The 143060-nt window shown below is 45.5% G+C and overlaps 1 protein-coding gene, 1 non-coding gene and 1 pseudogene across 4 annotated transcripts; 1 reads left to right on the top strand and 2 right to left on the bottom strand.

Annotated features, from left to right (window-relative positions):
* Positions 1 to 30422: 30422 nt before the first annotated feature.
* On the bottom strand, positions 30423 to 136619 carry SCML4 (Scm polycomb group protein like 4). 3 transcript variants are annotated; one of them, XM_012753216.2, is made up of 8 exons: positions 136599 to 136619; positions 92960 to 93174; positions 76223 to 76352; positions 73351 to 73551; positions 70043 to 70237; positions 51958 to 52248; positions 42145 to 42290; positions 30423 to 39908 (listed from the first exon to the last, which is right to left on the bottom strand). In XM_012753216.2, exons 2-8 carry the CDS (start codon positions 93113 to 93115, stop codon positions 39783 to 39785), a joined length of 1245 nt encoding a protein of 414 aa, XP_012608670.1. In that variant the 5' UTR covers positions 93116 to 93174; positions 136599 to 136619; the 3' UTR covers positions 30423 to 39782. The 3 variants fall into 3 exon arrangements, with proteins under 3 accessions (XP_012608670.1, XP_012608672.1, XP_012608676.1); XM_012753218.2 differs by lacking the exon at positions 136599 to 136619 and adding an exon at positions 136381 to 136572; XM_012753222.3 differs by lacking the exons at positions 70043 to 70237; positions 73351 to 73551; positions 76223 to 76352; positions 92960 to 93174; positions 136599 to 136619 and adding an exon at positions 62406 to 62631.
* LOC142871203 (U6 spliceosomal RNA) lies at positions 116029 to 116131 on the bottom strand. The gene has a single exon (XR_012919467.1). It is a non-coding gene; the product is annotated as a U6 spliceosomal RNA (small nuclear RNA).
* Positions 123832 to 123946, top strand: LOC142871221 (uncharacterized; annotated as a pseudogene).
* Positions 136620 to 143060: the final 6441 nt, after the last annotated feature.

Below are 143060 nucleotides of genomic sequence, written 5' to 3'. Positions count from 1 at the left end.
AGTTGGTGAGACAGTTGTGGAGTATCCCATTCTGATGAGTACAGAAAAAAAAAGAGAGAAAAAAATTAAGAAAAAAATCAAAAAAAGAAGAAAACTAAAAAAAAAAAAATCAAATCACCTTGTGATTCAGTGTATCTGTTTACTAACTCAAATAAAGCAATTGTTCCCTCTAGAGGGGTCCAAGTGCCCCTGTCCCAGGAGGCCGCCTGGCCCCAGCAGGAGGGTGGCGGGGCATGGGCGGGCCGGGCCAGGTGGTGTCATGCGGCCTTGAAGCGCCACGGGGCCCGAGGATGCGGTGTACATACTGTATTTCTATATTCTCCTTTGTACAGAGTCACTTAACACGTCAAGCTACTGTTTTACAGGTGCTCCTTATTTATTAGAGCTGTGAGAGCTTAGGGGACACACCTGGCGAGCGAGCTCGCTTTTTAAAAATGAAATTTGGGGGCAGGGGACGGGAGGTGGGAGGGAGGGGAAGCTCGCAAGCCCGGGGAGAGATTTATAAAAGTAAACAAAAGAAACATTTCCAGCAACAAATTTTAAAAAGACAGATAAACCCCAGCACCAAACTCACCCACGCAGGAAGAAGCAGTCCCTCTTCTGGGTGCTCGTTTTCCTGCTGGGCTCACAACATGCTCCTCTCTCCCTGACTGGTGTCAGATTCATCAAACAAAAATAAATCTCTAAGAAAAAAATGCACTTACACGTGCTTATTTGGCTTTTCTCATTATTATGACTATTGTTGTTATTTTCCTTGTTACAGAAAGTATTCATTTTTTCTCCCACTGGGAAACATTTTTTGCAATAGAGCTAAAAAGTTTTCTTAGAAGATGGTGCGCTCCAGGGATGGCACTGACCCTGAGCTGCAGCAGCCGGTGCGTGCCTGCAGACGAGAGCCCATTCGGCCCATTCCCGCCCACACCCATCGTGGACAGCACGAGGTGCGTGGGAAGTGAGTTTGGGGCCTGTAGACCCAGGTGTGATGTCCTTTCCAAGTGCTCTCCAAGTCCTGATCCTTTTTGGCTCCAAGGGTTCAGGTGGAAGGTTCAAGAAGCACCAGTCAATGGACGCCAACATCCCCCATGGGTTCTACTCACATCCATACACCATCCTGCCACATTGACCAGGAGAGACTTTTGTTTTAGCTTCATGTGAATGTGATGGGTCAATCTGGCTCTTCTTTGGTAAGTAAGTCGAACATCAGAAAGTTTCTAAGGTGGAAAGTACACTAATATCTAGTTCCAGTCAGTGGAAAGCTAGCCCAATCCTATTGTGCCACATGAGGGAAAACTGAAGGCTAGAAAAGAGAATTGACTCATCCAGGGTCCCACACTTACTTGATTTAGATTATCAAAACATGAATGTTCATTGAAATCTGAGACACCCTGAGCAGTTCCCTCCAAGTGATCGTCTTTGGATTCTGGAGACCCGGTTTCCTTCTCCTTGCAAGGAGCCTGAGAGAATCTCGGAGGCTTCCCGGTAGGGGCTCCATTGGTGGTGGTGGCTCATCTGCACCCTGCCGAGGCAGGCCCCGCGGGGGACGCGCCAGGGCCGGGGCACCCGGCTGTGGGTGTCTGGTGCACAGTCCCCGATAGCATTATCCATCTCAACTTGGCCATAGAGGCAGTCACCCAGGATATTGATTTTACTTTTGTCTGTAGTCCAAGATTGTCGAGCAAACATTTTGACCTTTCTGGAAACAAAAGGTGCCTTTGTTCCAACATGAAAAGACTCCGTGGCATCTCTTCAGCCGTGAGCACCCCTTTCCCTTCCTCTTCCTTCTCCTGATCTTAGTGCCTTCTCTTAGTGCTCCTGGAGTGCAGAGTTCTCTTGGGCTATCAAAACTACATATAAAGAGAAACAGAAACAACAACGTAGGCAAGAGCTAGTATGCGCGGAGCATGTGTGCATTCGTCTCGCGAACTCTCCACAGTAGCCCTGTGAGGAAGGGCCTGTCACTTTCCCTTTAAATAAGAAGAACCTGTGGCTCAGTGGATTTAGTAATCACCCAAGGTCACGCAGCCAGTGAGTTGCAGAATGGGACTGAAACCCAGGAGGTTTGGCATCAGGGCCCAGGCCCCACAACCAGTCTGGAGAAAAACGAATGACATCTTCACGAAGAGGAGTTTTGACTTTCTGTAAATTTGTGGCAGTGGTGCAGTTTTATTCTAATGTGGCCCTCATTTGAAACTAAGCCAGAGGGCTGCATGTTCATGGTTAGCGCCCACTGCATCTTATTGGATGTGGGGAAACGTGGACGACACTCCACTTTTTGAGAAATAAACCAGGCAGTGTTTTCCTTGGCAGTCGTCAAACCCCCACTGAACACAAGGCCCCATGCCTGATGCCGGCCAAGGGGAGACCAGAGTAGAGAGCTCACAGCCCCTGCCCCAGTGGGCTGTGGAAAAGATGGACCACTTCTTGGTCTCACCAGCACTCTCTCAGTGTTTTCCAGGGTTTACATATTGCACACCTGGAGCCTGGATTTACAGCTTTGCAAAGATGTCCTTCCCTTGCAGGTGTATCCCCAATACTGGATGGACAGCTTGAGCTGCAGGCAGGCCTGCAGGTGCCAGCTCATGCTGCCCATGTGGCATAGCCAAAGCCACTCAAGACTGCTGTTGACTCCCTCGGCATCCTCCTCCACCCCAAGGAACAGATGCTTAGCTTCCTTGACCAGTTTCAATAAGGACCCACCTTGAGACATTTCATACCTACTTGTAGCTCTTCATTGGTTCTCTGTGGCCTACAAAGTCAAAGTCAAGGGCAGAGTGCGGCATGCAAAGCCGCCCTAGCTCTGGCCCCTGCCACTTCTCCAGCCCTGTCCACTCCTGCTCCCTGCCTGCCAGGCCACCAATCCTGAATTAGGAGCTGGTTCCTGGTGCTCCTGCTCTCTCCCACTCCTGTGCCTCTGCACATGAATGTCTTTCCTTCCTCCTCCCTGTGCAATTTCTATAGCCCAGCTGCTGGGGTGAGGCTTCCCCCGGAGTCTGTATGGACCACCTCCTCCCCTCCCCCATTGGGGCGGGCGCCGCGGCCACGCTGTCCTCCAGCCCGTGCACTTTGCACTCGGCTTATTCACCTGCCCGTGCCCTTTACTAGTCTGTGGAGTCCTTAAGGACAGGGACTGTGCCTTATTTGCCTCTTATCTCCTGCAGCACATGCCCAGCACATGGAAGGCCCTCATTACTATAATTATGACTTTAAAAATTAATAAGCCATCCCCTTCAAGGATCAGTTTACATGCCACCCCTCCAGGAGGCCAAGCTGGAATCCCTGAGGTGCAATTAATTGCTTCTCCCTTGGGCTCCCGTGCCCCTTGTTTAAATTGACCGAGGCCACTTCTGGCACTGTACCGAATGGTCTTCCACGTCGTCCGGCTCCTCGGAGGTAGACACTGTGGCCCTTTTAACTTTGCATCCTTGCAGAGCTCCCCACCACTCTTGGAACTGAGCAGTTGGCTGGGTTGAAGCACTTTTATCCTACTAGCTTAGCGATAGAAGAGGACAACAAAACCCTGAAAACCAGAGCATTTGTGCAGCAGACACAGAAGGACTCTAGAATTTCATTTTGTGCTTCTGGTGCCCAAGGGAGGGAGGTGCCAGAGCCACCGCGGGCAGCCGGTCAGCCAGCACGTCTCTGGGCTTCTTCTAAACGCAAAGCCAGTGCAAAGCGCTGGGAGCCGCACAAAGGGGATAAGGGACAGTCGCTGCCCTCGTGCTTCTGGGCTCAACACTGATTCCAGGTCACAGAACTGTTACTCATTTTACCCAGAAAAGTCTTAAATATGAGATCGTTCTTTGACCCTTGGACACACTTAGAAATGGAAAGATAGTCTTTGATACCCAGAACGTGTCTCTTATTCTATCTCTTGACTATGGGTGGAAGGAACAGTTGCCACCTGGGTATGTCCTTCTTCTAGTGAAGGAGGGGCCTTGGCTGAGAAATGGCTCCCATCCATTACATGCTTCACACTGCTCAGGCCCTTCACCTGGGAGTGACAGAGCCAAGATTTGAACCCTCTGCCCCCAAATGCAGTGTTCTTCTGGTGGCCGCAGAAATACCAGCGTCAACTCAGCTCATAACTCAGTTTGACTCTGAACCAGCCGACGGGACACAGGTCTGATGATGTCATTCCAGCTGCTTCCAGACCTGGGGCAGCGGGTGATGCTCTCTTTTCCCAGCTGTTTCTCACATGTAGGTTTAGGCCAAATGAGCCAACAATAAACCCCTCCCAGAAGGAATAGACACCACAGTTAATTTTAATGAACACTTGTCTAAAGTTTACTAAATGCCACTTCGTCACGTTATTTCATTTATGCCTCAGTATAACCCTGTGAGGTCAGTACTATTATCCCCATTTTACAGATGAGGGAACTGAGTACACAGAAGCTAAGTAAGTGGCAGAGCCTGAAACAGCGTTCAGGTAGTGTGATCCCAGGGCCCACACTTCACCAGCACACTCACATGGGCGCCCCTCCCACTTGTCTATGGATAGATGCCTGCATGCATGAATAACATGTGTGGCCAAAGCATACACCAGTCCCCTTCACATATGTCATCTCGTCTTTGAGAGCATCAAGCTCAGGAGTAACGTAGAGCAGAATAAGAGTGCTTCCCATCTCTTGAGTTAGAGTAAAAGTCAATTGCCCATCTCTTCTTGACCTCACAAACTTCCGATAAAGTCCTATCCTGGTGAGAACTCTTCTTCACAGCAATTGCCAGCTTCATAATCTAGCACGGAATGCCCAGGAGATGCACCACATAGCTCGTTGCTGTATGTATTCCCAGTCCTCTGCTCTCCTCCGACCAGTCTCGGAGTCCCCGCAGGCAGGGAAAGGGCTAGCTCATCTTTGCATCCGGGGGGATGGGCTGAGTTGTCTACTGTACATATCCTTGGCTGCTCTCACCACTGCTCTCACCACTGCACTCACCACAGCCCTCATCCACTGCTCTCACCACTGCTTTCATCCACTGCTCTCACCACTGCTCTCACCACTGCTCTCACCACTGCTCTCACCACTGCTCTCACCACTGCTTTCATCCACTGCTCTCACCACTGCTGTCACCACAGCCCTCATCCACTGCTCTCACCACTGCTCTCACCACTGCTCTCATCCACTGCTCTCACCACTGCTCTCATCCATTGCTCATCCACTGCTCTCATCCACTGCTCTCACCACTGCTCTCACCACTGCTGTCACCACAGCCCTCATCCACTGCTCTCACCACTGCTCTCATCCACTGCTCTCACCACTGCTCTCATCCACTGCTCATCCACTGCTCTCATCACTGCTCTCACCACTGCTCTCATCCACTGCTCTCATCCACTGCTCTCACCACTGCTCATCCACTGCTCTCATCACTGCTCTCACCACTGCTCTCATCCACCGCTCTCATCACTGCTCATCCACTGCTCTCATCACTGCTCATCCACTGCTCTCACCACTGCTCTCACCACTGCTCTCATCACTGCTCTCACCACTGCTCTCACCACTGCTCTCATCACTGCTCTCACCACTGCTCTCACCACTGCTCTCACCACTGCTCTCATCCACTGCTCATCCACTGCTCTCATCCACTGCTCTCATCCACTGCTCATCCACTGCTCTCATCCACTGCTCTCACCACTGCTCTCATCCACCGCTCTCATCACTGCTCATCCACTGCTCTCATCACTGCTCATCCACTGCTCTCACCACTGCTCTCATCACTGCTCTCACCACTGCTCTCACCACTGCTCTCACCACTGCTCTCATCCACTGCTCTCATCCACTGCTCATCCACTGCTCTCATCCACTGCTCTCATCCACTGCTCATCCACTGCTCTCATCCACTGCTCTCACCACTGCTCTCATCCACCGCTCTCATCACTGCTCTCACCACTGCTCTCACCACTGCTCTCACCACTGCTCTCATCCACTGCTCTCATCCACTGCTCATCCACTGCTCTCATCCACTGCTCTCATCCACTGCTCATCCACTGCTCTCATCCACTGCTCTCACCACTGCTCTCATCCACCGCTCTCATCACTGCTCTCACCACTGCTCTCACCACTGCTCCCACCACTGCTCTCACCACTGCTCTCATCACTGCTCATCCACTGCTCTCACCACTGCTCATCCACTGCTCTCATCCACTGCTCTCATCACTGCTCTCATCACTGCTCTCACCCACTGCTCATCCACTGCTCTCATCACTGCTCTCACCCACTGCTCATCCACTGCTCCCACCACTGCTCTCATCACTGCTCTCATCCACTGCTCATCCACTGCTCTCACCACTGCTCTCATCCACTGCTCTCATCCACTGCTCTCACCACTGCTCTCATCCACTGCTCTCATCCACTGCTTTCACCACTGCTCTCACCATTGCTCTCACCACTGTTCTCATCCAATGTTCTCACCACTGCTCTCATCCACTGCTGTTATCCACTGCTCTCGCACTGGTTGGGTTACCCAAATCTCCACCACGTCCTCTGTGTCCCTCAAAACCCCCCTCCCTTTTCCTGCTCTGGGCTTCCCTACAGATTCTCTGCAGCTGAGACTATTGGGATGTCCTGGTACCCTGTGCATCAGGTGCAAGACCACCTCCCCAGCAGCGAGGACAAGGCCGGCTCACAGAAGGACACCGGAAGAGCAGTGTACAAGGGTCTCAGCTGGAAGGCACCAGGTCCTGGGATAACAAGGAAAACCTCACGTCATTTCCACTCTCCTACATCTCATGCAAAACATATCACATTCCATCTTTACATGTCCCCTGTAAAATAATTTCTGGTGTTGGAAATACTTGGAAAAAAATATTTTTTTAGGAAAAGCTAGGTTGCGAGTGAGTGAGCGCTGGAGGGCATGCACTTGACCTTGGTAAAGAAAGGGAAGGTCTTGAGGCTGAAGCATATTTAGCCAGAACCTTCAGACGATATGGTATTTTTTTTCTTCTTTATAGGTTTATTTAAACAAAAGTGAAGGTTTATTATAAAATAAAAGCAATGAAAACATTACAGGTAGGAAAAAGGAAGAGTTTTAGGAAACAGCAGGACCCTACTGAACCCCTTGAATTTCACACTCCCCAGGACCCTTGAACGCCCTTTCCGTCTCCACTGCGTGGTTTAGAGTATCCCCTTCACGTGCAGTGGCTGCACTAGGCTCAGTCTGCAGGCCAGGAATGCAATAACATTCTCTTATACTTATTGATCCCTTAAAACAGAATTTGTTTTCATGAAACTTTAATTCACTTTTTTTCTTTTCCTTTTTTTTTTTTCCTTCTTTTTAGCTTTTTAGCTTAACTGCTACACATTTTATCCCTGTTCTTTGTGAAATGCTAATCCAATCCAGGGTTTTCGTTTTCTGGGTGTAACTTTTCAGAAATTGTATATCTGCATAGCAACCCCACAAGGGCTGCCGATGTCATGGTATCACATGTCAGAAAGATGAAAAGGACTCCAAATCTAAGCTCTCCACAAACTTGGCCCTCCGATTCTGGGGCAGAGAGCTTCTTGGCCTTAATATAAATGGCAGGAGAGACATTTCAGGGCCAGAGAGGTGCAAACTTTTATCTTGTTGATGACAGAAAACGACACATGACCTCAGTTCGGCTCGGTGGGGACGATCAAACCAGAAACAAAGGCCGTATTTTTCTCTGCTCTTGTCCCTGCTGTCAGCTTCCAAGTGCAACCTGAGCCTGGATTCCGAACCCAGTGTCCAGATTAGAGATTGTTGACTCAGATTTAGTGGTGAAACGTGAGCCAGACCCTGTTGATGGCAAGCCTTGAAGGAGCAAGTTTACTTAAGCCAAGAGAGAGATTGTATGTCAGGCGAGAGCCTGGCTTTTCTTTATCACAAACTTCCTGATCTGCCTCTGTTTTAATAGTTTCCACCACCATCACCAGCAAATGAGAGAGAGAGAGAGAGAGAGAGAGAAAGAGAGAAAGAGAGAGAGAGAGAGGAAGCACCCCTCTCGGTTCCATCTTCTCAGTGTCATAAATCAGGAAATTAACAAGTGTGTAACTGGCCTTTGCCACGGTCAAAGACAATGAGCCTTTTGTGTTTCTTACCAGGGGCTGGCACTTAACATAATCAATGAAGAGCTCCACCAAGAAAGAATGAAATATGGGGGCTTGATATAGCCATTTAAAGGATATTTCCTCATACTCAGGCCCATGACATTTATGAGACTCAAACACGGCTTAGAAACTCGCCTTTCGGTCTGAAGGCAGGTCATTAAGCGAAATCATTACATCGCTTTCCTTTCTCTGTCTCTCTCTCTCTCTCCATTTTTCTTTGGCATCCACCCGGCTTTTCCTTGGCTTCTGATTTCATCCCTCTTTTAGATTCTCTGTGCCTTCAGTAATTTATGTGCAAGATATTTTCCCAACCTCCAAATGTTTTTCCATTTGGCAAACCGTGTCCCGAAGCCTCCACACGATGTAACTGTAGAGTTCATTTATGCTAGAAAACATACGCTTGGTTAATGGAAACGCCCAGGCGGCCAACGTCAGTGACCTGCGGGCCTGGGCTGGCGCAGACGGATCCTCCGGGCCACCCCCGGGGATGCGGCTGGGGTGGGTGTCGGGGAGGAGTGTCTTTTCCAGGTTGCCACAGATGCTTGGCTTCCACCCTCCTTGTCTCCAAAAAGGAAAGGATTCCTTCCAAGCCCCTTTCTCGTATAGTTTTTGGAAGCTACAGGGCACCATATGGAGAATCATTTCATGACTCTCCTGATGGCTTTTACGTGAGCAGCTACAAATTGGATGGTTTCCTTCAGGTCTGACATCCGTACAGTACCTGCTGTGGATCAGGAGGAGCGGTCACTGCTTGTGTCCGTCCTGCGCCGTTCTGGGCAGGACAGAAGATGCAGACCCCTCCCGTAGGGGCCGCTGTAACTTGGGGAGATGGAAGCTGGGGAAGGAGGGTGGGGTGGGAGGTGTCAGGAAAGCCTGTCCCCGGGTCACTAGGGTGATTTACCCCACTCACTTTTCCATTCCCAATCACGGATCTAGGACTCAGGCTGAGGCTGGTGCTTCTTCCCAAACGCCACCGTCAGTCACCGACTTCTCCCCCAGGGCTCTTCATGAGCCTGGCTGGGCAGGGCCACCTGGAGATAGGTACGAGGTTAACGGGCTCAGTTCAGGTCCGGTCACTCACAGGACGTAGCTAGGCAGCAGTCAGCTTCGGAAGTATGAGCTCCATTCATTGAGTAACTGGCACTTTTTCTTTCTAAACAGTCGCAATGATACAAACTCTCTACATTTTACTTCTTTAAAAGGTGGCATGTCAAGCGCTCTCCCAACTCTTGACTCAATAATCTGTTGACTTCATAGGCATATCAAAGGCAAAGAGTCATTCTAATAAGGATAAGCCTTTAGATAAGTTTTTTGTAGGGAGTCTACTTTGCTTGGATGGCATTACCTTAATTCACTGAAGTCCTTTGGTCTTATATGCGGGAGCCAGGAGGGCAGAGGTTGGTAGTGTATTCTACTGGACCACCAATGAATGAGGAACTAAACCTTTCAACTGTTTCCCAAGCATCTCTGTAAAAAAGAAATTTAAAAAATCCTAAAAATCAAAGTACTAAAGATTGACTGGCTCTGGGAACTCATTCACTCAGATGTATTTTTAGCCTTTTGTTTATCTTTCTTGATTGATAAAGTAATTATCAAAATGCGTTAGAAAATAATAGCCAACTGGTGAGAAAAGGAACAGTTGGAGGAAACACACCATGGAGGAAAGGCATCCACAGATTCTACCTCCGGCTTTCCAAGGAAACTCATGAAAATTCATCTTCCCTTTTCCTTTCCCTTCTTGGGGGGCTGATGAAGGCTCTGGCTTGACAGCGGCTCCCGATCACACAGTGCCTCATTATCTCCCCCAGAAAGGCTGTCTGGTCCTCCTCCCCTCTGCTCACCTTTCTTCAACCCTCTCGCTCTGCAGTCTGCCCCAGGCCAACCAGAACCCCAGCAGATGTTTGTGATTTATGGGCCAAATGGGAGCCTGAAGGATCAACCAAATACCAGCCCCAGCGAGAGGGGAACCAGGCCATCTGACATCGGGAACACAGAACAGTGGCCAGTCCAGCAGGGCCGGGGCTTCCAGGGAGCAGAAGGAGGGCCGGATAATGAGCTGGCATGGCCCCCGTGCTGGCCCATTGCTCTGTCCTTCTGAAAAGCACACAGCGGCCTTTAATGGAGGCTCAGGGAGGTTGGGTGAGACGCTGCATGAGTCCACCTCCCTGGCTGGCAGTCCTGGCCCACCATGGCCCCCCGCCTGCCAGAGCACCATGTGGCGCCCTGACCGCAGCTCCTGGCACAGGAAAGGGCAGGCGGTTGAGGACGCCAGACGTAGGAGCAGCATGGAAGTGCCATGCTGTCTCGGTAGATCTCCCTGCCTCCGCACCACTGCGAGGCCCGGTCAGGAGGGTGGACAGAGTGTGGGTGTGCAGATGGGAGAGCACAGACTCCCTCTCAGCCTGGCCACTTACTGTCATGTGCCGTTGGCTGTGTTGGTCTTTAACGTCTCCGAGGCGAGATTTCTCCATCAGTGAAGGTACCTATTCTTGGGGCTACTTCCAGGACTATGACAGTACGTATGCTGGCTCTGCGCCTGTTGGCTCTGGAATCTGTCCCTCAACTGCCCCCGCTCTGCTCCATGCGCATGGCAGGGACCTCACCCTGGCTGAGTTCAGCCACAGGAGACTGGGGGAGGGTTTCTTCCCTCTCTCTCTGCCTCGGCACCTTCTCCAGCAGCAGCTTCCACTCCTCTCCAGTCCCCCCGGAAAGCCCCTAGGAACTGTGGCTCCCTAAAAGCCTCTTTCCTTTGTCCCTTCAGCCTTAGAGTCATCTCGCTGTCCCCTGTCCAGCTTCCCAGCTCTCTGTCACCTGTTGCATTCCCTTGGCTGTAAATGCCTGAGGTGTTCTGATTTCCGGCTGGACCTTGGCTGAAAGAGTGTGTGAGTAAATGTGCTGCACAGCTGGATGGACACAGACCTCCTGGGGCCCCCACTCCACAGAGGGGAAGGGGGCAGGGATGGTCACCTGGTTCTTCCTACCTACGCATCAGATCCCAGACTCAAACCATAGGGCGGGATGCTCCCGGGCCAGTTGTCCACCTGAAACAATTTCCGGGGGAGTTCTTCAGCAGGATATTTTCTAAAGGAAAAAAAAATGGAATAAGAACTGTATATGTTTGTATCACGTATGAGTTTAAGTGTATATACCATCATAGAAAATACCCCATGGACGTCTGGTGTACCTTCCTCTTCCTCTTTGCCAAGGCACCTGTGGGCCATGTGGTCTGGTGTGTCTGGTTCTGGGTTCTGCAGACATTTCTCTGTGTCTCCTGCTATTCCCATTTCACAGCAGACGGCATTTTCGTGCTTCCCTGCCTTATCCTGTGTTTCAGTGGCCATAGATCGAGAGTTGTCCCATCCCTGGACTACTAGGGATGACTGTCTCCATCAGGCTGCCGGCTCTGTCTGTTGCAAGTTTCGTGGACCATTGGTGCTGCTTCTCTCTGTGTTCTGTCTTCTGGTTCCACGCTCTGGGCGTGGGGACGTTGTATTCCACTCCTTTTGGCAGGAAGAGTAACTTCCCTATTGAGGTCAGAATTGAAAATGGATTTCCCCATTGGGCAGAGAGATGGAGGCCTACACTTCCTGTGCAGTGTAATTAATCCCTGCCCCTCCCCTGCCTGCAGCGCCAAGCACAGGGCCTTCCCTGCTTAACCATTTCCTGCCTGACACTGTGAAGGCTACAGAGGAAGTGTGTGAGCTTTAGAGTGCTTCCTGCATGGTAGTTATGATCTTGCGAAGGCCATCACTCAGGTCATTGGGGGCTGCCTGCTGCCCCTGCTACTGTCTTGCTGGAGAACTCAGTGCTCAAGATGCTCCAGGGAGCAGCAAAGCCTGAGCCCAGAGGAAAAGGGCAGGGGCTGAGGAAGCTAGGACGGCAGGGCCCTCACTTATGGGGCAAAGTTAGTTCGCCTTTCTCACTTTCTTCCCATCCCCACAGTCCTGTCATCGCAAACTGACAGGGCTTGAAAGACACTCTTCATGGGTAAGGCTTCTCTCCTTCCCTTTGGCTGCCTGATTTTCATGTAATTCCTATTGAAAGTGTAGTAACCAAACACCATGACCTCACAGATGTCATTGTGCACTGAAGTGTAGACTTGGAAACCTTTAGGGTGGTACGTTTGGGCTATGAAATCCTCCTGATTTGCATTCCTGCAACTTTGGAATTGTCCCTTTCTCCAATATGCATAAGTCATGGCACTGAGAGCTGAAAAGGACATGCTGGTTCGTGTTGTTCAATGCCCTCATTTTTGCACAGGAGGGAACTGAAGAACAGAGAAAGGCTGAGCGTCCAGTGACAGATAGCTCATGAGTGCAGGGTCAAGGTGAGGAACTGGGTCTTCATGGGCTCTCAATCTAGTGCTACTTTCAGCAGCCACCTTGGCAATTAAAACCAACTAAAGCTTTCGCTGCCTTGATGAGTGTGGGTTCTCAGATGCAAACCTCAGAGAAGATTACTGGTGTGCTGGTGCCTATTTAACTATGTTTAACTATGGACTCTCCAGGGGAAAAAAGTGTGATTATAGATATATACATAAGTTTATTATAAATTTTACTGTTATGAGGAATATGTAGCACACAATTTACAAATAATAATAAAATATACAACAGTCTTTATTATAAATTCCATGGAACCAATTGATTTTCACAGAATGCTTTTGTTGATTTTTTGCTGAATTCTTGTACCTGTACCTGGTTGCAACTGCTGAGTGAATATAATTCTGACATAAATGTTGGATGATATTTTCTTATATGTTAATGTGTTACACAAAAGTAAAACCATAAAGACACAGGTTGCAATGTCATTCATTCATCAATGACATGAGTGACATCTTTTCTAAATCAGATAATGATTTACAAATACTGGGAGCATATTTCCTCAAATTTTTGCATTATCCACAATGTAACAGCCACAGATATGACAAACATTTTAAGTTTAATCCTCAGTATTAACATTTTCCATCACTTTCTTTAGTCTAAACAAGCAACAAAACAATGAATCAAGACCTGATTCCTAGCATTTGCTAATTTACATCCACGGTATAAATATTCTCACCATGACAGATTTCAAGCCCACCATGTGCTGTCACTGAACCCAGAGTTAGTAGACCTGTGTGGCAGCATGTCATTGTGTAAGATTCCTGCGATTCAGATATCATAGGTGTAAATAGCCTCAAGAGCCTAGGTAATAACATAACGTAGTAAAATAATTGAAAAGTGGTATGTTTTTGGCATTTATTACCTTTGTTTTTAACATAACTTATTTAATTTTAAGTGTGTATAATTTAATTTTTAATCATGTTTGTATTTAACAACTTCTCACAAAATTCCTCAAATTTTAGAATCAGCTCTTCCGAGCTGATGGAAGTAGCCATCACTAGCAGAGGTGGATGGGATGGTAGCTACCTTGCCTCTGCTCAGTGCATACCCAAGACCACAGGCAAAGGAGACCAGGAAGATGGCTGTTTGGGTGAGAAGGCATGGGCCAAACTCACACTGAGGGGTGACAGGTAAATTTAAGAACAGGATGAGACCCCATGTAGCAGGTGACTAAAGGTGTTTGGAGGGTTCGTTTTCCAAATGTTACAAAAAATAAAGTTTTAAATATTAGACAGTCAAGGAAGTTTAAAGGAAAAGGGGAGAAGGGGAAAGAGAAATAAGAAGGAAAAGATTAACTATTAATTTTGAAATGTTTTTCATTAAGAAAGCGATTTGCTGGCACAAAGCTCTAGGGCTGCCTGTGTGGAAGCTCCCGGACTCGTGGCTTGCATGCCCTCCCCGTGCACGCTGGGTGGACACGGTGCAGGCGCCCCTTGGGCCGTCCCTGTTTCAGGACCTGACCTCTCACTTCTTTGGAAGGAGAGGATGAGATTACCAGAGCTTTGGATCCATTTTTGGATCAAATGAAAGCCACAGGCTAATCCTTAATGTGTCCCTCTCCTCTTACAGATGCTGGCCTGGCTGCAGGGGTGAGGCTGCAGATGTCTAGCAGGCCCGGCCCCAGGGCGGAAGGCAGAAAGTCACACACTGCTCCCTGAGGTCTGCAGCACCCCTCCCACCCATCTTCCCCCAGCAGCACTCTGTGCCCCGGGGAGCCCTTCTTTCCACACTCGACTCCAGCCTCACCTCCTCTGGGAAGCTGTCTTGGTCCCTTGTCTGTTGCTACAACTGAATACCCGAGACTAGCTAATGTATAAAGAAAATAAATTTACTTCTTATGGTTCTGCAGGCTGGAAAGTCCAAGATCCAGGGGCCACATCTGGTGAGAGCCTTCTTGCTGGTGGGGACTCTCTGTAGAGCCCTGAGGTGGCACAGGGCATCACATGGCAAGGGGCTCAGGAGAGAGCCGAGCTGGCTTTTATAGCAGACCTACTCTCGTGATAACTAACCCACTCCTGTGATAATCCATTGATCCATTAACCCATCAACCCATTGTGAGTGCAGGACCCTCAAGACCCAATCACTTCTTAAAGGCCCCACCTCCTAATGCTGTTACACTGGGAAATAAGTTTCAACATGAGTTTTGGAGGGGACAAACATTCAAACCACAGCAGATGGGATGATACCCCAGTAACAGTTAGCCACTCTCCTCTCCTTCTTCTTGCAGCATTTGTAGTAATTTGCCATGCCTTTTTGTTCACTTGTCTATGCTCTCAACAGAACTGTGGGCTCTTCAAGGGAAAAGATCTTCTTTGGTCAGTGCCTGCTGCAGAATAGTAGGTCTCGGTAGATCTTAGACCCCACATCACTTTGTGTAGTGATTCTCAAACATGTGTGCACAAGAATTACTTAAAAATGGGTTAAAATGCAGATCCCCAGATCTTGGACTAGTGATCTTGTAACCACATCTTTGAATAAGAGCATGTGCTGTTGATGCACAGATGTTCATAACCCATACTTTAAGAAATACAAATTTGTTCAAACTTTTCATTTTATAGGTGGGGAAACAGAGAGCCAGAGATTAAGTGCCCTGCGTCAGGACCCTTGGCTACTTAATGCAAGAGGAGTAATAGTGCTTTCAGACAGAGCCATCTTAAATTTTTATTAATCTGATTAAGCTAATCACAGACACACTGATGATCACCGTTGGGAATATTAAAAATGCCTTGAACGGAAATCATTGAACACGACATTTTAAAATAGTAACAAGACTCTCCGCAGTTGCAGCTCCTGCTAAAGGGGTGTGCATGCAGACATTGCAGCCCCTTCGTGTTCCTGCCACCAGTGGCTCCTCCTTAGAATGCAAATGTTTTCTGACAACAGAGCAAGTCCCTGGTGGCTTCTGCTTCTAAAGTGTCATTTGCCTCAATGGCTGTCTCAAGAGGCTGTTTGCCACAAGCTCTGTTTCCAGCAGGGTGTCCTCTGACGCCTTTCCGATGTTCACACTTCATGGTGGCCGATTCAGGGCCCAGAGTTGACCCAGGGTTCAGGTGTCTGGTTCATGCCTATTTTTATGAGCAAATCCTGATTTCGTCTGTCAGTTGTTTGGCGGGCACTGTGCGCTGGCTCCTGCCTCGGGCGGCATGTGCCACCTAGCGGGCCCTGTGACTGCCACCCTGGCTTGGCAGGAGCTGGGCAGCCCAGCCCTGAGGAAACTCAGCAGACACCCACTGAGGGTTACACCAGCCCCCAAGCAGCCCGGCCACTGGGGGCTCAGAAGAGTAGCTCATCAGGGGAGCCGGGAAGGACAGAAGAAGGAGGTCTGGCGGGGTCCTAGCACTCTGCCACCTTGCTTGACGGAATTCTGATAGTGGTGGGCAGGAACTCTGCTTCTCGGCCACAAGGTGTCAGCAGTGGGCTGGCCAGGTGATGGCTGTGTGCGCAGGCCCTTGGAGGAAGGCCCGGGCAGGCAGAGATGCTGCTGGTTGCCCTTTGAGATTCCTAGTTTGGAGAGACTGCTCTTCTTCTTAGTGGGGGAGTGATGGTTACGTTACCAAAGGCCCTCCCTCGGCTTTACAATGGACCAGCCACATGCCTCTCTGTGCCTTCAGCCGAGTGTCACTGCCGCTGCCAGGCATCTTGACCACACCTGAACTGCAGCTTGGAGAGGCTGATGCAGGTGGACATTTGGGGATAATGCCAACGTTGTAGGAGGTGTATACAGACAGAATGGCTCAGGACACTACTTTTTTAAAAATCTGGATGAATTCTGGCTCCTCTACTTACTAGCTGTGAATCTGAAGTCTGGGTTTGCGTCCTCATGTGGAAAAGGACATTTTGCCCATTTTTCAAGCGGCACTTAGTCATAGGGTTGTTATGTGGGTCAAACGAGATGAAATGCTTTGCAAACTGTGGGTACTAGGTACACATGGGTACAGTGCTCGGGGCTCCTCTTCTGGCCTGAGCTGTGTCACAGAGCTTCCTTCAGACCAGAGGGACAGACACCGCGGCAGGAACAAGTGGCTGACTCTTCTCCGAACGGGTCATGTGGAGACTCCAATGTGAGCTGCCAGCCATAAACTTCTGATCCAGCCTGATAGAGTCATCTTCCAACTAGATTCTTCCTGGATGCCTTTCCGCGGCTTGTTTCCAAGCGGAAAGCTGGCAGTGCATGCATGCTCTTCCTTCTCCACTGAGCCTGCTTTTCCATCCTGGAAGGAGATGAAACACACGTTGTAGAATGTAAGTTTTTCCTGCCGGACACTATCCCCAGTGCAGTGATGGAGAAAAATAGCAGATGAAGTCAGGGGATAACTGATGAGTAACATACTGATTTATAAACATTTATGAAATCAAATGAAGGCTTTTTTTCCACTGGTGGGGTTATTTATTATGTCCTTGCTGGCCAGATCCCAGAGTAGAAGAGGTTTTGGTTCCTGAGCAAGAGAAATAGCAGGGACCAATTTTCTCCATTGCTCAGCTGATGTTGAAATGCAGCCCAGTCGCCGGCCTGACTCAAGACTGACCTGCTCATCACCGTCGTGGCGAATGGGGGCCGAGGCACAGGCCCCATCGCACTGGCAAGATGGCAAAGACGAGATGAGGCTGTCGCGATGGATGGGTCATTGCTCTGCGGAGCTTTTCCTGTGGCCTGTCCCTTGCTGGAAACGACCTACCCTGAAAATATCCTGTGAAAAACTCAGATGGGATTTTGATTGTAATTTTACTAAGTTAGATATTAATTTGTGGAAAAGTGAGATCTTATGACATAGAGTTTTTCCATTTATGAACATGTTGTATCTTTCTATTTATTCAATTTCTCTTTCATATCTATCTTTCCAAATAAATTTTAGGTTTCTGTAGAAAGACCTTGGGCATCTTATGGTAGATGCATTCCTAGATAAATTATAGCTTTTTATTACTATCCTAAAGGAATCTTTAAGAATATCTACATTTTCTTGTTGGTGTGTAGGCAAGTATTTGTGTATGTGTGCACTAAGAGAAATAGACTAGAGCCTTATTGGTTCTAATAGTTTGTCTGTCGTTTTGGATTTACTGTGTGAACAATGATATTAAATAATGCCTGTTTTAGTTTCCCTTTTTTAATCCTGTTACATTCTGTTTCTTTTTGTTTTCTTACAGTGCTGATTAACACCTTGAGGTCATCCTCCTTCTTGTCATGATTTTAAGGGAAATTTTTTTGCATACATGTTTTATTTTGAAATAATTTTAGATTTACAAAAAAGTTGCAAAGATAGTACAGAGAGTTCCCAGATGCCCCTCACCCAGTTTCCCCCATTGTTAACATCTTACAGAACATAGTACCTGTGTCCAAATTAAGAAACAAATATTGGTACATCAATATTAACTAAGCTCTAGGCTCTATTCAGATTTCACTTGTTCTCCCACTGCTGTCTGTTTTCAGTCCCCGAATCCCATCCAGGACGTCACATTCTGTCTAGTTGTCATGGCTTCTTTTTTTTTCTTTTTGAATTTTTTAAATTATTTTTTTAAAAAATTATAATTTAATTTTCTTTATTTTTTCCCCCATGATTTTCATGGTAGTCATGGCTTCTTAGTCTTCTCCGGTCTAAGGCAGTTTTTAGTTCTTTCTTTGTTTTTTATGACCTTGACAGTTTTTGAGGAGTATTGGTTAAAAGTATTTTGTAGAATATTCCTCAATTTGGGGGGGTGCTTGATGTTTTTCTCATGAATGGCATGAGGTTATGGTTTTGGGGGAATAATATCAGAGAAGGGCCCTTCTCATTATGCCACATCAGTGGGAACATACTGTCAACATGACTTATCACTGGTGAAGTTAAACTTGGTCACCTGACTAAGGCAACATTGGCCAGGATATTCCATAGTAGGGTTTCCTCCCTGACACCCTCTCCATTCTCTACCCTAACCCACACTCAAGGGGTAGAGGGAAGGAATGGGAGGATAAAGATTAAGTCCCACCTCCTGGAGGATGGCATGTTTACATATACTGTATTATCTGGAATTCTGTAACAAAGACTTCTCTTTTCTATTTATTTACATGTTTGTTTATTCAATCATTTATTTATATCAGTATGGGCTTTTTTATATGCTTTGGGTTATATTACATTATTTCTTTTGTTGCTCAAGTTGTTCCAGCTCGGCCATTGGAGCTCTTTCAGTTTGGCTCCTGAATCCCTTTGACATGCCCCCATCCTTTTGCTTTTTCCTATTTTCTTACTTTCTGGTAATATGACATGGTCCAGGCCCATCTTATATTTTCCCTGCCCTAGCCCTAGAATCAGACATTGCTCTTAGGAACACTGGCTCCTTTTATTAGAGAATGAAATTTGGAAACCAAGATCTGAGTGAAGTGTGTACTCATCACAACTGGGATGTCACTGTTTCTAGTCCTCTCGGCAGATACAGCTAAGAGTGTATGTGTATATACTAGCCCATGTAAACACATGTAACTATAATTATGTCTGAATCTATCCATTTGCATCCTTATTAAGTTCAACGTGAGTTCATACTGATGTTTCTGATTGTAATCCAGCACCACATGGTTCATTCTTGGCTCTTCTGTTATCTGCAAAATTCCTCTCTAACAATAAGAAACTTAGCTTCCACACCACCACCCATTTACTTATAAAGAGAGTCGTTTTAATGTTCCTTCATTAAAATTTGATGTAGTTTTTGGTAGCTATCCTTACCAAGTTAAGGATGTTTCCTTCCATTCCTAGTTTGTTCAAAGAAAATTAACCTTGAATTATTAAATGATATATTTTAAAGTCAATCATTTATTGAGATGATACTATGAAATGTTAAAATGATAATATGAAATGTTAAACTCTGTATCTCTGGGTCAAACCCAACTTGGTCATAGAAATTTTTTTTTCATTGGATTGAAGTACATGAAATTGCTGTTATTTTTTAAGTCAAAATTGGTTGACTATTGACAGCTCAATACATTGCTGGGCTCTATTTGCTTGTGCTTTGTTTAGGATTTTTGTGTATGTGAACATAAGTGAGACTGGCTTATAGTTTTCCTATCCCTCACTGCTCTTCTGCCCCTGAAATCCAAGGACTTGCTCTCAAGACCCAGGCTATCTTTCAATGATTACTAGAGATGGTTATAAGCATGAAGGTTATTGCCTTTAGAAAGAAAGGAGATGAGTAAAAGAACAGAGGAGCAAGGGAAGGGAAAAGGAGGAGGAGAAGGAGAAAGAGTTGTTCTGGCTAATTCTAGATGAATCCCCCCAACCTACCATACAGCTGCAATAACCTATGTCACTTTTCTACTGAGGCCCTCCCCACACCTCACGTGCAATCCACACACATGCTCAGAATGATGCAGGGGACAAGACGAACTTCACTGGAGATGGCTCCATACTGCTTGCTTAAGAGACTTGGGGACAGAATAAAAGCTCTGTATCCTATGGGCACTGGGTGGGCATTTATTTTTGTTTGCCCAGACTGCTTTCCTCCTGTCTTCAGATTACAGCACACTTTGTCCTTAGGGAACTGCATCTCCCTGCCTATGTCATAGATTCAGGCTCCATTCCTGTGCTCTGCTCCATTCCACAGCTGCCCAGTGATTCCCTCGTCTAATGACTGGTCCAAATGGTGGACAGGAGACTCAAGTTGGTCCAAGGAGAGTTCGTCCAAGAGATTAAATGTGCTGATGGTGTTAGACAAACTCACCCTCTTTCCCTTAGATTCTAAGCTGGAAGAAGGCAAGTTTGGAATTGCCTACTGCCAGTTTTCCTTTGCTCTGTCCTACCCATTAGAGGGAGTAGTTTGAAGAAAGATGGAATGAGGTCAGCCCGAAGAGAGAAGCTGAGATGCAAACTGAGAGGCGGTCCTGAGGTTATCCACTGAGACCCTGCCCTGAATCCATCCTGTTCAATCCAATTGGATAAGCTATAAATAACACCCCTGTTTTACTTAAGCTACTTTAAGTCGGGTCTTCTGACAGATTTGTGGTGAAATCAGCTGAACAAAGTCAAGGCTGAGAATATTTGTGCCGCCTCTGTGTTCTCAGTTTACGAATATCATCTATAGGGTGACACCACTGTGACAGATGGAAGTGGTGATTTAAACAAGGTGTCCTCATTCACTGGTGGGCAGGAAGTGGACAGGACCCCTTGATAGAGACCCCAGCTCTGTTAGTATTAATATAAAAAAATTCCAAAGTCCTGTGCCATGAGAGTGATGAATGCACCAACTGATGGAAAGAGGAACTGTAAAATCAGCATGTGGGTGAGGAGGTGTTTACACTTCAGTGCTCCTTTATTCCTTGCCTGATGCACTTAGAAAAGGATGGTATCTTAAAGGGGGTTCTCCCTCAAAATAGACCCTTGTAGCTGACAGTTATTTGATAAAAGAGTAGGGTGGGTGTTCCAATTTTCACTGAGGTAGAGCCTTGTCTGCTACATAATGTCCCCGTCTCTCTACCCACAGTAAGTACAGCCATGCTGGAGTACAGCTGGCTTTAATGTCCAGTTGCACATACTATGTGCAGAAGAATGATGTGAGATAACAAAGGCCAAGGCAGATGTTCAGTAAACAATATGGTAATTTCAATTTATATTTTCTTATGATGCAGAATGTGGCTTTAAAGACTGCACAAAGTTACCAGAAGAGTTGAGTGATTTATCTAAGACCAAAGGATAAACTTTTAAAGAAATATCTTATTGTTTTCTGATAATAAAAAGTGCAAGCAATTCTTTAAAAAATGCAATAAAATTGAGAAAACTAAGATCACCTAAAATCTCATCACCCAGAGAGAAGCATCATTTACATTTTGACGTGTATCTCCCAGACTTATTTCTATAAAAGAGCAAGCTTAAAAGCTGAATCCAAGCCGGGCGCGGTGGCTCACGCCTGTAATCCTAGCACTCTGGGAGGCTGAGGCGGGCGGATTGCTCGAGGTCAGGAGTTCGAAACCAGCCTGAGCAAGAGCGAGACCCCGTCTCTACTATAAATAGAAAGAAATTAATTGGCCAACTAATATATATATAAAATTAGCCGGGCATGGTGGCGCATGCCTGTAGTCCCAGCTACTCGGGAGGCTGAGGCAGAAGGATTGCTTGAGCCCAGGAGTTTGAGGTTGCTGTGAGCTAGGCTGACGCCACGGCACTCACTCTAGCCTGGTCAATAAGCGAGACTCTGTCTCAAAAAAAAAAAAAAAAAAAAGCTGAATCCAGACCAGAATTGAGATCTTATGTTGCCTCTTAAAGAATATTTGTTTTCATTTATTATATAGTTTCAAATATATGATAACTACAGAAGATAAAAATCCATGGACCCAAAGCCAACATGAATAAAAGTTAGCACTTTCCATATTTATTTCAAGATACATTTTATGCCTTTTGTTTAAATAAATATGCAGTATTTCAGATTGTTTGGCACATACCCCCTGCCCATACTCTTCCCTGATCCTTTTTTCTTTTCCTGGAGATAACCACTATCCTGAAGTTGGGAGTATCTTTCTGTATATGGTTCTCCAGTGAAACAGAAGCAATAGGATCACACACACACACATGTGCTGCAATGGGGCAGGAAAAAGAGGGGAAATAATTCCTCCCCCCGACCCCCCCCCCCGGGCCTTTTGTTCAATTCAGGCCCTCAATGGATCTGACAGACTTCACCCACTTGTGTGACTTCTGAGCCTCAACCGCAAGACATCTTGCAGTGTCTTGTTACCCTGTCTTAGAATGCAATGCTACCATGTCAGGAAGCCTCCATGAGGGTGAATAACTCTATGAAGATAGATGACCATGAAGGATGACCACAGGATGAGATGGTGCCATCAGCAAGCACCAACTGCCCAACATGTGACTGTGGCCATCTTAGACCATTCAGCCCCAAGTAAGCCCCTAGATGACTGCAGCCATATGAGTAATCCTGGAAAGATCAACAGAAAAACCACTAGGCAGAGCCCAGCCACAATTGCTTACCTGTAGTACTGTGAGCAAAAAAAAAATGATTTACTCACTGGGTCTGGGAGTGATTTGTTCCATAGCAATAAGCAACTGATAGGCCTCTCCTCACTTCCTGTGCCACAGACCTCTTGCCTCTCATTTTCTGCCATGGAGCTTTCCTTTTACTATTGAGATGCAAAGCGCTATGGGACCCACTTGGTACCCATACACACAATCCAGGAATGGCACTGACAAACTATGACCGTTGGAGAGGGGAGTTAGAAGATAAATCTTTCTCCCTTTGTCCCATGGGAGGTATTTGAGGGTGGGTATATGGTCTCTCTGAAGATATCCTGCAAAACTGAATCAATTTCTCATGAAGGTATTGCCAGCTTGGTAATACACTTTTTTTTATATATATTTGCTCTGTCTATTTATCTAACTCTTCAGCTCTTTTCTTCACTCCTTCTTCCCTGGAATTTCATTCTCCAAAGAAGTCCTAATATATACAATTTGCTCATCTTCTGTTTTCTAGGGAGTCTGAGAAGAGATAGTTCCAAGAGTGGTCTCAGAAAGCAAATCTTCAGGATGGGGTTTGGAGTTGAATCACCCAATAGTCTGAAGGCACAGGGCCCCCATTGCTGGTGGTAAGGTGACTGGTAACAAACCCTGAAGTGCAGTGGCCTCACCAAGGCTTCCACCTGTGGTTAATTGTGATGAGGTACAGGTAGAGGTGAGGCATTGGGATACACCAGTAGTTTCTGAACTGCTGCACATTAAAATCATGGGGAGTGGTGAGCTTTAAAAAAATCTCCATGCCTAGGTCTTATCCCATACTGATTAAATCAAAATGTGTATGGGTGAAAGCCAGGGGGTATTATATTTTTAAAGATCCCCAGGTGATTCTTATAAACAGCAAGATTTGTGAACCACTGAGATATGCAATGAACATAGGTCTTCGTTGGTAGAATGTGATAATCATAACTATAAGGACTACAGTGGGTACTGGATGCTTTTGATAGCATTGGAATTCTTTATTTTAAAAAATATTCCTGACAGCTTACTGCCAACTTAGGGTAGGCTGGGAAAGCCAGAGATCCTCTATGGCAGCCCTTAACTCTTACCTGAAGGGGAAGGTGAGCGCATCCACAGGACAAACTGTGCTGAAAATCAGGCTCAGGATCTGATAATATATACTAGCAAAGCTGCCAAGGATAGTGAATGTGCAGCCTTAGGTCTCTCATGCCAAATCACAGCTCTCAAAGTGAAAGAATAGGACCCTGAGACTGAGGATAGGAACATTAGGTTGGAAGGGCTTAAGAACCTTTAGCCACCCTTTCTCCATACTTCTCCAGGCCAGCAAAGGCAGGACTGTCTTGTTCAACACAGGAAAACATCTTTTGGCTTGGAGGCAATGTAATAATTTCCTCTGAAGCCTCATAAGATGGTGCGTGTACTGTTCAAGGTCTGCCTCCCCGTTTCCCAATCCCTTGCTGCCTTCAGGCCAATTAGGGTCAGGTCTCAGCATAGAGACCTGTGGTCTCTGCTTCAGGAGGGAAGCACTGCATGCCAAGGCATTGCAGGTCCTGGCTAATCTGTGGCAGAAAGAACAGAAGCACATATGAAAGTAGATTTTTAAAGGGTGGACTGAGGAAGGTGGACTATAACATTGGATATGGAAGACTTGGGGGATCTGCGGGTGAACAGCCCCAGCCTCTCCTTTGAGGCTCCAAACACAGTAGAGCTGGGCTGGCCGTTCCATCATTGTCATCAGAACCATACCGATGGGAATCGGGTCCTCTCAAGACCAGACTGCCCGGCTTTCTGTCCTCATGGAGGCACGGAAGCCTTGTAGACAGGGGCTCCTGCCAGCCCCTTGGGTGGCCCCTGCTTGCCCAGTAACATGCACTCACCTTCCCCTTTGGGTGCCCACAGAGCAAGGACAGGACGTTGCCCCTGAAGCATCCAGTGCCCAGCCTGTCTCGAAGGGGGAACAGGCCTCAGTGCCTCGTTCTCTCCTGCTTTCAGCCAGAGGTAGACAACCGCTTTCCCAGGCCCCAAGTTTCCTAAGGCCCTGCCCAGGATTTTCCTCCTAACTGGGATTGTGCTCTGCTGGTCCCTTACCTCCCCCTGCAGGGAGCTGGCTCGGGTCTAAAGCTGCCTTTCAGAGAGGACACCGCCCAGCTGCATAATCAAACATTAGAAGCCCAAATGAGAAATCACAGCTTGGAATGATGTCCAGAGCGTTGACCAGTTTCTCAAGTCATAAATCATATTCCTTCTCCAAGAACCGCGGGTCATGAGGACCTCCAGGCCCCTCGACCCGCGCTGCGTCAGCCGCAGTCACAGTGCACGCGGGGAGAAAGTGAGCCCACCGCCCGTCAGGCTCAAACCCAGCCGCTGGCCTGCCGAGGGGAGGGATTGTGTGTCACAAAGAGTGGGGACTAGAACCCCAGAGTCCTTTGTCCCAGCCTCTTTCCGAAGCCCTGGCCTCTATCCTAGCGTCCTCACCAGCACGAAGCAAAGGCTCATTGGGGATTTTCAGAGCTTTCACTGGCTGCCTCTTTAAAGTGTCTAATTTTAATGAAGAAATCTTTCATCCACCATCCTGTTTCCAGGAGACAGGTTTGGAAGGAATTTTCACAAGTCACTAAGGCCCTTGGAAATGTGTTTTCTGGTGGAAAATGTAAGGCTGTAAGACATGCACAGAGATGTTCTCACTGGGGGTGGGAGTGGAGGAGGCAGGAGCAGGAAATAAAACACCAGGGAGAAAGCGCTTCCCGCGCCAAGTGGAGGAAGGACGCTGGTGACCGGAGGGGCGCAGCGTTTGACTGGGAGTGCGTAAAGAACAGTGCAGCCAGGAGACACGGAGTCCCTCCTGGGGGAGATCACGCGCAGTTCCAAGAAATGCTGGGGACTGGAACATGCATGGGGGGGGGAGAAAGGGCAGGAGGGAGAATGTCATCAACAACCGGGATGAGGTGGAGCCTCGGTACACACATACAGAAAACAGGCCAGGAAAAAAGAAAAAGCAACTCAAGTTCATCCCCTCTGGAGCTTTGTGAGCCTAAAAGAAAAAATAAAACCAATAGCAACTGCTGAACTGGAAGACTATGGGGCTGGAATAGCTGGGTGACACGCAGTGAGTGCGGGGGCGGGGGCATGCTCAGTCATGGCTTCGCCCCTCTGGAGGTGATGCCGGGGTAGAAGGTCTCCACCCTTCTGCTCCTGCTTCCCGGATGCCTTTCTCCCAAGCACCTCTTGTCCTTGCCCCCATCTCCAAGGTGCTCCATAGCACTTTCTGTCAGCTGCATGACACACCCTCTGTCACACTACATGGGACGTTGATGCCATCTTGGTAGAAGATCAAGGCTGACGCCAATGAGTTCAGCACCACTTGGTCCTTCTCTGGGGTTCCTGGGCCCCGTGGGACAAGGGCTGGGTGAATATGCATACACTCATGCAGAGGAAGCTTGGTGGATGCGGCTGTGGGATTTAAACCCCAGCAGGAGCCAAGGGGTGGGGTGGGGAGAGGTGAGAGGGCACAGGGGCACAATTCATAGACCACTCTGTGATGAAACGGCAAGTGAGAGTGACAGGGGTTAATGGAGGTGGTTTTATTGAAACAGTGGCCCTCCTGCATCACTAAATCACCGGGGCCGATGAGCAGAGCCACCTGGGGCTGCTGGTGACTTGAGTTAGGCTTTTGCAAGCCTACGAATTAACTCTCAGTGGACACGACAGGGTGTCTCCCGCAGCTGGTGGTGAAGAAAGCTGCATTATCCTACCCATTTATGCCACACAGTCCAAACCAGCACCAAACTACGGAGCAGAAGAGAGGCAGGCTAACATGACTCAAAGTTTTGGATAAAAACATCTGCCTGAATCACACACAAAAAGCATTTTCAGTGTGCTTTTGTTTACTCAGTTTCTGCTAAGGAGGCACTACTTATAGATGGGAAATGTTACGGATGTTGCCTTCGGCCTGGAGAGAAAGTGTAATTTGCAGCTTTTGCTAAAAGTGATAACCTTATTAAGTAATGGGATTCGCTGATTAACTGCTACTTACAAAACATTGTTGTCAAACCTGTTAGTTTGACACCAGTGACAGAGCTACTATCACATTCACTTCTCCATCCCTCCAATCCCAGGGGATTTTACGGAAATATTTCTCATTTAAATAGCTTTCATCTTCCAACATTTTTTATGGCTTCCACTAATAGGTGAACAATAAGTCAGCAGCCACTCCTAGATGGATATCGGATCAACCTTGGCGAGGAGGTCAAGGAGAAAAGCAATTCTAACTTAAAAAATGAGTTTTTTATGAAAGAGGTAATGGGAAAATGTGCAAGTTCATTGAGCACTAGAATGAATGGAAGTTCTTGGTCAGAGATCAGAAGCTAGGATCCCTCTATGCTCAGTGTGTGTGATGGCACTTTAACTTCCTAGAATGGAGCAATGTCTCTTTCACAATGATTCACACAGTGTGCGGGAAAGTCTCTTTTCTGGTAACTCGCCTAAGAAAAGCAACTCCATCCTGGTCTGGGCTGACCCCATTTCCAGTGATGTCTAACCATGCACACCACACAACGCTGCCTGGGACCCCTCTCACCTGGATGTGCTCTGCACACCGGGACAGCCAGCCCAGCCACCACACAGGCTCAGGAGTGACCTACTCGTTACAGGAGCCCGGGGTTCTCTATCCCGTCTCCCTGCCCTTCCTATTCCAGCCTGTGGCCACGGAGGGGCAGCCTGGCGCAGTGGAGGAGCCCTGAGCTCTAATGCAGGGCAAAGTGCTTTCCTTCACCATGGGTTCCCAACTTCCCTTCTGGGCTTGACCACGTTCGGGGGTTCAAGGTGGCCAAATCTATGTTCAGATTTGACAGAAAAAAAGAAAAAAATGTAACATTTGCATCAGGATTTCTTTCCCTACTTGGACTTTTTATAAATAGACTATACTACTGTTTGTACAATGATAATGAGAAAAAAATAGTGTTAATAATAAAGGCTGTGTTTTCAGAGCTTACGTCTGCCTGTGGGAGGAGAGCAGGCAGTGAAAGCGCCTACACCTGGGGAGGGAGCGCACCTGTAGGTAGGTGGGTTTGCTTGTGTTGGCTCAGGGACTTCATGGACACATGAGAAAGGCCACCCAGTTTGGACCTGTGCTGGTGGAGAGAGGAGAGAGATATGAGCTTGGAAATGGTTTTGCTCGAGGTAGGACTGGCAGCAAGGTTAATGTTTTCAGTCTATTAAGATTTAAGCAAACCAAGGGCAGATGGTGAGAGAAGGCTTTGGAGGCTGCACCCCAGCTCTCCCCAGGAGCTGTCCCCAGGCCTGACTGGCCGGCCTTGCCAGCTGGAGAGGACACGGGCATGGGATGACACCTCTCTCCCCACTCCCATAACGGCTTTCACTGAGAACCACGTTGCCTTCGTCAAGGATCATTGCTGAGCACAACAGACAGGACCGTGGCCTCCGGGCAGGAAATTGTCAGATCAGGGTTAAGCTGGGTCAAAACCCAGAAACGATCATAACCCCCAAACTGGAGTCACAACCACGCAGCCTCAGAAGTAGACCACCAGGAATAGGGTTCCGGATTCCACAGACGCTGCGTGAGGGGCTTTGACAGGCACGGGAATGTATTTTAATCCTCCTCGACTCCTGCGGGAGGGAGGCCCTCTTGCCCCTGATAACTGACCAGGAAGGAGACCCCAGAGGAGAGACTGGCCCAAGATGACCCTGAGTGGACACTTCCTGGGGGCTCTGATCAAATCTCACATTCCTTCCCTGCGCCAGGCTGCCCCTTCGTGGTCACAGGCTGGACTAGGAAGGGCAGGGAGACGGGATAGGGAACCTGGGCTCCTGTAATGAATGAGTGAGTCACTCCTGAGCCAGCGTGGTGAGTGGGCTGGCTGTCCGAGGTGCAGCGTGTGGCCAGGTGACAGGGCTCCCAGGCAGCAGTGATCAGCCCGAGCAGCCTCGGCTGTCCAAGGACCACCTTGGAAAGGCTTTTCCTTACTCTCTACCTGCAGGAACTAGTCCTAATTAAATAGAAGCATAGAAGTTGATCATACACAAGTTCACGTAAATTCCATTCTTTATTAGAAATAATACAGGAATACTTTTCACAGCAGGAACGCAGAATACTACATTGTCTTGAATTCTTAAGATTTGGAAATCTTATTGAATCTCACCCAGGCCCACAATACACTGTACTAAATGCAAATGCTTCATCAAAAATGAAAAAAAAAAAAAAAAGCCAAAACAAAAAATACCCCCAAGCTATTAAAACCGTAAGGCAGCAGTGGTTATTTAATTAAATATCTGACTGTAGTGTACCTACCTGTCACTGTTTAAGAGAATACATTAAAAATAGAAAAATAGGCCTCTAACGAACAAATTTGCCCAAAGGAAAGTTACAAACAATAACAGCTAGGCTTTGAAAAATTAAAAGCATATTTTGATATGACGTCTTATATATAAAGGTCTATTTATTAAAACACTATGTGTTACAAAAATGAGTACATCCAATTGGCTTCTAAAGAACATGCTACACTTGGAGCCTGCTTATTACAAATGAGAGATTTGTAAATATATGCAGTAAGAATACATGTGTGTTCACACAGAGATAATGTATCTGTCTGAACAGTATGTGATGAAATTAAACTAGAGGATAAATAACTTTAATAAACTCTACATTTTGAGGCACCTGAGGAATAAAATTCATGTTGTTTCTAAATTATGGACACAGCATCTTTCCCCCCCATCTTCTGTACCTTAGTGTAATGCCTATTTGCATTTAACCTAGTTATCTTATGTTTGCATGCTTTGCAAACTGAATTACAGAACCAAATTGCCTATTACGATTGCCCATTATATAACACAATTACATAGGAACACTTTGAGGTGAGAGGATTGTCCCAATATTAGGCAACACTGATTGCATCATGCTTGCAAAGAGCAAAAATTAAGGAGAGGCTCTTTCCCCAGGTGACAGGGCTTACTGCTCTTTTTCTCCAATGTAAATGCTGTTCACCATTACAATGAGCTCTATTCACTGATGTCTAGTTTGCAAAATTAGATCTGTTGGTATTTTTTAAAAAATAATAAAGCTAGGACTTTAAACTACACCATTTCCTAAGTTAAAAGCTTCGCTCCTCCGAATACTAAATAAAACATAGAATTGAAGTAGTGTTCCAGGATTCTATTATGTCTGTAAAAAGTGAAAGCACAATGAATTTTCAAGTAATTAGAATATCTGTACACTATATACCAGATCCTTCCTGCACACATGCAGTGGCACAAGCAAATGATGCACAAACTTTTAGTGGGTAAAATTTCTCTCAAATTCCCAAGCCCAATCATAGAAACACACACGAACACACACACACACACACACACACACACACACACACACACACACACACATCCTCTCTCTCTTTAAAAATCTTTAATTAGGAGGGAGGAAAGGCCATCTTGGTAGAGAAAAGGGAATGTAGCCAACCCTGTTTTTATCTTGCCAGGATAAGGAAATGACCTATTTGCACCCTTGGTGTCTGGCTGTTGCATGCAGTGCATGATCAAAGAAAGACACTTTACCAGGGAGAAGGTGCAGCTGTCTCTCTCCCAGACGGGGTGAGAGCAGGGGCCTCCTGAGCAGGCATATGGGGAAGAGGAGTAGCATAAAGAGGTGGAAACATGAGATTAACTAAGGCTGAGTTGAAAGAAAGAATCTGAAAATAAACTCGTCAATTTACAAAACAAAAGGCATAACATTTCAATCACCATCATTCCACCCTGAAAGCAGAGAACGAGGATTTCCACTTCCTCACGTGTCTTCCTTGTTTAGCAGGAGCCTCGTCAGCTAACGACAGCCCAGCCTGGCTTGTAAAACACACCTTTTGGCCTCCTGCTTTGGATGTTACAATAGCACTTAATTAACAAAAAGTTTCCGCCGTTAGTGAAAAGAAAAAAATAGCAGCAGAAGCCAATTATGATGAAATGATTTTTTTCAATCCATTTATTTAGTTCTCTTGTCTGTGAACAGAATAAAAAGCCAATTTATCCACAAATGTATTGAAAGTATAAAATCTTTATGTTAATAAAATTACTTCTAGGTATATACAGAAGAGAAACAATCTATAAACAATGTGTATAAAATGGAAATATTTGCTACATAACGTAACTGATAGTTCAAGTTTTCTCGAGGATACAATGAGAGGAGCTCTTTTTTTTTTAATCCTTAAGGGATCAAAGGTATAGCTGGAAAACGACAGCAAATTAGATATTGTGGCTTAGAACACAATGGGTAATAAAAGAAATCAAAGTCCCCCCAACCCTCTTGTACATTGGCAGAAACACTTTCAGTTCCTGAGGGGGAAATAAGTGTGACTTCTTGAAAGACCTTGAGGGCGTGTGATTGTGCTGGATGAAGGCCAGGAACAGTATTTCTTTTCCAGAGTTGAGTTGCCTTTCTCAAGCCTCTAAACCACGTTTTCTTTTGGGAACTATATCATCATCTCCCCGTACGCAGACACAAGCCACTTAATAGTGCACACATCTCAGAAGACTTGTAAATGTCTAAAAGCAAAACCCCAGACACACTTCTGTTGCAGGTCACTTTCCCACTTCTTTGATGCTGGCTGGGCCGTCCTCACTTCAACACAAGGCTGTGGCCTGGCTTTCGCCACGAGGCAATGTGGTCAGTGCTGAGTGGGCCTGGGCAATGCTCTGTGTTCTGTAAAGAACTGTGGCATTATTGGAATTGTTAGTGGACATCAGAGGGACTCCCTGCAGATTGCAGGAGGCAGTGTGACGGGAGAAGCAGCATGAGCTTCTCAAGAGGTACATGGACTTGGCTCCAGGTCACTTGACCTTCAAGGGCTGAAGGTGTTTAATTTAGGTTCAAGAGGCCCATCTGCAGGACATCAGGGTGAGTCACAGAATGGAACACTCTGAAGGGAGAACACTCTTCTTCCCAGTCTTAGGCCCAGGGCTGAGAGGGGTGGACCTTGAAAAGCAAAAAGAGCAAGTGGAGATGGGGCAGGAAGCGTGACAGAGCCACAGGATGCTGTGGGCGGTGACAGCTGGACCGTGGAAGCCAGGCAGAGGTCAGAGCTGCTGGGCTAGGGGGCACTGAAGCTACTTGTTAGTTCTTTCTTTCTTTCTCCATCTCCTCACCTTCCCAAAAGGCATGTGAGCTAGTGAAATGGACAAAGACAGAAGAGCGGAAACAAAGAAACATGGAGGCAGGAAGAGAGAATAAAACAGGAAGTAAAAGGTAAAACGTAAAAGGAAAGGAGGGCAAAGTGGTGCTCACGTGGCTTTGAGGAGGAATTATGGCCCATGCGAGAGAGGGATTAGGAAACACCTGGATGAGTCAGAAATGAGGAGAAGCAGAAGCTGGAAGTCATCAGGCAGAAGGGGAGGAACCAGTAGCCCTTGGAGAGCTTGTTTCTTTTCATTGCACCATGTTCTGCCCCCCACAGAGTGATGTGGACCCCACAGGGGATGGGATGGAGAAGGTTCTACACTGGAGGTGAGCTGTGCAGGTGTCCCCCACGGCTTATACCCCCTAACTCTAGGTTTCCAGGGGTCTGGGTGTGAGGGTAGTCTCTGTATATTTGCAACATTTGCAAAATCTCACAGTATCCTCAGCTTCCCATGCCTAAAGATGCATCAACAAGATTACCTTAAAACGAACAGGTTGAATGTTATATACATCCAGATGATGTTGCCCTTCAAGGTAGTCTATATATTGCAGCTCCTTATGCTGATACCTGCCTAATATATAACATTTCCATTGCCATCATTCCACCTCACAAGCTCAGATAACAAGTTAGCAAATGAGTTACGGCTGTCATTGTTTGAACTATTTGAACCGAGTAAGGAAGCACACAAGAAAAAGACAAGCTAATGTGCATGAAGATATGGCCATTTTAAGTCTCAAATTGACTACCCACATTATTCCCTGGACATGACCCCAGTGGCTTTGGCTTCCTCTAAAAAGAAAAATATAATCCATCCCCAAAGGGATGATGATGGGCTTCCAACACCACTTTGAAAAAAATGTATCCTAGCTTTTAAAGATAACCCCAAAAGAGATGTACTAAAAATATTCTGAGCAATGACCTCATCCTTGGGACATGTGTCCAGGCTTTTGAGGTAATTTCTTTGAAGATGAAACACTCTAAGCTTTTTGGGGAAAAAAGTTAGTCACATCATTCTGTTCTTAAGGCTCGTATGTAACCATCTGGAGGGAAAAAGAGAACCCCCTGATATTTCCAAATCTACTCTCCGGGGAGGAGAGGGGTGAAGACTGGGAAAGGACAGGAAGGTTCCCTTTGCTCCACCCGCCGTGGGCTGCGCGTTCTCCACCTGCACGCGAAGGCGCTGTGCCGAGGGCCCAGCTCGGTGACCTGCCTCTCCAAGGAGAGCAAGGCATCGGAGTGCAGAGCTCAGGGACCCTCGCAGAGAGCAGCTTGCCCTCCGGGCCCAGTTAACCAGCCACTGGAAGCCTTGGTCTTATTTCTGAGAGGTGTCACGGATTGAGAAGGAGAAGGAAAAGATGGTTTAAAAGCGAAGCTGTAAATAATCAGTTCTTACCCCCTAAGGCTGGCAGTAGAGCGCAAGGCCAGGCAAGGCAGAAATGTGGGAGTGAACTGCAGGCCAGCGACTGAGGGGCTGACCTGCTTGTTGGAGCGTTTGCAGAGCCAGGGGGAATGGAAGGCCTCACGCTCTTCTGTCCCTTTGGCAGTTCTCCTTGCAATAAAGACAAAACCTGGGCGTTAAAAAAGAAACTGGTGGCTTTTGGGGGAAAATATAAGGCCTGGTTAAGCACTCCATCATTCACTCAGCCAGCTAACGAGCACTAATGAGGTGCCTTATACACGGCAGGTGCTATGCAGGGTGCTGGGTAGTATCTGCTTTTCCCAAGTATCGCGATTTAAGTATTTTCACAGAGAATCTCTCCATAATCCAAAATTCTGTCCAAGCAAGCTACGTAAACTACATGGCACGTGTACTTTTGGGTCTGATTTCTGAGTCACTGCTGGATAGTTCTTCTGAACAACCAGAGGACACTCCAGGAAGCAAAATCTTCCTTTACAACCCTTTCTCAACCTCCCCCAATCCCCACTTTTTGTTGCATTTACTCACAAACGCACAAATACGTGCTCACTCACGCATATGCGCACACAGGCAGGAGAGCTAACTTGGGCTTGGGTTCATACACTGCATAACTCTTTCACAAATTCACGGCAGATTGTGTTTACTTTTCTATCATCAATCATAACTTGTTTTTGTCTAAACGAAAGCTTCCTTAGTTCGTTATATCACAGATGAGTACAATTAAGATACAGGCCTTGAACATCTCAGAGTGTCTTTTTCACAGTTGTTAACGAGGCGTGGGACCTTATAGATTTATTCATGCCAGTTTATATCACTCATATGCTTATGTGACCACAGCCAGATTTATAACTGCACTGAAAATTATCCCAGGCCACTCCAATTATTTGTGTGTGTGTGTGTGTGTGTGTGTGTGTGTGTGTGTGACCACAAAAATTTCACTAGAGTTTCAGGACAGGGCTGATGAATCTGATGGCCATGACCTGCCTGAGTCCCACATTTATATAAAGTGTCCACCCTGCCATCGTAACCCAGCAGAACCTATTGCTGGGATCTACTCACCAACGTCAATTTGTATTATAGGTGTGGTTACTGCACGGACAAGCTCTGTCAAAAAGAGAAAGATTTCAGAGTTGGCTTCATCTCAAACGTCTGTGTCTGATTCACAGACATCTGTGTCTCCCTGAGAAACAACTTTTTTACAACCAGAGCCATCCAACAGAGAAATAAGCCACTTCCTACGGGGGTGAACTCCGCACAGTGGGAAGTGGGCAGGCACTGCGGGGAAGGGTTCCAGCCCCGGGTGGGGAGCTGGAGCCTTCCTGAGAGTTGAGGATGCTACGTTTATGATGGAGGTAGCCTTCGGTCACACAGGATTGTTGTAAAATGACACCTAGGGAGGGTCTGTTGTTTCATAGGGAGGTGTTTGGAGAAGCAAGGCTTTGGGTGTATTCCAAAGCTGGATACGATGGAAGATGTTTATGTTGGCCTGTGCAACAAGCATCTAGTGCGTGGAACCAGCCCTATGCCCCAGGCCATGTGGAGCACCATGGGAGCAGGTCCGAATGGCATGTGCAGACCCTTTGAAAAAAAGATGCTGTTGTCCCCACACCGCTCGGCATCATTATTTACACGCCTCCTGAGCCAGCTCCATGGCTCTTGGCTGTGTCTCTACCCTGCTAGTCCTCCTGTCCTCTCCTCTCAACACCAACCCGCGGTACAGCACCCTCGCGGGACCTGGGAGAGGGCCCCTCTGCAGCTCTCCCTGCCGGCTTCTCCTCGGGCGGGAATCACCACCAGTGCTGAGCCTGACGAGAACCTCCACGCTCTTTATGTGGGACTTTAAAAGCACAGATCTGGGGGCCCGGCTTGGGAAAGCAAAGTGAAGAAAAGCAAATCCTCCTCTAAAAGTGTGCTTTTGCCCAGAACTGCTTCTAAGTGAGGGGAAATTGTTGCATCCTGGGAGAATCGCAGTGAGCGTTCTCGTCCAGCGCGGGGTTTTGGTGAGGGCTGTGTGCGATACTGCGACCGCAGAGGAATGCGCCACAGGAAGCGTCCCAGATGTTGCTCGTTAGCGTCAGAAAAAATTACACACAGTAAATTGTTAGCAGACATGTTTTCATAATGGTTAACTGGTGGTAATAAATGAGAGCGAGTCTCTTTCAAGTAAATGCTAGATTTCCAAAAATCCAGCTTCCAGTTGCCCGTGAGGGGATCATCTTGGACACGGATACCACTGGGGGGGACACTGCTCTTCTTGCAGCGGCAGGGCGGAACGCACAGGTGCCGTGGGGGGGGGGGACTCGGCATTGCTGCTGCGCGGGACATCACACAACGGAGCAGCCATGTTTGTACCTCTGGATGTGGGACCGTGCGCTGGACTCACCTCTGGGGTTCTCAGTGTGGTCCTCTCATGCCACAAGGGGTATGGGCACATGGCAAGGCAGCAGGAGAGCCAGGCAGGTACTCGGTTCTTGGAGGGTTTATGATAAACAACAACAAAAAAACCCAAATCGGACCCATGGACAGATTTGCACCACTATCCTTAACAAAATATTTCAATTTTTTAAGAAAACTCATCTACTTCACAATCCCATGTCTTGTTATCTGAAGTTTTAAAAAACGGGCTGAGTGCAGTGGCTCATGCCTGTAATCCTAGCACTCTGGGAGGCTGAGGCGGGCGGATTGCTTGAGGTCAGGAGTTCAAAACCAGCCTGAGCAAGAGTGAGACCCGTCTCTACTATAAATAGAAAGAAATTAACTGGGCAACTAATATATATAGAAAAAATTATCCGGGCCTGGTGGTGCATGCCTCTAGTCCCAGATACTTGGGAGGCTGAGGCAGGAGGATCACTTGAGCCCAGGAGATTGAGGTTGCTGTGAGCTAGGCTGATGCAACAGCCCTCACTCTAGCCTGGGCAACAAAGCAAGACTGTCTCAAAAAAAAAAAAAAAAAAAAAAGAGTCAAACCGCCTCCCCCTGTACCCCTGTACCCCCTTGGGGAAGAGTGGAAAAGGTGCCCTGCCCAACAAGGTTCAGACAGTGACACCTCCTGCCGCTTGTGCACATGGAAACCTGGCTACTGCTTTAGTAAGAGCAGCATATTTCCATTTCTCAGGACCTTCTGACAATGACTAAATCGGAGTCCCTGGCCACCTCTCGGCATTTCCAATTATCTTCAGAGATTTGATAAAATTTTCCTAAAAGCACCTCAAAAATAATTTTAAAAATAGTTTTAATTGAAAAAAATAAGAAATATTCCATATAGCACATAAATACAAAAATAGGTTCTTGCAGCACAGAGGGCTGTTAGGATAGCTGCTCTTTCATTGCTTCCCTAAGAAATGTATGGCTTCGTCCTCCCTCACTGGTTTCCTTCCCAGGCAAACTGGTCTTAGCCCAGTATTCCTTCCCAGCAGATTTAATACAGTTGGTTCTCCTGAGTTTGTCACTCCTTTTTCCTGCTGAGAGGGGAAAAAATTGGCAGCCCTGCTGAGGGGAAATGATGGGAGCCCGGTGTAGTCTCCAGTAGGTGCTGCACGAGGCCCCCAGGACAACTGTTCCCACTGTCACCCGCAGCTGCTACGGGCTTGGCCTGTCCAGTCAGCGCCGGAGGGGGTGGGCCCAGGAGCCCAGAGTAGTCCGGGTCACCTGGCTGCCTCCAGGGCACACCCTGCTGGCACAAGAGGGGACACCAGGTAGTGGCAACCAGTAGGAAAACAGAGCAGGTTCTGCCTCTGTGTCACAAAGCTGGTGGACATTTGATACCAAGAAACGCAATAGCTAGTACACTCCCAGCCACTTCCTAAGGCTCTTCCAACTACAGTGTCAGGACACACACACACACAGACAAAACCCACATCTTTCACCTAAAGTCTTTGTGAAGGGAATAATGTGCTTCATAAAATAAAATATTTGAAAGGCCTTAGGCAATAGAATTGTCTCTTGATTTTTTAAAAAAGCATTTAACAGACAAGTGTAATTGGAAATGTTTGGAACATGAACACATGCGCTAATTTGGAATTATGCAAAACTATATTATCATTCACTACAACCTGAAGCAAAGCTACTGCAATGGAATGACAAGTACCCTGTCTGTACAAGCGTGAGGCCCCCAAGTAGGCTCTCGTTTGGACGAGAGTGACCCACAGGGCCTGATGCTTTAAGGTCCGTTTAAAGGAAATGGCCTAGTGTGTTTTACATTTGTGAAGCTATTTAGCCTTCTGGTTTGACAAGATTTTTGAGAGGGGTGAAAATTAATTATAATTGCAGTAATGCCACGATAATTTGGTCGGCTAATTGCATCTCAGTGCAAAAACAGGCAAGGAAGAATTTCCTCCCCAGGTTATTCTCTGATATGGCACCATTTATTTTAAGAGTAATGAGATTTTTAAAAAGTCAAACCTTAAATATCATGGCTTCAGCAATCTGTCCTGCTTAAAGTGTAACGCTAAATTAGATGGCACCTCTGCGAGAGCAGCTCCGCGTGAACAGGGATCCGGTTTTCTCCCATGCTTGGAATGGGAGCATGTCTCTCCCCGCAATACTGCTCGAGGCATCTCTTTGACATTGTTTGGGGCTGATCTTAATTTGGGGGAGGGCACCAATGTTCCTGACTTTTCAGTGAGGGAGGCACTGGTGGGGGTGGGTAGGAAGTTTTGCAAGCTTAGTGTTGGGAGTCACTGAACAAAGCATCTGGCGATGGAAGAGGCACCACGAGCGAGCGCAGGAGCACTGAGCAAGCACCACCTGGGTCGTTGTGGGATTTTCTCATTATTTTCACACGGGCAGTTCTAAATACACAACCTGGGCATGGCTTTTTGAGGGAAATTATCTTAACTCTAGACCAGCAGTGAGCACTTAGGATTAACAAACTTTTGAGGGACAATGTCTATTGCTTTAAAATCTTGAAGACTCTGTCCCAAGGTAGTTTTGTCATGGGCTGAAACCAACAGAGCTTCTGCAATCTGACAACTCACGCTCAATTCAGTGGGCAGGTTTAGGACTCTCTCCTCCTGCCCTTGTCAGGCTCTCTCTAGACCTTGTCGGTCTAGCCGCCCTTCCTGTGTCTCAGAAGGAGTTTGCTATGATGTGCTTTCTTAAAGACTGCACATCAAAGTGCGCCTAAGAGCAGGGCGTGGAATATTTCTCATAGTCCTCCTCTACACTCTAGCTGATTGGTAGGCAATCGATTTGCAGATCTACCCAGGGCTGCCCGCGAGGTTGCACAGGTCATGTTCTGCACGAGGGCAGTCGGTCGAGGGGGTGAGATCCCAGCCGGCTCCACTTGCCAGCTGAGACCCCTGCTCAGGCTGCAGCCTGGGGGAGCCTGTGCCTTTCCTGATTCACACATGGGCCAAGAGTCAGCCTCGACCCCCACCCTCCCTCCCGGATCACAAAGTCTGACATTCACCTGCTCATTGCCAACACTCTAGGTGTTCTTCCAAGGACGAGGTTACGCTCAAGGCAAAGGTGAATTCATTTTGAAGATATGTTTCCTGTTCTGAGAGAAAGAGGAGGAAAAGAGAGAGAAGGAGAGAAAGGAGAAGGATGAAAAGAGCGGTGGAGAAGAGGTTTCCCTTCTGCCTAGTGAATTGTGGATTCATTGTCCGGCTCCAGACACAGCTGCAAAGGGGCAGAAAATCAATTTTTTCTATTACTCCACGGTGAGGAAGGAAAACCTATTTGTAAATTGAATTAAACCCAATAATAGCATGTCTGTATATTTGTTGAGGACTAGAAAAATTAGCCACAGATACAACTACATAATCTAGCAGTGTAACTAGAAATCAGCACTCTCCCATTTCAAAGCTTAATTGAGACATTTTTTTTCTTTTTCTTTTTAAAAGAAACACCCATGGCTAAATGTCACTAAGATTCTTCGGCATGCCAACACATTGACCCCTCAGTAAGGACTCTGGAAGGGAAGGGGCTCCAATGCCCCGTCTGGGCAGAGCGTGTTTCCAAATTCTTGCCTTTGCTGCTTGGGTATCAGTCAGTCAGTCAGTGATGACTGGATGTGAACTAGAACCGTCTAGATGATGGTGTCTTCCCAAGCTGTACTCTGTGGTGCTGAGTGGGGAATAAATTCCCTGTTTCTGTGTAGGCTAGATCTTGTTCACAGCAACCAACCCATCCACTGAGCACCGTGTAATCAACTGCAGCCAGAGAGGGTCCTGAAGTCTCATTAGCAGTCTGCCCTCTAGTGGGGCAACACGGAACTTCAGATAACCAGGAATAGAAAAGATCTTTTTTTTTTTTTTTTCATTCTCTTTCAGAGAGCAAAAGAATTCAAGTTTTCCGGATAGTGCAAGGTGAGGCAGTCATCCCCAGAGACAGCTTCCAGAGCTGAGTCAAGCAAGGCTCACACTGGTAGGTACCCAGGTCAGAGTTAGAGGCAGGTGGTGCTGCGGTGTGCGTCCCTATAGAGCCTGCAGGACAAAGGTCCTTCTTACGTCCCTTGAGGCTCTCCTTGGCATTAGCCTTCAGTCCCCGTTCTGTTGCTATGCAAATGGGACCAACTCTACGAGCAACCAACATGTCAGGGATGTTATAAATAATAGGCTTTTCATAATTTTTCTTTTTTTTTTTTTTGGCAAATCATTAACACAGACGGGCCTTTCGAAAAAGGCCGCATTAGATTTATAAAAAGGCAAAGATGCACAAGTTGTATAAAAAGACCAAGTCTTTGTAGCTGTTAGTTTTAGGAGGAGAATCTATTTTGTGATGTTGGCTGGCTGTTGGTAAGGCAGAAGATAATCTTGATATCTGTTGTTTTGGATTTTGCTTCTATCTTTTGAAAAACTTCAGAACTTGCCTTGCTTCAGTTTGTCAATGTGGTAGCAGAGTTTCAGTGCAGGTCCCAGCTTCAGGCCCAGGTACTTCATGATCATGTCACTCTTCAGCAGCAAGAGCGCATAGCCATCAATCTCCTGGTGGAACAGGATCAGAGAAAAGAAAGCCCAGAAGACGGTCAGAATCATCAAGCGGTGGCCAAGGTTACGGTGGGGTCAGGGGACGTGGCAAGGGCATGTGGATTTATTTAGATAGCATATTCTGTCTCTTTTAAAATGTTAAAGCAAACAAATACAATGTGCTCCTCTTCCGTCCTCTTCCCTGTCTCCCGGGAGTCATCCGATACACTGGATCTTTCCTATTCCTTTCCCTCCCTCGACTGAAGGAATCAGACATAGCCCCACCTATGTTCCCAATATCCCACATATGAGGTTCATTGCCTCATCCAATCTCAGCTAAAGGAGAAGTATCATCCCTCAGACCCTGAAACTAGAGGTTACCTTTCTATTCCAGACTTTTCATCTGTCATCCCACTCTCTTGTTTCTTTTCTCAGTGGGCCCAGCTACCTTTAGCTGATTACGAAACTGCCCATTACACTCGATGAGGGATTTCAGGTATGTTTAGCCCTGTCAATAACACCAGGTGGAATACACTGAGTAATGCACCTGCTTCATCTCAGCATTTAGCACGAAGAACTGCTAATGGAGTGAGCCGATCCTCTGAGGTCCTGTTACTGCTCCTACTTGTGTCTGAAAGTGGCAACCCTCCAGCACGCATGCTGGATTCACAGACCTCATGAGGCTGGGTTTCCTCGCTCTCCTAGAGTGCTACCTTCAGGTCACTGGAGGCGAAGGGTAGAAATGTGGGGTGCTCAGGTGGGGAGAAGAGAAAAAGCTACAGGACTCAGGGAACTGTGAAGCCCCTCTCATTCACCTATCCAGCCAGCCAGTATGGACAGAGCACCTGCACTGCACCACTCACTCTCCATGTCTTTGGCAAAATGGCGGAGTGGGCAAAGCTCATTGGCGAGCCCCTCCTAGGTGCCCCGTTTCCTACTGTTCCAGACTCCTACCGTGTCCTACCACCCTGGAAGAGAGCTAGACTCCCCCTCTCCAAATCTGTCTAAACATAACCCTCTCTGTGGTCCTTGCTTGGTCTCAAGGCCCTGTTGTTAGGAAAGGTCAAATATGTGCCGGATTAATGTGAGTGTTGAGCTGGATGAGGATTCTCCCGGGGTCTGAGAGCATGATTTCTATGACAGAATCACCTTGTAAAATGGGAAAAAAGAAAGAAAAAACGATGCTAACTGGTAGGCAGAATAATGCTCCTTCCACTCCCTACAGGACGTCTACAGTAGAATCCTGAGAATCTACCAATAAGTTAGGTCACATGGCAGAGGGGAATGAGGCCGTCATCAGCTGACTTTAAAGTAGAGAGATTAGCCTGGATTATGGGGGCGGGTGGCAAGATAAACACGAGGGTCCCTAAAGTGGAAGGGAAAATCAGCGGAGAGAACCAAGGGGGTGGCAGCTGGAGAAGGACGCAGCTTGACGTCACTGGCTTTAAAGATGGGGGGGGGGGAACGTGGACCTAGCAGCGAGAAGAGGAAGGCAAACACGGGCTCCCTAGAAGTCCATAAAGGAATGTAGCTTTGCGGACACACCCAGCGCCTCCACAGCCCTCCGGGTGGGTGACAGCAGTTACCCTGACCTCCCCTACTAGCCTGTAACTGAGCCCAGTGAGCCCGTGGCAGACTCCTGACCTACAGAGCTGTAAGGTAAACAATTTGTACTGCATTAAGCCACTACGTTTGGTTAGTGGTGATTTGTGATAGCAGTGATAAAAAGCTAATATTGTAAGCTTGTCAGGTAAAGTATTAATTCTTACCTTTAAAAAAATTTACCATCTTTATATACTTCAGAGTCTCCTAAATAAATAGAATAATATCTGATAACTGAAGGCTATCTATGAGCTGGGCACCATGCTGAACACTTTATGTGCATTTTCTCATTTCCTCCTCAAAGCAGTGTGGGAATAGGCACTGTTACAGTTTGCCTGGCATATTGTAGGTGCGCTATAAATGTTTGTTGCATGCACAGACAGACGCATGGATGGGCAGGAGAACAAGCACTCCTGATGAAGGCCAAAATGAGAGAACAGATGGGACAAATATCTCTTAAAAATAAAACTAAGTGGTCGTTCTGCTCTGAGAAGCCTGCGGTTGCATCTGCCCCTCTCATCTCTGGCTCCCTTGTGTGGGGGGTTGCCCCTAGGGCTTGGTTCATGTCCCCCAGCATGCCGCAGCCCCCAAACCTCACCTCCCTCCATCCCTGTGCCCCCGGCCCCTCCCGGCCAGGCCCCCACTTGCATACGTGCTTCCTGAAGAGCTCCACGTGGGGCCCCAGAGCCTGCGGGTCGGCGTCTTTCACGAACCTCACCACGTCCTCCACGGTCCAGTTGTAGGGGTTCCTGCTCCGTGGCCGCCTGGCGTCCTGACCATCCAGAGAAGGGCTTGAGGCTGGGTGGAGTGCAGAGAGGGAGCCATGAGTAGGGGGACAGGCCCCCGCACCTCCCCGATGCTGCCTGCCCCACCTGGCCTGGGCAGGGCTCCTCAGTGCCCTCAATCCAAGGAGGTGGCCCAGGTGACCCCCTGTGACAGGGAAAGGCTGCTCTGTCAGCAGCCTGGAGCATGGAAAGCTACCCCCGGAGGCAGTGCCCACCCACCCTTGCAGAAGCTCTCTGCTCTCCCCGAAATGAAGCATTAGAAGGTGGATTTCCTTCAACAGGCTGAAACTCTGATCCAAGCTACAGTTTCCAAGATCCTTCCTGCTCAGTTGTCTCTCAGTGAGCCCAAGGCCTCCTGTGACCAGGTACTGGGGGACCAGGGCAAGTGTGCTAAGTGAGTGTCCAGATGGGCCTCGTGGTGCTGGGAGGCCGATGACTTTGGGTCCTTTCTGCCTCACTGGCTTCACACTGAGATGATAGAGACTTGGCAGAATTGAGGTGAATTTTGGTCCTCATTCTCAGTCTCTGGAGAGTACAAATCTGCTACATCATCCTCGGAACTACCCCTTGTCTGCACATGTCCCAGGTACACACTGAGCACTCCACAGCCGCGTGGGTGTGTCAGAGCAAGTGCCCTGACCTCCCCCTCTGCACTGTGAACTCCCTGACCACAGGGCCTGACCCTGTGCCTGGTCCACAGCTGGTTGCATGAGCGCCATTTCCCATGCAGCAGATGAAAAGGCTCAGGGCAGGTGAAGGAGGAAGACAGTAAGGAGTTCTACGCCTGGTAATATTTAGGGGCTGAATTTTTGTGTGTGTATGTCCCAAACTAACTCTCCTTCTTTCCCTAGAGCCAGCTTCTCCTCCTATCTACCTATCTACCTCCTCCCGTTCCTTTGCTCCCCACATTAATGATTCTGAAGCTCTTGGGAGGAGCCTCTCATGTTGGTCTTCCGCCCCTGCTGCCCCAACCCCACAGCCTCTCTCCCAGCCCCCCGCAGTGGTTTCCCAGTGGGTCTCTTTGCACCATGACTTTTTCTTCTAGCATGCACAGCTGCCACTGCCTCGTGCTCTCCCCGAGACTCAGGTCCATCTGTGCCCGTCTCCCGCTCACACTCCCCACGATCCCCCTTGCTGTGCGCTGCGTCCCACTCTACCTCAAGGTCAAGGGCTCTCTTTGGTCTCAATGTATCTTTCCTTCCTAGATGGAGGAGGAGGAGAGCTCTGGAGCCAGAGAGAGCCAGGGACAGACCCTGGAGCTGCCCCTGCTGGTGGTTTGACCAGCACCATCTCAGCAAGTGTGAAGGGCGGAGCAGCCATGAGGCTGGGATGTCAGGGCGCCCTCCCTGCAGCCCTGCTCTCCTGTGCACCCTGTCTGGGAGCGCTGGCTATGGCTGCATGTCTCCTGAGCTTCCCTCTCCACCTTCAGCTGGTGCTTTGGCCTCTCTCTAGAACACGTTTACCTTCCTCCTTCCCGCCGGCCTTCCATCAGCCATCAAAGCCCAGGTAACACCCGACGCCTTCATGAGCAACTTTGCTGTCTCTGCAGCCTGGATATCACCTTCCTCCCCCTTTAACGTCGAATCTTTGTTCTTAAAGTGCTTCCCACTTGTAATACAATTATTTATGTCCTCCTCTGTAACCCTGAGTTAGGTTCTAATTTCCTGAGTATTCCTGCCCATTCACTCCACAGACGTTTACTGAGCACCTCCTCTGTACCAGGTCCTGGGCGAAGTGTTTGGTGAAAAATGCAAATATGATCCTGTCATTACAGGGGTTATAACCATCGAGTCCTCCATGGTTCTGAGCAAACACACTGTCACACACCACATGATGACTCGTTGGTCACTGACAGACCCCATATACAACTATGGGCCCATAAGATGATTATGGAGCTGAAAAATCCCTATTGCCTCGTGGTATGTGCTACAATTGCCTGCATATCTGGTACAGTAACATGCTGTACAGGTTTGTAGCCCAGGAGCACCAGGGTAGCCCGTTTGGCTCAGGTGTGTGGTAGGTTACACTATCTAGGTTTGTGTAAGCACACTATGTGTGTTCGCACAACAAAATGCCCAGCAACACGTTTTTCAGAACATATTGCAATCATTGAGTGAAGCATGACTATATTTGTAAATATGAGTTCGATAAATGTGAAATTAATCAATATACTTTGCAGAAACCGTGTAGGTAATGTACACTGAAGCCTTGTGTGGGTAATTGTTAATCCTATCGTAAGGCTAGAATAGCGAGGCTCTGAACAATGAAGCAGCTTCCCTGCAGAATAATTCTAAGAAGGTGAGAAGTCTTCACTTTTGTTTCCCTTCTTTAATCGCAGGGTGTTGTGGCTTTACGGTCTCTTTTCCCTCCTGTTTTTAACATGCTCGAGAAGTGCACGGTGCTGTATTAGCGCTGAGAGAAATACAGCATCACATTTCTGAGTCCGTCCTAAATACATAATGGTTCAGTGGAGAATTGCATTTACTTTGAGATTTTTCCCTGCCTTTTCCCCATCGGACCTGGAGGGGTCCCATAAGGTGGTTTGGCACGGGCCATCTTGCTGGGAAACTGTTAATGCACCCTGGAGCCCTCTGAATGCTGATGCATGCTTATTAAGGATGATTTCACTCCATTTAAAGACATCTGCACTCAACATGAGGACGAGGAATCACGGAAATCGCATTTGCCTTTGGATCCCGCCCCATCAGAACGTCGGCGTTAATCAGAGTGATAATAGATGCTCTGATTACAAAGGCTGGAAGTCTCTAGTGCCAAGAATAATTTTAGAGTGATCAGAGCAGAGGTCAAATCTAATTTCCTGCATTTGACAGGAAGGGGAAAAAACCCAGACCAATTAACAGGATCAGCCAAGGGAGCCGAAGGTCCTCTGCGCAAGGTCCGGGAATGCTCTCCCCTCGGCCACAGCTGCGGCTCAGCACAGGGCCTGGCGTGTCTTTCAGGCGGAGGATCTCAGGTGACCTCTGTGGAGAGGAGAGACAACTGAGTCGGCAGAGCGGGCTCCGTCCCTGGTACCTGGCGCTTGCTGTGGGCACTTCTCGCTTTTCCAGGACGGAGCGGCCGCAGCCAGGGCCTGCAGAGTGTTTCCGAGGGGCCTTTTAGTCACACAAGACAGAGAGCAGCAGGAAGCCCAAGCCACATCTTGGGAGATGTTCCTGAGCCAAAGCACATTAAGTCACTCTAGAAGGAAGGCAAATAGGACTTTCCAGCGGCAGGCTCGCAAAGCCTTTGCAGTGATCCGTGCTCGCAGAGATAATAAACACACCGGCCCCTCCCCCTCCAGCTGCGGCAAAGGTGTCCGGGAAGACAGATGGGTCCGGCCTGCTGTGGCCGGGGCAGGCAGATGTGACAGGCCATCGGTAAGACGTGATGGATGTGAAGAAGTCTTGCTCCCAGGCACACAGAGCTTGCTAAGCACTGGCCAGACACGTTTCAGAGAAGGTGACATTCTCCATCCAGCAAGGAGAACTTTGCTTGGTCATGTCATTCTCTGGGGGCGGCCGGGGACATGTGAAAAGTGAAACCCGGTTATGAATGGATGGATAATTACATGTTGTTGTTGTTTCTAAAGCTGAGCTCACATTTACCGGAAACAGGATAACCATCCGTCGGTGTTTAAAAGCAGTCCTGGGTGTTTTCACAGCATGGTTACTTGTGTCACTGTCTGTGAATCTCTCCCTTACACATCCACAAGTACATACATACACATGTAATTTGCTTTTGCTTGTTCACAATTCAGGAGAAAGGTTTTTGCTACCAACGGAGTCACGTGGGAGGCTGGAATGAGCCAGGAGCTGGGAGTCACAGATCCCTGCCACCCACCAGCCGTGGGACCTCTGTGCGCTCCTCCATGTAAGATGAGGGCCTTCGCACGGTCTCCCAGGCCCCTTCCTCCTACGATGCCGTATAACCGCTGTACCCCAACAGGCTGCTGACACTGAGGGAGTTGCCTTCTCGCGCATCTGAAGGCCTCGTCAGTGTGCCCACGTGCAAAACACACCTGATGAGGAGCCATGGCCGAGCCAGGCTTCTAGTCCCTTCCTGGCTCTGCTCATTCTCTATGGGCCTAGTTTTCTCCATCTATAAATTGTGACTGCCATTTGTTGTTTCTTAAGAGCATTGTAAGCATCAAGTGACCATGGGGCTCAGGGCTGGAGCCCGACAAGAAGTGTCTTGAAGGGAAGGCTGTCATCTTCCGTGGGGACCCGTGTGTCCTGGGGCTGCCTGTGAGCTCCTGAGGCCTCTCAGTCTCTCTGGCAGCTGGGCTGGTTTGGAGAGGGGCGGGAAGGGGAGGGGATGTCTTCTCAGCGTCTCCAAGTGACCCGGTCCCCCTAGAGTGCACCTTCCTAGAAACAGGCCATGTAGTGTGTGTGCGGAGCCCTGGCTGGCCCGCGATCTGGGCAAAACTAGATGGTTTGGAACAGACCAGGTGGTTTGTTTTTCATTACTTGTGTCCCAGAGTTTTCAAGACACCACGAGGCGAGAGAGACAACGGAGAAGAGAGTGTGGCCAATCCTTAGATTTCAATCAGGTTTTCCTTTAAATTCTTCCAGACCAGCTGGCCTGCCTGCGCGAGGAGGGAGGGTGCCTCTGGTGACAGGGAGAGACCCCGGGCTGGGAGTCAGGCTGGGCTGAGCGGGATTCCTCCTTGGCCACCAGCAGACACTGCGACCTCCTGGCACGCAATGTACTCTCTCCCAGGAAGCCTCTGGCCACCCCTCCTCCCATGGCCCCTCCCTGGCCACCTCCTGCCGCCGTTCTAGGCATCTGCATGACCACTTCTCTGGGAAGCCTTTCCTGTCTCCCAAGAGCAGGCTCAGCAACCCGCTGCACCCCGACTCAATCACAGCATCCACACTTTTCCTTTGAGGCAGTAATTGTAATTAAATGTGTGCAATAACTTGTTAGCGTTTGTCTCTCTGGAATTGCATGCGCTCTGAGAACAGGGCCCATGCCTGTCTTGTCTGAAGCTCCATCCTCAGACCTGAGAGGCACCCCTGGCATATTGTGCTCGTATCTGCTGCTGCCTAGGACTGACTGAAGCCTCTGTCAGTTGCCTTGCCTCTAAAACCCTTACCTTGTTGGACGGTTGCTAGGATTAAATGGCATAATGTAGTAGAGCACTAAATGATCAGAATTCATCATGATGTGTTTGCTATTCTTCTAGTTATTATTATTATTATCGTGCCATTCCACAAATGGCCAGGAGATCCATCGTCCTAAATCCTATGGCCATCGTCTCACTCACCTGTTCAGAAATGTCTGGTTTACAATTACTATGGAGTGAAGCCCACTCTGCTTGGTTGGATCCCAAATCTTCCAGCATACTTTTCCTCAGTGTCCCTGCACAAGCTCTTTTCTCTCCCCAAAACTAATCAGTGCTTGTCATACCCTTGCCCATGCCACCTCCTCCCTAACAGTGTAGTCCTCATTCTTCTTTTTCTGGCTGACCTGTCTCTGTCCCTCACCGGGTGCCATGCCCAATGGAAGCAGAATCCAACCCACGGGAAGCTTTTGGCTTGTATTAGCAATGTCAGATTTACTTTGTTTCTTGATTCTGAACCTTGGACCTCGCTGTGGTTGGGAATTCTACAGTACATCCTGCTAATGCAAAAGTCAGGAAGGTTTTGCCATCCAAAACTTCTTTATATAAAAGCTCTTGGTGATTATATCTTGGATGAGAGACAGGGAAGAATTCTCAAATTTTCACCAGAGCATCAGCAAATGCCGAGGAAGTGTGCCCTGTGAACACCTCCCTTCGGAGGTCACTGGCAGCGGAGAGAGGCACAATAAATCAAGACTGCAGGAGGCGAAGGTAAGTATCACGTGAGAGAGAAGGATGAGAAGTTTGCCATGTCATCAACACTTACCCCCTGCCTGCATCCTTGTGTAGTTTTCTGCCTTCTGTGGTTTTAAACTATTTTCTTTAACACCATAGGGGGGAAATCCATTTCCAGGTCTTTCCCAGGGTTTATGACTTGAGTCAAACCCTCTTACAGAGGTATGGTCTCTTGATGACAACTGCTTTTACGTGGGTTGCAATTTCAGAGCAATATTGAGCAGTCCTTTGGGCAGGGGGTTGGGGGGTGTGGGGGGACGTAGCCTTCTAGAGGGCCTGCCGCAGGCACCAGGCTGACAGCCAGGTGAGAAATGGGTGAGTGGTTTTCTTTCCCACTTTAATATACTGCCACTCAATTTGCCATGGTTAATCTCCATGGTTTCTAAACATTTTAAGCTGTGCCAATTTTGTTCAATCAAAGCACACATAGAACCCCAATTTGCGCATGTGACAAGGCCCTGGTTAAAGACAGACAGGCGTCCTGGAGTCCTACATGCTCTCGTCCCTTCTTCCCCATCCCCTAGAACCTCAAAGGAACCCCTTGAAATCCATCAAGCATGGTTTGAAGATCCCTGATATGGCTTTGAAAGACACAGGCCTGGGAATCAAATCCTGGCACCTGATTGACTATTTCTTGATCCTTTCTTTATCTTTAAATTAAATACAATAATAACTTCTTCTTATAAATAGTAAATTAGAACTGTAACAAATCATAAATAATGTCTGGAAAGTATCTGTTCCCATAGTAGGTGCTCAATGAATAACAGTATAATCCAGGCCTCAAGCCCCCTTTGCTGGGGCTATGGGGTCTCAAATGTGAATGATGGACCTCACAAAGCTGAGAGTCTGGTCCTTCTTGTAGGATGGGACACAGCAAGTCCTAGAGATGAGGAAACAAAGCGCCATGGGAAGGAAAGAGGAAGGACTGAACATTTCCAATCAGGAGGTGTGGCTGGGCCTTCCAGTTTTCTATCCATTTTTTTCCCACTTCCTCATTTGTAATAGAATCCCTGATATCCACCCGGAATCATGGTTGCCTGGAATTAAAAGCACATTTCCCAGCTTCCCTTGCAGCGAGTGGCCAATGAGATGTAAGCGGAAATGCTGGTGCTACTCTCTGTCCCCTTCTCCCCACTTCCTTCATCTTGCTGCTGAGAATGTGCATGGCTAACTGGCTGTCTGGTATCCTCGGCTTCATTTAGCACTGGTTAAAAGGAAACTTTGTGCATTAAAGAGTTAATGCACCTACAAAGGGTGCATAATTCCAGTTTTCTTCAGTGTGCCACAGAGGCTCTACCATGGGCATGTAGCAGCTTTCCTCCAAGGAGGTTGGGTGGCTTTTTGATTTTTAAACATGCCACAGCCCTATGGGGTCCTGCTGATTATGAACAACTCTGATTTTCAGGATCTCAGGCAAGGTTCTCTCTAATAATTCTTATTGATGTGCTCAGAGTGGAGGGTAGCGGGCTCTAGTGAGATATTTTCTCTGATCTCACCAAGATCCTGAGAGGCAGAAGGCCTGAGCTAGGGGGGCTTCATGGGATGTCACCAGCTGACAGAGAGAGCTTTCTCATGGCCAGTGACTGAGGGAGGGTGAGGGAGTAATTCCAGGAGAACGAAGGGCTGGGCTGTGGGTAACAGTGAAGGGCAGAAGAACATCCTAGGACTCAGCTGGAAGGAGGCAGTGAGGGACTCGGGGCACAGGAGCTACACTGAGCCTCTCTGAAGGTGACCCTACCCCAGGGTCACCAGATAGACTGAGGTAGGGAGACAATTCTTGAGTGGGTAATAGACATTCTCTCCAACCAAATCGTGCCACCCTCTCACTGCTTGCAATCCTTCACTTAAGACATAAGGATTTTGCCAACATGAGTGGGAGAGAGAGAGCAAATATCTCCTTTTCAAAAAGAGGCATCACCTTCTGGATTATAAGTTAACCCAATCCGCACAGTGTCCTGTGATCGCCACCCCAAGAACATGGGAATGGGTTGAGAAGAGGGTAGGAGAAAGAGACACTTAAAGGGCAGAGGGACACCAGGATGAGGGTTTTGACAAGCAGGGGGCGCCGGGAGGTACAGTCATGATGAACGTTTATTTTACACCTAGCACATGCCAGATAACTGCACTCACTCTTGGGACAAACCTATGAAACAAATCCTGCCCCCTCATTTACTTGAAGACGTTGGTTAGTGCCAGGTCTTGTCCCTTTCTCTTGTTTTTAGAAATCGGATGAACAATGTCTCTCTGCTTTGGGAAATGGTGCTCTGCCCACTTAACTTCCACCTGGCCCATGGCCCCGTATGGCAACGTCCGGGACTGGTCTGCAGGGAGCTTCTTCACCTGGCAGTGCTCAGCCGCGGAGCTGATGGGCAGGGATCTGTTGGGGTCGTGTTAAAGTGACCCACTCTGTGACTACTAACATTTATCAAGCTCTTACCACGTCCTAGACCTTGGGCTAAATTCGCGTGTGAACTTATTTAATCCTCCTGCCAATCCAGTAAGGCAGGTGCTGCTATTATTATTATTATTATTTTTTTTTTTTTTTGAGACAGAGTCTCACTTTGTTGCCCAGGCTAGAGTGAGTGCCATGGCGTTAGCCTAGCTCACAGCAACCTCAGACTCCTGGGCTTGAGTGATCCTTCTGCCTCAGCCTCCCGGGTAGCTGGGACTACAGGCATGCGCCACCATGCCCGGCTAATTTTTTTATATATATATCAGTTGGCCAATTAATTTCTTTCTATTTATAGTAGAGACGGGGTCTCACTCTTGCTCAGGCTGGTTTTGAACTCCTGACCTTGAGCAATCCGCCCGCCTCGGCCTCCCAAGAGCTAGGATTACAGGCGTGAGCCACAGCGCCCGGCCTCTGCTATTATTATTATTATCCCAATTTTATAGGTGAGGAAACTGAGGCACAGAGAAGTTCAGACTTGCAAAAGATCACAGGGTCAGTTATCCACTAGGTTCTATGGCCTCTATTCATTAACAAAATACTGAAAATGATTTTTTAAGACGTCAATCAGAATGGGCTCCAAGCTATTCCTGTAATCCTGTATCCCTCTGAGCACGTTCATAGGCTGCATGCCGACAAGCTTTCTTCAGCAGGCGAGACCGCAGTGTGTGACAGCCAGCACCATGGGAATTTCGCCGCACTCTGCTTGTGCCCGTGTATCTGTGCACTCTGCTTGTGCCCGTGTATCTGTATCCTGCAAGTGTCACCCATGATGCAAGAGACAGTTCTTTACCAAATCTGATGCTTCTTTTTCCTGAGCACAGAGCTGTGGGCCTCCCAGACCCCCTTCCAGTTCAGTATGGCAAAATGACCCGCTGTTGACAATGGGCAGCGAGTGGGAGTGACACGCATCATCACTCCAGGGAAGCATGTGTGCCGTCTCTACTTCCTCTCCCCCTTTCTATTCACTAGATGGGGCAAGGACACTGCAGGGCATGGCAGAGCCACTAAATGCACAGAGCCTGGGTCCCTAAATCGAGTTGCACCCACCAACTAGGAACATCTACCTTGGACACTTGAACAAAACTTTCTCTGGTATCTGAGCCCATATGGATTTGTAAATAAGTAGATTTGGAGTCTACTTATTCCTACAGCCTAGCCTACCCTAATATATCATTTTCTTTGCTTATGGTCAAAGGTTGAGATTGGCTGTTTTTGAGAGCAACAAAAATCCACGAAGAGGCTAATGGAAACTTCTAACTTCCCGGAGGTCCCATGTTAAGCAGCCACACCCCCCTCCCCCATATGCCGTGGTGCCAGGGCAAGAGCAGAGCAAGTTGAGTCAGAGGGAAGCTGGCGCAGGCATTACATTACCACATTTGTTTCCTTCCAGAGTGGTCCCGTTTCTCTTGGGGCTCGAGGCTGGGGGCCTCAGCCCCAGTGCTGGGGGGCCTCCAGAGGACATGGGGCTGATGCGGGGGCCACCAGCGGTCGTGGCAGGGCTTCCCCCAAGGTGACCGTCTCCAGAGTTCTGCCTCTTGCAGTACAGCGAGGAGGAGGAGGGCAAGGAGCCCCTGTGGTTAAAGGCGGAGGCAGAGAGGTCCACGCCGTAGCGGTTCATGCCCACAGGGTCCACCCGGCACTCTTCGGTGGCGACGGTCTTGGCTAAGCAAGAAGGCAGAGCAGAGAAGCAGAGGTCAGAGAGCAGTTCAGGGAGCTACTTGGCCCTCAGTCTTGGCAAACCCTGCCCTGGCAGCACAGTCCCCACTATCGGTGAGGATGGGAGGAGAGGAGAATGAACCCCACCGCATAATTGCAAATAGCACACCTGCCAGCAGATTGAGCACATTTGATAGGAACTGGGAGACGTGCCCCTCCATGTTTAGAGGGAAAAGTGATAATTTTGGCTATAGATGACTTGAAATTAAAAACAAAACCCAGGCCGGGCGCTGTGGCTCACGCCTGTAATCCTAGCTCTTGGGAGGCCGAGGCGGGCGGATTGCTCAAGGTCAGGAGTTCAAAACCAGCCTGAGCAAGAGTGAGACCCCGTCTCTACTATAAATAGAAAGAAATTAATTGGTCAACTGATATATATATAAAAAATTAGCCGGGCATGGTGGCGCATGCCTGTAGTCCCAGCTACCCGGGAGGCTGAGGCAGAAGGATCACTTGAGCCCAGGAGTTTGAGGTTGCTGTGAGCTAGGCTGACGCCACGGCACTCACTCTAGCCTGGGCAACAAAGCGAGACTCTGTCTCAAAAAAAAAATAAATAAAAATAAAAACAAAACCCAGCTCTTCCTCCCTCGGTGGCCTGCCCTCCTGGCAGCCTCTGCCGCCTTCTCTTGCTCACCACTGCCTCCCTCACCTGGCCCAGGACTCCGGGGGGGGGGGGGGGAATCAAGCAGGAGTCACAATGCCCCAGAGTTAAGAGAAACAACTTGGGCCTGGGTGGTGACACAGGGTGCCATGGTGCTTTCTCCCCACACTTTTAGTCCCAATACACATGAGGGCAGCCACCCTCCGCCACAGCTAACAACCAGGGATGCAAGTGCTGATCGGGACAGCCCCAGAGTCCTCCCCAAACCCTTCTCGTGAGAGCTAAAGGGCCAGTCTAACGTGCAGGGAAGCAGAGGCCCTGAGGAGTCTGCCATCCTCATCATCACCTCACCGCAAGTCCCAAGTAAATTTAAAATCTACACTTGTAAAGCTCAACTTTGCAGCCTGTTGAACTCTATGAGCTATACCTGTGGCCAAATAGTGGTTTTTGTTTGTTTTGTTTTTATGGTTTTTTTTTTTTTTTTTTACAAAGTCCAGAGGAATTAAGGGGATCAAAAGAAAAAGGAAACTATTCCAGTGCCCTCTACCTCAGACAAGTTCATGTCTACTTAGCCACATCAATAATTATCTGTATGCTAGACACTATCAAAACAGATCTTGATATTCCCAAAGAAAATGCAATCAGCCACAAAAAAAAATCAATGGATTCTCAAAGATTAGCAAAGGAAAATACATTTGAGGCCCCTAGATCCAGATGTTCTCTCCATGTGTGGATTCTTTCCACAATGTAAGTATGGAAGATTAAGACTTGATTTTATCAGGGGAGCTAGCAGATCTTCTCATAGTTGAGGACAGACATGGAACTTGCCTGGAAATAAAAGCCATTGCAGATGGGCTACAACTAAAGCAATGCTTAGAGGTAAATTTATAACTGTAAATGCTTATATTAAAAAGGAAGAAAGATCTCAAATTAAAAGCCTAATCTTCTATCTTGACACTAGAAAAAAGAGCAAATTAAAGCAAGCAGAAGAATGAATAGAGAATTCAGCAAAAAGTAATTTAATAGAAAACAGAAAGAGAATGGAAAAAAATCAATAAAATCAAAAGCTGATTCTCTGAAAAGACCAACAAAATTGACAAGCCTTTAGCTAGATTTTTCCCTCTCCTCACAAAATAAGGAGAGAGAAAAAGGGAGAGAGAGAAAAAGAGAGAGAGAGAGAGGATTCAAATTAATAGAATCAGAAATGAAAGAGGGGATATTACTACCTATCTTACAAAAATAAAAAAAATATTATTAAGGAATACAAATGCTCTTTGAGTTACAATGTGATTATGACTGAATAAATCTATCAGAAGTTAAAAACATCATGTCAAAAATATATTTAATATACCTAACCTACTAAACATCATAGCCTAGCCTACCTTAAACATGTTCAAATCCTTACATTAGCCTTCAGTTGGGCAAAGTTATCTAACACAAAACTTATTTTATAATAAAGTGTTAAATATCTCATGTAATTTATTGAATACTATACTGACATTGAAAAACAGAATTGTTGCATGGCTTCTTGAAATATGGTTTATACTGAATGTGTATTGCTTTTACACCATCATAAAGTCAAAAAAATCATAAGGCTAACCATCTTAAGTCAGAAACTGTCTGTACTATAAAACAACTGTATGCCAGTAAATTAGATAAACTTAGATAAAATGGACAAACTACTAAAACTGATTCAAGAATAAATAGACAATCTGAGTAGACCTGTAACAACTAAAGAGATTAAATTAGTAATCAGAAAAGTACCCACAAAGAAAGCCCAAGCCCAGATGACTTCTCATGTAAAGTCTATCAACATTTAAAGAAAAAGTAATACTAATTCTTCACAAATTCTTCCAAAAAATAGAAGAGGAAGGAATACTTTCCAACTCATTCTATGATGCCAGCACTACTCTGATACCAAAACCAGACAGACACAGCACAAGAAAACTATAAATCACTTTCTCTTATTTATATGGATGTAAAAATCCTCAATAAAATACAAGAAAAACTGAACCTAGCAACATGTAAAAAAGATTTATACACCACGACCAAGTAGGATTTGTTCTAGGAATGCAAGATTGATTCGACATTTGAAAATCAGTTAATGTAATATACCATATTAATAGAATTTAAAAAATAAAGATCACATCATCATCTCAATAGATGCAGAAAAACATTTGACAAAACCCAACACCCTTCATGATAAAAATCACTCAACAAACCAGAAATAGTAGGGAATTTCCTCATCTTGACAAATGGTATCTGCAAACAAGCTACAGCTAACATCATATTTAATGGTGAAAGACTAGATACTATCCACCTAAGATCAGAAACAAGACAAGAATGTTGTCTACTTATATTAACTCTAGGTGCTTATATTATTATTATACCGGAGGTTCCAGCCAGGGTAATTAGGTTAAAAAAAAAGAAAGAAAAGGCATCTATATTGGGAAGGAAGAAGTAAAATTGTGTCTTATATGTTCAAAATCCTAAGGAATCTACTTTAAAAACTATTGGAACTAATAAATAGTTTAGCAAGGTTGCAGGATACAAAATCAATATACAAAAATCAATTGTATTTCTATACACTTACAATGCATAATTACATAAAATTAAGAGAACAATTCTATTTAAAATGGCATTAAAAAGAAAATATTAATAATTAGGAATAAATTTAACAAAAGAAGCTCAAACTTATACTCTGGCAACTATAAAACATTGTTGATAGAAAATATAAATAAATAGAAAAAAATCCCATGTTCACGGATTGGAAGACTTAGTGTTAAGGTGACAATACTCCTCAAATTGATCTACAGATTCAACACAATCCCTGTCAGATTCTTGACTGATTTCTTTGTAAAAGTTAACAAGCTGATTCTAAAACTTGTATGGAACTGCAAGGGACACAGAATAGCCAAAACAAGAAGAAGAACAAAGTAGAGGACTCACTCTTCCTGATTTCAAAATTTACTACAAGGCAATGGTAATCAAGACAGAGTGGGAGGTCATCATGTTAACTGAAATAAGCCAAGCACAGAAAGACAAATATCACCTGTCCTCACTCACATGTGGCAGCTAAAAGAGTGGCTCTCATAAAGATAAAGAGCAGATTGGTGGTTACCAGAGGCCAGGAAGGGCAGCAGGGAGGGGGAAGAAGAGAAGTTTATTAATGGGTACTAATATATGGTTTGATAGAAGAAATAAAACCTAGTGTTCATAAGACTAGTAGGGCAACTATAGTTTACAATAATCTACTGTACATTTCAAAATAGCTAGAAGAGAATAATTTGAATGTTTCGAGCACAAAGACAAATATTTAAGGTGATGGATATCCGCAAGTACATGGATCTGATCCTTACAAATTACATGAATGTATTAAATTATCACATGTACCCCCAAACCATGTACATTTATTATGTATCAATTTAAAAAGTTTTTTTAATAAATAAAGCCAATGTCCCTGATAGAAAAAAAAAAGACGGTGTGGTACTGGCTGATGGGTAGACATACAGATCAGTAGAATAGAATTCATAGTCCAGAAATAAAACTATGTAAGGGTGCCAAGACTATTCAATGGGGAAAAGAACAGTCTTTTCAACAAATGGTGCTGAGGCCGGGCATTGTGGCTCACGCCTATAATCCTAGCATTCTAGGAGGCGGAGGTGGGCTGATCACTCAAGGTCAGGAGTTTAAGATCAGCCTGAGCAAGAGCAAGACCCCATCTCTACTAAAAATAGAAAGGAATTAATTGGCCAACTAAAAATATATATAGAGAAAAATTAATCGGGCATGGTGGTGCATGCCTATAGCCCCAACTACTCGGGAGGCTGAAGCAGAAGGATTGCTTGAACCTTGAGGTTGCTGTGAGCTAGGCTGACGCCACGGCACTCTAGCCTGGGCAACAGAGTGAGACTCTGTTTCAAAAAAAAAAAAAAATGGTGCTGAGACAACTGGATATCCAGATGCAGGAAAATGAGGCATATACAAAAATTAAAATGAATCGAAAACCCAAACGTAAGAGCAGAAACTGTAAAACTCTTAGAATGAAACCTAGGGAGTCAATCTTCATGACCTTGGATTTGACAAAGCATACTCAGATTGGATACCAGAAGCACAAACAACCAAAGACAAAATAGATAAACTGGACCACATCAAAATTAAAAAACTTTTGTGTTTCAAAGGACACCATCAAGAAAGGGAAAAGACAACTCAGAAATAGGGAAAAAATATCTGCAAATCATATACCTGATAAGAGATTTGTGTCTAGACTGTTAAGGATTACTTTAACTCAATACTAAAAAGACAGCTTAATTTAAAAATGGGCAAAGGACTTGAATAGGTATTTCTCCGAAAAGGCATACAAATGGCCAATAAGCCCATGAAAGATGTTTCATGTCATTAATCAAATTAAATCAAGACCACAATGAATCACCACTTCATACCCAGTAGTATGGTTATAATCAAAGGATCGGAGAATAGCAAGTATTGGTGATGCTGCAGAGAAACTGGAACTCTCACATGCTGCTGGTGGGAATATAAAATGGTGCAGCCACTTTGAAAAACATCCTGACACTTCCTCAAATGCTTACAGTAGAATTACCATATGACCCAGCAATTACACTGCTGGGTATGTACCCAAAAGAAATGAAATCATATGTCTACATAAAAACTTGTACACAAATATTTACAACAGCATTATTCATAATAGCCAAAAGGTGGAAACAACCCAAATGGCTATCAAATGATGAATGAAAAAAAAAAAAGACATGGTATATCCATATAATGGAATATTATTTTAGCATAAAAAGGAATGAAATATTGATACATGCCACTATGAGAAAGAACCTTAAAACAGTATACTAGGTAAAGAAGCCAGCTACAAAAGACCATATACTAAATGATTCCATTTGTATGAAATGTTCAGGATAGGCAAATCTATAGAGACAAAAAGTAGATTAGTGTTTGCTTAGGGGCTGGGGGTATAGGGGGTGATAGCTAAAGGGTATGTGGGGTATTTTTGGAGGTGATGAAAATATTCTACAATTGGCTGTAGTGATGCTTGCATATATCTGTAAATATACTACAAGCCATTGAATTGTGCCCCTAAATGGGTGAATTGTATGATATATAAATTATACTGAAATAAAGCTGTTAAAAAAAAAGTTGTTTGCAGAAGCCCAGTGTTTTTCAGACTGGAGGCCGTGAGCACATTCTCAAGAGTTTTGTGCAGTTAAATCTGGCAAACATTGCTTGGCCAGTGGGACCCAAGGAAGCTGAGCAGCCTGGGGGTATGGTACGCAAGCTCTGTGCCCAAGTCTGCCTGGCTGATGAAGTCATGCAAGGGGACTTGGGGAAGCCGGAACTCTGCACCTTTGCCCCGATGGCCTCTACTGCGCCTCTTCCCTCTGGGTCAGAAGCCGTGTGAAGGAAGATTCCGAAAAGGACCTGGCTGTGGAGCTATATACTAGTCTGCGTCCTGAATGGAGAAAGGGAAAGGAAAACTAACATTTATTGAGCATCTAGCATAGGCCAGCCTCATTCTAAAGCCAGTTAGCAGTAAGGCTGTCCTTACGTTCCCTTCATTGGAAAGTTCTCACAGTCTGGGACACTGATCCTTTTTGTGTCCCACATGGCAGTTGCTTTGGTGTATATGAGGAAGCTACACACAGTATCTGGCAGTGCTTGGAACAGAGGAGGCGCTCGATAAATATTTACTGAGTAAACATTTGGGCCATTGTTAGCAGTAAGGCTGCCATTACACTGAAGATGCATTAAAATTTATAATATAAAGGGTGTACATATAAATTCTTTATGTAGATTTGCGATAAACAATGAAAGCAAGACTTAAATGAAAACGTTTTATTCTGTCTATTAAATATTTTAAATCTAAATTAAACGTGCCTACACAATGCTGCTAGGGGAAGGTAAGGATGCAGATAATCTGCATTATGCAGATTGAGAAATACAGATGCAGATGGAAGATCATTCCCCTATGACAGACAGTGGGAATGGGGAACAAGGGAACTCACATTTTATTGGTTTGAAAACTGCTGACGAAAAGACCACGGGTGAGATCATAGGTAACAAGAGCCAGCCCCTGGGCTACGATGCAAATGAATTAATCAGAAGGGAAAACCAACTTTAGAGAGCATCAGGCAATAGCCCCCTGCCCTGCAAAGGATGAGCCAGTGATTCCAAAGTCTGCCAGGTGGACAGCGGCGACACAGACCGCCAAGCCCCCGGACACGGCTCTGCAGAGTGGCTCCTGGGGAGACCACGAGTGAGCCACACCTTCAGATGCACACACCACAGTGGCTTTCAGACCGATGAAATTGATCCATTCAAACCTGACTATAACAGCATTTTACTCACTTTTATAAATAGGGCTGCTGACACATCGTATCTGAGCATAAAAATGACTGATGCGATGATGGCCATCGTCATTCAACTAGAGGAAGTAGAGGGACCTCCACAGGGCACCCAGCCCAGCATTTCCCCAGGCATTAAATGTGTCCCTCTGGTGGGACAGGGGACGACCTTAGGTGGAACACAGGTGTATTCATCTCTTAGGGTTGCAGAAATTACCATAAACTGGGTGGATTAGAACAACAGAAATTCACTCTCAGTTCTGGAGGCTACAAGTGTGAAATCAAGGCATGGACGGGGCCAAGCTCCCGCTCAGGGCTCTAGGCAAGGATCCTTCCTGGCCTCTCTTTCGCTCTTGGTGGCGGCCGGCAATCGTTGGAGTTCCTAGGCTGTAGACACATCACTCCAATCTCCCTGCATGTGTCTGCGTTCAAATTTCCCTCTTCTTCTAAGGACACCAGTCATGGGGTTCAGGCCCACCTTAATTCAGTACAACCTCATGGTAACCTGACTATATCTGCAAAGACCCTATTTCCAAATAAATTCCCATTCACAGGTACCAGGGATTAGGATTTGAACATATTATCTTTTTGGAAGACACAGCTCCACCTACAACAGGCAAATGGTTTTGTATAGTCATATATATTTTGATATACATCAACACAATACAATTAGCACATCAAACAATGATTTCACTGATACGAAATCATTGCTACAGCTGTCTAAAGGCTAAAGTTAGAAGAAATGGACCAACTTAAAGGAATACCTCTAGCAAACAGTTCTACAGGTGTTACTCAGACATCATAAAAAGTGTGAAGGTGGTAAAGCGAACATTTGGAAGGCAGTGAGCTAACTCCAACCCCTCTCTTCAGGCAGGCTGGTGTCTAGAGAGGAAATTAAAGTAGAGAACCAAGTCTCTTATTTAGAAGCTCCACAAAAGAGATTTTACAATCTCCCTCACAGGTAGGCCATTGTACTACAAATCTCATTGCCTGAAAGTTCTTTCTGACATCTAATCCTAGTCCCTCATGCTTCATTTTAAAAAATGACTGCTACATACATATTCTTCGTACTACTCAAAATCAATATATCATCCAACATACACGCAGATGACTTATAGGTATGCAGAACTTGTAGTAGATTAAGAATTTAATTGAATTATGACATATGTTTGTTACTTAAATCCACTACTTAAAAAAAGAAAGGTAAAAAAGAAAGCACCAAATTTGCGTTCAGAGAGAGAACCACACGTTTCGAGCAGTTTTGTGGCTTGACTGGCGAGCGAACAGCAGATGGGGCCAGCAGACCTCTCGGAGGATCCAACTCCCAAACTCCCACACACAGACTCCCGGCAAACCGCAGGGCTGACAGGTAAAGATCTTCACGATCATTTCCTCCTGGACCCCTGCAAAATCCTTCCTTATCTGAAATAAGCTGTCTCGTTACCCTGGCACCTCCCATAAACAAGGAGATCCAACCCAGGCTCTATTTAAGGCCATTCGATTGCTGCAGAGAACGCCGCTAAACAAAGCAGGGTAGATGACAGGCTTTTTATAACTCTCTGTGTCCATCCAAGAGACTAATGTTGCCACTTGTAAATCATTAAATCTTTCCTCCAGGAAAAAAAAAAAGAGAATAATCTGTTTTTTATACAATCACAACAACATGCTTAAATAGGCAAATGCACAAATGGCGCGTTCAAAGAAATCTGCTGCATTTTTAGGGTTTAGTATCTTCGGAACTTTCGGGAGAGCCTGATTTATTTTTTCACCATTGCTAATCTGTCTGTGGACCGTGGTTCCCTCTGGCCACTGCGTATAAAGTCTGCCTATTAGAGAGGCCAAAGACCACTCTAGAAGAGTTCAAGCCCACCCAAGTCTCAGGGATGCCCTTTGCATGTGAATCTGAACCACGTCTCAGCCTCCTAGTTTGGGGAACAAAGCTTCAGCGTTCTGCATCCAGAGTAAGTGGACTCCCCCCACCCCCCTCACTCCTGCGGAGGCCCGGGGCAGAAGGTGGGGTTAGAGGATGCCCCTGCACCCTGGGCTCCCAGGACACCCACTGGTGCAGCCCATTCCTGCTGCAGTCCTGGAGGGTCAGTTGTGAACCTCCAAAGAGAGAAGCAGAGAAAGGAAGAGGGGGTAGGAAGAAGAAAGCCAAGAGCCAGAGAGAGAAAGAGAAAGTCCCAAAGCACAGAGAGCACCGATAGGGAAAAGGGGCTGTGTATTAAACTGTAAACACTCCACAAAGTTTTAGTTCTCTTCTGATTTAGGACGCAAGACTTAACTGCTCACAGTTAAGTGAGCTTGGACTATTGATTGTATTTTGAAAATTAAACTGGCATTTTACTTAGATTCTCTAACCAAATGGAGCCTTGAAAAGCAACATCTGCAAAATTATTCTCATATAATACCTATTTAGCCGATAAAGAAAGAACCCCAAAATTCCAGAGTCTTAGATACTATTCTTTCTTGTCTCTAAACAGTTCTCTCTGTCTGTCTCCTCTGTCTCTGTTCCTCTCTCTGTCTCTGTCTCTGTCTCTGTCTCTGTCTCTCTCTCTCTCTCACACACACACACACACACACACACACACACACACACACACACACTCTCCCGCTCCTCTCCCCAGCTCATTTCCAGGCACCAGTCCTAACTTCGCAGTTGAGGGAGCAGCTAGCTGCACAGTGACTCTTTCCGTAGTCAGCACTGCCACCTTCCCCCAGGCCGCCAGCCTCTGCCTTTCTCAGAGTCGGTCACCAGCCCCTTAGCAGGTCCGCCCAGCCCAGCCGGCCACGCAGCTCTGCCCAGGCTGTGGTCAGCGTGCAGAGGGCTCCACGTGTGCTCGGCTTGGCTTGGCTGCTGAAGAAGGTGGCGGCACCACAGGTCCCAGCCCTGACACCCGGATTAGAAAAGGCAGGGATGCCGTGGGCAGATTCAAGAGCTGTGGGGTAGCCACCATCTGGGGCTTAGCCAGCTGCCCACTGAGAGAGCCCTACCAGCGAGCTCGGGACTGCAGAGCGGCAGACCTGTGGGAGGGGACAGAGCTGCAGGGCAGGACAGAGGGCCCAGGAAGCGTCAGCGCTGACCGGGAGCCTGCACCTGTTTCGCTCAGAGCGGACACAGGCGCGTTGGTGCCTACCTTGGAGGTTTTGTCTCTGCCACCTGGCAGCCTTTCCCACTCTCCTCTGGGGGACCGCTGGCTCCCAGCACGTGCTGGTGCTGTTGGACGCAGAGGGGACTTCTGCTGCAAACCTCTAAGGGACTTGTTGGTGGCAGAAACCAGAAGATTTCCTCCCTCCCCTCGGGCAGCCTTTCTTGAGGCTGTGGTGGAGGTTTGCAGGTTTTCTATTCTCAGGCTCGGTCCCGCCCCTTGTTCTTGCAGATAAGCTCGTTTTCCCTTAGGGCCCTCTGTGGCCTCTTGGCTCAGCCTTTCTGGTTCAAAGGGCACCAGGCCACACCACCTATGAGGCTGAGCATTTCATTCGCTTCAATTAAATTTTCCATTAACTTGGACTCTGGCCAGTATAGATTTTCTCTTTAAGGTTGTCTCTGATGTTCAGATCACTCAGCCCTTAGGGTCCCTTACGACTCCCCTCTGGTCCATTTAAATACATTTATATTTTTTCTCCTCTAATGAGTTGCAGAGAAACCAACCATAATTTTAATGTCTGACACCTGAACATCTTTAATCCTCTTGGATGGTTCTGGTTTGCCTGAGACTTTGTTCTGAGCCTGGGGGTTGATTCCCTTCTGTGGAAATTTTGGCCAAGGGCAGTTTTGACCAAAGTCAGCTGTTTGGAACAGTGAGTGCTCTGGCTGACTGGAGAGGAGGGCAGGTTCCAGAACCAGTCGCTAAATGATCTTGCAGCTTTGCCAAAGCTGATGAGAATTCCCAAGAGGTGGGGAAAGGGGAGGGGGACATCCTGCAGTCACAGCTGTTTTCTCAACAGCCCCCACATTTTTTGGTCTTTCATAGAACTTTGGGGAAATTAAAAGTGGTCCTTAATTGGGAAAATGTTGAAGTCCCTGGAAGAGAGGACACCATGCAAGTTTCAGTTCTAAAGGGACGTGTCGACGTTGAGGAAGGCCCACAGCACTTCAGTCCTGCTCCCTCCGGTGAAGCAGCCTGCTGTGTCGTAGATGCTTGGTGGAGAGGCCACCTGGCAAGGAACCAATAGCCCGTGGGAAACTGGATCTGGCCAACCACCACGTGAATGAGCTGGGAAAGTGGGTCCTTCCCCAGCTGAACTTCGAGATGCTTGTAGCCCTGTGACAGACCCAGGGCTAGAGGCCCTGCTGAGCTGCATCTGGACGCCCGACCCACAGCAACGGTGATGTAATCAATGTTATTTTAAGCCACTAAGTTTAGGGGTGTAATTTGTTACACTGCAAAAGCTGACTAATGCAGGCGGGAAAAGGGAATTTGTTTCATTCCTCTTGGCTCTACGTGTCCAGATTGGAAGTTGTCATTGTTAATTCAATGGTAGCTAGGATGTATCTGCTAAAGAATATATGCCCAATTCTCTGCCAGGACATATAAATATATATTTTTTGGCAAAAAGTTTATTGCTTATGAATAAGACCCAGAGAGCATACACTAATAGGAGTTTATGAGGTTAATCTTAGAGCCTACTGGGTTTCCTAAGCTATTTCAGTTCTTCTTGGCATGGTTTGCCATTTTATCCCTAGTTCTGGTGCACAGCCGGCACATAGGGATGTGGATAGCATGCAGATATGGCCTTAGGGCTCCCAACGGGGGCTCAGGGTGTCATTCCAGGGTGATAACCCAAAGAGGTGGCTGGAGTCTCCAGTACAACCACTGTGGGCCCTGGCAGTTTAGAATGCCTATATCTCACATACTCCCTCTGTTTCCACCATCCTAGTGCTTTCCGTGCTCAGATGTATAGATCAGAGAACGCGGTTTCTATCCCCTTGGATCATCTTCGATGCCTGGGCTACGGATCTACTCTTCTACCAGAGGCCAGAGCCCAGCAGAGACACAGAGGACGTTGTGCAGTGGCCTCGGACACAGCTGGTTGGCAGAGAGGCCAGGAGCCCCAGCTTCGTGTGGCCAGCTCCAGTGGCTGGTGGAGAGTTGAGGAGTGGGGGTGTCACCTGGAGGACCGTTAGCCTCATGGAACAAAGGAGATTTCCAGTAGATCTTGTTATTTGAGGAGAAGGCATGGGGTAGAAGGAAGGGTGTCTTTCAGAGAATTTCTGAGGTCAGCCTTGTAGGAAGAAAGGCCCCATTTGGCCTTTTTTCTTTTTTTTCCATGGGCTCTTCTCACTCCTGTAGCTTCTCTGAGCTCTCCCGAAGAGTGGAAGCCTGCCGGGGAATCACCACATCACCACTCTGCTCCTCACGTCTTGGGTGCTGGCATCTTTAATCCACAAAATGGTTTTGCTTGGGATCTTTGACAAGAACAGTAGTCTCTTAATTTCTTTTTATTTTATTTGAATATAGATACTTCCTATTAAAATATTATCAAGGTGGTCAACAGGATTCAACATTATACTATTTATCCCATATTTAAAGTACCTTGAGCAATGAAAACAACTCAACTAGAACATGCATTCATTCATTCATTGGTTAATTGTTATTAAGTAAATAACTTCCTCAGTATCTACAGGACGTGGAAAAGGACACGAGCCTTACAGTGCAAAGGGATCCAATCAGTAACTGCACATAGTAAAAACCTATTTCAAATCCTACAAATTTTCTCTAGAGGCTTTTTTTTAAAAAACAGATTACACTTTTCTCTTTTAGCTCAATATTTTAAAATATGTACAGATATCATAATTTAATGAAAGAAATCATTGAAAATACAATAAATAGTTTTTCTTAAGCAAACTTGTTTTGGCACAAAGGGAGAACTAGGGTTGGAAACCCTACTTTGGAGAATACGCCCTATTCCCTGCTATGAGGGGTCTAGTGGCTTCTGGCCGTGTCAGAAAACATCTGAAGGCTTTTGTATTCCCTACAGAATTTGTGGGCACTCTTCTTTAACCTCTCCATCAAAGCCTTCTGCAAGGATTCTTATGACCTGAGCTTGCCGCTGATGGTTTATTCTCCTTTCAGATGACCCCCTTTCCAATGCTCAGCTTGAAAACCAGAGAGCTCATTTGTTCACGTGGCCCTTGGCTGGCTGTGACAGGATAAACAGAGCTGCCCAGCGCTGCAGTCACATGGCCTGCACTGGGAGCCAGGCAGCTGCAAGGGGATCTGGAGTAGCACTTCTTCCTTCATTTCTTTTCTCTTTTTTTCAAGGGTGAGGGGAGGTGGTTCTAGTTCCTTCTATTTTCTCCAGTTTTTTTTTATTGTGGTGCAATACACATGATATAAAACTGACCATCTTGACCATTTTAAATGCACAGTTCAGTGGTATTAAATACAATCATGATATTGTGCAACCATCTCCACCACCCATCTCCATAACTCTCTTTGTCTTGTGAAACTGAAACCCTATATCCATTAATCAATAACTCCCCATTCATTCTCCCCCCCCCCTCCATCATTAATTAAGAGATGAGGTCAAAATATGCCTGCTGTCTGGTGGGGTGGGCTGTTTCGTGTGGGCTTTGAAGATACGAGAATGTTCTCCTGGTGGCTGGAATGATGGGCACTGCCTGCCCTGAGGCCACCATCCAGCGCTGATGTCGCCAGAGTACAAGGACAGGGATAAAACACCCTTGTGGCAAAGGCAGGAAGGCCAGGAGGAGAAAAAAGACTTGATCTGCTTGGAGTGCAGGTTCCTCCTTGATTTTGCTGAACGGGAGCTGGGATTTGTTTCGTTCTTTTGCCTCTTTGCTGGAAGTGACACACGGTAAGCCACTCATGAACATGCATTTTGTGCAGGTAGCCCTCTGGGCTGGGAAACAAGAATGCACACCCCACCCGGCCAGTGCTGCGACCTTACAGACAGCAGAAAGGGCCCGGATGAGAAGACCTGCATTCTGTTTCCTCTCCACTGCTGCCTTGCTGTGTGGCCTGGTCTCTGCGCTCCTTATGCCTTTCTGCATTGCAAACAGGAGGAGCTCAATAGATGTCTGCCAACTCACTAAACAGCTGGATTCATGGAAATGGAACTCATGTCACTTTATAAGCCCTATTTCCTTTTAGAAATAAACGATCTTTTGCAAAGGTAGATAGATATTCTCCATACAGTTATTTTCTGTAATGCTATTATAGTAGATAAGTTTGTCGTTGAACAAAAAAGCAGATAATTTCTAAATGCTGAATGTGTAGGTTCAACCATAATGGAACACATTGTGAGTGACTGTTACTCAGATAGTTTCTGGTGCCTGGCTCAAAGACCACCAGCCAAGGAAGAAAACAGCAAGCCTCAAGAATAAATGTCCCTCTTTATCTCCCACCCTCTACCATCTGTGTATCAAAGAAGCTACTCAACAAAAAGTAAACAATTTGTTCCCATTATGCTAAACCTTCAAAAGGCAGGAAACCAGCTACTAAATTAGATCTTGCAGAAGAGTTCAGCTATCACATTTGTGGTTTCCAAAGAAGATCTCCTACTCTTGGTGAGCAGACAATTTGTTCTGTTGTGTTGCATAAAATTCAAGTCATAATAACATAACTGCATACTTGTTATGTTCCAGGCCCTGCTGGGGACAGCATGGCCCTGTCCCCTGGCCTGTCTAGCAGAGGAGATGAGGTGTGGACCCAGAGTCCTGCAATGCAAGGCACAATCAAATGCCATTGTGGATGCAGTGACAAGGCTCTGGGAATAAGAGATGGCATCTTCCCAGGGCTGAGGGAGGTTTCAAGGGCACCAGAGACACTGCTGTGGGTGGCTACCAGGCCACGCTGTCTTGGTGTCCTTACTCCTTTCTCTCTTTCACCCTCCTCCCCAGACCCACCAGCCTCTTTCTCACCTGAGTTTATGCAACCACTCTGCCCTATGTCCCTTCTTTTCCAGCCCGTGGACCTCCCTCCACTGCACACTGGATCGTCTCCTGTGTCAACACTTGCATACAAGGGAAGAACCTCCTTAGTCAAGATAGATTTATTTTGCTGAAAACCCAAAATAAATTCCCCTCCGTGAGCAGGACTCCGCCAGCCCACACTTCATCACTCAGTGTGGTCCCCGCCTGGCCAGCAGCACTGACATCACCGAGGGGCCTGTTAGAAATGCAGACTCTCAGGCCCCACGCCAGCCCCGCTCAACAGGAATCTGCGTTTTAGCAAGATGCCTCGGTGGTTTTGCACATTAAAGTGTGAGAAGCACTGAGTAAAGCATACATATACTTGAGCCATCTTAACACACAAAGGTAAGATAACATTTTCCCCATCGTGATCTGGTGACTTCTGACAGAGCTGCCGATGAGCTGCTCTACCACGTACATAAAGAGCTTTGTGTTTTAGGAAGTAGGCCTGAAGGTTTTTTTTCTCCCTAAACACAGGAAAAGAAGATCATTCGGAAGGAGAGTGTATGTTTCAAGGGTGTGAGGAAGAGATGTGGAAGGAGCCCTCCTTCTGCTTCATGGGAAGAGGTCTTGCTTCTAACAGAGCCTCTTTTTGTCTTGGTGTCCTCACTGCCACCGCTGGGAGGCCCTCGAGAGCTTCTGGGGCATCTGTTCTCCTGCTGTGCAGGGCTGTCCTCTGCCACCTCCAGGCCATAATTCTCAGCCTGGAAGGGACCAGAGAGGACACCTTGGTCCTACTTCTCTGGGTTGCCAAAGTTCCTGCTAATGGCCCTAACAAGTGAACACATACTTGTCAGCAACAACGGGGAGATCATGACCACCTACCTCTCCACCAGCCCCTCTGCTTCCCAGTGGCTTTGACTTTTCAAAGCTCTTCAGAATGTCAACTCCACCTGACTCTGTAGGGAACTATATTCTGAGAGCTCCACCTGGTTCACTGCCAAGTTCCCTCTCTGAGAGAATGATCCTTAAATCTATGCTTCTCAAACTTTAATGTATCTTCACAACATCTGGAGGTCTATTGCTAAAAAGCATGGGAGGGCCACTGAGCCTTTGCTTTTCTCCGGAGACAACGATGTCCCTGCAGTGGAGTTAGAGTGGCAAGACCTCAGACTTCATTAAATCTACCTTCTCTTTACTTAGTCTCAGTTCTGCTCTTCAGGGCCACAGAGAACAAATCCACATGACTGGCTGTCATACACCAGAACAGAAAACTGTGTCTTCCCCAAATCTTCCTTTTTTTTTTCCTTCCACAAACATTCCACTTCCTTCCACAGTTTTTTTGTTGTCATGGCTTTGCATTTTCTTACTGTCTCAGTCCATTTTTGTGTGGCTATAAAGGAATACCTGAGGCTGAGTAATTTATAAAGAAAAGAGGTTTATTTGGCTCACGGTTCTGCAGGCTACATAAGAAGCATGGCACCAACGTCTGCTTCTGGTGAAGACCTCAGGAAGCTTCCACTCATGGCGGAAGGAGAAGGGAGCCTGTGTGCGCAGAGATCATGTGGCAAGAGAGGAGGCAGCAGACAGGAGAAGGTGCTGGGTTCTTTGTAACAACCATCTCTCATGGGAACTAATAGTGCAGGAACTCACTCACGCCTACCCCTACAGAGCCTTAATCTATTCATGAGGGATCTGCCCATGACCTAAACACCTCCTACTAGGCCCCACCTCCAACACTGGGAATCAAATTTCAACATGAGGTTTGGGAGGACAAATATTCAAACTATAGCACTTATTGCCTTATTAACTATCTTCTGAAAATGTTCCAGTGAGTGTTAACAAACCCTCTTAAATGTGTGGCACCAAGCTGGAAATACTCCAGCTTGGACTAAAGAACCTAAGAGCAGAACAGGACCAGGCATTGATTGTCCTAGTTCAAAGGAGCTCAAGACCTTACACTCTTGTTTGGGAATGTTGTATGCTATGGCTGGGTATGGAGCCCCACATCAAAAAGACCTGCACCCCTTCCCTCATATAAAGGCATGTGCCTTTCTTGTCACAATGGTGAGAACGTGGAGGATAAACCACTAATTCATTCTCTAACAGAATAATAACTTGATGTGTTGCCCTCAAAGGAACTTTGACAAGGCAATCCTGAAGAGGCAATGTCTTACTCCAAAGGCAAACTCCCTAATGGTGTTGTTTAGGACTCGTGGCAGACTGGTGGGAAAGCCATGTGAGGTGGGGGACAGCTCAGACCATGCCATTTGTCCATGTCAAGGAAAGTGCAAGTGAGAGACGGTAGGATCCCCAAGAAACCAACACAAGAGCCCACAGGATGAAGAACCAGCTTTAAACACCTGCCAGAAGCAGAGATCACGGTGCCAACGCACAGCAGGATTCATCGGGTGAAAACTCCCCTGCCTCTTGCCTCTCCTCCTTCCTCCATCTGCCACGAAGGGTCTGACTTCGAGGCTATGGGAGGGGACAGTGACACAAGAGCGGGGGCGGGGGGAGCAGCCAACTATGGCCTCCTTTACCATGACAGACAACTGTCCTGAACCGAGCCTGAGCTGCCAATGGGCAGGAGTTACATCTCTGAGTGAAATTTCAAGTTCCGAGGCAGAGTTCCGATTCCAAGATGGCAAGCATGGAAGCAAGCTGGCTGCGCTCCCTCCCCGACCTCCACACACAGAAAACCAAAAACAAATATAAAGTGCTGCGACGGTCACCAGAAATATCCTCGAACTCATATGGGAAGATGAGACACTTCCCGGGGCCACAGAGAAGTGAAAAACCTTGAGCAGGTGGTAAGACAGTCGCACCTGTGCGTCTGTGACGGCCACCCCCCCCCCGCGCCCCCCGTATGTGTGGCACCTGCGTGCGGCCTACCTGACTCCACGCGCCCCTCCTCTTTCTCCCGGGCTTTCTCAGACCCGCAGGAGGCCCTGGGGAAGGGCAGGTGGCTGAAGAGGTCGTCACACAGGAGGCTCCGGCACAGCTTGGCGAGGAAGTGGAGCACGTAGCCCACGCTGTTGACCACGGGCAGACTCCGCAGGTGCTGCTTGCCGTCAAAGGAAGCCGAGACTGGAAAACCACAGAGATGGCAACTCAGACCCGGCGCTGGAGAAAACCGCCGGCCACACAGCCCTGGGGAAGGGCTTTCTGTGTGTTCATTTTTGTTTTGTTTTTAAGTAGGCTTTATTTAAATTTCACCTGTTTCCCCACCAATGTCCTGTTTCTGTTCCAGGACTGTGTCTAGGATACCACGTTGCATTTAGTTGTCATGTGTCCTTCATCAACTTGGTCTGTGACAGTTTCTCAGTCTTTCCTTGTTTTTCATGACCCTGACAGACTTGAAGAGTACTGGTCAGGTATTTTGCAAAATGTCCCTCCGTTTGGATTTGTCTGATGTTTTTCTCGTGATTAGATGGGGGTTATGGACTTTTGGGGGGAGGCCAAGTGCCCTTTCCGTCACAGCAGATCAGGGACACATGATAGCCACACGACATCACCGGGGATGCCAGCCTTTGTCCCCTGGGCGAGGCAGTGGGCACATGCCACGTTCCTTCACTGTACTCTCCACATTCTGTTCCTGCAAACAGGCCGCTAAGTCCTGCTCACACTCGGGGGTGAGTGGTGGGGGTGGGGATTAAGCTCTACCTCCTGGGGAGGAGAGATCCGTGTATGGTTCAGAATTCTTCTGCAAGGAAGGGCTGTCCCTTCTCCCCCATTTATTTCTTCAGTCAGTTATTAATCTTAGTACAGTCTCAATGTATTTGTTTTGTACCTTGCTCATCTAATACTTCATTGTTTATTTTGTTGCTCAAATTGTTCCAGCTTTCGTCTTTGGGAGCTCTTTCAGGTTGGTCCCCGTGTCCCTACGAAATGCCCACCGCCCCCCCTCTTTCAGCAGCTCTTTGGTTTCCAGCACTTGACTATGCCCCAGGTTCATCTGATATTTTCCCTGCCCCGGCCCTAGAGTCAGCCACTTCACCAAGGGTCCTGCTTCCTTTGATTAAAGAGGGATATTTAGAAACCAAGATCAGGTACTAGATGTGCTCATTGATCCTGGGGTGTTGGTGGCTCTGGGCCCTCCTGGTGGACAGAGCTAAGACGTGTATCTATGCATGCTATCCCTTTATAACTATTTCTCTGTCTGCATATGTTTATAGACAGATAGAGCCATCTATATCTACGTCTGCAGAGAGTGACAGACACAGATATCTAGATACATTCAAATAAACCTGAGTGTATGCGGATGTCTCCAACTCTAATACAGCTCCACGGAGTTCAGCAGGAGCTGTTAGGGAAGCCCTCAGGGGAATAATCTCTATAAAAGGGAAATAACCTCTCTGCAGTGATGCTAGATTAGAGAATTGAGAAGCAACACCAGTTTCTTCCAGCCTAGGCCATGTCCCCTCCTGCATTTTGCTCACAGCCCTCTCTCACTCTAGGACTGGCTGAACTCCACCTGAGGGCGGCACAAGGAGACCCCAGACAGGACATCCTGCTCCCACCGCGGCCCGCACCACCTGGCAGCAGCACCTAGAAGGCAGCCTTCGTTTTCACTTTACATCTGACAGACAATGGGGACAAGCTTAGCTAGTTTTGCTTTTAGAGCTCAAAAGAAAATATCCATGTTAATTAGAATAAGAACTATCCACTTCTGGTGTGTAGCTCTGTCTAGCTGGACAAAAGCTTTTGCATTCATCACCTCACCAGGCCTCCTGACAGTCCTGTGAGGACCGTGGGCTGAAGGTTATCACCCCATGTCACAGATGGGGAAACTGAGGAGAGGGCCTGGCGTGGTTTCCCCAGCTCAGATGGCCTGTATGTGACACTTGCCTGTCATTTTAACACCCCAGGTGACTCTGCTTGGAAGAACCAGCCAAAGAGCTGCTGAGATGCTCATGAACCGGTCGTCCGGCCACTCTGGAAATTCCCTTAGTGTGGCCACTGCCGCTCACTTGCCGCTTCAAAGGCTGGGCAATGTGGAGGCTGCACCCCTGGCAGGGGGGCCCCAGGGCCTTAGGCCTGTCCCGTAGGTCAATGTGCAAACATTCCTGAGAGATCACATAAGTGGGGAAATTCCACCTCTTGGATGGTTCATGAGATCATAACATCTACCCCTCCAGGAGAGTGGCTAAGGCAGAGCGCCCCAACAGCTGTGCTGGGAGTGGCTTGTGGGGCTCTGCAGCACTGTTCCCCTCAGCCCTGGGGTGGCTCCTCTGGCCACAGGCAGTTCGGTTCCTCTACCCAGGTGCCAGCACCCAGGCTGCCATGTTCTACGTGCTGTGACATTGGAATGTTTGGAAGGCAGTGCCCTAAGGACAGGAACCTATTTCTCCTTGAGTCTCTTCCCTCCCTACACCACCTTGGTGCTGTTATGTCACCTTGCTGAGCCTCCATGTCACCTTCTGTAACATGAGAAACCACCTCACCATTAGCGACCCAAGGCGGCCGTGTGAGGGGCGGCCAGTGCTCCCGAGTTCTCCAGGACGCTAAGCTTCCCTGCTGCCCTGCATGGTGGCATTTGATAAGGTGGCATTTGAGTAGAAACATAAAGGACATCCAGGAGCGAGTCAGGACAGCTGAGGGAAGAGCATTCCAGAAAGAGAGAACAGCAGGTGCAAAGAGCCTGAGGCAAGAGTACAGTTAGGGATACAGGAGACCAACGAGGAAGCCACCATGGCTGGAGCAGAGTGGTGGACAAGAAAGTGACCAGGAAATTGAAGAGGTAGCCAGGGCCAGGTTGCATAGGAACTGTGGGCCTTGTAATGAGTCGGCTTTTACTCTGAGGGACACGGGAGCCATTGGAGGGTTTAGGGCAGAGGAGGGCATGATCTGACTTAAATTCTGAAAGAAGCAGAGTGGTCGCTGTGGGGAGTGAAGGTGGCTGGATCCTGGGTTTGTGCTGAAGGTAGAGCAGTAGCATTTACTGATGGGTTGGAAGGCAGGGTGGGAGAAAGGGAAGATTCAAGGGCGAGGATTCAGATATCCAGGCTTCCTGTCTAGGACTTCTCCTCCAACCCTGAGAGAGACCTTTAGCTCACAGGCTCCTAAAGGCCCCTGGAGCCCAGCAGGTGGAGGCCAAACCCTGGCCACACCCACTGTCCCGAAGCCTGAGTGCCCATGCCGCCCTCTTGAGGGAGACGCCTATGGCCCTCCTCATGCAACCTACCCCTCACGGGCCTTACCTGACACCATCTCGCCACCGTAGCCCTGCTTGACCAGGGAGAACACCAGCTTCTGCTGGTGGGCACAGTCGATGCACGCCTGGACAGCCTGCTGCAGCACCGCCGACGGCCTCTCGGGCCCGAAGTGCTCGGGGAGCTGCTGCACCTTCCTCCTCTCCAGGAATGGCCCCGCGTTGGCCTGCTTGTTGATGTAGAGGCAGACTGCGGAAACAGGCCACAGAGCCCTCAGCACCGGACACACATCCGGCCCGAGGGCTGCTGCTGTGTGCCCCCTGGCCCTGGCTTTGGACAGCTGCAGAGGGCAAAGGTGGGACGGATTCTTCCCAACTTAAGAAGTAAAAGAGGCAAAAGAGCCAAACGCCCCAACTGCCAGGAACTGCTCTTGGGGGCCTCCTGCTGGGGGACAGAGGGACAGCTGGGCCCACTCTGGCTACTCAAATCCGAATTAAACACAATACTGGCGGCCCATGTGGGCCATGTATAAATGGATTTCCATGCTGAGAACTACACATACAACTTCTCCCCTGCTCCTCCAAGGAGCTGGCAGGCTCCATATGAGGTTTGTTGTTTCTTTGTTAACCTTCTATGAATAAAAAGCCAAGATGATGCTGATCACTCCAGGGACTCTGTATTCAATGGAGTGCTAAATACAGTGCTATTTATAGTCTCGGGGAAAACAAACACCCAACAACCCATTTAGGTGAGACTAGTCAATGGCGCCCACACTGTTAAAGGTAATATACCTCATCAATAAAAAATTGTTTCGCACATGACTCAAACCGTGTTTATTTATTTACAGGTTATATGCATTCTTATCTGTCATAATGCATTGTATACTTCTTTTTTTACAGGAAAATATCACATTTATATAATGTAAATCTTTAGAAAAGTTAGAATGACTACAAAACTGGTTTTTGTATACAATAGATTTCAGTAAATCACAGTGGAATCTTTATGAATTTTGCAATTAAAAAGAAAAAGAAATATAAATCCTTTTTTAGTAGAAAGATTTTGCACTGAGAGGATCACCCTACGAGTTAATTATCATCAGTATAATTAGCTTGGCCATTTGGGTGAGGGGTTCAGACCTAGTTTATATTATAAGTTCAACTTAACTATGCATCCCACCTATAATTCAGCAATAGCTGCCTAACTAGTCAGCCTGTCTTCAGACTATTTGTTTTAGGATTCCTACTGACATCAAGCCAAGCTGCTTAACAAGTGAAAGAGTGTCCTAGCCTATGTGTTAAGAAAAACTACCCAAACTTGGAAATAAGATAGAAAAGTTATTTCCTTCCCTTTCAATGACACAGTAAAGCATTGTCTAATAAGTATGGTAGACATTTTAAAACCCCTCACCCAAATGACCAAGCTAATTATACTGATGATAATTAACTCACAGGGTGATCCTCTCAGTACAAAATCTTTCTACTAAAAAAGGATTTTTATTTCTTTTTCTTTTTAATTGCAAAATTCATAAAGATACTCAAGAAATAGCAATTTGTAAAGGATGAGACAGAAATGAATAGTAATAGCAGGTGTCATATAGCTTATGTGTCTGCTCTCCCACCCCCTCCTCCCCCAGCCCCAGGCCGTGAGCATCTTACCTTGGAGGCCGCTGGTATAAGGGAATGTTGAAGAGGGACTTGAAGAGGAGACCAGTAGCATTTTGGAAAGGTTAAAGATGAAGAAAGAGTTTGACTGGGCACCTACTGTACTCTCAAGACAAGCCCGCTTTATTAGCACTGATGAAGAAACTGAGGCTGAAAGCAGTGAGATGGCTGCTCCCAGTCTGCAGTCAGCGGCACAGCAGGGACATGGACAAGGGCCTTCTGATGACAAGGGCTCTTTTCACTCTACCAGGCTGCCTTCTTGGCCTCTCACGCCAGGTGGTGGGGAAAACCTAATGAACAAGAGACCTTCACACCAGGCCCTACGACAGCCCTGTAGGGAAAGAGTGAACCAAATGAAGCAGCTGCTGCCCCCACAGAGCTTAAGGCCGGGTGGGGAAGGCAGACCTGTTCAGGTGACGCCATGAGCTGCTGTGGGGCCTGTGCGCCCGTGGCTGTGAGAGACATGGGGGATGTCAGGAGACCCCATCCTGGGGGCCCTGGCGGGAAAGTCAGGGAGACCTTCTGGAGGGAGGGTGCCTAGCTGAGATATAAGGGAGGATCAGGTGACCAGAAGGGAAGATCCCTCCAGAAGGAGGGAGAGACTAGGCTAAGACCCTTGGGCAGTCCTAGGGGCTGAATGAGGAGCAGTACGCTGGGCTACAGGGCCCTTTCGGCTGTATTAGCGAGTTTGGTCTTTACCTGAGAGCAGTGGTGGGGACTGCGGCCGTGGGTTGTGACGGGGGGACTCTGTGCACGTGTGTGTGCGAACATGTGCATGGCGCCACTGCTTGTTGTTACTGTGATGTTGACACTGCCGGTCGGTGGGTGCCCCATGAGAAAGAGACTGGGATGCAGCCTACCCTGGCTGGACTGGAGGGTTCTGGGAGGGACTGAGGGAGATGAGGATCCTTAGGAGATCCAGGAAACGGAGCGGGAGCACTGCTCAAGGCGAGCAGGCTTATGTCGGTGCAAAGGGAATCTGCTCTGAAAAGGAACATGTCCGGCCACTCTTGTCCACACTCCCCCTGCCACCCAAAGCAACCACCGAAACTCAAGATGCATTGAAACCCAAGTTTCAAATAATCCAAGCTATGAGACACATAAATTCGTGTTTTCAGAGATCTGGTCGTCCCATCGACTGTCTGGCTAACACACTAAATCCTTCATTACAGCCACTCATCAGCAACTCTTTAGCTCACAAAGCAACTGCTAGGCAGCAGCTGTCCCGTTCTTTGCAGGCCTTCATCCTGGGGACCTACCTGTGACAGCCTGTGGGGCCACCAGGCTGGGGACGGTGGCTGCGTCCTGAGGGATGGAGCTGAGGTCGGGCTCCGGGGTACTCCGCAGAGGTGAGAGGGATAACGGAGTCATGAGGACCCGAGGCTTGAGCTGCAAGAAAGAGTCCATTTGGTCAGCGAGAATCTAGGAATGCCCTGACACCTTGCCAGAACCTTTCCTGGACATCAGTTAACCGTCACCGCTCTACTATGCTTCCATGCCCCTCTGTGGTGCAGCTTTGGGGCCTGAACCTCAGGTTCACGTTCATGGTCAGGTTTCATATTTGAGGTCACATTCAGCGGTCAGACTGTACCCTACCCTTACAGTGGAGCCACCCACTAAATGAACTGTCATTCAGTGGCAGTTGGTCTGGGAGCACGCAGAGATGTGAACGGTTGAAACCATGAGCTCTTTGAGTGCAGGATGCAGGATGGGAGAGACGGGTTCCAGCCTGTACTTCCCCTCCCACTCCCTGCTGTGCTCCCTAAAATCCTGTGGACAGGACTTTCCCTACACCCACCTGGAGACTGACCTTGAATCTCTCCTCCCTCTCTGCCAAGCTCTCTGCTCACAAAGAGCACTGAGTCTTACTGGGAAAGAGAGCAGGAGCCACTCCCCCAAGGGCTGACATACTGCTCAGTGTCCCTTTCCTGCTCTACAAATGAGGAGCTGAAATGTGCTCTTCTGGAATAAGGGGGAGAGGGCTGGTTGATGATCCCTACATCAACAAATCATTCTTTGTACCAAGCTTGGTACAGAGACAAACTTTTACTCTTAGCTCTTCACCCCAAAACAACGACTAAGTCAGGCGCTTCCCCTTTTCACCAGTCTCTGGGAGGGGGACCCAGGCATCAGGAATTTTAGAAGTTACTCAGATTCTACACAGTTAAGGCTGAGGACCATGGCTCTACACCAGAGCTTTTCAACTTTTGCAATCAGCCTCCTGGGGGTTTCATTAAAATGCAGGTTCTGATTCAGGAGTTCTTGGGGGGGGCTGAGATTCTGCATTACTCGTGAGCTCCCGAGTGGCACTGACGCTGCTGGTCCGCCGACCGCACTTTAAACAGCAAGGTTGTGCATTCTGTTAACATATGGCAGTCCCCACCCGTATCCTAACTTTCTTCCTGGATTTTTAGGATAGGATAACAATAACGGTCATGAAGACATAGTATTCCAACTGCTAATTACTCAATCATTCTGTATTCATTCATTTATTTATTTAACAAATATATATTGAGAGCCTGTTTCATGCCACACAGTCTTGTAGCTTCTGGGACTACAACAGGGAACAAAGGGGACAAAAATCTTTACCTTCGTGGAACTGATATTCTGTTGAGGGGAGACAGACAATAAATAGAATAAACAGGTAAATTATATAGTACATTAGAAGGTGGTAAGAGCTGATGGTGGAAATGAAGAGGAAAGGAGTATGGGAAGTGCAATTGAGGAGTTTGTACTTTGGGTTGGAATTTTAAAGCAGAGTGGTTAAGGCACTGCTTGGGTGACATTGCGCAGAGATTTAAAGGATGTAAGGAAACAAGTCATATAGATGTCAAGGGGAAGAATATTCCAGGCAATGAGACTATCAAGTGAGAATGTCCTGAGGCAGGAGTATACCTGGAAGGTTTGTGCAGCTGTAGGGAGGCCAGAGTGAGACTGGGGTGGCAATGAGGCTAGACCAGGCAGGGCTTTGTAAGGCCTTTAGCTATTACTCTGAGCTCTTTTGAGCAGGGAAACAATAGGATCTAAACTAACATTTTAATAATCTTTCTGTTGTGTTGAAAAGGAACTGAAACAAATAGGATTTACCAACACACTAGCTATTGTACATAAGAAAAAGAAAGAAATCAAAGATGACTCCAAGGTTTGGGGCTCAAAAGGCTGCAGGTAAAGTTTTCTTTTTGGAGGGGGGGAAGGGGAGAGCAGAGAGGTCTAGAGAAGAACAGAGGTTAGTTTTGGACACGGCACGTTTAAGATGCCTACTGGACACCCAAGTGGAGATGGCAAGTAGGCAGATGCATATAGGCTGGAGCTCTGGGGGAACGTCTCAATGGAGATATGCATTTGGGAATCATTAACACGGAGTTGATGTGTAAGGCCACGATAATGGATGAGCTCATCAGAGAAGTGAGTGTAGCTGGAAAAGGAGCCAAACATTGAGCCTTGCATGACACCAATACGAACAGATTGTAGAAATGAGGAAGAAACAGCAAAAGAAACCAGGAAAGAGCATTCAGTGGAATAGAAAGAAAACTAGGGGAGGGTGGTGTGGTGGGAGCCAGTTGGAGAAAGTTTTTCAAGGATGAGAGAGTGATTAACCACGTTAAATCTCTGTGCAGACAAGACTAAGAGTGGCCATCAGATGTAGCAACTTATCAGTAAGAAAGGTTATGGTACAGTGGATTGGACTGGAGTCAGACTACGTCTTTGCCCTCCTGGAATTGACATTGTAATGAAGGGAGGTAGAAAACAAACAGAATAAATAAGAAATGATATATATGTTAGAAGGTGATAAGAGCTGATTGTGGAAATAAAGAGGGAAGGGGCATGGGAAATGCAATTGAGGAGTTGTACTTTGGGATGAAATTTTAAAATAGAGTTGTTCCTGATTGGAATAAACTTAGGGAATGATGGGAGAGAAGCACTGGGACTGGGACGTAAAGTCAACTCATTCAAGGAGTTTCGTCATAAAGAGGAGCAGAGAACTAGCCCCAGCAAGAGAGAAAAACAGGACAAAACGATTGTTTGCCCCACTATGAGATACCATCTCACCCCATTAGGATAGCTACTATAAAAAAAAAAAAAAAAAAAAAAGACCAGAAAATAGCAAATATTGGTGAGGACCTGGAGAATCTGGAACCCTTGTGCGCTGTTTGAGGGAGATATAAAATGGTGCAGCTGCATTGGAAAACAGTATGGCAGCTGCTCAAAAAATTAAAAATAGAATTGCCGTGTGGCTCAGCAATTCCATTTCTGAGTATGTACCCCAAAGAATTGAAAGCAGGGTTTCAAGGAGATATTTGACACCCACGTTCATAGCAGCAATATTTACAATAGCCAAAAGTCAAATTTGTAGAGACAGAAAGGACAATGGTGGTTGCAGGCGCTGGGGAAAGTGGATGGAGAGTTAGTGTTTAATGAGGACAGAGTTTTAGTTTTGCATGACAAAACATGCTGGAGATTGGTTGCACAACAATGTAACTGAAAAGTATACTTAGAAATGGCTACAATGGTAAATTTTGTGTTATTTTTTTTAGCAAAATTAAAATTTTTTAAATTTTAAAGATATGTTTGTTTTTGAGATGGGAGAAATAACAGTGTTTTAGCACTGATGGAAGTAATCCAGCAGAGAGAGAAAAGTTGATGATACAGGAGAGTGTGTGGAGAACTGCAGGCACCGGGGCTTTGGGTAGGGGAGAGGGGAGGAGATTTAGTGCACAGGGAGGCGGCAGCCTAAGAGGAAGCATGTATATTTCATCTAGTGCAACAGTAGCGGAAGCAGAACATGAAGGTTTGGATGCTGGGGAGGGGGCTGGATGTGGAGGAGGAGCTTGCAGGTCTCGTCTGATGGCTTCCAGTTTCCTCCTGATGCAGGAAGCTGGGCAGGAGCACGAGGAGGTGAGCCTGTTAATGAGCTGGGAAGGTAGGAGGCCTGGGGAAGGCAGCATGGCTGCCAGCAACACTGGCATGTGTGGAAATGAGTTTGAAAAGAGCTCAGTAGGCAGTGAGCATGTTGGCTGCACAGTGCTGTGTGGGTACTGAATTGGGGGCTCTTGAGGGAGCCCCTGTATTAATCAGAAGCTCCGATTAACAACAGAGATCTCATCTCACTCTGAGTGTAGCATTTGAAAAATGAAAGGGCCTATCACGTAGCGATACACTGCTAAATATTACACAATAATCTAAAAGAAACCTCAGTAGTGGGAATGAGTGACCGGAAATCTTCCGTGACTCAGTCACTGTGACTTTGGTGTGGCTTCCTCAAGTGCCAAGTGTGACGAGGGCAGCAGCTGCCCTACTGTTCTTGGAGGTCAGGCACCCACGGTCCCACGACTGCCTTTCTGGGAGTGATATCCTGCCTTGCATGGCTTGTGATGGAGAGGCTGAATGTCACAGAGTCCCTGAGGACTTCAGGCAGCAGACTCTGGGAGAACCTTGGCGAAATCTTCTTTTTAAGCTTGAAGCCCCCCAACCCCCAAAACAGAGATAACGACGCTCCTTGGGGGAAAAACGGAATTGGCAAAGTGTCATTTTCCTTTATGGACTTCAAGTAAATCACACAAAGATCCTTCCCTAGAAAGATGATGATGATGGCTAAAACAAATATCCAGGCACTGTTTACTATTCATCCATCCTAACGATCCTAATGTCTAATGCTTGCCACTATTTTAATGTTTATTAGAGAGGAATGTGTTCTTTGAACCCATCTCAAATGAAGTAATAGAATTACAATTGGCTGTCACTTCTGCCCATGTCTGCCCAAGTGAAGCAATTACAGGCGTTAGACTAAGTCAGCTGGTTGCAAGGAAAACCTTCTGTATTCACCCAACCTCTGAAACAACTGCTGAGACTCTTGAACTTCATTCAACTATGGGTAGTACATGGATTTTTAAAAACATCTTTTTTGCAAGAGAACAAATCATCAGTAGATATACGCTTTTGACTTGACACTTAGAAATTTCTATCTTGTTGCTTAACATAATAGGAAATAGCTTAGCAGAGGACAAAGAGCCGCCCATGATTTTAGAAAGGTCCTGAAACAGACGCACAGACACGAGCCCAGGGGCTGGAAGCATTCCTCTGCTGTGACGTGGGCCAGCGTGTCAGCGCAACCCCCTCCCACACGTGCAGTGGGGGGCTCCCCCTCGGCCCCGAACCTATCCAGCTGTTCTCTGGCGGGGCATTTGTCTTTGTGTCGTTGCCTTGGGTTTTTAAAAAATTTGCTTGTTTGTTTTATTTTGTTTTTTAAATGGACAAAATAAAACATAATGTTCAATATTGGCTTCTATTACCATTCTTCAATAAAAAAACAAACCAAAAAACAAAAAAAACAGGGCTCCTTACAGAAATGGCTGCTTCTAGGACAAGGTTAGGGAATACACATGATGAGCCTCGAGCATCTTGTAGTGCCAGGAAGTAAGAAAGTACTAAATAAAAAAGACCACACACGATGGGGGTTGGTTACAGGGACACAGGTGCCAGTGGAAAAAACTTCCAATGGCCAAATCTAGACCCATATAAGCAACAGATAAATAATGTAGTAATGGATAACTCAAAGTATAAATACCCATGAATCCACACTGACATAAATGGCTAAGTTAATATATGGGGGAGAATAGATGAATCTCCAGTGCATAAAAATCCCAAATAACTTATGTCGCTATTTCAATCTCAAGTAGGTGAAGCATAACTCCCCACTCCTTAAGTGTGGGCTGTGCATAGTAACTTTCTTCCAAAGAGTATAGGGAGGACATGGAAGGAAACGCAACTTTACAGTGGGAAAACCTGATAAATAACCACTTCACCCATAGGATCAAGGTCAACATCAACGGTGATATGTCATGTTGATAGTATGTGCTCTTATTATGATATAATGAAAGCCACACTTTACTTCTGGGATCTTCTTCCCCAAAACCCATAGCCCCCTCCTAATCCAGAGAAAAACATCAGACAAACCCAAATTGCAGAACATTCTACAAAATATCTGACCAGTACTCCTCAAAGCTACTGAGGTCATCAAAAACAAGGAAAGTCTGAGCAACTTTCACAGCCCAGAGGAGCTTAACGAAACATGACAACTAAATGTAATGCGGGATCCTGGGACAGGACAGGGAAAAGCTAATGAAATCCAAATAAAATATTGACTTTATTTAATAATAATGTATTATTATTGGTTTACCAGTTGTGGCTACATACCATAGTAATGTAAGATGATAGCAATAGGAAAACCAAGCTTAGAGTACATGAGAATTCTCTGTTCTATCTTGGCAACACTTCTGTAAGTCTAAAACTATTCTAAAATAGAGTTTGTTTCAAAATATTAAAAATGGAATCTGGCGGAATGAACTGGGTGGATGAAGAGGAGGAGAGAAGAGAGTCCTCTTCTCGGCACGTGAAACTGGAAGACTTGCAGCCCAGGATGTCTTGTTGTGACATACAGGAGCTAATTCTTGGCCTTTGAAGCCAATAACCCTGTACAGATTCTAGTACAGTCGGTACCTTTACCTGAAATTCGAAACCTCAGTCCAACAGGTAGGTGACTCCTCACCCAGGGCCAGGCTCCCACGCCTGCTGCAGGGACTGCTGTCTTTGTTAGAGTCTCAGGGCAGGGGCAGGCCGAGGAGTGAAGTGTCAGTCCTGCAGCTGCAGTCGCCACCAAAGGGGCTGGAAACCTGGAACCAGCTCATCTTTCTTTTCCACTTACAGATGCAAACAATGGGCCTGGAGAACTTCTTGGCCCCAGCTGTCTTTGGGGGTGACCTTCTCTAAGACACTTGCTGGAGAATCACTGGAAAGAATTGGGAGGGGGTTTGTTTGCAAACTGAGAGTGACCAGGAGAACATTAAAGGGGTTGAGGCCAGGTGATGTAAAATTCGAGTATTTTTCTAGAAATATGTGAGTTTGACAGTAACAGAAATAGTTTAAGAAGTGTCTGGCAGACCGGCAGCAAGAGGTTGGTAACCCGAGGATGGAGAATGTGGATGGGCAAGTATGAAGACAGAGAGAGCCGCCTGCCCACCAGCAGAGGACAACCCAACAAAGCAGAACTCAAAACTGAGTTGGGAGTAACCACAGGCACGTATGACGGAGCATGAAGTTTTGGGCCCGGGTTCAAGGTCTAGCTCTGCTAGTCACTAACCCTGTTCTAAGGCTCGTTACTTAGGCTCTCAGAGCCTGCCTTTCCTCACCTGTAAAGTGAAGATAATAATACTCTTTCACAACCATGTGGTAAGGTTTAAATTCGAATGGTTAGCATCATGCAAAGTGAGAACTCAATAAATGTTCATTTTCATTTTTGCCATTAGTATTATTACTACTATTAGAAATTCCAGAAATAAGCAATAAGCCCCAAGTTTCTTGTTTATGCAGCCATGGCAGGAGGGGGAAATTGCCCATCTCTCCTAAGACTCATCTACATTTTCTTCACTTGTCACTTGAGATCACCTCTTCTCAAATCCTTGCAAACCCACCCTCCTGCCTCACACCTCACAGATGATCCCCTCGGAGAAACATGCTCCCAATACATCTTGAATTGGTTCCAAAGTATTACTTATGCAGGTGCTGTTCTTTCCAAGTGGCATCATTTTTAAGCTACATCTAAAAAGGGGAAAAAAAGTCACTTTTCCAGTCAGGCAGTCCTTTGTTCAACAAATACTTCTTAAGCACCTAGTGTGTGCCAGGAACTCTTCCAGGTGCTGAAGCTTCAGCTGCACATGGGGAAGACAAAGTCCTTGTTCTCAAGGAAAACTGCCAGGTGACCAGGGTAGGCCTACAAGGATCTGAATGGCAAGAGGTCACCTATCGTGACTAGAGAAAGAGTTTTCTAGGCAGACAGAATAGCTCATGAAGCCAGAGTGGCTGGAACCACGGGCAGGAGGCAGGATGGTGCCAGATGAGGCCAGCCAGGTGGTGAGGATCAGATAATGAAGGCTGTCTAGGTCAGTATTGGGAGTTGAGTGGCGTCCCCATAAAAAGACATATGCTCAAGTCTTAACCCCCAATACCTGTGGATGTTGACTTTAATTGGAAATAGGGTCTTTGCAGATATAATCAAGTTAAAATGAGTACATGCTGGATTAGGATGGGCTCTAACCCCATGACTAGTGTCCTTATAAGAAGAGGGAAATTTGGTACAGATGCAGACACCTGGAGAGAACCATGTGACAGCAGAGGCAGAGATCAGAGGGATGTGTCAACAACCAAGAAACACCAGGATTGTCGGCAACCACCAGACGCCAGGAAGGGGCAAGGAAGGATGCTTCCCTGGAGCCTTCGGAGAGACCGTGGCCCTGCTGAGACCTTGACTTTGGACTTCTAGCCTCCAGAAAAGTCATCTTTAAGCCACTCAGTTAGTAGTAGTTTGTTACAGCAGCCCTGGGAAACAAATATGGTCAGGATAAGGAGTTTGGATTTTATTCTAAGAGTTATAGAAGTAGTTAGAAGATTTTAAGCTGGGACCCATGCACCCCAGTTTTTGTTTTAGGAAGATAAATGTGGCTGCTGCTAGAGACAATGGATGGGGGGCTGGAGGCAGAGTGGAGAAGAGAACACTAGCTAAGGAGGTATCTCGTGGCCCAGCTGAGAGATGCTGGTGGCTGAGCTACGGTGGAAATGGGGAGGTGGAAATAACTGGTTGGATTCAGGGTGCACTTTAGAGATAGAATTGAAGTGGCAGGTGAGAGAAAGCACAAAATCTAGGATAACATCTAGATCTATCCACAAAACCTTGCCTTTCACAATATATTTTTGTTATGTCAGTTTTAAAACATTACCATTTGTTTACTTATTGCTGATTTAGTTAAATTATTAACTACACTTTTTATTGGGGGAGCAATAACACTAGCTCTGTCTCTAAGTTTCAAAACATTCCTTCTCTAATACTCAAGCAGTAAACTCTCAGAATGGAACAGGAAACGTTCTGTGTGGAACGTTGGGAGTGGACATGAAGAGAAGGAGAGAATCTGTATCTCCTCATTTGGGAAATGGGCGCTGAGAACTGGCCTGGATCCACTCATCAGCTATACACTGCCCACCGCACTGCAGGGCCATGGCAGGAGCATAGGACTCGGAGACAGTGACTGGGGAGAGCTTCTTCAAACAAACATGGACTAAATGCCTAGTTGAAAGGCAAAGACTGTCATACTGGAAATTATGGGTTGAAATGTGTCCCTCAAAAAGATGTTGAAGTCCTCACGCCTATAATCCTAGCACTCTGGGAGGCCAAAGTGGGCAGATTGCTCGAGGTCAGGAGTTCGAAACCAGCCTGAGCAAAAGCAAGACCCCATCTCTACTTTAAATAGAAAGACATTAATTGGCCAACTAATATACATATAGAAAAAATTAGCCAGGCATGGTGGCGCATGCCTGTAGTCCCAGCTACTTGGGAGGCTGAGGCAGCAGGATTGCTTGAGCCCAGGAGATTGAGGTTGCTGTGAGCTAGGCTGACGCCACGGCACTCTCTCTAGCCTGGGCAACAGAGTGAGATTCTGTCTCAAAAAAAAAAAGAAAAAAGATGTTCTAACCCCTAGTAACTGTGACCTTATTTGAAAATAGGGTCTTTGCTGATTGTCAAGATGAGGCCATTAGGCTTGGTCCTAATCCAACATGGCTGGTGTCCTTACACAAAGAGGAAATTTGGACACATGGGTAGACACGTACAGATGGAAGATGATGTGAAGACAGAGGGAGAAGCCACCTAGGAGCCAAGGAAAGGCTGACACCGTCCAAAGCTAGGAGAGAGATATGGGACAGATTCTTCCTTAGAGACTAGAAAGAACTGATACTGCCGACACCTTGATCTTGGACTTCTAGCCTCCAAAACTGTGAGACAATACATTTCTGTTGTTTAAGTCACCTAGTTTGTTGTATTTTGTTATAGCAGCCCTAGGAAGCTATTAATAGTACACTAGAGTTTTTAAAAATTGCACTCTCCCTCCTTTCCTTCCCCTCTGTTATGGACTGTGTCCACCCCTACCCCAAACTTGACCATCTGCAAACACCCTATTTTCAAATAAGGTCATAGTCACTGGGAACTAGAGGTTAGGACTTCACCATCTTTTTGAGGGACACGTTTGGAAGCTCTGACTCCCAATGTGAAGGCATCTGGAGGTAGGGCCTTTGGGAGGTGATTAGGTTTAGATGAGGTCATGAGGGCGGCGCTTCCATATGAGATTAGTGTTCTTTAAACAAGAGGAAGAGAGACCAGAGCTCACTCTCTCTACCATGTGAGGACACAATGGGAAGGTGTCCATTGCCAAGAGAGCCCTCACCGAATCCTGCTGGACCTTGATCTTGGGCTTTCCAGCCTCCAGACCTGTGAGAAAATAAATTCCTGTGGTTTAAGCCACTTGGTGTATGGTGTTTTGCCATGGCAGCCCAAGCTGATTAATACGCCTTCTCATCCCTACATAAGGGAGAATAGCCTTGTCCATGTCCCTGCCCGTAGCTTTCCTTAGGGACACATTTCTCCATTTCTCACTCATATTCTTTCTTCATTCAAGGCTCCCCTAGGGTGCTGAGGAGATGCTGCAGGGAGCAGCCTTAGGGGAAATTAAGTAATTCACTATGTTTAATCTCAGACTTTAGTCTAAAAACTTGCCTGTTGAAAATAAAACTGGTTCCAATAACAAGAAGTTTGTGGCCAATGACCTAATTTCGTTCCTGGGAGTCAGCCCATGACTGGGTCCATTCATACTGTTTTCCTTCTGCACTTGGGGGAGAGATGAAGGGACCCATGTCCTTTGGCCTTGAGGCCTGCTGTGGTCAAATCCAGGTTTCTGTTAAATCACCTTTGCACTGAGACTTCCCCAGGAAAATAAAACTGCCCAAATAAAATATAGCCCCTGCATCACAATGACAGCAGAGGGGCAGGAATGAGTGGCGGGGCGGGGAGAATGGTCCAGCTTTTTTGTGCCTTTCAGAGCTGCAAAGGAGATGAGGGTAGGATGAGAATGCTGCCACTTTCTCCCACCAACGCTCTGTTGAGTTCAGATTCCCCCCTGGGTCCAGAGATGGGCTGACACCGGTGAGGAAGTAGGGAGCGCTGCTGCCCTACCTAAGTTGGGGAGAACAGTCTCATTTCCTCCTGACAGAGGAGACAGTGAAGCCGGTACCCCATGGGTACCAGGAAAGAAAAGGAAGGAAAAGGAAAACAAATATTGCCATCCCTGAATAAAGCAGAGTTCCAAAAAACAGATCTGTGAGAATTTTTTAAGGGAATGCTCACTGTGCCCTCTGACCCAGCAATCTTTAGTAGAAACCACATGTTTCAAGGACTGCTTGGTGTGACTGGGTTTCTTACAGAAACTGGTGAGGGGCTGAGTTCCGTGCACCAGCAGCACGGGTTGAAAACAGTCAGCCACGCTGATGACAGCACAGGCGGTGGACAACAGGCCCAGGCATTGCAAGCTCAGCAGAACCCAGAGCAAGGGCTGCTGGAGCCGGCTTAGATTAGTCAATAGGAGAGGAGTGTTAAATTTTCAGGACTATTGCAAGTTGATTGTTAAACGCGGCCATTATTAAAAATTAAAGTATACACATTTACAAATTAAAGTTCATTAAAAACAAAGGTAATACTCAAAACTCATCACTTTCTCATTGTTTTACTGTTGCATCCGTATTTCGAAGGATGTGCTGCTTGCTGCACATCTTTTCCCAACTCCATGTTCAGGGATGTCACATGGGTTGCTCAAAAATTGGCCACATTGGGAATATTTACACCTTGAAATTTGGGAAATGCTGCAAATTAGGGTTGGATTTATTATTTTGTTGATTTATAAGAAATCAACTTAAGGAAATCCATCACTTAAGAAAATGATGGAGAACCTGTTTAAAAAGCAGATTAATCTTGAAAATGTGTCATGTCAGTAGTTGTTACACTGTGAATAACACAAAAACCTGAAATTCTTTTTTATATTCAAAAACTATTATCCAAGGTGGGGGAAGTGACATGCTCCTGTAGTCTCAGCTACTCAGGAGGCTGAGGCAGGAGGATTGCTTGTGCCCAGGAGTTCAAGACTGCGGTGAGCTGTGATCGCACCTGTGAATAGCCACTGCACTCCAGCCTAGGCAACATAGCCAGACCCCATCTTAAAAAAAAAAAACAAAACTATTATCCAATTCAGCAGTCATTCACTCTCTTAACAAACAAGGGAAGCTCCGACATACCCCTTCATTGTTTATTAATACATTCATTTTACTCCTTAACATAAATGAAACTATCAGCTAACATTCATGTCAGAAAAGCTACACTCAGAGTGCTGGCTGTAAAACACCTACCAATACACCGCAGCTCCTGCTGAGCCCCGCTCCTAACCCCTGCTCCAGTGGGGTTTCAGGGGCAACAGAAGACACAGCAGAGAAAGTCCCTACCCCATATGCCACACAATGTTCAACCCAAGAGAATGGCCCCTGCCTGGTGACAGTGTCGTCATTTACTCCACTGGCCATAGGTGGCATTCCACACCTGCCATCAACAAGAGAAAGACCTTGGAAATGGGCACAGGAAGAGTTGCTAGGTAGCCCCTCCCCATCCATACTATTTAGCGACATGTGATGTTCATACATGCAGCTCCAAGGCAACACAAGATCTGGATCACCGCAGAAACAGTGACGCCAATTCAACGGTTCTAATGAAAACACACATTTTAGAAAGAAGCTTTAAATACATGTTAAGACAAACAAACACCCTTTCTACTTAAGTTTGAAAATTCTCTTACTTGACATTTTTGTGGTCTTGACTTCCTTGTTACACAGAGCCAAGAACACCTACTTTTTGGGGAAAAAAAGGATGACAATGAAAAAGAGAGAACAAAACAATTCAAAGTACTGAAAGATTACAAAATATTGCATTTATCCATATTAATTAGAAAATTACTTTATCAAGTGAATTTTCCAATTAATAGAAGACTTACATTTTAACCATTTTGTTTTTCATACTTCGAGGATGATAGCCTTTCTAGAACATGCTGCACTTTTCTCAATTCATGAAGCAGAGCTTAATGACAGGACATCATTTACTCTTTTTTGGATGTGGAAGCACAATTGCTATTCTGAACAATGACACCAGGAGATTGCTGAGGTGTACAGGCCTTGGTTCCTTCATGCCTAAGTCCTGCGGTTTTTCTGACTCTCCCCTCACTATCAAATTACCAAGGGTCAAATAAGAAAATACACATCCAGTGCTTTCATCCAGAGCCTCAAACATAAAGGTGCTCAATAAAGGTTATGTGTGACTATTATTGTTATTAGTATTGTTATTACCACATACTGGGGACATATGGCTATTTTTAAAAGCCAGCACTTCTTTCTTCCTGCTTAAATCAGAATCCCAAACATGAAGGCACAGAAGATGGAAATCCCACTATTCGGAGACGTCATCATCAGCTGCATCCGCAGAACGGAAGCCAGGATTTGTCTTTGGTGCAGACCCTCTCTGTCTCTTTAAAAAAGACCTCAGTGTCACGGCATGTAAGGAAAATCTACCTGTTGAAATTGGGGATTTTCTGATCTAAGGACCAGCATCAGGTAATTCGAACTAAGAGGTCAAGGTTCTGTTTGATAACGAAGAAGGCTCTTTTCATGGCAGTCAGAGTACGGCTCTTTACAGAACGCAGGTTTTGCTTTCTTTGCCTGGGGTCAGAGGGGGCAGTAAGGCCATAAGATATGACGCTGTCCCTGCCTGGGTGTGTCCCAGCAACGTGGCTGCAGGCCTGGCACCCAGGGGAGATGGCCAGATGGGCCCTGGGAGGGGCCTGACCTATGAACTCTGGAGTACTGACATCTGACCGCCAGCTTACCCTTCCTTTTCTGCCTGTAATTCACTCGTGCTATCCTCAAGACTCAGAGAAGCACTCAAATGTCACAGCTTGTGTTAACTCTTCTTGGGTCTTGAAGGGAGGTCTCGGACCGGAGGGAGTTCCCACCTGCACACAGTGGTGACTGGCAGAGCAGCTGCGCAGCACCAGGCGAGAAGTAGCAAATGTCAAGCAGCACAGCCCTGTGATGCCGTGAGCATAATGAGGTATCCCCAGATTCTCCTGGAGAGGAGCCAGCCAAAGGCTCAAAACCGTGCTGTTTTACTATGATAATATTACCGACATCAACATCCCATCATAACAGTGTTACTATTGCTATAACAAAATTATGTTGTTATTTATCTTATAATATTGATGTTATTGTTGTATTCTTTCATTGTTCTCTCTTGTTAATATAGTATTATCATATCACTACAACAATAATTATCATCAGTCTCTCAGTGTTTAATTCTGTGTGTAGCCCTCCCCGCCAAAATACCTTCTCCTTCAAATCTAAAGCTACTAAAAAATTAATACCTTTTGCAACAATCTGAATGGAACTGGAGACCATCCTCCTAAGTGAGATATCGCAACAACGGAAAAAAAACACCACATGTACTTACTATTAAATTGGAACTAACCAATTAGCACTTCCGTGCACAGATGGAAGTAAAACTCAGCGGAAATCAAGCAGGTGGGAGGGGGTGGAGGGGATGGGTGAGATCACACCTTAACAGGTACGATGTCCACTCTCTGAGTGATGGGCACACTTATAACTTTGACTCAAGCAGTACAAAGGCAATCCATGTAACCAAAACATTTGTACCCCTGTAATATTCTGTAATTAATTAATTAATTAATTTAAAAAAGCAAATCTAAGGCTACTCACTGGCTATAACTGAGCTTGTAAGAAACATGTTTACAATAAAGGTAGACAGACTCTGGTGGACAGCTTGGAAGCATTTTCTTAGTAATGGAATACAAGATCTTTAAGGTTAGATCAAGCAATATCTTATTTCACTTGGTCAGGATTTTTTTTTTAAGAACTTCTGACTCCCTGTGTCCCAGATAGTTAAAATTGCCAAATTAGTGGCCATTTGTTAAATGGACTGAAACTGTACAATTTCCTTGCTGGCTTCTTCATAAAGTCCTTTAATTCATGATAAAATGAGATGTCAGGGTCTAGGAAATTATCAAAATAAAACTGACAAGACAATAGGGTACCAACTTTATTTTGCCAATTAAGAATAGTTTTTAAATTACCAAATCCTATTAGCCTACAACACGTAATAAAACAAAGAAACGTTTTACCATCAAAATAGTAGGAAACACACATTTCAGAATAAAGGATGGCCTTTTAAGTGGAATCATTTTAACTTTATGGAAACTTTCAATGGGTTCTTATTTTTCTCATGTCATCATGGATGGGTAGGAACTGCACGCAGACTGGTAGCAGGTTTGGAACACTTTTAGAATACTAAGCCCATAGCTTGGGGAGCTGTCTGGGAGCTGTTGGCCTGAAATGATTTCCATACATTTTTCTAAATATGTGGGAAGTGGATTCAAGGAAGAGCTGTGGCCTGTTGACCCCAGAAAAGAAGCCGTGTGAGACGCCGGGAATAGACCTGCCTGCCGTGCGCACGGCCTGCGTTGTCACCCAACCAACCCACGTGCTTATTTCCCGAGCCAGGGTGTCTCTGGGTGTTAGGAGCATGAAAACTGCCCTTTTTAGGAGACAGGAAAATTGCAAAATCAAGTTCATTCCATGGAGTGAATTTCCATTCTTCCTGGCCCCAGAAATGCTGTGTCTGTTGGTAATTTTCATTCTTGGGTCACAGCCCCCAGGAGAGTAGGAGACAGGCCAAATAGGAGAGAGAAGTTTTCAGTGTTTCCTCAGACCCTGGATCTGCTCCCTGGATCTATAAATGGAAAGGCCGCCCTCCTTCAGCCCTCCGGATGCCATCCCAGCCCTAGCAACAGTGCAGGTAGTTGAGTGGGTAAGGCCTGCCCTAGGCCAGCTTCAGAGATACAATCGACAGCCAGCATGAACACGAGAAAAAGGAGGTTCTCTTTGTTAGAAAAATAACCAGTGACAGAAGATTTCACCTTAGGAGATGGCTGAGTAAAAGCTCCTTTTACTAAAACCGATGACCCCAAAATAACTTTGCCTAACCTTCCCCCACCTACTGTTTTTATTTTCCAGCATGTGGAAGAACTGTGGAGAACCAAAAGGGTAAAGGTCGAGTTCATTACCAACTCTTCCAGAAACTCTGCTTTTCTGATGACCTGAAATCATTTCCATACATTTTCCTAAATATGTGGGAGTTAATTGCCAATTTGCATTTGGGTTTCGGTGTTCAGGTCTCAGGATGGAAGCATAAGCCTTTATTTCAAGAAAAATAAATGAGGGAGAACTTTGGAAGCTCATTTTTGAATGCCCGAAAGGCTTGTGGAGAACAAGCTTCATCGGTTTTCTTCTAGTAGCCTCTTCAAAAACATCCTAGAGAAGACACTTTCCCTTGGGTTGGAGTTGGTTTATGGTTGTGGTTACATCAGAGGATTTATTCTCCCCTCCAGCCTCTCCAAATCATTTTTAATTCTTAAAAGGGTCACAGGATTTTAATTTTGCCTTATATGCCTCCTTGCAGCCAAACTTTACGTCAGTGCCTTTTGTAAACGGGAAACTGAATTAACACCCTGAATTTTCCTTACGGCCCCCTGTGCCGAGGCCCTGTTTGGGAAGACTTCTCTGTCCTTTGCTGCTGGCCTGCTAGCCTTGTCCATTTAAATGTCTCAGGAACATCATCGCTTCTACTAACCTAAATGACGAATGAGTTCTACAAAGTGGCTTTGAGAGCCGCCCTGGTAGGAACAATTGGGGGAAAAGCTCAGTGTCTGAAATGCTAATTTAGATGCGAGGTTTAATAATGTGTGTTTAGCTATGACCTTAAAATCTGCTCGCCTTACAACTTTCCCCATCTGGTGTAATTTGCTTTTTCCACTTGTAAAAATGCACACGACAGCATGCTTTGTGTGCCACGTTGTCACAATGAGGCCTCGCCTGTCACATGCTTCATCGAGACACGCTTCCTCCTCGTCCTGTCTCCCCAGGCTCCCAACCTGCCATTGCGTTTTGCAGCGGCTTCTGCCCACGCGCCCGTGCCCCAGCCCGACACCGCCGCGGAGGAGATGATGGAGCCGTACCTTGTGCCCGGGTTTCCGCCCTCTTTTCTTTGGCATCTTCACTGCTGGTAAAGAACCACCGGAAGCAGAATAAAGGTGATGAACTGCCATCTTCATAGGTGTGGAGTGGAGTGGGGGTCGGCCTCGCTTTCTCCCCGGGATCCTCTGAGACTGCATCTCTGCTGGTGCCAGTCTTACAGAATGAGGTGACAAATCGCTCACCGGCAGAGGAGGTGCTAAGATTAGTCCAGACACAAAGCAAAACAAAAACAGAAGTGTTTGTTGGGGTTGCAAGGCAAACACAGGTCCTGTTTGGTGATTCGAGCGATCCCTACCCCTTACTGGAGGGGAAGACCAAGTGCGGGGGAGCCAGGCACCACTGGGAGCATTTACAGTGCTATGGGGTCCCCCGGGGAGTTTACTGTCCCCAGTACAGTTTCAGGGAGGGTGAATTTCCATGGTGCTGTAGTGAAGTGGAGAATATACTGGCTGGGTGGAGAAAACAATAGATTCCCGGTCCCAACCCCAGCTGATAACATCACCAACAACAAGATAACTTTGTGCCTCAGTTTCCTCAGTGAGTTAAACTTTGAACTGGTATAATAATAGTATTAAATAAAAACAAAACCACTTTCTCAAATTCATTCCTATCTCTTTGGTTGAGTTATGAATTTTCCTTACCACTTTTTCCGTTGAAATAAATTCAATGGTACAAATCAATTGTACTAAAGTTGATGAAGTCTCTCTGTCAAAATGTGGAGAGAGATTTACATACACAGATGTTCCTTTTAACATTATTTAGAATTGCAAAAATAAAATGGATACAACCCAATAACAAACAATGGGAGAATAGTTCATATATCTACAGAGGAAAGCAATCAACTAGTTACAAATCTATAACAACACTCTGAATAACATGATATTGAGTGAAAAAAGCATCACACATAAAAATGACCCCAACTGTACAGAAATGTGTATGGTCAAGAAGTGGAGGCCACCAAGAATGGAAAAACAAGCACCAGATATATTCTCCAGCAAACTGGTATTAACTGAGTAGCACCTAAGTGGACACATAGGTGCTACAGTAATAGGGTATTGGGCAGGTGGGAGGGGGGAGGGGGGCGGGTATATACATACATAGTGAGTGAGATGTGCACCATCTGGGGGATGGTCATGATGGATACTCAGACTTTTGGGGGGAGGGGGGGAAATGGGCATTTATTGAAACTTTAAAATCTGTACCCCCATAATATGCCAAAATAAAAAAAAATAATTAAAAAATAAAAAAAAAAAATAAATAAATAAATAAATAAAAAAAAAAAAAAAAAAAAAAGAAGTGGAGGCCAGGCGCAGGGCTCATGCCTATACTCACAGCACTTTAGGAGGCCAAAGCTTGAGGATCACTCGAGCCTGTAAGGTTGACGTCATAGTGAGCTATGATTGGGCCACTGCACTCCAGCCTCAGTGACAGTGAGGCCCCATTTCTCAAAAATAAAAAAGTGGACGGAGACATGCTAACATGCTACCAAGGCAAAGATGGTAGAACTATGGGTAATTGTTCACCATGTACAATCCTTTGTATTAGTTACTCCACATACTATAATAATCTTAGCATAACATCAAAAATACAAGTAATAAAAGTTGCCTAAATCTTGAAGCAAGAGGTAGTTGATCAACTCAGACCCAGAGAACATAGGGGTATCATGAGCTCAGGTGTCAGATTTCTGAAATGTTCAGGAATTTGACAACTGCGGCAGAACTTTAGACTTTAAGTCAGGGGTGATGTTTGATGATATAATTCATTTCTAAGGATTAGTGGTAACTTCCCATGGACATGAAAGACTTTTGCTCAAAGGACTGCAGAAGGAGTTGGGAAAGGCAATGAGAGCTGTCCCTACACCCTGGCCTAGGCAGTACCACAGGGACTAGATTGCTTTGCTTAGGAAAGAAAATACAAATAGTGGAAATGCTTTAAAACACGATAGGGGAAATTTGGGGCATCCTTTACAGATTTAAGGTCACTTTGTTAATTCTCTGAATATTAACAGTATTCTATCAATAATCTTGATTGTTCTTGGGAAATCATTGTAGTAAATAGAATTTTGAAGTATAAAGATATTTATTGAATGCACTGTTAATAGTTCAGATAAATGAACAAGATGATTTGGATGTCAATTTTTCCAATTCTTGTGAGTTTAAGAAAAATACCCTAGCTCACTGACTCTAAGATCATGTTTTTTCACACTTTAACATCTCTGAAATCAGAGTGTACCATACAATACTTTAAGCAGCTCAGAATTCCACAGGGAGCACATTTTTTTCTTTGTTAGTAGTACATTAAAGGATGACGTGATATAATTAAAGGTATCTTAGAATCAGTCAATGAATTCTGATTAGGGAACATAAAACTCACTAACACATGAACAAAAAAATCATTCTATTTCTAGACTCAGTGTGTCTGTACTCCACAGTACCAACACATATCCAAAGTGTTCATTTTCAAAATGAGCCTACCAAATACATTAAAGAACTACCAAAAATTATTTAATAAGATTTTTACTATGTGAAAATTGGCCTGAGTCCCACTTTGAACTACAGTATTGTTATCAAGTTTCTGACTTTACTCTCAAAAACTTTTCCTAGTTTAAGACAAGTTTCTCTACCTTTCTACTCTGAAAGTGAGGAGGTCAGGAATGTGTCCACTAAAGTCAAGATCAAAAAAGAAGAGAAAACCCACGATCAGAGAAGGCATTGAATCTCTCTCCTCTTATGAAAATGGGAGTCCCCCTTGAAGGGGAGATTGGCTGTATTTCTTCTCTGGCAAGTAGATGTGCTCCATTGAGATACTTCTTCACCAAGTCTCCTTATGAGTAGGTTTTTGTTTTTGTTTTCATTTTTTTAGGGTCTGGGTCTCATTCTGTCACCCTGTCTGAGTGCAGTCCTAGCTCCCTGTAACCTCAAACTCCTGGGCTCAAGCGATCCTCCTGCCTCAGCCTCACAAGTAGCTGGAACCACAGGAGCACACCACCACACCCGGCTCATTTTTTTTCTTCCTTTTTGTAGAGACTGAGTTTCGTTATGTTGCACCAGGGTGGTCTGGAACTCCTGGGCTCAAGCAATCCTGCTTCAGCCTCCCAAATTGCTGGGATTACACACGTGAGCCACCATACCACCCATTAATAGGTTTTTAAGAGTAAAAGAAGGTAACAAATTGGCACATTATCCTAAGAATTTTATTGCTTTTCTCTCTTTTTTTTTTCCCTTAAGCATTTAAGATTCTTCAGGCTAATATCCTAAGACTTTTTATCATTCAAAATTGAACTTGACTTTCCAAAAATTCTTAATATGTCAAAAATTTTCCTAGGTAAAAAAAAAACATCTGTTAAACTGGGCTTCCTGTTGTTTCACTTCCCTCTCTCTATTGTGAGGACAAACTAGGACTTGTGCTACCCTTTGCTTCTAGCCTTCCATAGAAGCACAGTCTTAGAGAGGGTGAAGGACCTCTCCAGACAACTATATCTGATAAACGAATTTCATGCTAATTAATGAAGCAACAACGAACTGTTATTGTTGGAATCCTAGGTGCCACAGTCATTGGGGAGCTATTTAGAGATAGGAAGTCTTCCCAGTTTTCTCAACTCCCCACACCTGGATGATTGCATGTTTCACCCATTAATCCTCAATTGCTCATCACAAGTAAGCACAATTTTAAGGAATAAGAGAAAAGGCTATTAAAAATTGAAGAGGGCATTTTAATCATGGAAATTCTCTCAATGTCTCATTGGAATGACTCATTTTAAAGAGTCTGGGGAAAGCACTTATATAAAGTAGCTTTTTAATAACAGACCCAGACACGTTGGTAAAGATCATGGCAAAAGTGCGCATACCCCCAAATCTCCCTTTCCAAAACTAAGACATGAACAAACAAGTAAAAATAACAAATATTGATACTAAAAATAAGGAAGAGTCCCAATCTTGGAATGCAATGGAAACAAAACAAATGGGCTTGTTTTATCTTGTTTTGTTTTTAGGGTGAAAATAACTGTGGAAGATAAACAATGGAAATGTATCATGTGTTTAAAGAAAAGCTCAAAACTAATAAAAAAAAAAAAAGGGAAACAGTCAAGGACATGTTAAGAGGGTATCTTCCAAAATGAAGAGTTCCTCTGTGTCTTAAAAAAATTTTCTTTAAGACCGATCAACAAATCCTAACGAAAATAATACAGTCATTGGAAAAGTAAAAAAAAAAAAAAAAAATTATAGGCATTTAGGCAGAACAAACAGGCCGTTACAGTGGGAAGAATGAACAGGCTAGTTCTCTTCGGCACCAACAGCCAGAAGATGAGGGCGTCATCATGGTGGCCTTTTTTTACAGTTTCTTATCGTTGTTGCCACACTTCTACCCACCACAGGCCTTTGCAATGGTAGTTCCCTTTGTCTGGAATGCTCTTTTTCCCCCTCTGGTTTACTCCTTTCCTTCTTTATCAGTTAGCTTAAGGAAGTTGGCCCTGACCGCATTAGGGTTTCTGAAGCTTAGAGTTCCTCAGCTGAGACACAAACCCACGGCCTGTGCAGTCTCCAGCACGGAGCACGGACAAGGGAAGCCCAGAGAAACAGAAAGCGTCTACGACCTGCTGTGCCTCTAACTTCAGAGTTATCTGACTTCTGCCAGCATCCATGACTCGGGGGCAGGCTCATTTGTTTGCTTTCAGAGAGAGTAAAATCTTACACCCTTCATATAGATTTAATAAGAAGTAGAAGAATTCAAATGAAGAAAATAACATTTTTAAAAATTCTACTTATGCCCTTAATATGACTTGAATAAATAAAAAAGATCATTCTATTATTGGACAGATGGATATTTTTAAAATGTAATTTTCACCTAGTCTATAAGTTAAATGGCAATCATATTAAAAATCTAAAGTGGTTTTAGGAAAAGAAGGGCCAAACGAAGGCCAGCGAGGGAGTCTTGCCCTCCTGGTTACTAAAATGTATTATAAAACTCCAACAATGGCAGCAGTATTGTACAGGAGTAGCAATTAGATCAATGGAAAAGTTAGTCAAGAAATTAAATACATATTAAATTACTATTTTTTACAAAATTTAGGAGCATTTCACTCCAAAACAAGAAAATTCAATAAATGATGTGTAGACAATTGGTATTTAGAAATAAATAAGTTTAGCTATATTTCAGCAAAAACATCCAGAAGCCAAGACTTACATATACATTTTAAAAAAGAAACATTAAAAGATATTGAAGACAATATAGGTCAACATTTTTATATTCTTGGGACGTGGATGGGCTTTCTAAGTAATGTGTGTTAGAAAACTCAAAAAGCAGAGCTAGAAAGATAGGTAAACACGATTACGTAAAACTCAAATGCTGTCATAAAACAAAAGTAAAATCATTAAAAAATTGGAAATAAAATAAGAAAATTATTTGCTATATATGGGACCAACAAAAGGTTAATACAAAGAACTTCCTCAAATTATTAAAATAAAAGTGGTCCCCACATACACACACAATAGAAAAATAAGCAAAGGACACAGAAAGGCAATTAATCAAGTTAGAGGGAAGGAAAGGAGGGAAGAGGAGGAAGGAAGGGAGGAAAAATGGTCAATTATCACAAGAGAAGATTCTACACTCTACTGGCAACTCCCCAAAAAAGTAAATTGAGGTATCATCTGTCGATTATCAGATCGATAAATGTGAAAAATCTTGCCCATACTCCGTGTTGGCGAGGGGTTGATGGAATGGACATTCCCACTTATTGTTGGAAAGGGTACAAATTGGCTAAACTTTCTGGAGGACAACATGAAAACCACTTAAAAATTTATACATGCTCACTTCCTAATCTAGCTGTATCACTCTTAAGGCTTTATACTAAAAAAAAAATCTAAGAGCACAAATACATATAGCCAAGGATATTCTTTGCAGCATTATTTACAATAGCAAAGTACTGAAAGCAATCAAAATGTCCCACAAAGCAGCCTGAGTTTAGTATATTATTTCACATGCATAAAATGAAATATTTGGTAACTTTGAATACATGTGTATGCACATACAAACATATATACTTGCACATATGAAGGTTGCAAGCTAACATATAGTATGATTCTGTACGTGTACTTTTCGCATATGTAAAGATAAAGCTGCACGTGTTTCAGCATAGAAAAGGGCTGGGAAATAGCTGACGGTGGTTGTATCTGGGCAGCAGAACACTGAAAGATGCTTTTTCTTTCTTCTTTGTGCTGTTTTGCATTGTTTGAATTTTAAAAATCAGAGGTAGAAAAATAGTACAAAGAGAAAAAGAAGCAAAGAATGAAATGATACCTAGTCTCTGAAGTTTCTAGTGGAAATTTTTGCTTCTTTAAATGGCCTTTGGTTTTCTTTTTTATGGTTCTGGCTCCTGAGCCACAGAACTTCACTGGCCACTGAGTTAATATCGCTAACAAAAGTAACGAAAAGGCCTAAAGGTTTTTATTTACAAAAATATCAGAGAAGGTTGTTTCAGGGCTAAGAAGAATGTGCATAAACAGATGGGGGACAGGTCTGCTTCTCTGGACCCCTGAAAGAACCAGCTGCCTCCATCACCTGCCTTGATGTCACCTCCCTATGGGTGGCAGCTGGGTTACTGTCCTTTTCCCAAAGATTTCCCACATTTCCAAGGACCTTCAAAGACCTGGAATGCTGTCCAAAGACATCCTATCCACAGATACATAATTCAATACAACCAAATCTATAAATCACTCAAGAACTCCCACAATCCTGGAGGCATATAAGATACCTCTGAATTTCTTTGCTTTCAACTGCAGACTTCAGTGAATACAGACTGCTCAGTTCAGGTCAGATTTGGAAGCCACGTTGGAGCAAAGATCTTTTAGTAAACATTAAAAGATTCTGTCCCACGAACAGCCTAATCATCAAGGCTCTAAATCTCCAAGTGATAGCCTTTAAGCAGTTGTCAAATCCTGGCTTGAAATTTTAAATCAAGTGATTTGCTGCTGGCTTCCTATGTCTTTGTCTCCTTATCAAAACAAGGCTTGGCTAGAAATACTATACCTGAAAGCAAGAGAAACTAAGGTGTGTTCTGTGAATGTGGGGCTGACATTTTACCTGTTAGCCTTGTGGATCTGATACATATAAACCAACGTCCTGGCTACTGGTGCTTCATCAAGATAAAATCAAGAAATGACCAAATCCAAAGCATACTTTAATCCCATGGGGCCATTGAGTCATCCAGGAGTTATCCCGAGACATTTATTCATGTATTCACTCATTTATTTACTGATTCATCCTACAAATTTCTGTTGCATATGCAGTGAGGGTCAAACACCATGCTTGGGCACTTGGAGGACAGCTGAGAGTAAATAAGACACGTCTCCTGAGATAGCCGCCGTCTATGGAGAAGCAAACAAGTAGAGAGGCAATAATAATATGCAAGATAGATGGTCTAACAGAGGTTTTGTATGAAATGCTATAACACCAAGGAGGAAAGAAATCAATTATTTTAGTAAAGTTGGGAGGGGTGAGGCGGGAAAAGCATAAGATGATATCAGCGCTAGGACTTCCCAGGCAGAGCAGAGCAAGCTGATGGCGCAGAGCTGCTGACAGAGCCGATGTGTGCAGGGATGTTTGGTGGTGGGTGGAGAAGGTTGGGTCTGCCAGACCAGAAGCCATATCAATGGCTTCCGTTGTTTCTAAAAGACTTGAGAGGAGGTAGTTGTTACAAGAAAGTCTAGTTTCCACTGGACTCTAAGTTAGTTCCTTTATTAAGTGCAAGGAATGGGTCCTCACTTCGGTGTAATGTTCTTTCTCACTGTTGTTTCAAAAACGCAACTGGAATCCTATCCTCTCTTGTGCTGGGTCACCATGTCGACCTCACTGTGAGCCAATGTGTCTAGCGTTATTCTTCTGCCAGCAGTCTTGTACGTACCCGAATACCACGCTTCTGCAGGCTGCTTAGTGCGGTGCGTGAGCTGGTTTCCAAGAATAAAGAAGCACATTGGCATCTGTCTATGATTCCACCGTTCTCCAAGATGGCCCAAGCCTCCTGCTTCAAAGACCTCTCCACCTCCACACTGATCTCCCAACCCTTAGCCACCTATAGCCGGCACCACCTGTTTCATCAAGCACAGATTCAATGATGGTTTATATACAGCAGTTTCTCATTGTTGAGTGCACATACATGATATCTGCACATTCCTGGAGACCAGGGACCATTCTCCACAGCACCTGGTAGAGTGCTGCACCCACACAGAGTATACCTGGCCCCTGTGCCGGGGCAACCTGTTCGCCATGGAGTCTAGCCATCCTGCTACCAGCTCACTGCTGGAGGCAGAGGTGCCTTTAAAATTTTAGATAGAAATGTATCAATATCATAGAATGCTTTGATGGTCAATGAAACCTTCCTACCATAAAAAGAATAGGGTCACCAATATAACCTATTAAATTTAAAAAATAAATTCCTTCATACACATTTATTCCCAATTCTGACACTAAAAGTGAGCTAACAGAAGCCAAAGCCAACACTCATTGTGTACTCATTTCTAGCACTCAGGTGTTGCTCTCTGATACTATTCTCCACTATAAACAAAACCAGGACTTCTTTGTGATAACTGGCTCCATATCTTGGGGACAGAAAATGTTCAGGATTAGCTTCGGAACATCTTATTATTACCAGAACAAGGATAATTTTAAGAATATCAGCGGGTGCTGCTAGAAGGACAAAAATAACAATTGTTGTAACAGTTTATGAATCAATAATAATAATAGTAATGTAGTGCATTGAAATAAATTGATAAAGGCAAAGAGTTCTTTTTGATACTCAGAAGACTCAGATAAGGTGCACCAAACTGTAGTTGCAATTGTTTTAATACAGCAGAAGAGTGAATAGAATAAAATGTAATTTAGTTCAGTTGCTTTTTCTCCCACTGTAATAAATTTTCTTTTTATTTGTATAAGTGTACAGGGTGCAAGTTACATGAATATATTGCATAGTGGTGAAGTCAGGGCTTGTAATGTACCCATCACCTGAATAACATAAATTGTACCCATTAAGTAACTTCTCATCACCCACCCCCTTCCCACCCTCCACTTCAGTTGACTTTAATAAGTATAGGAGAGCTTATGTATAAATATTTTGTTCCATTAATTAAGTTCTGATGTCCACTTGTCTCTACCTGTCTAAAAGAATGATAAATACAGAGAATTGAAAATAAGCCAACTTGTCCTGAAAAAATAGAAATTGACCCAGGAACAAAAAGTACTGGTTAGCCCAGTTGTCCCACATAATCACCAGGTAGAAAGAGGATTCCACAGAACATTCAAAGGTGATGAAGCCACCAAATGTCTGCAGAGGAGTTGCAATGTGCAGACTTGTTCCTCTAACCTGTAGGAGATGAAGCTTCTAGACGTGCCTAGTACAGTGTATGGAGACTTACAGACCCAACCTCCTCCTTCTCCAGAGGTAGAACTCTCAGCGCTATGTTGGGTGGGCAACAAAGAGCTCCCCAGGTCCTTGTCCTGGGCCCTCTGTGGCGAGGGAAGACTCTGAAAGCCTGTCAAGTCCATTCCACCTTGGCTGAACCTACAAAAGCTACCACCACTCCCAAATGCTGGAACCTTCCCTGCTCCCCGTAAAGGTACAGCACCAGGGGTAAGAGAAAGCCCGGATTCATATATGTAAGGGAACGGAGGAAAGATATGTAAAGCAAGACCAGAGAATATGCACACTGAAGTAGGAAAAGCACTCGTTCCAACCTGCAGGATTCAGGAAAACTTTATAACATTTGAAAGCAAGAGAGACAGACATGCCATAGAGGTGTGAACTATTTACTAGCTGGGTAACTATTCAGCTGAACCTAAAGCTACCTGTTTTCTGGGACCCATCAGTCCCCTCAGCCAGCACGGAAAGAGAAGGGAAGGCCACTTTTAACTCCAGCACTGCCCTCATGCACACCGGCCTGGAGCTGCCCCTGCGAAGGTGACATCAGGGAGCAAAGGAGAGGAGGTGCCAGGCCCTAGAGGGACTGGCTGTGCCACCTGCTTATTTCTAGTGTCCACCCCTTCTCTTAAAATCAAGTCCCCACATCGACAGGGTTTACCCTTGAGGTGGCCTGCTCCCGGAAGACAGTGCTCTGGAGGTTGCACGTGCTGGGCCATCCCTCAGCCGCACCCCTCATCTTCCCCTGCTCATCTCTCTACCAAAGAGGGCTGACCCCAAGCTGCTCCCTCTGTTCCTGTGACAGCTGGCTGCTGGCTGGGTTTGCCCAAGGGGAGGTGTGGTCTGAGTGTGGAGGGCGGTTGCAATGGGTGAAGACGAGGAATCTATCCCCCACTGTCTGCTCTGCTAGGTCTCTGCCAGGAACTGCTTCTCCTCTGTGGCTCCAGCTCCCCCTGGACAGGCCCGCAATGTCCCAAGCTCTGCTGGGTAGCCCGGCCCTCGCTTCTGCCGCACCACCTCCTGTCTGCCCCTTGAGCCTAGGGGAGGCTGCAGCCGCGGAGGCTGTGGCTGAGTGCCCAGTCTCCTGTTTTCTCTCTTCCATCGCCGTGTGACCATTTCCTGCATTAAATACTAAAGAGGTTTCCTAGTTAGATCCCAGCAGACAAACGGGAAAAGGACAGCATCTGCCTGCCCATTAGACAGGCCAGTTAATGACTGCACAGAAAGAGAAAACTTGTAAGAAAGGCTGCTTTGGCAATTTCCTATCTTTCCTGCTATTTCAAACCATAGAGTCTGTCTCTGTGGCCACACCTAGAGATAGACCCACAGGCAAAACCCACAGGTGGAGAGCAGGGACTGGAGGAGGGAGAAGGCGAGGCTCTCTCTGCAGTGGCGTGGCCGGCGGAACCATGGGTAAGGGAAACAAGAGAGAACGACCTTCAAGATAAATGTTTAAGTTTGCACTGCGGCATGTATGGCATGCTGTCATGTGTGGGCAAGGAGGACACATGTAAATCTATGCACATCCATACACGCATATACGTTTATAGATGCATAAAATATCCCTGGCAGTGTTTTTATGATGGCAGCAATTGTCTTTTGCTGGGGCCCTAGGGGATGGAGCGAGAAAGGGACTTTCTTTACATACTGTTTTCTAATTTTTGAATTTTGTATATTTTCAAAAAATGAAAGCAGACAAACAAACTCAATCTAATGCATGTGTGGCTCTGACATCCTCGGCTGTCTCTCAGCCGGGGCCAGCCATGCTAGCCTGCAGGAGTTGGGGGGGTCAGGTGCTTCGGACCCTGAGACACTGCAAGTCACAAGCCCATGTGTGGGGGCTCTGTTCATCGTGTCCAATGGTGGGTGCATCTGCTCAGACTATGCCTGATAACCCCAGTGACCGGGCTGACCGGATCCTGGGGCCAGGCTGCAGTGCTGGCTCTACTCCTAACCAGCTGAGAGAAGGAGACGAGTCACTTACCCGTTCTGGGCCTCAGCCCCCTCTTCTGTTTGGGGTTTGCTCTCTAAACTCCCTGTCAAGCCAAGCGGACAGATGTGGCCAGTAAAGAGGCCACAAACCCTTTTCAAACTCAAACACTTTCTTGCTGACACAGAAGAAGCGAGACGAGTGCCAACTCCCCATGTCCCTTGTCCCTCAAGACAATGTAAAAACAAAAAGGGCAAGGTGGCTGCCATATGAGGGGTGTGACACCCTGTTGCTGAGGAGCAGTTTTATAACCCTCGGATGTGGCCCCGAGGGAGAGGCAGAAAGCCTGGCAACTCAGCATGAAGGAGGCAGCGAGAAACTGTCTAGTGACAGCCCCCTGGGCAGACAGGGACGGAGCAGCCAACACCTTATAGCAGCTCCTCATGAGCCTGCCACACTCTCCGGCTTCGGGAGGCTCATAGGGCATCTGCCCGGACCTTGCCTACGTGGCCCAGGTAGAGGTGCACAGGGTCGCCCCGCTGCTGCGACAGAGCCAGTCCCCTATACTCCCTCCTGCCATTGGGAAGCCAAATGCTTAGTGGGGGAGAAGAGAGATTCATACCCAATATGGCAAGAGGATGGTTCTGAGGCAACTCCTATCACAAGGATGAGGACCGCAGAGCCCAGGATGCTCAGAAAAGAGGTCCTAAAAGGCTGTGGTTTTCCAGAGACACAAAACAACCCAGAGAAGACAGAGCCTGGGGCACGCCCAAGCCTGGCACCCTCCCTCCAGCTCACCCTCACCAGCTCCTTGCAGCCGGCACTCCAAGGGAGCCTTTGGACGCTCCCCCTGTGCCACTGACCCTGGAGGACGCCTAAGCTGAAATGTCCCCTGTTCGCAGCCCTGGATTCACATTCCCCTACCCCAGCTCATTCCAGAAGGTTTTCATGGACTTGCACATAGTAATGAAATGGACCTGCTTCCACTCTGAACCGAAGGTACAGTGAGCACTCAAGGTAAGTGAGTTGAATCATGTGTCTCAGAAAACTCTAATTTCTTTCCCCACTCACAGTTTTGTCTAAGGCTGGAGTCAGAGACGTGGCATTACTTGCTCTTTGCTCAGCTTTTCAAGAGAGAGTTCTATCAGCATCAATTTCTGCCCAAAATGTGCGTTCTTTCCCCATGGGGCCATCTTCAAAGACTTGTGTTCTTCAAGGAGGTAGCTTTCTGGAGGCTCCTCCCAATAGCTCTGCCTGGAAACTGCAACTTGGGCAGAATTTTTCTATTCGACATCTTTTCCTATGGTTGCCAGTGAACCATTTCTATCACAGCACCTATCACATTACTCCATGTATTTTCATCCATGTCTATCTCCCCCAATATGCTTGAACTCCTTGAAGGAGAGTCTATGTCTTCATCCATGTATCCTCTCCCAGTTGTGTCTGGCACACCTTAGGGACTGGATAAATGTTCTTTGAATCAATGATGAATGAATGAGCAGTGAGCCACCCCTCTTCCAGGACCCCTGCCACTCCCCAGCATGGAGGCATCAGGATCCCGCCCAGGGCATTTGACTTTTATTGTTTAACAGTGGCCACCAGGCTCAGAATTCCACCCATGGAGCTCTCAGTAGCCACTTCCCAGCAACAAGGAGGACACAAGCACATCACACGCTGCCAAGATAGGTCTTCACCCACTTCATCTCCTTTAATTTTCACCATGGTTTTGAGATAAGCCTTACTGTTCTTGGATTTATGGATGAGGAGCTGAGGCTCAGAGAGATCACCCATTAGGGGACAGAAGTCAAATTCCAACCCCTGGCTCTTTGCACAAATCCCTACAGCTGTCTCCCCAAGTCAGCCTTGGATAGAATCGCAAGAGCTAGCACTGGATCTGCACAGGGGGACAGGGGAGAAACCTGATCCTTCAAGCCACATCTTCACGTCTCTATGGGCTATGAAGAGACAGCACTGACATTAAGTGAAAGCTTAGACAGTATAAGGTAAACCAGTCAGCTCACTGGGCACGAGATGACTAAATGGATAGAACAACACAGCTATTTAGTCAACGCCTACAACAGACAGAATTGTTCCACATATTTTGTGAAGATTGCTAAAGAGGGGTTGCAGACAGTAGTGAGACAGCGCTGGCTGGAAGACATCTATCTCTGCTAAGGAGGCAGTGGCTGTGACTTTCTGTTATTCAGCCTCAAAAATCACTTTCTACAGGATAAGGAAAGGCACTTTAGACAGCAGCTACAAGTATTTCTTTCTTTCTGTTTTTCTGCAAACCACTATTTCCTGTTTTGTTCTCTATTTATACTTTACATTTAGTTTTGAGAAAGCGCTCGCTGGTGGTTTGGTGTTTGGGTTGTTTCTAGTTCAATCTTTATCTACAAAGCAAACTCCCTTTTCAAGGTGATTTTGTTTTGTAATATAAACAAACTGTAGACCTAAATTCCTTTCAGAGGCTTGGCTGATAAAAATCCTTAAAACTTCAACAAGAGAGCAACAAGATTCAAATAACACAACTCACAACTCTCCGAGTCAGCCTCTCACCGGGTGGGAATCCATTCCCACTCTTCCAGGGCATGGCTTCTCTAGACAACGGCCTTTCCAACACAAACACTGTTACACGCTTTTCTGGGCACATAGCTGTTCATCCTGAAGTACAGAAATGTGTAACTACATCTTCATTATGATACTTTTTGAAAATCATTGATGTATCTAAGACACTTTGTTGCCCCCATAAGACAACAATACACAACAAGGTCATTTATTTTTGTTTGCCAAGCACAAGAGATATTCCCAGATGCATCCAGACAACACCACGTTCCTCTTCTCTTCCCGCAGAGCATTGCTTCACTCCTGTCTCCCACCTGGACAATACCTACCTCCCAGGAGTGAAGCTGCTATGACGCCCTGGCACCAGCAGGGGTTCTAGAGCTCTCTAGAAAGCTGTGAGGCTGGTAGGAGAGGCAGGGTACTGGGTGCCCAACACTCATCGTCACTGTCAGGACCTGCAGTCACTGTACACTGGTGCCCTCTCCCCTCTTATTTCACAAAGAAAAATCCCAGGGTCTTCCGATATAAGCTGTCTCTGGGCCTGAGAATAGAATGGGGCAAGGGGTGGGAGCCCAGATCAAAGAGATTGGAAAACTCTCTCCCAGTGTTTGTTTCTCTAACTCACAGGAACAAAACAAAATGCAGCCTAGTTCACTTCTGATCACCAAGGACCACGAAGGCTTCTCAGTGGTCCTGCTAAGTGCAGTCGCAGCATCAGCAAAGAGTGGATGCATAAATAAATGAAGAAAACATATACATGCATATATTATTAATATTTTGTGAACATCTCTCTACAGGCCTTTAAGGCATTGTACAGATTGTACAGATGACGAATGTCAGATCTATAGAGATGGCAGCTCAGAAAGCATCCGAGTCTTGCCAGAGGTCGCACGGCTAATGCCGAGCCCAGCCTCTCTCCGCCAGCACCTGGCTAACAAGAGGTTAGCTGCTGAGATCCAAGGAGTGTCGTCTCCCAGGGCCTTTGTTTCTGGCTGGCGGTGGGGTGGGAGATGTTGCATTTTAAAAGCTGACTCCTCAAGACCAAAAAGTCAGGAGGCCTTGCAATCACCCTGAGACAAGTCAACAAAATTATTACCATGCTATCCGGCCTGGCCGAAAGCTACGTGACCTCTCCCAGCATACCGTGATTCCCCAGCCGATGTGCTTTGATTGACTCAAAATGAAAGGAGGGAGAGAGCATACAGCTGTGGACTTCCACTTCTTTGTTGCTAAAGGAAAGGTCAGAAAAGGAAAAAATAATGACCCTTTTGTCCTGCTCCCTCTCCAGTGGGTTAGCAGCCGGCAAGCAGGGGCTTACTGGATTATTTTCTAGATCTTCTCCCCTTCCCGAAGGTCTCCCGAGGCCATGCAACAGCAGTTAAATCAATTCTTAATTAGCTTTCAAAGTTTACCTTTTGAAAATCCATATCTATATGAATATTTATTGGGCACTTACTAAGCACAAGGCATTAGTGCCTGGCCCTGAAGATGCGAAGGGACGTCAGGACAAGCATACAAACAGAAAGGCACACGCAGCCCTCAGGAATGTCAGTCGAGGACAAACTGTCCATGCTTAATGCAGGAACCAGGAAGGAGAGGCTCACCGAGGTCAAAGCAAGGAACCAGCTGAGAGAGTTGCAAAAAGCAAATAAAACAGGGATGTGTCGTTGGGTTAATTTTTAATTTTCACAGCAGAAAGAACAAGGATGGAATTAGCCTACTGCTTAGCATATACTGGGGAGTTAGCAAGTGACAGGGAGACACCAGGACTGCTCAGGGAGTATTTATATTTGGGTTTAGTACAGAAAAAGGAAGGAGCTCAAACTGTAGGCAGCAGACAGGCAGTGAGAGATGGGGGCTGGGGGGCCGGTAGGAGGGAGGGGCACAGATAGTGACAGCAGTGCCTCACCGTGATGAGCTCAAATCCCTCTGAGCTCAGACAAAGCGTATCCTCGAGCACAGCAGGAGTTTGCAGATACTGCCTCAGGCTGCCTTTGGGAATTTTTTGAGAAATTAAGGAAAGAAGAGCAGTACTAGAAGACAGGGAGGGCCATGTTTTTATTATTATTATTATTATTTTAAAGACACTATCTCTCACTCTGTTCCTAGGATGGAGTGCAATGGTGCAATCATAGCTCACTGTAACCTCAAACTCCTGGGCTCACGGGATCCTCCTGCTTTGGCCTCCTGAATAGCTGGAACTACAGGTATGTGCCCTACAGGTGTGTGCCCAGCTAATTTTTAGAATGTTTTGTAGAGAAGGGGTCTTGCTATCTTGCCCAGACTTAGTCTTGAACTCCTGGGCTCAAGCAACCCTCCCACCTGGGCCTCCCAAAAGTGCTGTGATTACAGGTGTGAGCCACCACAACTAACCCAGACAGGAGCGTATTTTATCCCAATTTTCAAAACAGAATGGATTCTGGGTGTGAATAATCAGTTACTCAACTGACTATTAAACAAGCTAGCAAGCACTTATTTAAGAATGTGGTTACCACAACGAGTAAGATGTACAACGTTTGGGGGATGGACACGCTTGAAGCTCTTACTCGAGGGGGAGGGGGGCACGGGCAATATATGTAACCTTAACACTTGTACCCCCATAATATGCTAAAATAAATATACAAAAAAAAAAGAATGTGGTTATCACTAATATTGGGAGATTGACTCCCTAAAAGCAAATTACAGTACTTTAAAGTTTAAGGCTTACCCTAACTAGATTTACTTTGGGGGCAGGCGAGGGGAGACACATGGGTTAGAGATGAGAGGAATGCTATAACCACGGGCCATCTTGAATACTGAAAGTATTTGCCCAAAATTTCTCCAGATTATTTCATGGTGACATGAAAGTAGTGACATGTGAGCAGAAGGGTAATACTGTTGGATAGAATCATAAGTCATGAGACGCAACCACACAAGCTGCATGATTAACGACAGCACCAATCTGCAGTTGTCTCTATTGGCATGGCACAGGTCTCTAGCTTTGGTTATGTTCTCCCCATGACGTGGATGAAGATTTGGAAGGCAAGCCTATCAAATAAGCAGATGATGTAAATCTTCAAGGGGCAGGCTAATGCTATGGACTATAGAATTGCAATTCAAAAAAATGTAATTGGGTAGACCAAATCAATCAGATAAAATTTTAAAAGACAAAATAAATAAAACATCATTCACAAATGTACAGGAGAGACTTGACAAGAAAGTCTTCCTGCGTGAAAAAAGATTAGGAATTTTTGCTAAGCCTTATTTAGATTATGGTGTGGGCCATTTGGTCACAAAGCTCCTGGGAATACAGAGTGTATAGTGCCTGCATCAAGGGGAACAATCCCTCCATTGTCCACAGAACATCTGGAGTTTTGCAGTGGTTTTGGGGGTGAGAATGAAAATAAACGGTGAATCCAAAAAGAGGAAAGAGAAAGGCCTATGGAACGTTCCTTTGTGGAACAGCCAAAATAACTGAGGGCATTTAGCTTGGAAAGAGGTTATTCCATGTGGCACCACAAGGCAGAACCACAATATGACAGGCAGCCTCCAGAATGGCCCGAACGATCCATCTCCTGTGTAGCCTACTCTTATGCTGCAATGAGAATTCCAATTCGGCTGATAGCGGCGGCTGACACCTGTAATCACAGCACTCTGGGAGTCTGAGGCGGGAGAACCGCTTGAGATCAGGAGTTTGAGACCAGCCTCAGGAAGAGCGAGACCCCATCTCTACTAAAAAAAAAAAAAAAAAAAAAAAGAATTCAAATTAAATTGTTAATTAAAAGGATGATTACTCAGAATTCTCAGTGTCTAAGACCCAGTCTAACTCAATAGTGGGAAAGAAGTAGTTAATGTTCTTTCTTTTTCTTTTTTTGAGACAGAATCTCACTCTGTTGTCTGGGCTAGAGTGCCGTGGCATCAGCATAGTTCACAGCAACCTCAAAGTCCTGGGCTCAAGTGATCCTCCTGCCTCAGCCTCCCGAGCAGCTGGGACTACAGGCACGTGCCACCATGCCCGGCTATTTTTTTTCTGTATATTTTTAGTTGGCCAATTAATTTCTTTCTATTGTTTAATAGAGATGGGGTCTCGCTCTTGCTCAGGCTGGTTTTGAACTCCTGACCTTGAGCAATCCATATGCCTCAGCCTCGCAGAGTGCTAGGAGTACAAGCATGAGCCACTCTACTCGGCCCTTAATGTTCTTTCTTACCTTAGTGCAACAAGAACTAAATGAGATCCCATGTATTAGAGCCAAGAGGTATTTATTCTACAGGACAGAAGCCCCTGAATGCACATGGAACATAGAACTGATCACTGGGAAATGTATAGAAGAAGCAAATACTGCAAGCTGAGCAACCCCAGGACCAGGCACGCAGTTCATCCTTACTGTTCTAGGAGTGTGTGTTTACAGATATGAATCAGATAGAATCCTAGTCCTTCTGCTTTCATTCTTTCTGTCGCTTCTTCGTGGAATAAGTGCTGCATCTTTCTACCTGAGGGCAAATCCCAAACTCTAAGAAGCCCAATTGAGTAAAGACATTAGAGCCTATTAAAATAAAAAGAAAAATATTTTCTCCATCCCTGCCATCAATCTCTTTATTACAGTCTTATCACCAGTCTCTTGTGATATTTCATAACACGTTTTCAAAGAGTATCTTTGCTATGAGACCCAAGCAGCAGAGATAGTCAATTAAGATACAACCAAAAGGTGTGATCACAGCAGAGTGACTGTTACGAAGAAGGTGCTCAATAGACACTTACTGAATTGGTTTGGGCTGGATTGGATTGAATTGAACAGATTTAAATAGAAACGCTCAGGCTGAGACATTTAATAAACTTTCATCTAATTGAACTGGACTGGCAAAATGAATCATGGTAAACTTATATCCTGGAACATGGTGCCTCTTTTAGAAATAATCATTCCCTGGTCCCAAAGCAGCATAGGGGGGCTTATCTAGGTTTCTCTGGGTACTAACAAGGAAACGTCTCCAGGATTTATTATTCTGACAGAAAATTACAATAAGAAGTAGCTAGTGAATATGTATAGTTATTTTCTTTATATGTTATCCAAATTGCATATAAGAAAACATATATTTACACACACACACACACACACATATATATATATCTTTAGAGCACATTTTGTTTAGTTTATTGATGCAAATCTACCCGCATGCACCAGACAGATGGTTGAATACTTAAACTTTCTCCTTTAATAACCTAGTTAAGTCGTATATGTGTTAGTTTCCTAGCACTGTCATAATTACCACAACCTTAGTGGCTTGGAACAACAGAAATTATCCTCTCACAGGAGTCTAGAAGTCTGAAATCAAGATGCCAGCAGGTCACACCTGTAATCCTAGCACTCTGGGAGGCCGAAGCGGATGGATTGCTCGAGGTCAGGAGTTCGAAACCAGCCTGAGCAAGAGTGAGACCCCATCTCTACTATAAATAGAAAGAAATTAATTGGCCAACTAACATATATATAGAAAAAATTAGCCGGGCATAGTGACGCATGCCTGTAGTCCCAGCTACTCGGGAGGCTGAGGCAGCAGGATTGCTTGAGCCCAGGAGTTTGAGGTTGCTGTGAGCTAGGCTGATGCCACGGCACTCACCCTAGCCTGGGCAACAAAGCGAGACTCTATCTCTAAATAAATAAATAAATTTAAAAAGTGAGGCTCTGTCTCAAAAAAAAAAAAAAATTAAGAAAAAAAAAAGATGCCAGCAGGGTTGGTTCTGTCTTGAGACCCTGAGGGGTAATCTGAGAATCTGTCCCATGCCCCTTTCCTAGTCTCAGAGGCTGGCAGCATTTGGGGCATTATTCAGACAGCATCTATAGACATCGTTCCAGTGCCACATGGCCTTATTCTTTCTCTGTGTGTGTCTCTGTACTTCCTCATGGCCTTCTTGTACTGACATTAGTCATTGGATTTATGGCCCACCCCAATTTATGACATCATCTTAACCAATTAGATTTGCAAAGATTCCCTTTCCAAATAAGTTCACATCCTGAGGTTCTAGGTGGACATGAATTTTGGGGAGGACACTATCCAACCCAGTACAAACAGTATGCATCGGACTTTCAACTGAGGAAAATAATGTCTTTTATCTTATTAGGTATGGTAGTGTGTTAATTAACTCATATAAATTTCTATGAAAATCTTTTGCTATCATTTAAAGGCATCTTTCTTGCTACATCCTCTTGGGGAGATAAATAAAATCTGATAGCCCGTCTTGCAATATTGCAATTATCTTTTTTATGTTTCTGCTAGTTTGTGCAACTAAAAGTTTCCCTTTAAATTTAGATTTTCCAATTAAAAGTATTTGGGCCAGGCTCAGTGGCTCGCGCCTGTAATCTTAGCACTCTGGGAGGCCGAGGCAGGAGGATCACTTGAGCTCAGGAGTTTAAGACCACCTAAGCAAGAATGAGACCCCATTTCTACAAAAAATTAAAAACTTAGCCACGCATAGTTGTACACGACTGTAGTCCCAGCTACCCAGGAGGCTGAGGCAGAAGGATGGCTTGAGCCCAGAACTTTGAGGTTGCAGTGAGCTGTGATTATGTCACTGAATTCTAGCCAGGGCCACATAGCGAGACTCTGCATATATAAAAAAAAATTGTCTTAATTTTGAGGTATAATTTCCACACAGTGAGATTCACAGGTCTTGGAGGTATAGTTTGAGTTTTGAAAAATGTATACACCATGTAACTCATACCCCAAACAAAATACAGAACATCTCCATCACCTTAGAAAGGTCCTTTATGCTTCTTTCCAGTCAACCTCCTCCAAAGTCAGCCACTCTTCCAATTTCTATCTCTCATAGATTAGTTTTGTCTGTTCTTGAGCTTCACATAAATGGCATCATACAATATGTACTATCTTAGATCTGGTTTCTTTAGCTCATAAGCATATTTGTAGTATATCAGTAGCTCATTTAATCTTACTGCTGATTAAATGAGTATAGCCTATTGTATGTGGACATACCACAATCTATCTATCCATTCACATGGTGAAGGACATTTGGATCATGTTCAGTTTTAAACTATTTGGAAAAAATCTGCCAGAAACACTTCTGTACAAGTCTTTTGTGGACATATGTTTCTATTTTCTCAGGTAAATACTGGGGAGTGGAATTGTTGGTTCATAGGGTAGGTTTATGTGTAACTTTATCAGGTACTGCCTAACAATTTTCCAGTGTGCTACCGTCTTTACTCCCACCAGCAATGCAAGACAGGGACAGTTGCTCCATATATCCACCAGTATTTGTGCTGTCAGTGTTTCATTTTAGTCATTCTACTGGGTGGACTCTAATTTGCATTTGTTTGAGGAGTGGATATGCCGAACACCTTTTTATATGTATTTTGGCTACTCACATATCTTCTGTTTAAAATACCTGTTCAAGTCAAATTTTAATTGGTTCTTTGCCTTTTGTATTATTGAGTTGTAAGAGTTCTTTACATATTCTGCAGACAAGTCTGTTGTCAAATATATATACTGCAAAATTTCTCTCCCAGTACATTGTTTGCCTATTTGCTCTCTAAATATGGACTTTTAATGAGCAGAAGTTTTAAATTTTTGATGAAGACCAATAGAGCAACCTTTTGTATTATGATTAGTGATTTTTGTGCCCTCTCTGAGAAATTTTTGCCACCCCAAAATCATGAAGATATTCTCTTATGTTTTCTTCTGGTTTAGCAGCTTTGTGGTTTTACTTATTACAATTAAAGGTCTATGATTCATCTTATTATCAGGTATGATGTGAGATAATGTTCAGGGTTCACTCTTCCCCCATACAAATATGCAGTCATGCCAACACAATTTATTGAAAAGATTTTTCTCTCCCCATTGAATTGCTTTGGTGCCTTTGTCAAAATTGATTAACCACATGAATTTGAGTCTACTTCTGGACTCTTTTTTTTTTTTTTTTTGAGACAGAGTCTCGCTTTGTTGCCCAGTCTAGAGTGAGTGCCGTGGCGTCAGCCTAGCTCACAGCAACCTCAAACTCCTGGGCTCGAGCGATCCTTCTGTCTCAGCCTCCCGAGTAGCTGGGACTACAGGCATGCGCCACCATACCCGGCTAATTTTGTTTATATATATATCAGTTGGCCAATTAGTTTCTTTCTATTTATAGTAGAGACGAGGTCTCGCTCTTGCTCAGGCTGGTTTTGAACTCCTGACGTTGAGCAATCCGCCCGCCTCGGCCTCCCAGAGAGCTAGGATTACAGGCGTGAGCTACTTCTGGACTCTTGATTCAGTTTTATTGACATATTTATCTTTATGCTAATACCAAACTCTCTTGGTTACTATAACTTTATAGTAAGTCATGAAATCAGGTAATATAAATTCTCCAACTCTATTTTTACTCTTTTAAAATTATCTTATAATTTGCATTTGAATTTCCATAGAAGTACAAAATATCTGCAGGAATTTTGATTGGGAAAGCATTGAATCTATAAATCAATTTGGGGAGAATTGAAATTTTGCTAATATCGAGTCTTACAATCCATGGTATATTTCTCCATTTACTTAGGACTTCTTTAGTTTGCTCCAGAAATGTTTTTGTAGTTTTTGGCTTAAATGTCTTACACACATTTTGTTAAATGTATCACTAAGTATATTTCAGTTTTTGATGCCATGGTGAATGGTACCTTGACTTCATTTTCCAATTAATAGTTGCTTTTACATAGAAATACATTTGAATTTTACACATTAACTTTGTATCCTACTAGTAAACTACTTCTAAATGACCAGATCTAGAAAGGTTTTTCTGTACATTGCTTTAGAGTTTCCATATACACAATGATATATAATCTGTGAGTTAAAAATTGTGTTTAATTCTTCCCAATCTTTTGCCTTTTAATTTTTTTCAAAAAAAAATTTTCTTGCCTTGTTACAGTGGCTGGAAGCTCTAGGATAATGCTGAATGTAAGTGGTGAGAGAAGACATTCTTGCTTCTTCCTGATTTTAGGAGAAAATTTTTCTATATTTTATCTTTAAGTATGATGTTATCTTTAGGCATCCATCTTATCAGATTGAGAAAGTTTCTTCTATTCCTAGTATCCTAAGAGATTTTTTAAAAAATTATGAATGGACATTGAATTTTATAAATGCTTTGTCTACATCTATTGAGATGATCATATTATTTCTATCATTGTTTAAGTTTTTCATTTAAAAATATGGAATACTTCATGGATTTGCATGTTTTCCTTGTACAGGAGCCATGCTAATCTTCTCTGTATCATTCCAGTTTTAGTATGTGTGCTGCCAAAGCAAGCATGATAATTTCTTTTATTCTATTATTGTGGAGAATTACATTGATGACTTTAAAATGCGAAATAAACTTGCATTCCTGAAATAAACTCCATTTGGTCATGATCTACTATCCATTTTATGAATTGATGAATTTTATTTGCTAATAATTTTTTTTTTTTTTTTTTTGGAGACAGAGTCTCGCTCTGTTGCCCGGGCTAGAGTGCCGTGGCATCAGTCTAGCTCACAGCAACCTCAAACTCCTGGGCTCAAGCAATCCTTCTGCCTCAGCCTCCTGAGTAGCTGGGACTACAGGCGTGAGCTACCATGCCTGGCTAATTTTTTCTATGGATTTTTACCTGGCCAATTAATTTCTTTCTATTTTTAGTGGAGACGGGGTCTCACTCTTGCTCAGGCTGGTTTCGAACTCCTGACCTTGAGCGATCCTCCCGCCTCAGCCTCCCAGAGTGTTAGGATTACAGGCGTGAGCCACTATGCCTGGCCTATTTGCTAATAATTTTTTAAGAATTTTTGCATGTATGTTTGTGAGGAATATTGGCTTATAATTTTCTTTTCTTATAATATCCTTGTCCAGATTATTGACAGAATTATGGTGTCCTCAAAAATAGGGGGGGAGGGAAAGTGTGTCCTTCTCCTCTGTTTTCTCAAAGAGCTTATATAAGATGTATTATTTCTCACTCAAATATTTGATAGAATTCACCACTGAAGTCATCTGAGTCTGAAGGTGGGAAAGTTTTCAATTTGTAGGAAGGCTTTTAATTACAGATTTAATTTCTTTGAAACATAGAAGGCTATTCTGGTTTTCTATTTCATCTTATGTCAGATTTGGGTAGCTATGTTTTTCAAGAAGTTGTTTGTTAAATTTAGTAGCATCAATGGTCATAATTATTATCCTTCCTTATTATCATGTTAATACTTGTATTTTTCAGTTCTAGAATTTCAATTTCTACCTCTTTTTATTTTTCGAGTTTCTGTTTCTCTTCTGAAATAGGCATCTCTTTTCCCTAAGCTATTTAACATATTTTAAATGGTTGTTTCCTTACGAGGGCCCTCCACAGGTGTTCCTCACAGTGCAAGGGGCTCAATGTGACCCGCCCGGCTCCTTTTCTGCACCCCAAACCAGAACGAGAGCTTCTCTCAGGAAGGACTTTGTATTTTCCATCTTTGTACCCCAGGCCTTTCACAGGGATGAGCATGTGGCCGGCGCTGGATAAGTATGTGTTGACTAGATGAATAAATGAAATCAACCTGGGCACCTCCCCCATTTTTACATGACTAGAGGCCCATATCGCTTTTTTCCAAGTCTTAGCAAAAATGAAAAAGAAAACGAAAATGTCTGGGCATGTTTTCCAACTCAGAGGACTGTATTACTTTTTGGAATAATAAACCTCTTTATTGTTCTGTATCCACCACCCAATCCATGTATCCACCACCCAAGCCCAGTGAACCCCCTTCTCTCCCTGTGCCCATTATTTCCTCACCTGGAAAACAGGTAGCAATGCCTAAAGAACAGGCTGAGCGAAAGGATTAGCTCTGGCCACGTTAGAAACATTAGTCTGCACCCTCCTTTCCTCCCCCTTTCCAAGTTAGCCTATGCCCAACTCCTACTTGAACGTTTGCCCCAAGACTTTTATCCACTTAACTCTTTTTCTCAAACATTCAATCTTCCCCTGCTGCTTTGCTGCACTTGCCCACAACACACTTAGGTTTCCTCTATTTAAAAGAGGGATGAAAAGGAGAAGATGATGAAAAAAAACCAAACCCCTGTTCAGCTGCCTTACCACACCCCCCATTACCTGCCTTTATTAATTTCTGTTTCTTCCTTGTGCTTTTCCTTTCGGAGACAGGCTATGATGTGGAAGAGGGGCCATTGAGGACAAGCACATAGGTCCACATTACCATTTACAGTGGCACAGACCTTGGGCAACCGGCATAGCACTGAGGTTCTCACCTTTAAATGGAAACAATGAAGGAGGGAGTTAGGAGAATTCAAGGAGTGGTCATCAAAAGCTGAAAGCTCAGGGACCTCCTTCCTTGGGGAGGAGAGGTGGATATATGGATTGGGTGGTGGATAGAGAATAATAAAGAGGTTTATTGTTCCAAAAAGTATCTAATACAGTCCTCTGAGTTGGAAAACATGCCCAGACATTTTCGTTTTCTTTTTCATTTTTGCTAAGACTTGGAAAAAAGCGATATGGGCCTCTAGTCATGTAAAAATGGGGGAGGTGCCCAGGTTGATTTCATTTATTCATCTAGTCAACACATACTTATCCAGCGCCGGCCACATGCTCATCCCTGTGAAAGGCCTGGGGTACAAAGATGGAAAATACAAGGTCCTTCCTGAGAGAAGCTCTCGTTCTGGTTTGGGGTGCAGAAAAGGGAGCCGGGCGGGTCACATTGAGCCCCTTGCACTGTGAGGAACACCTATGGAGGGCCCTGGTAAGGAAACAACCATTTAAAATATGTTAAATAGCTTAGGGGAAAGAGATGGCTATTTCAGAAGAGAAACAGAAACTCGAAAAATAAAAAGAGGTAGAAATTGAAATTCTAGAACTGAAAAATACAAGTATTAACATGATAATAAGGAAGGATAATAATTATGACCATTGATGCTAATAAATTCAGCAAACAACTTCTTGAAAAACACAACTACCCAAATCTGACATAAGGTGAAATAGAAAACCAGAATAGGAGGGCGGTGGGAGGGCTGGAGAGTGAGGGGTGAGGAGGGGGCGAGGTGTTGCTGTGGAGGGTGATGCCAGCAAAACCACGTGGCTCCCCAAGTAGGAAAGGTTTGCCATCTGACCCTTCATAGCAAATGTGTGCCAACCCTCTGCTATACCATCAGGTACCACCATGAAGGCAGGATCACATCCTACTTATCTTTCATTCCAGGACAGTGCCTAAATACAAGGATGTCAACAGATTCTAAGAAAATATGAAGGCATATGTAAGATATTATCAGATACAATCTGTTGGGGGAGCATGCTTATTCTCACTGATTGTGAAGAGGATGGAGATTGTGGCCTTTTAAAAGCGTCATGTCCTGTCATTTTAATAGCCCCATTTAATAATGAGTGAAGTGAAGAATGGCAGCCACTATGGGAATTCTTAATGCAACACCTTGAATTTCTGACACTGGCCTGGTTTTATGGGCCCTGGTGTGTCTGTTAGATGAAAGTTGTCAAACTACACTTGAAAACCCCAATTATGCCCACACTCAGCCAAAGCCACATTTTGAACTTGACTCTGTGTTCTTATAAACTGTAAATTTTCTAACTTAGCTCAGCGAAGAGTGACGTAAAGTTTTACATATGTGTGAGCTATTTTATAGGTGCTCAGATCTAAGAGCTCATGGCAGCTACAATATTAGCAATGAGACCTGCTGAGAAACCAGCTGGTTCTGAAGTATAATATTCCTAACTATAATGAGAACAATAGTATTAAAATCTGACAGATATTCTCTCCATGGAGAACCAGGACTGGCCGGGCGTGGAGAGCGTGAGAGCTGAGGGGATCACACAGGGAGGGCCACGGTTGTGCGTTTCATCCCTACACTCCGCCAGCCTCAGAGGGTGGATGACATGGGCTCTCTCCCAGGCCAGGGCTGCCACGGTGGGGCCTGTGCGACTGCCTCCTCCACTCTTCCCACACAGTGACGGGCCAGGCACTTTCCAACCTCAAGAGCCCCTTCTCAACTTAAGGACAGACAGTCGGAACAGAGATTTTTTTTCCTGACAAGCAATGCGCAAGAGCTCCGCCTGATGATCCATTTCCTACTCAGGGCGTTCAACTCGTGCCTCTCTGCTCCTCACAGCAACCTGGGATACAGGCACCACCATCTCCTCCCTTACGGGAGAAGGCTGAGGCTTGGAGAGATGAAACAGGCGAGTCCCCCCACCACCCCAGGCAGTGGCAGGACTGTGGTTCAAACCCCAGCCCGCTGGAACACTGTGCTGCACCAGAGCCTGTGTGTGCTAGGAGGGGAGGCAGAAGCTGCCCTTGGAGAGGGGACAACAGACACACACACACACACACACACACACACACACACACACACACACACACAATGACTACGCTCCAACCAGAGAGAGCAGGGGATTAGGGTACATAGTAAGCACGTGGGCTAGAGGAGGAAGGGAGGCTTCCTGGAGGAGGTGATCCTTGGAGGGCAGGAGACCCAGTTCTGATCCTTGCAGACACTCGCCTGACTTTGTCTCTCTGCATGTCAGAGGAAGTTACTCCATGTGCCTTGCCCATCATCAGTGCTTAGTAATTTGTCAAGTTCACTAATTGACTAACAGATATAAGTAACGCCACCAACTGGTTTCTACTTCTCCACTGCCATAGTGAGCTCTGTCGACCACTACCCAGAGCACAGCAGTGGCTCTGCTCCTAGCGCTCCCCTGGCGGGCCCTCTGCTCTTCCCTGGGCCTCGCAGGACTTAGCATCGGGCTTCCAAAGCCAGCACTGAGCCGTCACAGAAGCGGCTGGTTTTGAGTACTGAGTTCGCATCCTGGCCTGGCAGTGAGCCCCTTCCTTCCCTCCAAATCATCCCACCATCTCCCACTGAAGCTCCCAGCCCCAGGACTAAAGGGCAAAGAGACGGGGTCGGAGGCCCAGGGCTGATGGACCCGGCCACTTCCAGGGATGCACACCTGACCCGAGGGCAGCTGCCATCTCTGTCTCTGGGTTCTTGGCTCTTTGCCCACATGGTGCCTGTAGCTGGGCAGAGTGTCAGGCCCACCCCGGGGCAGAGTCGGCTCCGCACCGGCTCAGGTGCCCCTGCGCTACAGAGCCGGGCAGAGCATCGGCACCACGGGAGGGAAAGGAGGGAAATTTAAATGAGTCTTAGGGGACTGGAAAATTATTTGGTGAAATGTTCTTAAGCTTTTTTTGCAGAATACCCATAAATTTCAGGGGCCAGTGTGCTAACAGCTTTTGATTTATGATGTCTTTATTCTTGCATTGTATTTAAGCCAAATTATGAAAAGGTGGCAGAGTAAAAAGAGCCTTATTTAAAAATGCTTTGGGATCCATCATGGGGTCGAGCCATTTCTGTCAATCTTTGCTGCCACGTTGTTAAAACGAGGGCTCTGGGTGCTGACAGCTGAGTAGCTAATTGCTGTTGGATGCCAGCCCTCCTCCTCCTCTTCCTAGAGACTTTGTGTCCCCTCCTTCAGATCTTTTAATGGCCCCTGGGGGCCAGAGGAAAGCTCGCCCTGGGTAAACTTTGTGGGGCCAGGTCTCATTCAGCTGCCACAGCACAGAAATTCCCAGGACCTCTAATTAAAATGCCTACAGTCCAACCAATATGCTCTTGTTTCATTGCTCAGGGGTTACAAAGCTCCCGACTAATACGGAACACAAATTAACAAAACGCTGTGTCAGCCTTTCTTGTCCCATTATGATGTTATTGTCATATTTATTAGCACAATTCCCTATAGGACACTGGTGGGAATATCTAAAAAGTGAGTTAAGCACTCTCCTCGCTACACGGGGAGAACGTTCTGCCATTTCCCCGCGGCACACATAAACTTCTGCGCCATCCGTGCTCACAGCAGCTCCCCGCGGAACACAAGACAATCGGGGGTGCTCTTGCACTGGAAGGGGCTACGCTGTCTCCAGCTGTAATTATCTTCCATTCACGCTACTGTAAAATGACTAGGTTGTTGTCACTGCTTTTATTTCAAAGAACAGTTCTATTATCCGTTCACTAAAATTTAACAACCTACAGCACTTGCATGAGTTAATTACAGTCTGAGGGGAGCATAAACACAAACTTCACTGATCATGTTGTTCTACATCACATTAGCCTAATTGCTTGATATTCGGAATTAAGTTTACTTTTGTGCATCTCGCCCCACCCTTTGTGTCTGTCTGACTGCCGGCTTCCACCTCCTCTGCAGGAGACACACTTTCCCCCTGAGTAAGTGGAAAGCTGAGCGGGGGAAATCTCTCTGGGATGTTTGACAAGGAAGGAAAGACACATCGCTGTCACAGTGTACAGCAACAGGGACATACAGCCCAGTACCTTCCTTCTTCCTCCTTGCCCACCAGAAAGATGCTCTCAAGCCACACTGCAAGAGAGGGTTAAGGATCTAAACACTATATAAAACGGTGGTGCCGAGGAAGGCTGTGTGGAGAGTCAGGCTGTGACGAGAGAAGTGTGGAGTGGTGTCTTGACAAACACAATTTCATCACATGGAGAAATCAGAGAAGAGAATTCCAGGACAGGGGAAGAGAAAGTGAAAAAAACACGGAGCCCTTGAGAATATATGAGGAAAGGCAAAAGGCTCATGTAGTCTTTTTCATTTCTATTTTTGCATATGTTTTTAATTTAATTTTTATTTATTTTTTTGCCCTACACCTTGATTTCAAATTTTTGCATATGTTTTATAATATGCATAGTGTGTCAATATAGTGGTATGTACATAATCTATGAATATATGTATAATCTATGAGCATACATATGTATACTCAAGAATTATTTATAATTAAATAATTATAAATAACATAAGAATAACATAAGAATGATATAATGGAGAACACAAGCAAAACATTTGGCAACCATTAATGTAAGCAATGGAGACTATCTGAGACTTTTAAGCACCTGAGTGACTAGATCAGTGCTATGGTTGGATGTTTTTGTCCCCTCCAAAATTCATGTTGAAATTCATCCCCAAAGCAACAATATTAAGAGGTGTGGCCTTTCATAGGTGATTAAGACACATGGGCTCTGCCCTCATGAATGTGATTGGCACTCTTAGGAGGGTAGAACAGAGTGCTCCCTTGCCCTTCCATCCCTTCCCCACATGAGGATGCAGTGTCCCTCCCCTCTGGAGGACACAGCAACCAGGGTCATCTTGAAAGCAGAGAGTATCCCTCACCAGACACCCATCCTGCTGGTGCTTTGATCTTGAACTTCCCAGCCTCCAGATCCATGAAAAATCAATTTCTATTGTTTATACATTATCCAATCTATGGTAATTTGTTATAGCAGCAGAAATGGACTAAGACAATCAGATCTGTGTCTTTAAAAGATAATCTTGGTGCAATGTGCAAAGTGGGTTAAAGGGAGGAGAAACTAAGGGCAGAGAAGTGGGGCAGAAGGCCATCACTGTGGGCCCTGTGAATGGCACTAATGAACCTCAGCAAGGGCAGCCAAGGGGTGATAGAAGAAGGCAGATGAAGGAAACTCTTTAGAAAGTAGCACCCATTAGGACCTGGTGTCCTATTTGAAGGCATGGAGTGCAGAGAATTTAGTATTCTGAAACTGTTACCCTGGACATCTGGGAAAGCAGTCATACCTTATATGAAGACAGGAGAAAGGAGAAGAAAGAGTCATGGGGATGGGGTCAAATGATGTTTTGGAAATGCTGAGTTTAGGATGCTGGTGGAACAGGTCAGTGGAGATGTCATTAAAACAGTTGAAATTCCAAACTGGAACTCAGAGGGTAGTCAGGCAAGTCCTCAGGTACATAGCCCCTCATATAATCATCCGTCCCCCTCTGTCCATACACCCACTGATCCATCCAGAAAACATGTGGGCACCTGTCTGTGCCAGGCACCATGCTCTCATGGTCAGTGGGGAAGGGGCAGTTAACAAGGAGAGGCCCCTCCTGGGCTAAGAGGGCACAGCCCTGGTGCCACTAGTGAGCACCGGTCTCTGTCATGGAGGCTCACACAACAATCTGGATGCTGTGCTCGCTTTGACAGCACATATGCTAAAATTGGAGTGACACAGAAAAGATTAGCATGGCCCCTGTGCAGGGATAACACACAAATTCATGAAGTGTTCTACTGAAAAAAATTTTTTTGATGCCTCAACCCTGGGTGGTGCAAAGGAGGAGCTGTCGCTATCAGGTAAGAAGCCCACAGTGAAGAGTGCTCACTCTCACTCTTCTCACTACAGCCCTCCCAGAAGCCCCTGGAAATCTTCAGTCATGTGGCATTGGGTGGCAGGCATGTGGATAACAAAAGTCACCAGGAAAACCCCCAGGAAAATCACTGGTCCCATGGCAAGTTGGTTCTCTTGGTGCTTCTTTGCAATGCACAGATGTCACCCACAACTGTGACAGGCCAAAGTCAAACTCAACTCACACTACCAAATGTGAGTAAGGAGAGTATTTGAGTCACGCATCACAAATAATGCATTATCAAACTTCTCCATGTTCCATAATCCCATCTTGCCCATCCATGTTTCATCATCCCATCTTGCCAAATTCAGGTGTCTAGGAAAACTTTACCGGCTAAAGTTGATAATGGCTCTGGCCTGGGACTGAAGCATGCAAGACTTTTGTGCCAACTCTGGCACTGTCCTGGATACCGCAACAATCATTGAACTTTGGGCACCTCGGTCTCTGTGCAACAAAGCTTGTTACCACCTCATAAGACAAAATCCAGTGCCTCCAAATATCAGAATTTTCAAATTCAGACCACAATAATTATTATTCATTTCAACAAGTTAATCTCTCAAGAATTGAAGGAAAACCCCAGGTTGAAGAGTTCAAGAAAACTTAATTAAAGGGATGAAAGTTAGATTAATAAATTTCATTCAAAAAGAGTCCTTAGCCTCAGGATTCTCCCTGAGTTGGCGCATGAAGCAGCTTAGGATGTCCCCTGACTTCTGGGGGGCGGGTCTGTGTCCCACTGGGAGAGTCAGAATGCACTGTGGGGCGCGGTGTTAACGCCATTGCAAGATGGCGCCGGCTTCCTGGTCACACCCATACTACAAGACTGATAAACAGGGTGAACCGCGCAGGTGTAGGGGCTTTTTCCTGTCTCTCATCAAGTATGCTAATAAGGGCTCTTGCGTGAGCCAATCAGATTCTGCCTAATGAACTTAGTGCCTATATAAGCCCGCTCCGAGAGCTCCTCGGCGTCTTCCGCACATAATCAGCTAAGCAATCCCCATTAAAGCGCTGTCAGAAGAACTCCGGTTGGTTGCCGCGTCTTCCTTGCTGGCGAGGCGGGCGTGACAATGCACACTGGGGACTGCCTCCAAGTATGAGCTCTGGGGGGCGCTAGACTATCAGCGCAGCTCTCCTTGCTGGGTTTCACTAGTTTTAAGGACTTTGTGAACATGCACTGCTGGGGGGAGGGAGGGGGCTTTTGGCTGGGGGTTGGGGAAGGAGGAAATAGGTAGAGATTCCAGTTTCCCTTTAAAAGGGATTTGGAGACATCAGATCCCCTCCTCTGCCCTGGGAGGGAGCTGGAACCTTTGTGAAGTCCCTTGGCCACCTGGAGTGAGTGCAGCAGAAATGTGACTGGCCTGACATTCAAAGAAATGTAGGTGTTTGCTAAGTGCTGAGAGGCCCACTATGAGGCATAGTTATGATAGTTTACAGGAAATGGATGAAAAAAGACGAAATGCTAAGATAAGCATTGTTCAGGAGGGAATTGTGCCCTCCACCCCACAAAAAATCACATATTGAAGCCCCAGCCCCCAGAGTGACAGTATTTGGAGACAGGGCCTTTAAGAAGGTAATTCAGGGCCAGGCATGGCGCTCTTGCCTGTACTCCTAGCACTTGGGGAGGCTTTCTGAATCAACCTACCCCAGGTCTCTCTCTAGTCCTGCCACAGCTCATCATTGTGGGGTAGGAGCAGCAACAAGCCACACTGAGCTGCAGCACTTTGAGTAAGCTGAGGGCTGCCCCCGAATGCCCCAATCAAACAGCATCAGCCTAGAGAAAAGGTGTGTCTTCTTCCATCCCGCTGAGCTCCCATCACTGATTTGCTGTTCTACAATGACATTCTAGTGACAAGAGGCCCAAGAGATAAAATTACTGACCTAAAGACTTTTATCCTGCTTATGGGGGCAGTGTGGACACAAAGTCACAAAAAGGAGGCCGAGGGTGAGTGCAATTGATGGTGCCACACAGCATCGTCCAAACAAGAGGGGCCCTTGCATCTAAACAAGCGGGGCTAGCGCCTGCTGGCTTTGAACTCAACTATGCCACAGGCTCTCCTGGGTCTCCAGCTTGCCAGCTGCAGGTCTTGGGACTTCTCAGCCTCCATAATCATGTGACCCAATTCCTTATGATAGATCCATTTGCACTTTTCTATTTGTTCTGTTTCTCTGGGGAACCCTAACTAACACACCTTCTGCATTTTTAATATTTAACTGAATCTTTAAATGGCCTATTTAAATAAATACCTTTTTAAATGAAACTTTATGTCATACATAAATTCAAATCACATATTGTCAAAAATGTAGGTATATAAACTAACTGTAAAATTAAATACACACTTATTAAAAGAGCACTCCCCTGAAAACACACACTTTTTTTTTGTTTTTACTCAGAGTCTTACTCTGTCACGCAAGCTAGAGTACAGTGGCACAATCACAGCTCACTGCAGCCTCAAACTCCCAGCCTCAAGCGATCCTCCTGCCTCAGCCTTCCAAGTTGCTAGGACTACAAGTGCATGCCACTGTGCCCAGCCAGATCCTTCTTAATTATGCATCAAAAACAATACACAATACAACAGGAAGAATGCCTTTACTATGTGTTGTGATTATCAGTTGCTACTGCATTAAAAACTACTTCAAACTTTGTGACTTGTTATATCTCGCCATTTTGTGGGTCAGGGATTCAGGAAAGGCTTGTGCGGGCAGTTTGTGGTCTGTGTGGCATCGGCTGGGGTGGCTGGGACTGGAGGGTCCACTTCCAAGATGGGTCTTCCCCATGCATCTGGTGCCTCCGTGTTTGCTGCCTTTTTCTCTCTGCCCCGGCATCCCACCCTCCAGAGCCCCTCCACGCATCTGTGGCTTCTCACAGCATGGCAGCCTCGGGGCGGTGGAGCCCAAGGCAGCCATGTGGTGGCTCCAGGCTCCAAGGCTGGGAGTTCCAAGGACTCAGGTAGAGCTGCAAGGCTCCATATGTCAGTCCTGGAATGTCACTTCTGCCAATCCTCTGAGCCAAAAAGTCACTTAGGACAGTCCAGAGTCGAGGAAAAGGGAATTAGATCCCACATGTTCATGGAAGGAACGTCAAAGAATTTGTGGCCACCTTATTCCTCTACCGTATTCTTATATATGGAACAAGGAGAAAGTCCTCAGACATGGGACTTCTACATCATAGACAAAAGTACACCGTGTGTCCACAACGAGTGCAGGAAGCAGGTCACACTGGAACACAACTGCATGTTTGGGAGTCAGACGGTCCAGTCATTGAGAGTCATTTGTACCACTTACAGGGTGACCTTGAGCCAGTTGTTCAAACTCTGGGTTTTTGTCTGTGACGTGGAACAATGATAATGTTGGAGGGCTATTGTGTGGACACCCACAGTGCCTGAAACATCCTTGTCCCTCAGTGTTAACACTTTCAAGCCAACTCATAGAACAGTAAAGATTTTACAAAAGTATTTTAGTACTATATTTGTATTAAAACCTATACATAATCTGAAGGATTATGATAGAAATGGTCTTCTCATTTAGCTTAAAGCTGCAATTTTTAGAGGAAAGTCATCAGCAAGGGTCTTCCTAAAGGGTATCCTGGAATTCCTGCCCTAATCTTTGAGAGGGCCCCGCATCATGATCATCTAAGGGAACTGGCAAAACAGAGCCATCTTTTTCCTAAGCCATAACTCACTGGCGTGCTGGGGAGCTCGGGAGGGTAGAATGAGTGGCCGTGCTGATCCAAGGCGCTCAGCAGAGCTGGTAACATCCTCTGTACAGGGGCATTTTGGAAATGTGTTAGTGTTGGCTTTATCTGGTATGATGTCCGGGGCAGAGTGGGCATTACTGGCACTTAGAAGGCAAAGACCAGGGGTCCTGGGTGTCCCACAGTGGATGAAGCAGCCCCACGCCAGGAAAGCATTGTCTCACTGCAAAAAGACCCCGCTTTTCTGAACCTAGGACTCACTTCAATTTACATATAAACGCTGTGTATTTCTACTCAGCTGTAATAGACCCTTTATTTTCCAGGAATACAGTTAGTGCCCAAATCGAGGAAGATTGTTCTCTATTTTGTTCAGAATTCCAAGAGTTCTTTACCATTTTGGAGAATCATGTCACCAACAGCAGCAGCAGCTGGTGTTACCTGAGCCACCAGCTCCCCTCGTCGGTTTTGGGCTATGTCGACGGGGTGGCCCGCACTGAGCTTCTGTGGCAGGTGCCAGCACCTGGCCACCCCACCGTTGTCCCGACTGAGGCCCCTGCACTGGAAGCGACGGTGAATCACTTTGCCTCCGTTCCTCTTTATATTTTGGTTATGACATTATATTCCGTTTTCTTAAAGTATGGGTGCGGGTGGGGAACATTACCTGGGCATTTCACTCAGGATTGTAAACAGGGTGCTAAAAAATATTTAATAAAAATAGGGCTTGAGTCTGACAGGACTGAGAGCCCATTGCTTTAAAAGAAGTTTACTGTGGATCAAAATGCCTTTCCAAGTGGAAACACCAGGGAACCATTTCCTCTCTGGAACCTGCCAGACATGGAACAGCCCAGCCGGGCCAAGCGGGAGCAGCTGGCCGTGGAGCATGAAAGGCCCTTTTCTCCTCGGCCCTCGCAGGTGAAAGGACACAGCGGCCCGTCCACGTCTCCAACCGGAGGAGGAAAGACGCGGCGGCAGACTTCATGTGGCCTCGTGGTCCTCAACACGTTCTTTAAAATAAGCCTCAGTTCCTCCACCTGTGTGTTGGAGATAAAAATGGCCTTTCCTGTGTTGGCTTCCCGTGTGGATTAAACAAGATAAATAAGCAAGATGAAGCATGTTCAGAGCGTCCCTCGGCGCCCCTGAGCATATAATGCTCAGTGGATGCAAACGTGTATTTATTACCATCCTACAGCACTTGCGGCTTACAACGCCCTCTTCCAAATACCGTTTCGTTTGAACCGCTCAGCAGTGGGAACTGACAAGGAATACCGTCCCCAGGTTGGAGGGGAGGTTCAGGGAGGCTCAGGGACGTCAGCGTACTTGCCCTGGGTCACCCTAGTCGCCATTCAACTGGCTTTTCCAAGTTGGAATCCAGGCGGCTCCATTTAGATTTATTCTGTGCAGGTCCTCAGAGGAGGAAGAAGTTACTGGAGAAGAAAGTTAGGAGAAGTTCTGGCGGGGAAAGATGCCTTTGCTAACAACTGGAGTTTCCTAACAAAGGAAGGACAGCGTCTGTGTGCTACAGAGACACCAGGGAAGCGTCTGAGCCTTGCGCTGGGAGGGAGGCCTTCGAGCAGCTAAGCAGCTGAGATTCACTTAGAGACCTCTTCTCACAGTACAGTTTTTTGCTTTTAGCTCCTCCTTTGAATGTTAGATGTTTTTCCCTCAAGCTCATTATTTTGGTTATTGTGTTCATTTTCCAGCTCTCCCAGAGGAGTGAGTGGCTAGAAAAATAGTCCAGAACTTCGGTGGATCCACAGTTTCCAGTAGAAATTTTCCTTACTCCACCCCAAATCTGTATTCTCCGGGATGAGAAAGAAAACCCCTGGAGTTTTCTGTGGAGAAAATTCTGTGGAGTTGACTGGTAGTCGATCCACAAAGCACACAGCAGAATACAGGAAATCTCTGCCAAGGGGTGGCTTAGGTTTGGGTAACATTGTCCAGGAAGCTCTGCAACCTACACTATCTGCTGTCAGAAATCTACAAGGACCAGCTGGGTCTTTGGTCCTACAGAAATCTTTTTTTGATTCGTGCATGAAAATGTCAAATAGAGTCATAAAACCAATGACATAACCCATACCCAGAGACATACATTTTTAAATGATTATACTTCCAGTTTATTCTACACTACCCTGGTCTCAAGCCAATTAATAAGAACACAATTTCTCAGAACTTGACCTGAGCAGATATTAGGGTGGCTTCCAGGGAATTGTGTATTAGACGCACCTCTCTGAATGGATTTTTTTCTTATTCTGCTATCTGAGCACTTTTAGTGGCTTTATTCTTGACTGGGCTCATGCCAAACAAACCTCTAACTAAAAGGGAGGGTACTAGACAGAAAGAAAGAACCAGTCCTCTACCCCATCGCATAACATCGGCCCCCCCACATTCTCACACACATCACCCCGCAAATGGAGTTGCTAACTTCACATCCCTGGAGAGAGTTTATACTCACCTGGGCTCATTAAGGCAACACACAGTTGTACAGCTTCTCACTGTGGGACCAATTAACCATGTCCACATCAGGCACCAACAGAACCCCACCATGCCATTTGCATTCTTTATTTATGTTAAGTCTTTACTATTAATTATGTTATAAACACTCAAAACAAGAGCTGTATTTTCACACTGTTGGTGGTGATTTCAAGCATTAGAACCAGGTTTTTTTTTCCCACTGTTTCTATGCTTTGATTGTAATTTGCACACCCAAACTGTAAGCTATTTACAGCCTTCTACTTGAAGATTTTTACAAATGAGGTCTTGAAAGTAATATCATCAAATATGCTTGAACATCTTTTTGGCATCTGAAAGGGAGAACTCCCAATACAAAGGGCAACACGCAGAGGTCCATGAGTGTGACCCCTAACTTTCAAGGCAAACTCCCCTGGCACAGGCCACAGTGGCAACAGCATGAACGAAACCTCGCTCAGTGACCACAGGTTTCTCACGACTGAAGAACAATAGAAATCTATTCCCACAGTGGAGTTCTTTACTGATCAATAAACTCAAGGCTTCATGCAACATTTTTTAGTTATTCTTTTATGGATTAGACGGCATGCTTTCATAGCTGATTATTTGATAAAGCCTTGGCATCACCCTGACTTCCCAATACTGAGAGCAATGAATCCTAAAGGACTGTGAAGGAAAGGGGTCAGCCTCTTCTTTGGAAGGCCACAAAGAATGAGCCTGATTCTTGTAGTCCTGTAATATCTCAGAAATGGTTAGGCCCAAAGGGATTGTTTAAGTGACATGAACTCCAAAACTAAAAGCATGAATCCCCTGCGTTGGTTTTCGCCTTGTGTTTTTCTCTTCAGTTCTTCCTTTCCTCATTCACCAAGGCAAAAGCTGCCTGTCAAAACAGGATTGAAATCCTGAGGCCAGCCCTGGGCAGGCTGGAAGGCTGCATCCAAGGCAGAACCCCCACCACGGCCTCTCACGGCGCTCTAGCCGCCCAGCGAGAGGGCTCGGGCTGGCTCAGGACACCAGGGAAAAATACACTCCTTAGTGTTAAACCCTGGTTTTCTCATCAGAGCAATGATGTCCCAGAATGACCTGTGGACAAAAGAGGAAAGGAAAAGAGAAGTCTTTTCTTCAACCCAAAAGAAAAATACCCTAAGGTCTATGAGCCGAGAGCCATATGCCACTCTTAGCTATTATAAATCCTTTCTGAACTGCACCAGGGATCTAGGCGGGACAATGACAGTCAAGTCCTCGTTGGAAGAGAGAAGGAATAGGTGCCCTACTCTGTGCTTTGTCCCAGCACCTCTTTGCTCAGCGCCACTTTCCCCGGGCTGGATTTGGACCCAACCAGGGCAATTTTTTGCTTTGCCCAGTTCAGTATTAGTCCCCAAGTTTAGCACCCATCTTCGTGAAAGGCAGCACATTTCCTTAGGATTCCTTTCAAACCATGTGTTTCCACTCTGAAAGAATGAGGGCTCTTGCTGTATTATGGTCAGCACAAGAAGAGAAAAGGGTCCTGGGCTTTTGTTACCAGATATTCAGCTCCCAAAACTTGAGCCACTGATGTAGGGCTAAGCACACAATGTCACCACCTTTCAAAGGGTACCATTGACACTATTTTTCCCTGGCACACTAGTTTTCTAATAACAGCCAACTCTATTCCTCTGCTTCTGTCTTGCATGCCTTATGGAGAAAGGAAGACCACTCCTCAGGCAGGAATGTGCTGTCATTCTTGAAAATCAGCAACAGTGGAACCAAGTTCCATTTATCAATAAATGCAGCTGCCAAAAAAAAAAAAAAAAGAATTGCACATCTGTCTCCCCACACACAGAAATGTAGGTAGAACATGTGTGAGTTGATGGAAGACCAAAGAGAAGTTTTCATAGTTCCATATCACCAGGCTCCCTGGAAAACACAACTGGTACAACTAGTGTAGTAATAATAACCCTGGGGAAACCTGCAGTGTAGACCTCAGGATATATTCCTGTTGCTTCAATGTCAAACAGACTCAGTGGAATGACTTTTCAACTTAATACAAACTGAGAGCTGCCAGTGGGTAATAAATTCCTTTCTGTCCTAAAATAGTAGCCTGAGAAGTAATCATCCCAAGAAGCAAGAGGTGTTTTATCTCCCTGGGGGTAGCAAAGGGCCTCTCCTGATTGCTAAGTGAGGGTTTATTCCAGAATGCACAAACGCCACTTGCTGCTGAGCAAGGGTGTTCTTGTCTGTGTCAGAAGTGCCTGCTTCACCCAGCAGGAAGCCTCGTCACCAGCATCCCGTCCCGGCCAAGCGTCTTGGCTGAGAGAAGCAGGAGCCCAGCAATGCTAATGTTGGAAGAATCCAGAGGGACGAGAGAGGTCTGACTTCTGAAGGGGTGATGTGCATCCATCACCACTCACCTTCTAGCCGCTGTGGCCAAATGGCAGCGCCCTCAAGAAGCTGTCCCTGAGTGGCGGCCTCCAGTGACCAGTAGCACTGGAAGTGTGTGTGTGTGTGTGTGCGTGTGCGTGTGCGCCCAGGTGGGGTTGTTTGGGGGCAGGCTGCTCTGAAATGCCGAATGCTCTATGCTTCTTCAGACATTAACGTATGTACATGAGAACAAGCCTACATCGCAAGCCATGGTGAGAATGTCCAAAATGGCCCCAAAGCTCCTCTTCTTCAAGTCTCAATCTAAAGCTCAGCATCTGAGAAACCACAGTGAGAGTTTCCAGAAATATGAAGGAACAAACCCTTGCCAGAACTGAAACCGAGATGAATGCAACGACAATGAAAAACACTTAGAACCCGTGGGCTGGCAGCCAAAGCGCTCAGACTGGGTATGGGCGTACCAACAAATGCAGGGTTCACCATCACGATTTACAGCAGAGACTCTAGCAGGGATTCAGAGCAGAAACCAGAGTACTGTGCTCTTGCAAAGGCAGAGATTTGGGGGTGGGGGGACATAGAGGGAGATAGAAAAGGAAAAATGAAGAAAGAGAAAGCAACACATTCAAATGCAATTCAAACATTCCAAGCTACTCTTTTGACCTCAGACATTTTACTATGATTTGGGTGATCCTAATGGTCTTTGAATCACGTTGGAAAATGTCACAATAGATTTTTGAATTAAAATCCAGTAGGTTTGCCAAAAGACCAATTGTTAAAAATTGGCAGCATTCCAGGGAACTTACTAAGCTGCATACTGCCCGGGGTTGAGAGAATTGCTAATTTCAGAGAAAGTTAATTATCACCTTATTGATAAAAGGGTAATTTTTAAAGCTTCTGGTGTGGCTTTTGTGAGTCATTAATTAAAATTTAGAGTAATTTACTAGACACCCTGGTGGCTTCTGTTACATTATATCTACACCAAACCCTTTGGTTTTTTTCTCCCAGGGATGTTTTTAATCCCCCTCTGTCTGTCCTCACCTGTCTGCTTTTGAAGGCAACAAAAACATAAAAATTGTGTAAATCTGAAACTAGCCTTTTGGGAGATTGCAGGATTAAGAAATAAATTGTCCAGGGAGGCATTTTTAAAATGCTCCTTCCTAGAAATGTCAGATTTGCCCACCAAAAGAAAGGAGTTTGTGCGATCACCCCAGAAAGAATTGCTTTCACAAACTTCATACCCAAAATGTTAGAGCAGATTTTATGCTCCTTGATAACTAGATTAAAAGAGGATCCTCCCTCATCTCCTTATCCTTCTTTCCCATTCCATCCCCAGATAAGACCTGAGGGGTCAGAGGGAGAATGAACTGGAGGTGCTTGGAATTCTAAAGCTCCCGGCCCAGCGTGACGAGGGGCAGTGTCCCCTCCCACTGTCTCCAGGAAGTGTGGGCTGCCGTGAGCACAGCCGGGCTCCCTGGCGTCCACCCATGTGATGTGGAGGCTTGGGGGGCAGGGGGCACAGACTTGGGGAGGAAAACTGTCCTGCTAAGCTCCAGCAGGGCCCCCGGGAGTGCGTTCCCTGCTCCAGCCACCACCTACGCCCGGACCAAATGTTGCTCCAAGGATGAGTGGATGTGTGTGATGTGTCTTCGGGCCACACAAAATCATAAACAGACGTACGAAACACTCTCAATGCAACTCCCTAGAATCACGTAAAGGTTGGTCCTCTCTGAGCATTCCTTGTTATGATTTCAGAGAACTTCTGTTATGTCTCCTTAAACTTTCGGACGTTAAGAATTTGAGACCCAGAATTACATAAATATAAAAGCCACCCCATTCTGAGAGATTTAAGGCAATCTGGTTGTGATTGTTCCCATCATTCAAAATGATTTAAATTTTAAAATTCTGTCTTTGCATTTTGGGGTATTGGTTGAATTTTTATAACAGGCAAATGTTATCGAAAGTTCTTTCAGCAGGGTGACAGTATTTGGGTTTGGCTTGTTTTCTAGTGGCTCATCTGCTCAGCTTACCTGCTGCTAGAGCACAGCCCTTCACCCTCAGCCCCCAGGAGCCTGAGAACCAGAAAGTGAAACTGCTTCTGATGGTTTCCCTAGCCTCGAAAATACACCACCAAAAGCAAAGAAATGACGAAAAGCAATTTACTCTTGTTTCTCTTCTTGTTTTCTTGTCTTTCTATTACTGTTCATTTACCCTTTTTTTGCACCAAAAATACAAATGATTTTGGTGGCACAGGGAAGAAATGTAAACATGTTAAACATAAAAGAACTGGGCTTTTGTGGGATTTGTACCTTTCTTATAATTCCACAAATCGAGCAGGCTGATAAATTTACCAAAATATTAAAGTTCCTCCACATAATTTAAAGAGCTAAAGAAAAACGTTCATATTTTTTTGCAAATCTGTCACAAATATGTTTAAAACATAAAGACTTTGAAGCCACCAAACAACTTCCCTAAAACTGAAGGTTCTGCGTTAACGTTTTGTTTAGACAGTCACTCAGGACTGATTTTCTAGGCAATCTTCATCCACCCAGCTGCTGCTATTCAAGTAGCCTCTCGTTTTTTCAGGTCACTTCTACCAAGCAACACAAAAAAATATTGTGTACCACAGATAGTTTACCACACTAAGAATTCCTTTATAGTTACTTTTTTATTTTTATGCTTTCACTGCACGTATCCTATTATGTTTTTTTAAAAAAAAGTATTGAGAAAAAAGCAGCTCTGTCCCTCACTCTTCAAACATGATTCTTCTGGTTGAAAGTGAAGAAAAACAGAATCCACAACAAACATCTCGATTCTGAAGCGCCTGCATGACTTTCCCATGCACCACGGTGTCTTAAACCCAACGACAAAGCCACTTTCTCAGAAAGCGACCGACTGTCTAACGAGTACCGTCATGGAATCTGGAGACAACACAATGAGCCGCCTCGCGTTCACTGTCACAGAGAGTGGAAGGAACTTTGACTCAAGCACATCAACTATCGTAAAACAACTCACTCAGCAGCCTGCACCTCAGCCTCGCACTCTGGTTCTGTCCAGCCAGCAGGCAACCTGCATGGGACACCTCGTGCCTCAGGGGAACCCGTGGAAGCTGGCTCGAGGCGCACAGTGCTCCACCCGAGAAGGAGGTGACTGTATTTGAACTTGGGAAAACTGCTCCTAACACTCAACAGTTACCTGTTTGTCTCCCCACACCCCCACCACAAAACTAACTAGCACCAGCAACTAGCAATAATTACTATTCTCATCTATGCCTTGTAAATTAGGAAAAGCCATCACAAAAACACATGAAATATTCCAACGGGGATATTCCAAATAAAATTCAGTTTAAAAAAACCACTTTTATGTGTTCATAACATACCAATTTTAATAATCAAATTTTAGGTAAATATTTTTATCCCAAGACATAGTACAATTTTTTAAATAAAAAGCAAAGCAAAGCAAAATTAACTCGGGCTGGTGAGGAGGGGGAAGTTAGCTGGTTATTTGAGTCCACATTTGGAAAATAAAATAACTTTCTCTGTATTTAAATGCAGAGTTAAACAGTAATGAATGTGTATATAACCAAAATTTATAAACTATATAATTCCATGCTACATCTTCCCCTCTGAGATCTGGTTAAGAAATTTAAACATTTTATTTTGCAGAGGAGGAACTAAAGTTTACCTACTGGGCTCAGTGGTTTTAGTGCAGGACACTCGGGCATTGCCATAGACATAGGCATGCAACCCAGAAAAACTAAAACAGGTAACCTGTCATGCTGACAGTTAAAAGAGAAGGATCCCGTGTCAACAGCACACCCTTACCTACAGCTGTTCACCAGAGCCCTGATCAGGTTGTTTACCAGGTCAGGAGTGTTGACTCAGAAGACAGATGACTTTCGGCACATGCAAACCGAGTATTACAAAAGCTATCTTCCACCCGTGTGTTAGTAGCTCACAGTTAGTCTCCAGCAGCCCGGCTCTCCGGCTGCAAACATCTCATTAGACTAATGCATTCAGCACAGGCAGAAAACTCGATTTACCATAGCTACAGCAATGAATTTCCATTACGATGACAGCTTCAACCACATCATGTCCGGAAAACCAGCCAACCACTGGCTTTTAAAGAACACACACATTTTACATGCAGAAAACGAGGCCTCTGTGTGTGCGTGTGTGTGTGTGTGTGTGTGTGTTTCTCGTGTTTCCTTCCTCCTAGCAGCTCAACTAAGAGAAACGTGCAGTGGAGCTTTTTGTCGACATGAGCTGCAAGGTAATGACACTTCTGCTTCTTTGGTAGTTACGTCCTTGTAATAACCTGAATTATGTCACAATTGTCAGAATGGGTGTTTCCAACATTTCAGTTTTCATTGCCCCTCCTCTGTTGCCATAGAAACCAGACTGTAACATCATCTCTTTGTCCCAGTCCTGCAGCAGTAGGGGCCAACACTGGGCTTATGAGATATTGGTGATCTGAGAGAGCGAATGTTTGACTTTGGACAAATAAAACAAAAAGAAATATCCTGACAGCATCATTGTTCAGGAGAGCCTGTGCATTTCCCAGGTGAATGCACCATGGTGGTACACATTAACTCTGCAGCTACCTACAGCACATGTGTACAATTCATTAAAGCTGCGCCCTGACTTCGGCTCCAGACCTGTGCGTGTAGGTGCACAAGCGTTTCTACCCTTCTCAACATGTTTGGGCCCTGGATGGGGTGAATGGTCCTCAAGCAGAAGGGCTACTATTCATCTCCCATGTTGCATTGCATCCTCTGTGGCAAATCAATTTATACCAGTGAAAGGACTTTTTCTTCTCCTTTCTTTTTGTAAAGGCTCCCATTGCCCATTTCATTCACTCTGGGATATTGGGGTGTTCCCAGGTATTTCCTGCAAGATGAAACGTCCATTCTACAAATATATGGCCTACCCCTAGGGTGAGCAGCAAGCCAATTTAGCCAGACTAAATATCAACTAGGGGTAATTACTGCCTACGCCACAACTTAGCCAGTTATTGAGAGTGAAAAAGTGCAATTACAACCTGAGGTCTCTCTCAATACATGTGCAGAGTTGCATTAGAAAGAAATAAGAAATCTCCCTTTTGGGATGATGAAGATAGGAAAAAATTAATTTTTTTTTTAAGTCAAAGCTTTGTACTTACTGAGCAAGAAGTAATTCAGTACTTTAGCTCCTTTAATCGTCAAATTTTGTTGTTTTGTATTTTGGTCATTTCATATAAGTTGATTTCATTAAAGAAGAAGAAAGAGGAGGAGGAAGAGAAGGAAAGAAAATAAGGTGGACAATTTAAATTTGGCCAGTGTCTCTCCCAGCCCCAGGGGTTGTTCCCACACCTGTGGCCTCACACAACAACCCTGCACTACCTTCAGCTGCAAAGCGCCTGGAAAGGCCAGTCATCACTTTAAAATGTTTCTTTGGAAAAGTAAAATAAATCCTTCTTAAGTAATCAAAAATATTCTCCAAGCCCCATAAAAGAAGAAAATAGCTTCATAGAATCTACTGAAAAGAAGAGAGTTTTTGGTTTTCCACCCAGTTCTGTGAGGGTTTTCTGAGTCTGATCCCACGGTCCATATTTCCTTGCCTCCGCCCAGACGGGCTATTGTTGCGGCTTGTCCTTAACTTGGGTGTGTCTGTGAAGAAGGCATTGACATCTAACAGGACAACTTGGCAATGAAGCTATAAACTGAAATCAACTAAATCTGGCTTTCACGAAATATATAGATAGATAGATAGATAGTTTTATATAGTATTTATAAAGTATTAAAGTTTATATAGTATTTATATATTGTATTATATATAGTATATTTATATATAGTATTTATTTATATAGTATTTATATATAGTATATGTATATATTTTTATATATAGTATTATTATTTATATATAGTATTTATATATTAGTATATATGATATATATACTATTATATATAGTATTATAAATTGTATTATTATATATATAGTTTTTATATATATAGTATAATTTTATATATATATATAATTTAATGGGATTTCTTTCTTTATGCAACCAAGACCATAGGCTTTAAGAAATTAAATCAATGTTTTCTAAAATTCTAAATGTTTTTAATTCCAAGAAAAATTTAAGTTGAACAGTAAAAGAAATTTGGTGGGATGACTGGTATTAACTAAAGGGTCTGTTAAGAAGAAAAGGGGCCCACTCCCAAGCTAACGTCTCTCTAAGTCTTGTTCATCCCTGGCCCATGATCAAGATGCTTAAGTTGTGCCACGTTGTTAATTTTCTTTGGCGCCATGGTCACATTTCTGTTTCAGACCACAAGCAGCATGCTCCAGTCTTTCCAAACACAAATGTTACTGGATTGGTGGTTAGCAAGAGGCAACCAGAGGGAGCAGGTTAATTTGGGGGTGTTCCAAATGCAAATCTACTTAGAGTAGGCTCCATTTGAAGAGTAATCCTTCTGTCAGCTGCTGGTAAAGCAGCCATTCACATTGAAAATGGCCTTTGTCCTTAAAGAGTTGTGTTTTCCAACACAAGCATCAGCTTGAGAGGATACTGTGTTGGACTGGGATTCAGTGCTACCGCAAAAACAACTTTTGTTATAATGATAATAGCCAACATTTACTGAAGAATTACTATATATGAAGCTCTTTTCATATGGTCTCTCATTTCTAATAATCCTGTAGAGTAGGTATTATGATGCCATTTCTATTTTTCAGATGAGGAAACTCAGACTTAGGGGTGTTAAACAACTTGCCCAAGATCACACAGCTCAGAAGGATTGACCCAGGCAGTCTGTCCCCAGATACACTGTCATTAATCACCCCACAGCACAGCCTCCTTACTCTGCCCTTATTCCAGCTCTGCTGTCAGCCAATGGTAGTGGTCAAGTCACTTCCTTTCATGTATCGTGGGGATGGAAATAGTCTACATCATCTTTGTGATCACTATGGTTCTGACGTTTTACAATTCTGTGAATTGCTTTATCTGCTGGCCTGGAACAGACAAAGCTTTGGGTTGGACGAGTGCTCCATGATTACTAAGGGGTAAAAAAGAACCCCCTTCTCATTAGGATAAGACCTGGTAAACTAGCACTATGGGCTGTCAATTTGGAGCAGAAGTAGGGAAGAGAGAGCCTGAAGAAAGATCAGGAAGAAAAGTCAAAATTCCATTCCTGAAGGAGGGAAGGGAGGCAAGCATTCCACACTGAAGCAGTGCCACAACTTGGCTTCCACATCCTTCAACAAAAGTTTGAGAACCTTCTGGGTTATGCAAGGTGTGCAGCTTAGAAGAGTGGGTGCCACATCTTTCCCCCTCCCTTCTGAAATCTGTCACTTCTTAACCCAAAAGCCTGCCTTCCATGGGGCCAGATCTTAGCTTAAACTATTCAAAAAGTGATCTTTCAAAATTAAAGGCAAAACTGTTTTTGTAATAAAGATAAACAATAAACAACTTAAATGTTCAACAAAAAGAGATTACTTATGTAAATGTATCATGTGTCCACACCATAGAATACATAATGCAATCACCAAAAAAGGGTGTCATAGAAGAAGAACATGGAATGACATAAAAAAAATGTTCTCAATATATGGTTGCTAAAAAATTGCAGGTTACAAAATAATATGCAGAAGAGAATCTTATTTTGAACAAAAAAAGATTTGCAAACTATGGGAGATGTGTTATTAGTAATGATTACTTGGTGACAAGATTGTAGGTGATTTTTACTTTCTAATCTTTCTTTTTTATATTTTCCACAAAGGAACACCTACTTCTTTTGTGATAATAAAAAGTGGTGTGAATTGATTGATTAGTAACAGAATTTTGCCTTGTCATATTGGCAGATATACTTACTTATAGTTCTCATAAATCTTAAGTCTCAAATTTCATCATTAAAGTAAAAATAGAACCTCTGTTTGCCCAGTAGCTGTAGGTTACATTCAGCCCCTGCCTTCCACAGCGCTTCAGATTTGAAGACTGCTCCCATGCGACTCATGTCACCATGAATATTTTTGGAGCCTGTGCAGGGTACTCGGCACAGCCAACAACAAACTCAGGGACAGACTCTCTCATCTTCCCCTCCCAAGGGCTCTCATGGTCAGTGGGGTTCTCTCAGAGCTGAAAATAGGCAGTCTCATTTTCAGCAAAGCCATGTGTTGAAGACACAGGAAATTGGTGATCGAATCAAGTGAAGAGCACTGCCATCCAAGGAAAAGATGACTCACTCAAATTCTGGGCCCAAGACATGGCTCCTTTCAGACAGGGCCTCCTCTCTTTGTGGCTCTGGGCCCATGACCCTGGCTGATATTCAGGGATTGACTTAGTGGAAATGTTTGTCCCAAGGCCTGGCAGTTTTAATGGGAGCACAGGCCGGAGACCCTCATCCCAGGGGCAGTGTCTGGTAACGGGGTTGGATGGTGAGGGCAGGTGGCTGACAACTGGGGGAACTGAGAGGACAACTTCGGTGACTTCTTTGGCCACTAGGCTGTTAACTCTAGGATGGCAGGAATGGATCTTGCTTTCCACTATTTCCCCGGCATGTGATGCAGTACCTGGTCTGCAGTAGGAAGTAAGCAAATAATTATTACTGAATGAATGAAAGAAACTAGAAGTTAAAGTGGATAACCTAATCTTAATCAATGTTAGTACAGATTTATAGACCTCATTCCTTTCTTCCCCAAAAGTGGTTGATTTTAGATGTCTGTTATCAGGGGGAAAAAATATCATTTGTTAAAACTGAAAAGAAGACTTTTTTTCTCTACTGCCTTTCTCCTCCTTTATGCTATTAAAATATTATCTTCTTATAATCACTTCTGCTTTCAGTTGTGTTTCTTTGAAACAAATGAGCTTTTATTCAAAATTCATATGGGCAATCTCCAAGCACTTTTGACTATTAGCTAAGTTTCCCTTTTCCTCCTAATATATTTTCCCCAAGTTAGATATGAGAAACAAACCCTGGAATGCTGAGAAACTTCTAGAATTGGAGAATATGAACCTCAGCCAAACCTCTGTATGTGCTCCAACAAGCCAGAATGAAAGACTTCAAATAAAGCAATGAGTACATGCAATTTTAGCTGATAACAGTTACTACTTCTGGGCTCAATTTCTATGGAAAGGGGTGTGTGTGAGAGAAGGAAAGAGACAAGAGAAGAGAGACTCTACATTTTTAAATATTTCTTTTTGAAAACTATCTCTTGGGGGTTGTCTGAAGTTTTTCAGGGAAATCCCTATGTTGCCCAGGCTGGTCTTGAACTCCTGACCTCAAGTGATCCTCACGCCTCAGCCTCCCAAGTAGCTGGGATCAGAGCCACTGCACCCAGCTTCCATCTCCCTTTATTTGAGGAAAGATCTCTAGGATGGGCCCCTTAGTTACCAAAAAGCAAGGACACAACACTGTCCTTGGAACAAAACTTGAATCTGAATGAAGATGATGTGGTCTGCAACTTTTTATTCTCTTTAATTAAAAAGCAGCTGATTGGAGAAGAAAGAAAAGCAACTGGTTGATAAATTCCCCTTAAGGACAGGCAACTTTAGTGTGGTCCATGTCTATGATAAGCCCACATGAGGTAGAAGTGAACCCAGAGGAAGAGGAAAAAAGAGGGAAGTAAGGTTATAAACAACAGTAAAACAGATCAAACTGGCTTAAAAGACAAAAGCATTCATTGGCAGGGAGTCCAGAGAGGTTTAGGTAAGGATGACGCAACAGGTCAATAACGTCACCAAACAGCTGGTCTGAATCATCTTATGCCTTGTTTCCCTCAGGGTCACAAGGTGGCTGCCAACTGCTTTCAGGCCACATGCTTCTTTCCGTCCAGCACAAGGGAGAGCCTGCCCTGGCAGCTTCCACAGAGGACCTAGGAAGCTTCTTCCCAGAACCACCTGCTAACATTTCTTTCATTTCATTGGCTGGAATTGGGCCACACCCCATCCATGAACCAATGACTGCAACCAAGATGCTCATTGGCTTAGATTCACCTTTGAACCCAGAGGGGCTGCTCTGTTTTCCCCCAAGCACTGGAGCTGCCTAGGGAGGAACAGATACCTGAATGAGAATTGTGCTCATACGTACCGTGTTTCCCCGAAAATAATCTTGTATTTATTTTTCCTCAAGAAGACACCCTAGGGCTTATTTTCAGGGGATGTGTTATTTTCCCCTCAAAGCCTCAGCTTGCAGCACGCACAGGATGGCCAGGACCTGACAGGGGGAGCCGACCTTGTTGGTGGGGCTGCCCGCACCTTTCCAGTCACCTCTGGGATAGTAGCTGTCACGATGGGGAAGATGAGAAGGGCTGCTCGTCTTCTTTACCACTCTGTGACAAAATGCATGGGTTGTGCAGATGCGCTGCGTAGCCATGCCCATCACTAGGTCTTATTTTCGGGGTAGGGCTTATATTGCACAAATGCTTAGAAATCCTGCTGGTATGGGTAAGTCTTATTTTCGGGGAAACACGGTAGCAAAAGGAAAGAGGAATGGGAGCTAAAGGGCCAAAATCAGCAAGAAGCAACCACTAGAAGG

The sequence above is a fragment of the Microcebus murinus genome, chromosome 5, assembly GCF_040939455.1.
Source record: "Microcebus murinus isolate Inina chromosome 5, M.murinus_Inina_mat1.0, whole genome shotgun sequence".
NCBI classification, from domain to species: domain Eukaryota; kingdom Metazoa; phylum Chordata; class Mammalia; order Primates; family Cheirogaleidae; genus Microcebus; species Microcebus murinus.
The sequence above is the reverse complement of the archived record's forward strand: the minus strand, read 5'-3'. Positions and strand labels throughout refer to the sequence as shown.

Bases quoted from the DNA above. Each gene is read 5' to 3' on its own strand.
- SCML4 (XM_012753216.2), bottom strand. From the start codon at position 93,115: ATGCAGTCTCAGAGGATCCCGGGGAGAAAGCGAGGCCGACCCCCACTC. The intron at 73,552-76,222 runs GTAGGTCCCCAG...CTGTTTCCGCAG, and splicing joins GGCCCCACAGGCTGTCACAG to TCTGCCTCTACATCAACAAG. The intron at 70,238-73,350 runs GTAAGGCCCGTG...GTGGTTTTCCAG, and splicing joins CGGTGGCGAGATGGTGTCAG to TCTCGGCTTCCTTTGACGGC.